The sequence below is a fragment of the Euprymna scolopes genome, chromosome 28 (assembly GCF_053919585.1).
Source record: "Euprymna scolopes isolate OS-2025 chromosome 28, ASM5391958v1, whole genome shotgun sequence".
NCBI classification, from domain to species: Eukaryota; Metazoa; Mollusca; class Cephalopoda; order Sepiida; family Sepiolidae; genus Euprymna; species Euprymna scolopes.
Window position 1 is genome coordinate 91,703,028 of NC_136509.1, and position 144,179 is coordinate 91,847,206.

Here is a 144,179-nt window from a genome sequence, read left to right on the forward strand (position 1 = left end):
TTGGGTTCGAGCCTAACTACCTACCAAAACTATTTTTTTTTTTCTTTTAAACCTAAACACCCAGGCAACACTGGGTACCCCCGCTAGTCTATATATATAAAAGGCAAAATGTGTGTGTGTGTTTTTGTATCTCTCGCAAAAACTTTCCACACAGGCAATGAATTTTCACCAAATTAGTATCTTCGGATGAGAAATATTGAAAAATTGGCTAAAAACATTAATTCCTTCACCCTTAACGGGTCGCTTTTCTACAGGGAGGGGTAGCAAAAAAAATCGTTCCTTTCTTCTTTTCTACTACGACTATATGGTGTGATGTTTGACCTAGAAAACATTGACGTTAGTTTAACCACCTGCTGTTTTTTTTTAAACATTTAATTTTGTCAGTTTTCTGTCTCTTTAGCGTCATGTTTTTTTCGCCTTAGCCTTAAGGCTTCGGGTTCAAATATATGTCCGACTATGTCACAGTAACATATATTGAGTGAGTTTCTAACAGTATTTTGTATAATTATTCAGTTTGAACTCATTTTCCCAAACTTACCGTATTCAACAGCACACTGCTAGTTTGCATTTTCAAATATACCGATAAACACTATGATTTTCGAAACGATTACACGTTTTAAAGTGAGTCAAACCACTAAAAACTTTTGCAGATAGGTAGAAGAGTAACTTATCTTGCCTTTGATAACATTTATTTGTTATATATTTGATTTTTTGACAAATTTTATAAATCTATGTGTATAGTAAAACAAACCCATAAAAACACTCAACTCTTTAAATTGCCAAATAGTTCATTATTTATTTTTTTATTTGGATATTCATAGAATAACCCCCCCCCTCTATCATTTTATCTAGTGTTTAAACAATTAATGTCACTGCATTTGGTTTATTTCTTATTGTTTATAAACAAGACAATTTTTTTATCTAATTTATAGAACTCACTGTCTTTTTCCATATTTTCAAACTCTATCTCCTCCGAAACTAAAAGTCACAAAGTAGTGCTATGGGTCTTAAATGATTGTATTTTTTATGGACCATTCTTTTATGGGTCTTTAGTCGGTTAAAATAGTTTTTAAAAGGTCAAAAAAAAAACATTTTGTACATTCATCTTAGTTTATTTTTAATCAATTAATATGCGTGTGACGTTAAATGCTAGTTTTGCTTTTGGCTTTGATTCTAACTGATGGCACGTAAATACTTTTTCTTTTTTTTTTTTTTTTACTTTTGAAATAACGACTATAATAATATATACGAAAATCTGGACAAATTAAAATATCATATTTAAGCATATTTTACGAACGGGCAAAGCCAGGCGCCCCCTCCCACTAGTAGTTGCTAAAAATGTTCACATTGTATTTTTTTTTTTTTTAATCTAAAAAAATAAATAAATAAAAAATAGACAGCCTATTTTGTAGTCGGATAGTTGCTAATTCTTTAGTGCCTTTTATTTCGAATCAGAAATGCATTAGTAGTTCTTGGAGTTTCTTTTCAATTTTTTTTTAAAGGAAAAACTATTTATGCTTGCATATTTATTTGTAAAAATCAACATTTGCAGGTAAAAAAAAACAAGAAAAAAAAACTTTCACACATTTGTTTTGGATCTAATCTTTGAATTCAATACCAAAACAAAACTTTTCTAAAATGTTTTTTTTTTTTTTTTTTTATTCTTTCCCAAACAGAGAACTCAACAAAGGAGGAGACTGAAAACAGTTGCAGCGAACCTTTAAATAAGATTTGCTTTATGTCACAAAACCTGTAAAATAAATAAGTTATTTTTTTTTTTTTACAATAATAATAAAAAAAGAAAAACAAAAAAACTTTCCAAATTTATTTTATTTTTTCATCAATTGTGAATATTTTATTTTTATTTTTTTCACATCATAAACTTCATGACATATGAATGAAAAGTATTTACAAGTTAGGATGCCATTTCCTTTTATATAAATATTAAGTTCAAGACAAATACTATGACGGGGTTGGGCGAGAAGGACTGACAATCACAACACAACGGCTGGAGTGGGATGGGGTAGGGGGGGATAAAATGTTTTATGAGTTTTTATAGCAAAGGATAGAATTTTTTTTTTTTTTTTGCATCTTAATGTATTTAACCAAAAATTCAACTATTTTATGCCTTACAACAACTTTTTTGCTGTTGATGACAATGATAGATTAGGTGTTCCTTTTATACAAGAATATGAATTGCGTAAATAATGCTGAGGAGACAAAAATTTATTTTCAATAAATTTTTCTAGCTCCATACTTGTCTCTCCATGAGGACAGTTTTTTTGTTGTTTTTTTTTGTGTATGTGTGGGTGAAAATCCAGCTCCCAAAAAAGAAGCAGTGGATTGGGGGGTGGAAAAAAAAAAAAAAAAAAAAAGCCTCAGTCTAGAAGGATTTCTTCTTTGACTCAAGACAGAAAAGACAAGGTGTAGTATAAGAACAGATACTAGACTTTGCTCCTAGCTAAAAGATCAGTCATCGAAAAAATGTAATTGGTATTAAAAAATTAAAATTAATGAATTAAAATATTTTTCTACACATGAAAATTTTGACTTTTTTTTTTTTTTCAATAAATCTACATTTACAGCGTTTTTAATTTATGTCCCTTCCACCACTAGAAGACGTGACACAAGGATCAGAAAGTGGGAGTGAAGAGCCAGTGGGCGCAGAGGCGGAGCATCCCTGTCAACATTTTCCAGTAGGGGCACCTCAGACAATTAGCAATAAATCACCACCCCCTTCTCAAAGAGAGATGGTAAAGCTAGAGAGGGTGGGTTGCTAGAACTACACAGGACCAGCAACATACCACAGTCAATAAGGGAAATAACCATATCATAAATGGCATAAACTCTTTACTTTGGTGCTGAAGCAAAAAAAAAAAAAAAAAAAAAAAAAAAAAATCCCATCTTGCAACACCATTATAAAAGAAATTTATCAAACTGCCACCTTTGAACCATATTCGTTGAGGCCATGTCTTAAGTGTTTCAAAAAAAAAAAAAAAAAAAAAAAAAAAAAAAAAAAAAAAAAAAATGAATTCAGGATTTCTTTCACTGAAGCTCCAAAATGGCCACACTCCAACCAGTAAAAGCAATGTTGGAAAACACAATGCCATTAATGGTTAGAGTGTCACCGAAGACATTAATCTTTTACAGCCAAAGATTAACGGAAAACGTAAGCGCATTTCAATTGTTCATTTTTAGCTGGTAAAAGTTACTATTAGTGACAAATTATTTTGAAAGGAAATACAGTTGGGAAAATTAGTGATAAACGTTTTTGATTTAACCTTGTTCATGATATATTTGTGTTAAAAAAAAAAAAAAAAAAAAAAAAAAGAAGTTCCATTCGGATTCCCGAGTTCTACAGAAACATGTTTATTTTAAAAAACTGATATACTGAAAAATCTTTATGATGCACATACCCGTCTTGGAACGATGATGACGTATTCCAAAAATCACATAAATTGATCCAGTTTTTATTTATTTATATTTTTTTAAAGAAAACCAAATTTTATGAAGGGAGAGCAACCAGTCGCCATATTTGTGTATATTTGTATTCAAGAGCAGAAAACTCGATTCAACTAACAAGATTTATCTAGTTCTCTGTAAAAATGTCAATGGCTGTCAAAAATACTTAATTGTTAAAAATCATAGAATTTGATTTTAATTTAAAAAAAAAAAAAAAAAAAAATTGATCAATCTATATGATTTTTGGAATATGACATTTTCTTTCTGTGACGAATATGTACACCATAATTATTTTTCTGAATTTTTTTTTTTTTTTTTTAAATAAGTGTAATTCATTCAAAATTTTAATATTTAAAAGTTATAAGCAATTCTGTGATGTTATAGCCTGTCTCCACCAGAATCGAAACCATCAACAATTGGAAAGAAAAAGTTCATTAGCAGAACAAAAGTATAAAAAGTGAGGTTAGTAAAAAAGATGAAGGAAGGCTTCTAAGATTTTTTTTTTTTTTTTTTTTTGAGGCAGAAAGATGCCTTATAGTCAGTTTCAGAATAATCAGCCAAATCCAGGCAGACACGGCAAGCATGGAAGTCGTCAGTTTCTATTAATCGGATATGCTGCTGACTGAGACAAAAGACCAGACATATGATTCCCAATTTTGAGTCAACAAATTTAGGAGACAGTTTCTAGTCGGGGGGGGACAGCTTTAACAGATGAGATGGACCGATTCACCAGTGACAAAGATGCCTCGACCGACAACATTTGGAGATTCTTCCTCAAACATATTTCAGAGCAAAACTGATTTATATATGATATATGGAGTTATATATGCCAGTGGTATTCAACCTAAATGGGTCGAACCGACTTCCACCAAAGGAGGAAGTTTCATGGGAATTTTAAGTTCTTAAGCGGTCCCCAGTGACAAGCATAAGGGAGATGACGACATTAGGTTTTTGCAATTCTTTCAGGTAGGTGTCCATATCTGGCTACATAGAGCGCCTGGTGTTCCCAAATTGGTCACCCATCTGCTACTGACCAGGCTCAACGTCACCTAACTTTGATGGTTTAACAAGAACCGGAATGTCAATGTGATTAGACGTATGGAGTTGTGTTTTTCCTTGTGAGTTTGTATTGTTTTATTTGTTTTAATACTTGTAAACCAGTGTTGGCACTCTTGACAATCGCCAATGTGAAAGACGATGACATGACCAGAATGAGAAAAATATGGGGACAAATAGAAAACCACGGAAAATATTTGTGGAGGTCGCAGATTGTTGAGAAGAGACGAACATGGCTTTACAATTTAATTTACCATAGACAGTGATTAGAAGGAAAATAATTGGCAGTCAGCCATCTAAATTATGGACAAGCAGTAAGTACATAACTGGATTATTTTACTCACAATCACTATAAATAAATAAATAAAATCACTATATAAATAAAAAAGATGTATGTGTGTCTGTCTGTAAATATTTAACTGATAAACTCTTAAACTACTGGTTACATAACACTGAAATTAACAGAAAATAGTAATCATACACCAAGGATGATTTATAATGAGTAAAATCTTGAAATGAACAATTTGAATTTCAACTGGCCTCTCTCTCTCTCATATATCTCATCTTTTGGCCTTCTCCAGGTGATTAATCGTGATGGGATAGAAGTGTTGGGTTTTATAACTGCATCCCCAGTAATTATTGCCTTCTATAGTTGTTGTCGTCTCGCCAGGTTTTTGTCCAACTAATCCTCTGGTTTGCTTGGGTAGGATTGAAACTGCTCTCTTCAGACAATGCGCACCTAGAACTGTAAAGACTCAACGTCTCTATCCACTGTGCCATGGGTCTCGAAACAGCAACAACTATGAAGATGAGGCGAATAGTCCACAAAAAAGAATGAATGCACAAATTATGAAGCCCCATCTCAAAGGATTTAAAGTAATAATAATAAAAAAAAAAAAATTTTAATCAAAATTAAAATAAAATAAAATAAAAAAATTTTTTTTAACTGTACTTCCTTCAAAAAAAAATTTGTCACCAATACCAACATTGGCCTGAAATATTCAGTTCTTGCTCAGAATTCCCCCTATATTAAAAAAGAAAAAACCTGCATGATGTATGTACGCATGATGAAACGAAAATATCATATTCTAAAAATCAAGTAAATTGATCAAGTAGCTCTATTTTAAGAAAATCATTTTTTAATTGATTAATGGAATTTTGTAAGTATTACAATGTAAATCTTGCAAATTTTGAATTACTTTTGAGTTATCTCCCCTGTTTTTTTAGGCATTTTTTCCAAATTGGTGGTCGAAACAGTCACTCCTCCAATACTCATAAAATTTTATTTTCTTTAAAAATAAAATTTTTTGATCAATTTACATGATTTTTGAAATATATTTTTGTTTTGTCACAGATTTTTCTTTTATTTTTTTTTTGTTTTTCATATAGAGGGAATTCTGGATAAGAACTTAAGTTGAATATTTAAGTCATTGTTCTATATATATATATATATATATATATATATATATATACACACACACACACAATTTTAAAATTTTCACTATTTAAATTTCATTACATATTATGATAAGCAGCAGATGTTTATTTTTCACAAATTTTTACATATTTACAAATGATGTTCATGAAAAGCAAGAATTATTCATATACGAATGATTTTCTGTTAAAGTTTAACGATTATTAAGAAGAAGAGGTTAATAAACAGTCATTAGAAGACAATGAAATTTAGACAAAGTTGATGCTTTCAAATGCAACTGAAATAACAGTTAATGGTGATCAATGTTTCTATCAGTTCTAATAAAACACACAGGAGTTGACATTTATAAGTTGAATTTGGGAAATTCTAAAATTATTTACAGAATCTATGATAAAAAAAAAAATGAATGAACGTATAAAATATTCAGTTGATCTATTTAAAAGCTGTTGCAATAAAGATATTTTATTCAATTTTTAATGAAATTGATTGAACTATTTTGGTTTGATTTTGCCTAATTTTATGCAAATATAGCCTCTTTTTCTCTCTTTTTTTTTTTTTTTTTACTTAGTGCAAATTTAGTTTGGTTCAAATTTTGTAACATTGAACTTCTTTTTTTTCGTTATTATTGCTCTATGACAACAGGCATCAAAGTTTTTCTGAGATGAAAATAGAGTTTTACTAAGAAAATAGCAAATACAGAGGAGTGAAATAACACTCTTCGCATGGAAAGTAAGTACAGACTTTTTTAGCATAACGACAATCAAACAATTGTTTATATATATTTTTTTTTTGTAGAAAACCGGCAAGAAATTCTTCAGACTGTTGTTCAGTTTCTCTCAACAGTACCATTTTTTTTTTTTTTTTGCATACCGACAGAATAGAAAGAAATTTCCGATTGAGGTTTCAAGGTTTATTTGGATTCTTTGGATTACTGTTCTCATCTTGTGTGTTGTTTTCACAACGTTTTGGTCGATGTAACCTCCAACCTTCTTCGAGTGTATCTTGTCTGACTCAGGAATATTTCTGTCAAACTTGGGAATTCAAACAGAACCCTTTATTTACTTCACACAGGTAGCAAGCTCTCATTCTATCAGAATTGACTGAATAGAGGTTCTAAGTAATTCACAATTCGAAATTCCATCTAAATTCCCCAAGTTTGACAAGATACACCTGAAGAAGGTTGGAGGTTACATCGACCGAAACATTGTGAAAATCACACTCAAGATGAGAACAGTAGTCCGATGAATCCAAATAATATGAATAATCAATCCTGGTCTTAAAAATTCAGAAACATGATATTTCAAGGTTTATAATTTCCATTTATCTTTTAGATATTTCACTCATTTTCAAGAAATGATATGCTAATAAGAATATCAATAACGTATTCTTGCAGAGACAAAAAAATCTATGGCAACATCACATTTAAGATCATATCTATAATAGAAATCTCACTTTATAACTCTTATCCCCGAGTGGCCTCTGGGCCTTGATAAGTCGTAACTCCCATGTAAAAAAAAAAAAAAAAACTGTTTAAAATGTATGTATGTTTGTATGTCTGCCTAAAACTTACACAGAGGTGACAGATTTTCATGAGATTGAGATCGTTTTGAAGTTCCACCCTTCGAACGACAAATATAAAAAAAATTGGCTAAAACATTAATTCCTTCACCCTCAACTGGGCATTTTTCTACAGGGAGGGGTTGCATTTTTCGCCGATATTTTCAAAAGTCATCCCCTCTTTTCGATTGACTAGCCTTAATTTAAACCTTTGCCACTTCCGGTTTGGCGATGGAAGCAACGTCAAAGAAGTTACCTTTTTTTTTTTTTTTTTACATTCTTTTCCTTCTTCGTGGTATGAGTTCAAACCTGCCTGCCTACTACTAAACTTTTTTTGCTCAACACACCTCCAAACACCCGGGCAACGGAGTTGATCAACATTGGTTTCTTTAAGGTCTTTTACCTATATACTTTTAATAACACAAAATACATGCTTAGTTCTGGGATTAAGATATGTTTGAAATTAAAAATTATTCAAGTTAGATGTAATTTATAATTAAGTGAACAAGTCACCAATCTCAGGTTAACTATTTATGCATTTCTCTGACTTTATGTTAATTCAATCACTCTAATATGATTTAAAGAGTGACATATCTTTTTTTTCAGCATAATCATTTTATTTACATGTGTGTGTCTCTACACACCACAAACACAAATGTGAACTAGATGGCAAAATAATAATTCTCTTTACTTTGATATAATAACATACAAGTATAGAGAATGTCTTAAAAAATATTTCAGTTTATTCATTTTCCTATGATATTAAAGAAAATAGTGATAGTGACCCACTGAGTCATAAAGACGTCTAGTACAGTCATAATGTCTGAACCATATATTGTAACCATGTTCACTTAAAAAAAAAAAAAAAAAAAAAAAAACTATATAAGAATATAACTGCTAGTCTCTCACTGTTAGATAGCGTTCAAAAATGAATCTCCAATCTAATAGGTCCCACACTATCAACCAAACTCCAACCTCTGTCCCATCACAGCAATGTTGCCTGTTACAAGTATTTTAATGAAATATGCTTCAATGAACTCATAGTACTTGTGCCCTCTCTACGTAAATGCTTCCAACTAACTGGAAAAGCAGCAAAATCCCAGAGTTTCTTCTCTCAGGCTGCTAAACTTTGGAATTCCCTCCTTGTTTCCCCACTTCCTTGACTATACTAACATGCAGAAGTTTAAATGTAATGTAAACAGACATCTTGCTGCTCAACTCTCCACAATCCCCCATAGACATGATCCCAAATAGTAGCCCCTTATTCCCAAGTGGCAGTACGTTTTGTTTGGGCTAAAAAAAAAAATTTAAAAAATAAAAAAAAAAATTTAAAAAATTCTTGAGAATGATGAGCGAAATAGTTGAAAACATTAAAATATTAACCAGAAATTTCCATGTTGCTTTATAGGGGACAAAAAAAAAAATCAATACCCATGAAAGAACATGTGAAGAAAAAAAAAAAAAAATGATTTTCTGTCGTATACCAAGAAACAAGTCTAAAAGAAGATTTGCTGCCTAAATATACTTACATATATACATACATCTCCAACTGTTTTTTTCTGTTTTCTTCTTTTACAAACATGAGTACAATATAGGTAAACTCGTAAAGTAATTGCCGCACTCAAATGAAGCAAGGCATTTGAAATAGGACTTAAATGTACAAACACCTAAAAAGGGAAAAACTTGAGCCATTAAAAAAATTTTTTTTTTTTTTTAAACTGGGAGGATTTTAGCAGCATTTTAAACCTTGAATGACATTTTATAAATACAAATTTAGAGGTTTGTTTGGTTTTTTGTTGCTTACAAGTTAATAAAAAAAAAATTCCGCTTTGTATTCAAATTGTGCCTCGCAAAAATTAGTGTTTTCAAATATGAAAAAAAAAAAAAAAAAAGAATTTCACTTCAATCGAATTATATTTGAATCTGATATCAGAATTATGATTACTGTGATATGCCTTTTAATAAAAAATAAATAAATAAATAATTTTCATGATTTTATGAAAAACATACAATGCCTAGAGAGGAAGGGAGGGGGCTGCTTTATAACTAATACGGTGTAGTTTAAAGATATTGTGCTTATTTAGAATTAAACCTATTTTTAATGAAAATACAGAAAAATCTTAAACTTTATGATATATGTATCCATCATGGAACAAAGATGTCATATTCCAAAAATCATAAATTGATCAAGTAGTTTGATTTTTTTTTTTTTAATTGAGAAAATAAAATTTTATGACTAAGTGAGTTGTAATGTTTTGACCCACCATGTTTTATAAATAAGGGAGAGACAATTCAATTCGAACTATAGAGATCAAAATCAGCATTGTAATGGATACAATTTACTATTAAAAATCACTAAAAAAAAATAAATTCTATAATAAAGAAAACAACTTAATCAATTTACATGATTTTAGTGCAATTTAGTTTTTTTAAAGTAAGTTTACTTTTAAATGAGCATTCAAAAAAATATTAAATAAATTTATGTAGGTATTAAAATATGGACTTTAAAAGTAAACAATATAAAAACCTAAACTTGTATTTCACTAAGTGTTAATTCTTAATAGCGGCTGACAAATAAAAAGTTAGATCTTAAGATCATTATTATTTTTTTTTTAATTCAAAATTTAATATTCAAAACTTAACATTTGTTTTCATATCTATCTTTTTACACTAGTTGGTTGAGTCTGAATTTTTGGTGTGTTTGCTTGGATATCTAGAAAAAAGAATTTTTTCTTTTTTTTTTTAAAATACGGTTTAAGTAAAAAAAAAAAAAAAAAAAACGTTATTACATTAATAGAAATTTCAAAAAATGATTGAGTAGAAAATCTGCTAGAACTATTTTTTTACAAAAAATAACACTGATTTGCCATTTTCTAATTTAAAATAAAAGTTAACTGAAAACTAGGGAGATAGTCTGTCACACGAAATTAGCCATATGAAAATGACTTTTATTTTTTCTTGTAAATTTTTTCCTACTCTCATTTTTCGTTTTTTTTTTTCTTCCAATTTTGACACGACACAATTACGTAATAAGTATTTTTACTTAAAATGCATTTTTTCATATTTGATTATAACGCACAAGCATCAAATTTTCCATAAAGTTTAGAATTAGCTTAATGTAAAGACACTTTATGACTTTAAAAAAAACTATTCATTAGTGTTTTGACCCACCATATTTTATAAATAAGGAAGGAAACAACTCAATTTGAGCTCTAGAGATCAAAACCAGCCTTGTGATGGATACAATTTACTATTAAAATGACTAAAAATTGTAAAAAGTAATGGGCAAATTAAATTAATGACAAAAGAACATTTTTCTTTTTTATGCAAATCTTTATGTATTTTTTTTTTTTTTTACATTAGTTCCAACTCCACAATTTTCTTTAAAATGACAACTTTTATAGGTTTTCGACTATGCTGAATACGAAAAAAATCACATTTAAATTTTGCAGACACAAGTAGTTATCGAAATATAAAGACCTGTATTATGCACTGTAATTCTCTGGCAGCCATATTTGTACGCGCGATAAATAAGTCTACTTCGCAGAGAAATAGACTTGTTTATCGTACGTACGTACAAACAAACGTGGCCACTAAAGAATTACAGTGCATAATACAGGTCTTTATATCTCGATAACTACTTATGTCTGCAAAATTTAAATGTGATTTTCATTTTCAGCATAGTCGAAAACTACTATAAAAGTCATTTCCAAGAAAACTGAAGGTGGATGTAAAAATTTATCAATCTTTGTATAGAATTTTATGTTTCTGAATTTTTGAGATAAGGATTGATAATTCATATTATTTAGATTCTTTAGACTACTGCTCTCATCTTGAGCGTCATTTTAACGTTTCCGTTGATGTTACCTCCGACCATCTTCAGGTGTATCTTGTAGAACTCTGGAATCTACACAGATTTTTGAATGGAACCTTTTATTTAATCCACGTGGGTAGCATATTCTCGTTCTGTCAGCCATTACTGGAGGAATTACTTAGGAGTTTTACCCAGTCATGGTTGGTGGAACAGGAGCATGCTACCCCCATGGATTAAATAAAGAGTTCCATTCAAAAATCTGAAGATTCCCAAGTTCGATTGAAAGGTTCTCTAAGTTCTACAAGATACACTTGAAGAAGGTCGGAGGTTACATCAACGGAAACATGAACACAACACTGAAGATGAAAGCAGTAGTCCAAAGATTCCAAATAACATACAAAATTTTCTTGATTTTCTCAAAATAAGAAGGGGGGGGGATGGGCTTTGAAAACATCTAAAATTTTAAATCATGGCAGCATCATTATAATTTTGTGGCAGTTTTTGACATTTGGCTTTGTGCTTGAGTTTCTTTTCGACACTGCTACAGAAAGTGGCGTGCTTATGAATGAAAAAAATGAGTTGAATTGGAAGATGTAAAAAAAAAAATAAAAAATAAAAATAAAAATCTGAAATTTCAGATTCACACAAGAGATTCCTTGTCAAAACGCAGGCGGACAGAAATTATTTTGACAAATTATCAATGATCTGTTCGGATTGTCTTCGACTCAAAATTTTAGGGCCCCATTTCCAGTAGGTCCCAGGATGCAAAAGGTTAGACACAAGTTCAGGCGTAAGTTTCATGAAAGTGTTTCTATGCAACCAACTGGATTCAAATCTGGCACACCCAGGCTTTCAATCCACGTTGTTAATCACTCAGCCACTATTATGCTTGAATTGAGATTAGCTAAGATTTGTTTTCAATAGATAAAAAAAAATTTGATGGCTTGAACATAAAGGAACTAAACTTTAATCTATGTGGTTTCTACTAGATTTTAATTGTCTATAATACAAAGCACAGTTATATGGTGGGTGTATTGGCTAAAACTACAAAACAAATACACACAAAGTTAGTATTTTCTTGATTGGTATCACCCTGGATGTATAATATATATAATTTAGAAAAAAAAATTTTTTTAAATCATTCTTCAACCATAAACTGACAGATTTCATTAGGGAGGGACTGTTTTCCAGCCATATTATATATTAATGAAAGGGGAATAACTCTGATTTTTTTTTTTTTTTAAACTCAAAGAGGAATGGGTTAGATGAAGAAGAAAGAAGGGGTGAAGAGAGAAAATAGGGGAGAAGGAAAGAAAGAAGAGACAGAAGTTTTAATAGAAATATGTTACACTTTTGCCCGGGTAACACCAAATGCCCCTGCTAGTCTATTATATAAAAGGCAGTTGTCTATGTGTATGTCTGTATGTTCAGTTAAAAAATAAAAAAATACAAAGCAAACACCCATAAAGTTGGTATAGTCTTCATCAGCATTACCCCCGGATGAAAAATATCTAAAATTTAGAAAAGATTATCCAGTTTCTGTGGGTCAACTGGATTGGGTTTCGTTGGGGGTGGGATCCATATCGATATGTACTGATTTGGAAAGAAAATGCCAACTAATTCAATGATAATCTATTATATAAAGGAGAGTTGTCTGTGTGTATGTCCAGCTAGAGAGGAATGGGCTGGTCAGAGGATAAAGAAGGGTGTGGAGAGGGGGAGGGAAAAACTGGAAGGTGTGGAGATGGGGAGAGAAAAACCGGAAGGGGTGGACATGGGGGAGAGAGAAAACCGGATGGGGTGGAGATGGGGGAGAGAGAAAACCGGATGGGGTGGAGATGGGGGAGAGAGAAAACCGGATGGGGTGGAGATGGGGGAGAGAGAAAACCGGATGGGGTGGAGATGGGGGAGAGAAAAACCGGAAGGGGTGGAGATGGGGGAGAGAAAAACCGAAAGGGGTGGAGATGGGGGAGGGGAAAAACCGGAAGGGGTGGAGATGGGGGAGGGGAAAAACCGAAAGGGGTGGAGATGGGGGAGGGGAAAAACCGGAAGGGGTGGAGATGGGGGAGGGAAAATAAAAGAGGTGGAGAAAGAGAGAGGCAGAAAGATAGTTTTAATAGAAATAAATTACTTTTATGCCCGGTAGCACTGCTAGTCTCGTATAAAGACCATTTTACAAATGCAAAATAAACTCTATTAAGCAGTACAGTGTGAAGAAGAGGAAAAATGTACGACCATATCAGACGATTATCAGGTCTTGCAAAGACAATTCTGTTAGGAACTGTACAAGGAAGAAGAAGTGAGAGGGGAGCAGACAAAGGAAGCGATAGCAGAACAAAAGTGGACAGATTGATGCAGATAAAAGTGGTCGTTAGGTCATCTTCGCTGCAGCAACAGTCACTTAAGCCAAAGGACAGAAAACTTTAAAACAAAAGTATATCAGCTAGATAAATAATTTAACTGAACTTAAAGGACGTATTGCTGGACGTGATTCCTGAAATGGTCCACGATGTCTTTCATAATGCTATAAGATCCGTTTAAAATTGGCAGAGAAACAGACAAGTCCATGTTGAATGATTTCAATTAAATGACAACTTTAAAAATGACTTTTTTTTTTTATCATCAATCCAGAAAAAAATGAACATGGTATTGTTTGATTTTTTGGAATTTTTTTTGAGATGAGGATTGGTATTTTGTATTATTGAGACTACCGCTCTCATCTTGGATGTTATTTTCACGTTTCATACAAATGTAACATTTGGATTTCTTCAAGTTCAACAAGATGCAACCAAATAAGGTCAGAGATTACATTAGTCGAAACATTGTGAAAATAACATCCAAGATAACAGTAATCCGAAAGGGATCGCTTTGTTTTAAAACCAATAAGGGATTTTGAAATGTATAGGGACAAAGAAAGAAAGAAAAAAAAAAAGAAAAAAAAAAAAACAATGAACACTAAAATTGTTGCGCAGAACACAATCCGAACACGTTCAAAACATAATTCAATCGGAATTTTTTTACACTTGTCTAGAGTCCCCTCTCCCCCCTAAAAAAAAAGAAATATCTGTATGATGTACATACATGACGGAAAGGAAATATCGTACACCAAAAATCATGTAAATTGATCAAGTAGTTCTATTTTTATAAAGAAAATCATTTTTAAACAAATTTTAGATTTTTCAATGCCCCACCCCATCCACGTTAAAAATGACTTTTTAAAATCTTACAAGTTTGAATTATTTGAAGTTCTCTCCTTTGTTCCTTCAGATTGGTTTTAAGATGGTGTCATGAGAGTGCAGCTCATAGTTATGCTATAAAATTTGATTTTCTTGATTAAAAATAAAACTACTTGATCAATTTATGTGATTTTTTTTTGGTTTATGATAAATTTTTTCCATCACAGATATGTACATCCTACAGATTTTTCTTTATATTTGTTTTTTTTTTTTTTTATATGGGATAACTCTGGACGAGCACTAAAATTTCCAGAAAATTTTTTCAATTTCTTTATCACCATGGATTTGAGCACTGCTGCCTCAGTACGTTTTGGTTTTACGTCTCCGTTTACGCTTCGGTTTATTTTTAGTCTTGAGAAGACATTTCTGACAAAACCACTGTTCTTCCGATGGCGGCTCTTCACGAATATTCACACAAGGCCTGTCGAGGAAAAAGAAAGAAAAAATTATTAGCTAAAAATCAATTTTAGAAACAAAAGCTAAAAAGCATGATATTATTTTTGCAGTGGAAAATACTTTAATGAACTCTTAGCACTCCTGACTAATCCGATAAGCAGCAAAATCTAACCCCCTCATTCTTGAGGTCCCTAAATAGCAGAACACCTTTCGCTCTAATAGTTTCTTCCCCAAGATGGCTAGACTTTAGAATTCCCTTCCTGTTTCCTGAGTGTACTAACCGGCTGAATAAATATAATGTGAACAGAAATCTCGCTGTTTAAATCCCCAGAGTCCTCTGGTAGACACTATGCCAAATCACAGACCCTTACATTCCAAATGGCAATATGTCTTGTTTGTGTTAGAATTTATTAAAATGCTTGTGCCGTATAATTGAATTTCAAATAAATGCATTTCAGGTAAAAAAATAAAAAATAAAATAAAAAAAAATAAACTATGTGTCATGTCGAAAAAATGATTTTTTTTTTTTTTTTTTTTTTTTTACAAGGTGGTCACCACTTATCAAGGCCCGGAAGCCACTCAGGGATAAGGGTTATTGTAAATTGTAAGTACAGTACGTTAGTGTGGAGATTTAATAAAGTGTCTACTTAAGGGGGCGGTTCATCAGGAACTTGTTTACGTTGGACTTGAAGACATCCAGGTTGTAGTCAGGTGGGAAGCAAACAGACGGAACAGAGTTCCACAGGCATGCAGTTCTAAGAAAGAAGCTTTGTTCATGGAATCTACATTTTGATTTAGGCAAAGATAAAGAGTGGGGAAAGTTTTTGACAGTGGATTCAGCTAGACGAGTGTTTTTCGTAAAAGATTGGCGAAGGGGGACCAGAGATTGGAGTTCAGACGAGCACCTCCCATGGAAATAACGATAAAACAAAGATAGGCTTGCAACGTCTCTTCTATGGGAGAGAGGTTGCAGGGAAGAGAAAATGGCATCCCCACGAAGCCATGAAGTCTATTTTGTAAAAGTTTTATCGGGTTCGATAACATTAAAGAGTTCTTAAAATTCAGGGGAGGTAACTGCTCTCTATGAGTTTGACAAAATAATTGTAATCCGCCATTTGAATATAGAAAATGGCAGAATATCTAGTTCTAGCAGCTCTACTCTAGAATTTTTACTAATTTCAACAAGACAAGTAAATATATAACAGTGTCGTTAGCAAAAGTACATTTTTTTCTAATCCAATTATTCTGTACAAGTACAATATTTTCTAATCAAAATTTTCTCTCAATAAAATGGTTTAATTTGTAACAATTAAACAGATTTTTATTATTGACAAAAAAATGTCTATTTTGGTTCATCCACACATAAAAATGTAAAATCAAATTTTATTTCATGAAAATAGACGTAAACATGCGTTGCATATGAATGGCAGACATTCCGGGTGATAGATGCTTGGTAAGAGGGGTGGCCACGAGAACAAGTATATTATTGGCTGGAGTTAAACCAACCAAGGGATATTCTTTTGTTTATTTAAAAAAAAAAAAAAAAAAAAAAGCAAGCACCTCATTAAATAAATGTTATGCTGAGGCCGACTTTTGTGAGAAAAACCATGTACAAAGATTATCTGCAGAATGAATGTTTGGATTTTATCTTCAGTGGATATCACGAGTGATCAACCTCTGGGTGGTTGAATGGTGATCAATAACAAAAACCCTAAATCAGTCAGAGGTGAAAAAATCCCAAGAGAATGGAAAAGGTAGGTGATCAGAGCCTGTACTTCTCCTCCAGAGGAAGAGTTGGAGTTAAGCGTTCAGCAAAGGAGTTGATTTTCCTGAAAGTTGAGTCCTTTGGAGCTCTCAGTAAAGGACTGTGCTAATGGGACTGGTGTGTGCTTCGGTCTCATTAAAAAGAAAGGTCATTCTCCAAGTCTGCCATTACAACCTCTAAGTAATAAACATCATCATGTGTTTCAGGCTTAGGGTCAAACAAATCCAACTTGCCTCCTCCCTTGAGGCTTGCATTCACAAATATCCGTGGGCTTAGAACTAATTTAGCTGATGTTGAAGCATTTCTCCTAACAAATACCCTGGATATCTTAGCACTAAGTGAGACTAACCTACACTCCTCCATCCCCTCTAACTACTTTAACATGCCTAGATATCTCCCACTCTGCCGTAAGGACTCTGACAGACATATGCACGGACTTGGAGTTTACATTCGTAACACCCTTCCCTTGACTAGAGAAACAAACCTAGAAACGGATGATCAAGCCTTTATGTGCTTTAGACTAATCATGCAACACAACATTAGCTACTTTTACTTTCTCTACCGCTCTCCCTCGACCCAAGACTGCACCATAATAAACAAAGTATCTGACAGCATAGACACAGCACTCTCCTTCGACACTAGCGTCCAAGTACATGTATTTGGTGACTTTAATGTTCATCATAAAAACTGGCTTGGATTCTCTACTTACAGATGCAGCAGGCAGTGCAACTCATAGCTTCTCTGTATCTCACTCCCTATCGCAAATTGTTACTTTTCCAACCCGCTTCCCTGATCAGGAAGAACAACACGCATCACTATTAGATCTGTTTTTGACCACAGTTCCTGATGACTGTAACGAAAGCCGACAGCCCACTTGGGAACGCTGATCATGCGGTGATAATGGTTGAAATCGCCCTAAACTCTAGACTCAAAACTGAAGAGCCAGTGCTCAAAACAACGAGATATTATAAAAAGGCTGACTGGGAAGCAATCAGAGATCTTATCAGAGACGCCCCATGGGGAAATATTTTTTCTCTTCCTGCTGAACAGTGTGCAACCGAGACCACTGAATGGTTCAAAACTGCAATCGAAGCGCATGTTCCCATGCGGAAATTCTATAGCAAGCCCCACTCTCCCCAATGGTTTACTTCGACTTGCGCAACTGCCATTGCCCAAAGGCAGCATGCATTCCGCAGGTTTAACCGACATAAGTCTAGTTCAAACTGACAGAAGTACATAGAAGCTAGAAGTAACGTTAAGAAAGAAATAGTGACAGCTAAGAGGGAATTTACGGAAACCACTAAAAAAACGCATCGAAGCACAAAAACTAGGAACTCGTGACTTCTGGAAAATCTACAACAGTGTAGTAAATAATGGGCAATCAACAATTCCTCCACTAACCAACAATCACGAGGTTCTTTGCTCAGCAACCGAGAAGGCTAACATGCTTGCCAGTCGGTTTGCCTCAAACTCCACACTGGACCCTCTAAACCACCCCCTACCTCAATTTCCTATGCGGACAGACGCCACGCTTGACGATCTAATAATCACCCCTGCTCAGGTGCATGCTATCATAAAAAACCTTGACACTTCAAAAACATGTGGACCCGACCTCATCCCAGCTGTGCTATTAAAAAAGTGCTCAGCTGAAGTAGCTCCAGTTCTCTCCAAACTCTACAACAAATGCCTTAATGAATCTTGCTTTCCGGGCTGCTGGAAAACTGCTTCTGTGGTACCAGTATTCTGGCGAAAGAACTGACCCATTAAATTATCGCCCTATTAGCCTCCTCCCACTTTTTGCCAAAATATTTGAGACCTTAATTAACCATGCTCTAGTCCAGCACCTTACAGATGCTAAACTTCTGACCGACCAACAATATGGATTTAGACAAGCCCGTTCCACGGCAGACATCCTCACTGTAATCTCTGAACGCATATACCATTCACTGGACAAAGTGGGAGAGGGCAGAGCGGTAGCTCTAGATATATCCAAGGCTTTTGACAGGGTATGGCATGAGGGTCTCCTCAGGAAGATTAGATCATACGGTATCACTGGTAGAATACTTAACATAATTAAATCCTTCTTAGATAAGAGAAAATTCCAGGTTGTCCTCGACGGTCGTACATCTAAACAATATGATATAAATGCGGGAGTGCCCCAGGGATCTATCCTTGGACCTCTGCTGTTCCTGATATTCATAAATGACCTCCCTGACAAAATTGACTGAGGTGGGTATATATGCTGATGACACCACACTCTATAGCAAGCACGACAGAAAAACAAATGAACATATATCTAAAGTAATGGCAGAAACACTAGAGGATGACCTCCAATCAGTAGTGGCATGGGGACAAAAATGGATGGTCACGTTCAATGCCACCAAGACAAAACTGGTTTCATTCAATAATTACAAGAAACCTTCTCTACCACCTATAGCAATGGCCAACGACTCTTTATCTGAGAGTACGTCTCAAGCTCCTTGGTCTAACGTTCACAGGAAACATGAGCTGGAACAATTACATCGAGAGCATTGCCAGGGCCGCTGCGAGGAAGGTGGGCTCTCTCTACCGTGCTAGAAAACTTCTAACACCCGAAAGTATCCTGCACCTCTACAAGGCCACTATTCGCCCATGTATGGAGTATTGCTGTCATATTTGGGCTGGTGCATCGGCTACTAGTCTCTCGCTCCTTGCAGGGTTCAAAAGAGAATCGCAAATCTGATAGGCCCTGAACTGGCATCTAAGCTTCAGCCTCTGTCCCATCGTCGAAACGTTGCATCCCTCTGCCTGTTCTACGTATTATAATGGTGAATGCTCTGATGAACTGCAATCACTTGTGCCCCCACGACGTGAACACCCTCGACAGACCCGACAAGCTGCAAAATCCCACGCCCACACTGTAGAGATCCCTAGATGTAAAAGATCTTTCTACTCCAGTAGTTTCTTCCCCAGAACTGCTAGACTTTGGAATTCCATTCCAGGTCACTGCTTCCCCAACTGTACTGACTTGCATAAGTTCAAGTGCAACGTGAACCAACATCTCGCTGCCCAAATCCCTACATAGTACCCCAGTAGATGTTTCCCCTGATAGTAGCCCCCTACACCAAAGTGGCAATGTGCCTTGTTTGGGGTGAAAATGTAATAAAAAAAAAAAAAAAAAAAAAACTGGAAGGGAGATTCAAAACCTCGAAGATGTGATCAAAGTTTTGCAGATTCTCTCTCTTCTAATCTGCAGAACATGGGATATTTAATGCAGCAGATCTATCTTCTGTTGTATTTACATGTAATCCCTCATGAGGTATTGAGTACACCCAGCGACGTTGTGATTGTTTGGAACATGATGTGCAGGCTTATTTGGTGCCTTTTATGAACAGTTTCTGAAGAGATGCCGCCAGGACCAAACGATATAAATCTCTTCTCATTTCTTGCAATAGTGTTGGGAGACAAGATAGAACTTAATTCTTTTTCCATAGTCAACACCAGCCAAACTAACCCGTCTTCCCATTTTATATTGTTCTCTTACTAACTCCTTCTGGTTTCCATTCTGTGTTGATGAAACTGTTGAATAAAGGTGCTTGTCTAACTTTTTTTTTTTTTTTTTTACATAGAGGTCACCACTTATCAAGGCCCGGAGGCCACTTAAGGATAAAGGTTATTGAGTGTACTGTACAGTAGTTAATGGGATAATATAGCAATCGTTAGTAGTGGAAATTTGATTACTTAAGGGGACTGTTCATGAATTTGTTTACGTTGGACTTGAAGACAACCAGATTGTAATCAGATGGAAAACAAGCAAAAGGAAGAGAGTTCCATAGGTGTGCAGTTCTAAGAAAGAAGCTTTGTTCATGGAATCTACGTTTTGGTTTAGGCACAGATAGAGAGTGGGGGAAATTGCCTATGGCTACCCCACAGCTTTTCCAAGGAATGGTGCACCTTCTCTAAGTGATATTACCTAAAGTAATAGAACGAAGCTGGATACTCCACCAGACTAGATAAATTCTTGTCCTGGAATCCAGTAAGACCATGAGACCAATATGAAAGTTATACTACAACATATAAAAATGATTAATAGGGGAGAGGAAAATTATGTTCTCAATTTCTTTACTAACTCAGTGCTTGAAAGATAAAGAACTTAAATGGAACATTCGAATATCTATGTATCTCATATAGACTTCAAGTGTTATCCCCGGATTGTGGGCCCCTTGATTTCTGAGAACTTCGACTGAAGTAAAATAAAACAAAGAGAACTTCATCAGTCTACCCCATATAAAAAAATTCCAAAGATCGGTCAGCTCCCTCCCAGTACAGACCAATCAATCTCCTGTGCGTCATGGGTAAGCTGCTGAAATCTGTGATAAATAGAGAAGTGGTCAGACACCTCAGCAAAAATAACCTGCTCAGTGACATGCAATATGGTTTCCATTCTGCGAGATCTACCGCTAATGTACCATCTGAAATATCACATGGGATTAGCGAATCTCTCAACAGCGGCTTTGTTTCTAGAGCAATAGCTCTTGACATATCAAAGGTTTTTGAGAGTATAGCATAAAGGTCTACTTCATAAGATTGTCAGCTATGGAATAACTGGAAATATCCTTTCAATTATTGGATCCTTTCTCTCTGATAGGCTTATAAGAATAGTCATTGATGGTCAGAAATCAGAAACTCATTGTATTAATGCTGGCATCCTTCAAGGTTCCATTCTGGGCCCAACCCTCTTCTTAATCTTCATCAATGACCTCCCAAATAACATTCTAAGATCATTTGTAGACATTTAAACAAAAAAAAAACAACTTGTTTTATATTCATGTGTTCTGAGCTAGAACAAAAGAAGCAGGAAATAGATCAGACAATTCTGAAGAACACATGTCATAATAGCATTTATAAAAAAAAGACTGAGACTAACATTATGTTGGAGTGAAGAAGAGCCATTTCCACCCAAACTGTTTAGTGCCAATATGAATAGTGCCAGGAAATATGCCAACCTGATAAGACGTCAGATCCCTCACTCGTTGAAGAAACTGCAGGTCGAGACTACAGACCTGACCAATGTAAACGGACATCAGATCCCTCCTTTGCCTCTCGCCATGGCCTTGATCAGAGGCGAAACCAAAGACCAAAAAATCCAAAAATAATAGACCTGGACGTAATTATATTTCTCTAGTACATGCTAACCGAACCTTTTATTCAGGTGTTCCTCTGTTGATAAAGCTGGAAAATAAAGTGAGATAAATTGCATAGAAGACATTTGCCTTTTGACTAGAAACCTTAAGACCCTCTTTTCTTTTTTATCTTAAATAAAGTCCATTATAAACAAAAGGGAATATCACCACAGCTAGTAATACTATTTAATCAGATGAATACAAACATTACTACAAAATGGCTATCACCAACAAGCATCTTATCACTCATAACCTAATAATAATAATAAAAGGTCATTATAAACAAAAGGGAATATCACTACAGGCACTAATACTATTTAATCTTTAGTTAAAGAGGAAAAGAGTGAGATATATAACAAGTGGAAAAAAATCATTTTGAATTTTATAATTTTTTTTTTTTTTTTTTTTTTAATATTTAACTGTTTTTTTTTTCTCCCCCAAACTCACTTTTCCCCACGACTCACAATACAAGCTCAGCAGGTGACATTTTTTTTTTGGCAATTTAAACAAATGTTTAAACCTGTTGTGCCTACTATCACCCGTGACCTTGTAAAAGGTCAAAACGCAATAACAAAATTAGAGATTGAAGAAAGGTGTTCCACTCACCAATGATACCAGTCGTCACATCCGTCGCAGCCAATCATTGGGCTGCCATCATCAGGCAGTTTACAGCCAGGGCAAATCCAAATTTTTTGACCGTTCTCATCCTTCAAGATAAACAACAACAAAGATTAGTTTTGATTAATGCCAAACATTTACTTTTTTATCTATTAGGACCCTATGCCAGTAAGTAGAGATTATGTTAACTAGGACGAATTTTGGCAAGGGTCACAATTAGTACATGTCAGGATAGTCTGGTGGCAAATGAAAATAGACCTAGCTGCAGGTGGCATGATTGAAGTGGGTCAAAGGTTAGTTCCCTAGACTAAACGCACTAGAAATGCAGGTGTTAAAATAGAAGAGGTGATGATGTCACGCGTGAGAAAAGAGACAAGAGGATTTTTAAAAGTCAGTCCAAGTCGGGAAGCAGAACAGTTGCCTTGAAACTCCTCTGATCATACATTGCTATCATTAAGACTAAGTTAGCAAAAAAAAGAAAAAAGTTTAAAAAATTAATAAATGATTTATGTGGTCTCTCTCCCAAAGAGTAAACTTTTTGAATAAAACCTCAACAAGTTTCCATTGTGCTTTCATACATGTATAGTTTCTTTATAAATTGAACAGAAAATCAATCACAAAGGGATCACGGCCCACACATAGAAAAGCAACGATTGGAGTATGAAGACCAGCAACCATGCAAGTATGCATAAAAGAGATTTTATTTGCTTTATCGCTTACCAGCAAAAAACGCTTATGCGTAAAAGTGCGCTGTTAATGCAAACAACAATGTGCAAACTGGTTGTGTTAACAGACGTTTTTGGCCACGAGTTGCAAAGTCATAGATATAATTTAACAAAAGCGCTCTACCCAAGAAGTGGGGCTCATATATAGTCAACAGTTTTGCTGTATCACAGCTCTAGACCATCCGTGACCAAACTGTTGACTATATATAAGCCCCACTTCTTGGGCAGAGTACTTTTGTTAAATTATACAGACAGCCACTTACTTAGCACAAAGCAAAGCTCTTTGTAAATAAACTTAAAACGTGACAGCCAATGTTTATAAAAAAAAAAAAAATTGGAGATATGATTTATAAGTGCCAATCCCATGGCTTATTAGTAGAACTATCGACCATCAACTAGATAGTTGTGTTATGTTATTGGCTTCCGGAAAATACCAGTTAACCTGCTGCATGGCTCATTGTCAGTGTTTAGGTTAGAAATATTTTGATAAAGAAAAAAATGTTTGAATAACAGAAAGAATATTATCAAGGTGGAATAAATATTTCAAGATAAAATATTAACAGGGGAGGGAGGGGGGGGGCTTTGCCAAGTCGAAAATATGCTTGAATATGATATTTTAATTTGTCCACATTTCGTATATATTATTATAAAGTCATGGTTTCAAAAGTAAAAATAAAAAGTATTTGGGTGCCATCAGCTAGAATTGAAACCGAAAACAAAACTGTAGCATTCAAAGCTGGTGATGTTACCACTGTACCAACGTGACTCGCATATGAACTGATTAAAAATAAATAAAGATGAATGTACAAAAAGTATAACATTTTTTTCATTTTTGACCGATTTTTTACCTCTTAAAAACAATTTTAACTGGCTAACGATCCATAAAAAATCCAATTATTTGAGGCCCCTAGTGCTGCTCTGCGACTTTTAGTTTCGGAGGAGATAGAGTTTGAAAATATGAAGACGGACAGACATAGTGTCTTTTATACATTAGATTTACATTAAAATAGTTCCCAGAAATTTAAACGCAGGCAAATATTATGAACGTAATCAACTGAGGAATTTTAAAGGTTGGAATTTGGTTAATTAAGTAAACAAGAATTTAGCTTTCGTGAATGACACGTGATTTGGTTTGCTTTGCTGACGGAAATGTCAGTAGTCAGTTTCGAGCTAACGAGTTTAAACAAGACGGGACAGGCAAGTTCTCAGTTAGGAGAGAGTTGTTCAGTCATGGAAACATTCAGCTGGAAAGACAGTAATATGTAACGCCGCCAGAAAAGGGAATGGCATGCAACCACAGAACAAAAAGTTGCAAGTGGAATAAATGTAAATGTGAAAGAACAATTTAGTTGTCTGAGTCGTCGGGGTAGAAAATGCCTTGCATTTTTAAAAGTGCATCTGGAATACAGCGATGGTTGCAACAAAAAAGGTATGTCCTTCCTTTGTCTGGGCAAGCAATCAAAGGTGTTATTTGCCCCGTTTGTTGAAGGTATTTATATCTGTTTATTATAGGTATTAAAAATGTACACACACACACAACGAACATTACATAGACAACTATATAACATGTACATGGTTTGGTTCCCTTGTTTATATATGTTTTATATATACACTCGCTATCCATCAGATATATAACATGTACATTTGATTCTTGGTTTGGGATGAGTGTTTAGTATAACTGCACTGAAGAACTGTGATAAAGCAAAACAGTCGGTTTGTGGATGACATATATCTATAAAAGTGAACGTGTCTGTGTGTCTGTCTGTGTACATTTCCCTACGCAATAACTGTCAATTTTTAGTCTACAGACTCGAAATTTGATATACAGGGTAGTGAAATTTGGGAAAATCTTTGTGATCGATTTTCAGCCAGAAATTTGGCTGTTAAGGGGTCAAAGTTCAATGATTTGACCTTTGAGAACTCTAACAAACTCCTCCGACAATTTGGGGTAAAAACACTTGAAATTTTAGATATAGGTTCCTTGAACATGGATCTAATTTAATAACTTGATTTGAGCCCAAAACAATAAATGTTAAGGGGTCATAATAGGGGTCAAATTTTAAAAAAATTTACCGTTTTTTTTTTTTTGCTCAGCATACATCTCTAAACACCCGGGCAACGCCGGGCACCCATGTTAGTATATATATATATTTATTAATAATTTTAAATATAAATCTTTATAACAAAGTTTTCTAATAGCTTGATAGCATAGGATTAGAGTCTTAATAAAAATATTGTTGATAGAAACCACATCAAATGTATAACCCCCCCCCCCAAGTTTATATTTGCATACAATTGTTTCTGCCTACCACCAAGATATACAAACATTCTACATTTATTTTTCATATTTAGCTTCAAAAAAAATGTAAAAAAAATTTTTCTGCCTAGGGTTGTTACGCATTTTTTTTTTGTATGAGCACTGGTCACATTTAAAAGATGAATAAATTTTATCAAAATAACCAAAATGTTAATGTTTTGAAAAAGGACATTTTATTAAGAAACTATTATTTCTTATTAACCCTTTGATTTTAATATAACAAATAATTCTGTTTCACAATATTGTTTTTTTTTTTTCTGTGCAAATATTTAAAATCTTGTGACTAAGTAAGACTGTTTTGATCGGCCATGATTTATAAATAGGAGGGATACAACTCAATTCTAACTATTGAAATAAAAAAAAAATCAGCCTCATAATGGATACAACTTAGTATTAAAATTGATAAAAATTGTAAATTTTGATTTTTTTAGTTTAAAAAAAAAAAAAAAAAAAACGTGACAAGTACATACATCTTTTTTCTTAATGTGCAATTCTAAACAAGCACCAAAATGCCAATATTTATATGAATAAATGAGAAAGAATTTGTTTCATGTTTACAACAAAGTTATGAATGAAATATTTTTTTTAAATGTATCGGTCAAACAAAAGAAATATAAATTAAATGTATCGGTCAAACAAAAGAAATATAAAGTTGTTTAATCTTTAATATTTCGTAACCAAATGTTGGTAGCTCAGAAAGTAACAACACTGGAGAGTTTTACCGGTTTTTATTCTATGGAGTAATTATGGAAGTGGAAAAAAGCCTATTCATAAGTTGTTTTTTTTTTTTTAATTTAAATTATATATACTCCTATAATTTTTTTTTGTGTGTGTGTATTGATATTCATATTAAAAACCCTTCTTTCTATTTATTTAAAAAGAAAATACAATTTTGTTATATATGGGTCATGGAATTGCATTCATCTGCAAAAGATCTAACTAGTTTGCATATTCTTTAAACATTCATTTTAATTAATTCCTTATTAGTTTTTTTCTGTTTTCTTATGGGATGATCATCTTTAGTTAACTATTACGTGTAATTATATTCATGCAGATATTCTACATGATTTATACTTGCGTAAAAAGGTTATAGTAAACACAAAATTGTTTTCATATATATTTATGTATGTGCATATTTGTTTAAAAAAATTTTACCTACCAAGCTCCTGTCAGTTTTTGGTCTACAGACATGAAACTTAATATATAGAGTATTTGAACCCATGTGAAAATCGGTGCAAAAGTGAGAAAATTAAAAAGATGAAATTTGCCAGGTGAAGATTGAACGACAGCATTACGAATATGCATGCATAACGTAATAGCTATTGGTTCATGTTTTAATTTTTAGCCGTTCAGCAAACATGTCTTCATAGCTCAGGCATTAACATCAAAGGGAAAAGTAAATTGTAAGTTAAGCGTTTCGGTTTCGATTCTCGGTGGTGGCACACAAGCCATTTTTTTTTTTTTATAACCTTTTAAATCATGACTATATACTGGGTGCAATATAATAAATACGAAATCTGCATTAATCAAAATATTATATTAAAGCGTATTTTACGACCAGGCAATGCTGGACGGCCTGCTAGTACAGGGTCAGTTACGAGAAACTGATGTTTTTGTAAGGAAAACAAAACTCTGCGAATATTTCTTGAGCAGGTTTAAAGAGTACCTTCCTCACTCCCTATTCCTTACTCAAGGAGAGCAAAGAGCATTCTAAAAAACATCTGTTTCCCGTGACTCACATAATAATCCTAAATTAATGTGGTTAATATCCAAGGGAAACAGCCTCTTAAACAATTTTTAATTCAGATTATAGATGGGAAATAACTCTAACGATAGTCATTCAAGACAGCAATTATATTTATTGGAAAATAGATTTTCTTTTCTTTTCTTCAGTCACATTCAAAAGATAAATAAATTTGCATCGAAACTACAAAAATCATAATATTTATCGCTATAAATAAACGAGAAAGAAATTATCAAACGATGATTTAACGTTTAGGTGCTAGTGCACTTACTGATCCGCTCTATTTTTTAAATTGTATTTCCAAGTTTAATCTAAGTTTTATATGTTTTTATTCAATTGTAAGGTTAAAGTACAGAATAGGTACAAAACACACTCCCCTCCCCATGTTAAGAATGGCTTTTTAAATAATAGCGTTATTATTCCAGCACGGATCAATAAGTGCATGAGTACCAATGTTTATCTATGTGACTAAACGAAAAAGATTTTGTTTTGTGTTTAAAATAAAAGCTGGCAAAATTTGCTACTAAGGGGTCAAAATTGAAAACAAAACAGTTGACCTTGTCAGGGTAAGTCAAATAAAACATTACTCCTGCTGTTACTTTTGCACATGCGCAAATTTAAGCATTCATAGCTCAAAGTTGTTTAATCTTTAACATTTCGTAACTATCTGTTAGTAGCTCAGACAGTTACGACACTGAAGAGATAAATAACAATAAGGCTAGAGTGCTAAATGGTGTGGTTTCGACTCTAGCAGATGATATTCAAATCATACCTTTTTTTTTAACTTTTGAAATCATTACTATATATTGGATAATAATCATTATAGAATTTTCATCTGCATGAAAATACTATAATGTGCACTAGCAGGACCTGTGGAAATTCCACGATAGACTTTTATGCATGGAGTATTGTTGCCACATCTGGGCTGGTGCATCTACCACTAGTCTCTCCCTCTTAAATAAAGTCCAAAAAAGAGTTGTCAATCTAATCGGTTCCACTTTATCAACTAAGCTCCAGCCCCTGTCCCATCGCCGCAATGTTGCATCACTGTGCCTGTTTTACAAATATTTTAATGGAATGTGTTCTGATGAACTCGTTTCACTTGTACCCCCTTCGACGTACATATCCCCGACAAACCCGCTTAACAATAAGATCTCACCCCTTCACTGTTGTTGTACCCAAATGCCAGAAAGCTTTCTATTCTAATAGTTTCTTCCCCCAACCAACTAGACCTTGGAATTCTCTTCCTGCTGCCTGCTTCCCTGGCTGCACTGATATGCAGAAGTTTAAAATGTAACATAAACAAATATCTTGTTAATTTTTTTCTTAGACATAGCCCCAAATAGTAGCCCCTTATGTCCAAATGGTGATATGTTCACCCCTAGCACAAGTAAAAAAAAAAAAAAATTAAGAAAATAATATATATATATATATATATATATATATATATATATATGATGTAGACGGTCTGGATGTTCAGTGTAAACGGAGACACCCTGATATTATTGTAGCTCTTTTGTTAAAACTGTGTTGCCCGGTCGTAAAATATGGTTAAATATGATATAGATTATAATAAAGTTAAAAAAAAAAAAAAAAAAAAAAGAGACTTGGGTGCCATCAGTCAAATACGAAACCAAAAGCAAAAGAGAAAAAAAAAAGGAAAAGAAAAAAAGAAAATGTTGCATGGTGGACACAAATTTGCAACAGTTAGGTTCGTAAACAAACACATTGTCAATCAGACCACGGCGACACAGATGCTATGATGTTTCAAATTCAAAATGAAAGAACGAAATGACCATTTGTGCATGTGAGATTAACAAACAGCCTCAAAACCAATCATTTTTACCTGACCCACCCCCATCCCATTTACATGAAACGATATTTCCATATGAAATAATTGACGATTTTTTTCTAATTTTTCGATATTATGTGTCTGAGAAATCGCTCTTTCTAATGGTACCATGTTTATGCCGGTTTGATGCAAATGACAATATTTAGTGGACATACAAACACACAAACCGACGGCTGAGATTCATATAATAGATTAAAATTCTACTTAAATAATTTTTCCTAATTTTTGTGTGTAGATACTTATTTTCGTCCGATACGCAAACATATCAAAGAGTTTTACTGTTAATTTATTTGGAACTGTAATTTTCACATGTACCCAGTACTACACAAGCACCGTAAATTGATTCGTAAAATACTTACCATAAATGTGCCAACAGTTTCAGCAAATACAGATCGTTGGACTGGCCGTTTCCCCAGTGACATTGGATTTTCACCGGATCCAGTCATACCATCGATGGGTATATTGAACGAGGGAGAGTCCATTGGCATATTTGCAGAAGCAATATCCCTGGGGAGAGCAATCAAGGAGTTGTCTGGCGGAAGACCGCCAATCATATGGAGGGATGATGAAAGAGGACTAGAAATTGAAGATGGCTTATTTGGAAGCGACATGAGCTTTTCGGGGAGAGTGGGTGGCGACGTCAGGGGCATGGGTGTTAACAGGTTAGCAGGAGACGTTACATATAAATCGGATTCTTTTGCAGGAGACATTAAGAGTTTGGCAGATGCCATTTTTTGAGCCTTCGTCATCGTTCCTGACCTTGCACCTCTGCCCCTTGGCGCAGAAACAGTTTTGGCTACAGCGGCAACTTTAACTACAGTCGGAACAGATTTAGGCGTGACAGGTGATGGTCGTGGGATTTTTGGTACCGGCGTTGGTATATTTGCAAGATTAGGAGTGAAATGATGGTGACCAATTGGCTGTGCAACAGGTAACATTCCACCAATTGAAGCCGGTATGCAAGGAGGTGATGATGGATATGGAATAGTTGGGGGAGGTGACAATGGAGGGTTCTTGGGTGGACGACCGAGTTTATTTGGAGGCCGATTCATTTTTATTATCGGCTTATCTTTGATGAGTAGGGGTTTCTCAACTTTAGCTAACGCCGTTGCGGCCATTTCCAACGCTACCTTTTCAGCTTTGCACTTTTCTGCCTTGGCCCTTGCCGTGGCTTTTTCGCTTTTGCCTTTCGGGAAAACCTTTTCAAGTTTCTTCCCTATCAGTTTAGCAGCAGGTTTTGCGACTTTCGGTGTCTTCATTTTACTTTGCATCATTTTGCTAGCCTTCAATCCTAAATTCTCTTCTGCTTGCCTCAAAGGAAATTCAGGTGAAACCTGCAAAATCTGACCTTTCAGAAGCATCTGCTTTTCTTTGGGAGTCAGCTTCTCGCGTGTTACCGTTATTTTCTGCGACTTTGTAAAAGGTTTCGTCGGAGAAAACTTTTCTGTTTTAACACCAATAAACGATTCTGGTGTTAACTTATCCACAATGTTATCATTTCGGATTTCCGAATGTTTAATTGGAGAAACATTAGACACAAACTGAGGTATTTGGGGTGGAGCGTTTAATGCCTCTATTCTGCAGATCGAGGGTACGTTAATTGGTTCTGGCGGGACAAACTTTGCTGATTTTGGGACTTTTATTGGCTTCTCTTTCTTCACTACCGGTTTCTTCACAATCGGAGTCTTTTTTGGTGTTGCTTTCGCCTTTGGTGATGGCGTCGGCTTTGTTACTTTTGCAGTTGGCTTTTCAACTTTCATGGGGACCGTTGGCGGAGACTTCACTGGAACTGGAGTTCTAATGACACTAAAATTGAAAATATGTAAAAAAAATGATTTTAATCATTTAATAAATCATTACCTAACATTTTTTCTGGTTTTCTAATATTTTTAAATTAACATTACAAAATGTTTTCAAAGATGTGACTAAACTCATATTTACAATTACATTGACTTCAGACTTGCAACAACTGACAACTACACCTCTCTCGAAGAGGGGCTGACCACTCAGGGTTAATACCACCAAAAAATGAAGAGGAAAGAAAAAAACTTTAAGACAAAAAAACAAAAAAAAAAAAAAACAGTTTTCTTAGTAAAAGGTGTATTACACCAAAAGTCTCAAAAGAATTTTTAAAAATGATCTTGATTATTTAATAAAATATTTCATAACACTGTTTTCTAATATTTTTAAATTACGTATTATTTTATTTGATTTTTTTTTTATTTGATATTATATTTTTTCATATACTTTTATTTCACATTTTTAAAAATTTTATATATTTTTTTTATTTCGTATTTTATTTTTTTGGGATCATACATAATATAATTATGTTATCAAAGAGTAAATCTTTAACAAAGCAAAACTTACCAAGATAAAAAAAGCTCAACACTATTAAGAGGAACAAACAAAATTAAAATGAAAGATGAGGAATTAAAGTTATATTTAACTTTATTATATCATCAGAACAATAAGGAAAAATTATGAGGAAAACTAAGAAAAAAAAACTCTTTAGGTCATGGCATTTTGAAGCTAAATGCTTCTCATCAGAAGAGTAGAAGGACCAGAATTATACAAACTGCAAATAATCCCTGAAACAATGTTTCATGGTAAACAACTGATGATTTCTGAAATAACATTAGGATTAATGTGAATTCATGAAAGCAAACTGATTCAGCAATTGTAGGGGATTTAAGAACTTATTTGGCAAAATAATTTTCCAACAAGGGACTAAAAAAAGTACAAACATTTTTCATATAGTTTTAAAGATTAAAAAATTTCCAAGACACACAAACACACACACACATATATATATATATGTGATTGAGGTTAGAATGTGGATATTATAATATGGAGGTTAGAATTTCCCACCTCCGTCTGCTATGTAGCCACAAAGAAAATGACCAACATCCATGTGTTTACAAGCTAAGTCAGCCATCAGTGAGTATTTAATGCAGTGTCAGGTCTGCACTATAGTGTACACAGACGAAGCTTTCTCTATCTCGCACAGAGCATGCTCGAAAACACATTTAAAAATTTTCAAGGCAGTTGCCATTAATTTACGTCAACTGTCTCTGTAAGCAAAAGAAATACACCCAAAATTTAAAACTTATGTCTGTTTCTTTTTCTCCTCTCCCCCATACTATAGTGTTTTTTTTTTTGTTTTTTTTAATTATTATTCACCCTCATTAATAATTTATGGCTTTTGACTATGGTTTGAACTGATTTTGCCTCTCAACTGAAAAAACATCTAAGTAGAGTTTTTTTTTTATTGTTATCTCTCTTGTTTTCACCCCCCCCTTTTTTAAGGGTTTTAAACGTGTAATTAGAGTAAAAAAGAAATATTTTCGAAGTGTTTTTTAGTTTTCCTTTGTAGTGACACCTTTTTCTTTAGTAATATAAGTAAATTAGTAATATAAGTTAAAATTAATATATATCTATATAAGTAAAAGAAGAAAAATATTTCAATGATTAATAATAATATTAATAGCAGTGTGCCCAGTATTATTTAAATATTTAATATATATGATTGTATTGCTGTGGTTTCCTAGATTTTAATCCAAAGGGTTGATGATGCTGGATTTCAAAAGAAATCACATCTCAAACATGTATGCACATATGTAGCCAATGTTTGTATGAATAACAAAAAATCACACACGTGTATATATGTGTGCAAAAAAATATTTTCAAAATATTAAGCAGAAAAAATTTATCTTTAAAAACACTAAGCTTAACTTAATTTCTGAAATTAGTAGGAGTATAATTATTGGATTAAAAATGTGTTGATCAATTATAACTTGCCAACAATTTTTTACTTTTTGAATGTTGTATACATTTCTATAACTGATTTAGGGTATTTTTGCACTGATGAATCAGGAAATAGCATCCTCTCCTCTCTATCAGATCAGGTTTTGTGCTAAGTTGATTTAAAAAAAAAAAAAAAAAAATCATATCTTGCGACAAAAACTATTACATTTTTGTGGCATTATCAGCAGATTTTTGTCAACAGATATCATCCTAAATATGTTGTTAAGAGAAAAATATGTTTTGCCAACAACATATACAGATTACCTGATAAAAACATTGATTACTGTAAACTGAATGGTGGGCATTGATAAAGGTAATTGCATGTTGTTAAAACATTGTTAAAACAGGGATTGAACTTCTGTTTCTTTGAACTCCTAGAATGCTTATTAGCAGGGAGGTCTATCTCCAGATTTCAACAGTAGTTAGCCATCATGATTGTGTCCCAGTGACCCTGATACCTGGGGTCCTGAATATGACCTTAAACTATATCCGATGGTGAGGCCCCAGCTTGCGGGCTTTGGAGAGTGTGGAACCACCCTTTAATTGCCATTGCTCCCAGGTCCACTCTGACCCGGACTGGTAGTACTTAACTATGGGTTAAATAGAAACCGACTTGAAAAAACCCCAAAAAAAAACAAATATACTCTATTAAAAAATTGTTCTTCAAAATCACTGGATTTGGCATTAAATAACCTGAAAAGGGTTGATATGCCGTAAAACAAAAACAACCAACCAACCAGATACCTAGTTTCTTTCAGGTCCTGATGGAATCTCTTCCCTTGGTCGTCACTCATTTAACTCCAATTTTCAGGGAACTGGTCCATACGTGAAAATAGGTAGTACATCTTGACACCAGGTTTCTGAAAGTAGTCAGTATGTTGTTGACAAGTTCCGCATAGTTTCTGGCCTTGTTATTGCCAAGAAAGTTCTTTACTATCAGAACGAATGCCTTCCACGTTTCCAGTTCCACTTTGTTCATTGAGTTTTCGAACTCTGGATCTCTGATGAGCTGCCAGATCTGGGGACCGTCAAGGATGTTTTTCAATTTCTTGTTCTCCGTCAGTGGAGGAGAAATCCTTCACGACTTAGACAATTTTTACTTTTGTTCCTTTTCTCCAAATTAAAAAACGACCCTGGGGTCTGTCTCGTGGGGAGGCATTGTAAATAGGAAGAACATATATTGGTTATCTGGTGGAAATATCGAATACTATAAACTGAATGGTGCACATCGATAAAGGTAAGTACACGTCAATTGCATGTTGCTTGACCATTGTTCAAACTTCAGCATTGAACTTCCGTTTCTTTGAATTCCTAAATGCTGTGGCAGGGAGGTCTTTCTTCAGATTCAAATAGTAGACAGCCATCATGACTACATCCCAGCAAGCCTGATACCTGGTCTCCATCCCTTTCAGGTCCTGATGGAAACTCTGAGTTATACGAAATGTTCATTTTGTTATTTGTTACCTGTTTTTATTTCAATAAATCCTTCGGCACTTATACAGTTTAATCAAGATATTAAAAAATGAAAATACTGTAAAAAAAAGTTATATTGTATGTACCTGTTATGGAATGAAGTTCTCTGAAAAAAAAAAAATTTTTTTCACAGTATAAAAAAAAAAAAAAAAAAAAACACTACTTGATTAAATTAAGTGAAATTTTTTTTTTTTTTTCGGAGAACTTCATGCCATAACAAGTACATACAATATAACTTTTTTTTCAATATTTTTATTTTTAATGTCTTGATTAAACTGTACAAGTATCGATACTTCTTAACATTACAAACTCTGAGTCATTTCCCTCGTGTTTATATCACTTGTCACATCTGCCAAAGCAAATATGGCAGAAACCATTTCTTTTCCTTTGAATAATGGAAAAATATGTTTTTTGTAATATTGTAGAAATATTTAACTGATTGTGACATGACAATTAGATAGAAAACACTGCTTATTGTTGAAACTGACAAAAAAATTAGTAATTATCATCGTTTTTTAATGAAAACTCAATTTTTCGGTTGTCAAATTTCACTACAATAACAAAGAAGTACCCAAATTTGTTGTTGGCCAGTGATTATTCGGTTGGTTTGGTTGTTTTAGGGCATATCAACGATTTTCAGGTTATTTAATGCCGAAAATATTAATTTTGAAGAAAATTTTTTTTTAAAAGAATATTTTTTTTTTTTCAATTTGGTTTCTATTTAACCCATAGTTAGGACCCTAACAGGTACTACCAATCCGGGTCAGAGTGGACCTGGGAGCAATAGCAATTAAAGGGTTGCTCCACACCCCCAAAGCCTGCAAACTGGGGCCTCACCATCAGATATAGTTTAAGGTCATATCCAGGACCGCCAGTGATTATTCAGATGAAATCTCATGATCTGGCAGAACAATTAATCCAGTAACATGGATCCTGGTACCAAGGGTGGCGAAAAATTGGTGTTGCACTTGTATAATAATGGGGTTGGGGTAGAAAAAAAAAAAAAATCTTAAAAGTACTTACAGTCGAGGAATCTCTGGCCGATGTGAAATTGGTGAAGTGGGGATGTCTTGTTTGATGCTGGTTGGCGTATTCAATTGCGTACGATCCACTGCTGGCATTGGTGCCGGCGTCTTTTTACTTAACTCTGTATCTGGAGGCACAGCCACAGGAAGGCTTCCCCCGAATTTGATATTAAGTTTTAGTCTTGGGACGGACAAAGGAGTGGATATCTGGTCAGCCTGCGGAACAACGACACACTGAAACAAGATTATAGAGAGAAAAAAAAAATGCTTTTTAGAATAATTACTTTTTTTTTTTAAAGTGAGTCACCACTTATCAAGGCCCAAAGGCCACTCGAGGATAAGGATTAATGAATGTAAGGTGATAGTGTAGTAACTGCTAATGGTGTAGATTGAGTAGAATTTGGATTATTTAACAAGACAGCTTAAGAACTTGTTTACATTAGACTTGAAGGCTACCTTATTATAATTGTCCAAAAAGATGAGCAGTTCTAGGAAAAGTTCTTTCAAGGAGTTTTAGCTGGTAAAAATAGCTGCTAAGGTGTCAAAATTAAAAAAAATGGAATTTAGCAAGCGTAAGTCGACTTAAAGTGCTTTTGTATGCATGCACAAATATACATTTATACATTATAGTTGGTCCATTTTTAAAGATTTCTTATCCATCTGATGATAGCTTAAACAGTAACAACAAAGGCTGGAGCGCTATATGTTTTGGTTTCAAGTCTAGCTGATGAAACCAAAATCATATTTTTTTTTTCCACTTTTGAAATCACTACTATATATTGGGTGCAATATATAATACGAAATCTGCATAAAATCAAAATATATTTTAGCATATTTTACGACGAAGTGATTGTACAAATTTCTTTTTCTTCCCCTTGAAAATGAGGTATACCTTGAAAATTTGGGAACCTACACATTAACATTCACGTGCAACACGTTATGTTGGTAAATAAATATTTTATAATTGAAAAATTGTTAAAATAATTCAATATTGTTATTATTCCTTTTACTTCATTGTCCCATATTCAACACTGTAGCAAACCTATGGTATTTTGGTGCTGAGGCGAAAACCTGTGCCACTTTTATTATATATAGGGATAACTAACACTAATGCTGACTCCTATTTCAGAAATAATTTTAACAGAATGTAAACCTGTCTGACTGCATAATTTCACTCTTGACTTGCAACATAAACATAAATGCCTACAGCGAGTGATTGGATATATTTTTTCTTTCCCTTAAAAATGAGGTATACTCCAAAAATTTGGGAACTTCACACCACATTAACATCCTGGTGCGACACGTTATGTTGGTAAATAAATATTTCACAATTGAAAAATTATTAAAATCACTCAATATTGTTATTATTCTTTTTACTTCCTTGTCTCGTATTCAATATTGTTCTCCTACAAGACTGCATTGCCACAGCCTTCAAACACAACAACTATGCACAACATCCTTCTTTTACTTTTTATTAGCATTTTTGGCATTCCAGCATATTCCCAGATACATTTTCATAGTTGCATTACTTCCCCAGTTTTCAGGACGGCGGTAGCTGATTTGGCGTCCCCAACAAAACAGCTTCCAACAGATATTTTAACTGAAGAAATTTATCACATTCTTTGATGAATTATTATTATTATTAGTAGTAGTAGTATTTGTATTTTTATAAGTAGTTTGGCATAAGAATGATACTTTTCTGTAAAAAAAAAAAAAATGTTTTACATGTTGAAAATGTACAAAACAATGAAAAAAAAATCTAAATTTTACGTTCATAGAACATTACTATTTGATGGGAAAAATACTGTTCAAAGCAAATTATCGACCAGTATATTTGAACCAAATTTTTGCTCATAAATTCATTAGATACCTTTTTGTACAAAAGGAAGGTTCGAAGTGTATTTTGGATGTCAAAAAAAAATGCTTTTAGTGTGTGCAATAAAAATATGAAACTTTAAAATGTGTTTAGTATAAGAAATAAACACGAAAAGGGATAACCATTAGAAAGAGAAAGATCTCGAGTGAGTAAGTGGGTGGAAGGAAACAGGATGTCAATCTTTAATGAAACAAAAATCTTCTCCCCTTTTTTTTTTTAAATTACATTTTCACCCCAAACAAGGCACATTGCCACTTTGGTGTAGGGGCCTACTATCAGGGATATAAGCTACTGGGATACTATGTAGGGAGTTGGGCAGCAAGATGCCAGTTCATGTTACACTTGAACTTCTGCATGTCAGTAAAGTTGGGGAAGCAGGGACCCAGAAGGGAATTCTAAAGTCTAGCAGTTCTGGGGAAGAAACTACTGTAGTAGAAAGCTTTCTTACATCTAGGGATTTCTAATGTGTAGGGGTGGGATTTAGCTGCCTGTCAGGTTTGTCAAGGATATTTACGTCGTGGGGGCACAAGTGCTTGCAGTTCGTCAGAGCATTCACTGTAGAACAGGCAGAGGGATGCAACATTTCATCGGTGGGACAGAGGCTGAAGCTTAGATGACAGTTCAGGACCTATCAGGTTGGCGACTCTCTTTTGGACCTTGTCTAGGAGTGAGAGACTAGTAGCAGATGCGCTTGCCCAAGTATGACAACAATACTCCATACATGGGCGAATGGTGGCCTTATAGAGGTACAGGATACTTTCGGGCATTAGTAGCTTTCTAGCATGGTAGAGAGAGCCTACCTTCCTTGCAACGGTCCTGGCAATGCTCTCAATGTAATTGTTCCAACTCATGTTTCCTGTGAACGTTAGGCCGAAGAGTTTCATGCATTGTTTAAAGTATGGCGTGAATCAAGGGAGAGAAAAATAGGGAAAGATAAAGTGAGAGAAAAGAAGGAAGATTTTGAAATAAATTGAGCCAAATGATGAAAAAGAAAAATGAGGTAAATATTAACAGCAAAAATCCATCTTTGCTTACATAAAAAACAAGCAAAAATCCATCTTTGCTTACATAAAAAACAAGCAAAAATCCATCTTTGCTTACATAAAAAACAAGCAAAAATCCATCTTTGCTTACATAAAAAACAAGCAAAAATCCATCTTTGCTTACATAAAAAACAAGCAAAAATCCATCTTTGCTTACATAAAAAACAAGCAAAAATCCATCTTTGCTTACATAAAAAACAAGCAAAAATCCATCTTTGCTTACATAAAAAACAAGCAAAAATCCATCTTTGCTTACATAAAAAACAAGCAAAAATCCATCTTTGCTTACATAAAAAACAAGCAAAAATCCATCTTTGCTTACATAAAAAACAAGCAAAAATCCATCTTTGCTTACATAAAAAACAAGCAAAAATCCATCTTTGCTTGTAAGCAAAGATGGATTTTTGCTTGTTTTTTATGTAAGCAAAGATGGATTTTTGCTTGTTTTTAAAAAAAAATTTTTTTTTTAATAAATAAAATAAGCAGATTGAAGCAGAAATTCGCCTTTTCTGATTTACAAAAAAAGTTGAATTCCGGTAAGAAGACGTCAATCTCAAATGAAGAAGTACCTGATAATTTTCTTCTTTTGCGCGTTCTTTTTGTTTCTTTTCTTCTTTTTCTTTATTCTTCTTTTTCTTTTCTTTATCTTTTTTCTTATCCTTTTTGTCCTTTTTATGTTCTTTATCCTAAACAGAAAAAAAATGGAAATCAAAATAATTTCAGATTTAACAGTTAGAAAGACCAGACGAGTGTGAAAATTGTTTTTAATAAATATTGTTATTTATTAAAATAAAATTGAAATTTTTTTTCTTTCAAATTTTTGAATAAAATATTCATCTTCAGGAAATTGGACAGTTGTTTATTTATTTTTTTTTTTATATATATATGCTATGGTGGTAATAATCCCTGGCATGACTTGAGATGTTTAAAGTTAAGTCAAAATGATGCTTGTATGTCCGATTACACTTTTTGACGTCTGTCCAACACATGTGTAATAAAAAGTAATTGTTTGAAACACTCAATAATAATTTAAGATTTAACGGTTAGAAAGATCAGACAAGTTCAGCATTTGTCCCCCCCCCTCCCCATTTAGCTCCAAAAGTCCCCAGGGGACGTCAAATCCTGGTGAAAATGAACAAATGGTGCAGTTTTAGGTCTTACCATACATAAATTTGAATTCTGCACCATGCAAAAAAAAAGGAATGACTAATTCCATCATTTGCCCCCCACCTCTCCCCTGAATGTCAAAGTGTCTACATACAATAAAACAGATGCCTTTCTTTAATTGATTTGTTTTGAAAATATGTTTTTATTTTAATAATGAATGGCAAATTGTCTACATACAATAAATAAGATTTTTATTTTTAATTAAAATTCTACTTATAATTTTTAATAATTTTTGCTGACGAGACTTACTTTTGATGTACGAATATTGAAGAAATTTTACTTGGAACGGTTTTTCACCTGTGTCCCATACTGTACAAGCACCCTTAAGAATGTGATTCATAATTTCTCGAAAACCATTATTGTGTGCAAGAGAAAAAGGTTTTTCCATTAACGAGTGACATTAATTTAGAATTGAAATGACACTTACCTTTGACTTGACTTTGGATTTTGTCTTGTTTTTTCCTTCTTTTGTGAGACCAATTGTCATCTTGAGCTGAGATGGAATGTCCAAATCCTGAGATGACACAGATGCTGGAGGCCGGGAGATCGGCATTGATAGAGGAAACTGCATCGGGACATTTGAGGCAGCGGCAGCAGCAGCTGTAGATAAAAGGGTAAGCGAATCCATGGACGGGGAGACACAAGATCCGATAGAATGTGGGGATGAACTGCTGAGAGGAGATGAATCAAGCTCGTGAGGGGAATTCGTATAAGACCCACGAGGGCTGCCGTCAAAGTCGTAGATTTTCCATTCGTCAGGTGTGAAGTTATCCGGGCGAATAGCAGGTGTCTTCTCTGAACCGGATGAGTTCGGATATTGCGGCTTTGATTTGAGTTTCTCCTTAAGTTTCTGCCGCACTTCCGCATTTTCTTTGCCTTTCTGCTTGAGTGCTTTAATCTTCAATTTTTTCGTCTTCTCTTTCATTAGATTCCGTCTCTTCTTTTCTAGTTTCTTGTCAAGTTTTTTATCTTCCTTCCAGTCGGTCTTCTGCAGAGCTGGGATTCTAGATGGGCTAGGGTTGATGGCAGAAAATGGGCTTAAGGCATTCACCATATCCAATACCATATTGTTCGAAGAGGATGAGGAGGAGGCAGCGACTGCGGTCGCTGCTGCCGCCAACATAGCATCTGCCGCTATTCTCTCTCTGACTAAGGCTTCTTGAAACTCTTTCTGTTTCTCTAGCTCGTAAGTCTCACGCATTTTACGCATGACTGAGTTAATACACTCGTCAATAGTTCCCAACGTGCTCTTCTCGATTTTTTCCATAGGGGGTTCTTTCTTAGTCTTCCGCACGACTGGTTTCTTCTTTTCCTTAGAAGCAGCTAAAGATAAATGCGCCAACTCCTGACTTTTCATACCTGCTCTCCGGATTGCCGATGAGATAATACTGTCATATTTGCTGGCCATGTCAGCAGATTTTTTATCTTTGGGTTTCGGATCCGACTCTGCGATCACAAGCCGTGGCTCTGGTGATTCGTCTGAACTGGAGCTGTCATCTGGAACCAAATGTACATTCTTGGGCAACATCTCCGGATGGTTCTTTGGCATGGCTAAGTTGCTCCAGGGTTTATGAACAGTTTCTACCGGCTTTTTAAGCAGCGGGCTTGGTTTCTCGAGTTTTCTCTCGACTTTTGTTGCCTTTTCGATCTTGGGGTCAAGGAGGAGTTCTTTCAAACGACTTTCAGATCCAGATGCATCTAAAGATTTTATGTCTTTTAAAATTGGCGGCTTTGTAGCACCTTTTATGGGTTGGGGTTTCACTGCAGGGATCTTGGATGTGGTCTTTGAGATCATCTTGGATTTGGCAGATTTAACCGATACTGCAGCAGTTTTCATATTACCTTTTTTAACAACTTTGGTAACCTTCGTTTTACCTATCAAATTCTTCTTTAGTGGTTTACCACTTGAAGAGCTGGCACTAGTTTTAGAAACTATTTTACTAGAACCTTTTACCGGAATATTCTTTTTACAGGGATCATTTTCTTTGGGCTTTTTAGTCGTGATATTCTCCTTGTCTTCAATCTTCGATGTACTGATATCCTTTGCGGGCTCTGTCTTTTTGACGATTTCTTTCGGAGGAGGGGGTTCTTTCTTTTTCTCAATGGGGACAAACATTACAGGCGGAGTAGGGTCAGGTAATTTCCCTTGACTTTTGATAGGTGTCAAAAGTCCGGTGACAGACATTTTTATGCTGGTCATTTCATACTGGGAATGTCCAGCTTCTTCCGGCAGGTTATTATTACTTATCCTAAAATTAAAAAGAAAAAAAAAGAAAAGTTTTTAATAAAAATAACAATTTGAAAAAAAAATGTTTGCGCAATTATAATTTAGATAATGTTATTTGTGAGGTTAAGTTTCGATCAATTATTTAACTTTATAAAAAGTTCAACGGTTGATATAATTTTTAGTTAATTTTAACCAATAAAGTACTTTTACATTTTCTTTTCACTATATATAAGAAACAAAACATGAGAATTCAAAGTTAAATAAAACTTTATTACATTATCAAATCAAGAAAAATAGAAGAAAACCTCTTTAGACCATGCCATTTCAAAGCCTAATGTTTCTCATCGGAAAAGGAGAAAAAAAGTTAGGTTTATATACAAGCAGACATTAGCTTAGAAATTAAATAAAAATATATGTAATTATTTTCGCAATCAGACAATGAATGTTGCAGCCCACACAAACCATGAAAGCCGCAGACCATAAGTCCTAGATTCTAGTTTGGCGCTCCTTTTGCTCAACAGTAGAACATATCTGAACTCAGGATTTGAAACTGGTGTCACTCGCATGTGAGGTGAGTACCCTGCTACCTGGGCGATCATGTCACATGCAAGAAAGTTTATTGACTAACGTAGATTAAGCAAATTATGACGACAGACGACTCTTCTACTATGTCCTTACTCTTCTCAACCATGTCAGACAATCTATATTTTATACATTGTCAATTACATGAGACTGATATAAAAATAAATATTGGCTAGTCAGAATTGAAGTTTGATTTATCAACATAAAGTCTATCTAGGTATGACTGCAAAAATCCAACAAGAAAACTTTATATATATATATATACAGTAACGCCAAGTAGATTTGTTAGTTTCTAATACTGAAATTTTTTAATTTGAAAATAATTTCTGTGAAAACCCAAAAAAAAACAAAACAAAAAAAAAAACATTTCAATTAACATTGGAAATGAAAAAATAAATAAATAAATACTACTACAAAATGAAATGAGTTTTTTTTTTTAATTTTTATACAGTAGAACCCCAGGATACAGCATTAAAAATTAATAACAAAATACAGTACGGTATATAATACATATGTATCTAATCAAATAATATTATAGATAACACCGTAAGGTGGGGAAAATATAACCAGGGGTCCGGAAAAACATTGTATTCCACATTGCAACCTGGAAAAAAAGAGACATACCCTAGGGCTACCGTATTCCGGGGTCCTACTGTATTTAAAATATTTTTTTAATTCAAACAAAATCTTTTTGATATTTAAAAGACGTGGATTTACAGGTTGAGAAATGATAACAGTTTATGTGCAAGAAGTGTAAGACAATGGATACGGACGAGAAGTCAGATGTGGAGAAAATATGTTTGAATGGTGATTGGTTGGTTTTGTTTTACAGTATATCAATTCAGTAATTTGGAAAAAAAGAATTTTTTTCAAGTTCTTTTATCTTCAAATATTTATTCATGGTGTTTGGTTTGGTTGTTTTGTAGAAGAGAATTGTTTTGCTGTTGACTTTACAGAACATGATTGAGTTTTACAAAGAGAAAGAGAAAAACAATATCAATGTTAGGTGCATTTTAGGTCAGGAAGCTAATATCTTCAGACAGCTCGATCCAGTAAAAGCAGATTAAATGGTGAGGCTGTTGAGATTGTTATAAAGTTTTCTTAGTTTGGTGATGCTATTAGAATACAGCGCCGTATTGGTGGGATTGCAAAAATGGATGGAATAATTTTGACGAACTTCTATTACTAACCAATTCTTACTTTTATGTCAGGTGTTTGACGGAGCTCCAACATGTGGTCTTCTCCCTGTAAAATATTCGCAACAAATGTACCATAATGTGCGGCAACGTCACCTAGCAGTAGATGCAGTGAAATAGAGAGAGGAGCAGTAGGAGGTAGTAGGACTGGTGATGTCACGCAGGGATAGCAGAGGAATGAAGAAAGAGAGAGTGGAGTGGGAAAAATGTGACAACATGAACAGAAGGAGCAGAGAGCAGACGACAGAAAATTTCCACTAGCCGGTGACAGCTCTGTGAAAATTTGTTATGTAAAATGAAAAAAAAAACCCAGACAGGAAATAAAAGTGTCTCTCAAAAATAAAGTGAGTTCAAAGTATTTCTTTTATTTGTTTGCCACTTCGATGAGGGTCGAAAGATGAGAGGAAGAAAGAAATGAGAACGTCTTCTATAACGGTACACAAATAATTGTCTTGCTACAACAGTCTCCAACAATTTCCCATAATGTGCCTAAAACTAAATGAAAATTTAATGAGCAGAGTTTCTTTCCTAGAACTGTCCATTTATGGAGCAAAATACCATGGGGTTGCTTCCCGACTGACTATAGCATGGTCATTTTCAAATCTAACACGAATAAGTTTCTGTTGAACCATCCACTTAAATAAGTCATACCAAACTTCCACCATTACTGCTCATGTTGTCTCATCATCTACCTAACACTTATCCTTGAATCACCTCCAGGCCTTGATTATTACTTTTATGTTAGGTGTTTGACTGAGCTCCAACCTGTGGTCTTCTCCCTGTAAAATTTCAGTAAAGCAACTGGCCCTGACGGCATCCCAATTATAGTGTTAAAAAAGCTTCAACCAGAACTTGCTCCCATACTTACGAAACTGTTTAAGCACTGCCTTAAGAAGTGCTTTCCGACTCACTGGAAGACCTCGTCAGTTTGCCCTGTATTTAAGAATTCAGGTCATAAGTCATCTCCCTCTCAGTACAGACCAATAAGTCTCCTGTGTGTTATGAGTAAGTTGCTGGAATCCATATTAAATAGAGAAATAGTCAACCACCTCAGCAGAAACAACCTTCTTAGTGACACACAATATGGTTTCCGCTCTACAAGATTTACCGCAGATGTGCTGACGGTTATATCTCACAGGATTAGTGACAAAGGCTTCCTTTCTAGGGCAATTGCTCTTGACATATCAAAAGCCTTCGACAAGGTATGGCATAAGGGTCTACTTCACAAGATTTCCAGCTACGGTATAACTGGAAATGTTTTCTCAATCATTAAATCATTTCTCTCCGATAGGCTCATAAGAGTAGTGGTCGATGGATAAAAATCAGAGGCCTGCAGTATTAATGCTGGAGTCCCTCAGGGGTCAATCCTGGGCCCAACTCTCTTCCTGATCTACATCAATGACCTCCCTAAACACATACTTAAATCATTCGTTGACATCTATGCTGATGACACGACCATCTACGGCAACACATCAAAGGCTGTAAATGACAAAGTTCTCTCTGATTCTCTCTCCTCTGATCTCGAGCGCGTGGTTCAGTGGGGGAAGACGTAGCTGGTTACCTTTAATGCATCTAAAACCAAACTCCTATCCTTATATCATCAATGTTCTGATCCCCATCTGGCATCAATTGGGATGGATGGCTCTCGTCTGAGAGAGGCCCCCGTGTTTTGACAAGCTTCTGGGTTTGACCTTTACTCCTGATCTGAAATGGAACACGTACATCAAGTCTGTTGCCAAGGTCGCTGGAAAAATGGTGGGATCCTTCTACCGCTCCAGAAGATATCTCACTACTGATGCAATTCTCTATCTATATAAAAGCCAAGTACGTCCAAGGATGGAATACTGCTGCCATATCTGGGCAGGAGCTGCTAAAAACACCCTATTCTGCCTTGACAGAGTACAAAATAGACTTTGTGGCTTAGTGGGGGATGCCCTTTTCTCTACCCTGCAACCTCTCTCCCACAGAAGAGACGTTGCAAGCCTATCCTTGTTTTATCGTTATTTCCATGGCAGGTGCTCGTCTAAACTCCAATCTCTGGTCCCCCCTCGCCAATCTTTCACGAAAAACACCCGTCTAGCTGAATACACTGTGAAAAATTTTCCCCACTCTTTATCTGTGCCTAAATCAAAACGTGGATTCCATGAACAAAGCTTCTTTCTTAGAACTGCACGCCTGTAGAACTCTGTTCCGTCTGCCTGCTTCCCACCTGACTACAACTTGGATGTGTTCAAGTCCAACGTTAACAAATTCCTAATGAACCACCCTCTTAAGTAAACACTTCATCAAATCTCCACACTAACGTAATGTACATACTTGCAATAACCCTTATCCCTGAGTGGCTTCCAGGCTTTGATAAGTGGTGACCACTGTGTAAAAAAAAATTAAAAATTAAAAAAAATAAAAAGTAAGCAGTGACCCTGCAAGCAAAAAAAATAAAAAACGAGCTTTACAACTGTCAACCAAGTGAAGAGCCTATCCGGTAGTGTGATGAAGTATTAAAATGAAACCTGACCAATGACGGCTTAAGATGTGTGCTGCATAGCAGGGAATGATATAGGAATGATAGGACAGATGCATAATGTGAACCATAACTGTTATATTCCTAAATACTTAGGAAATAAAGACAAACGTGAGTTACACCGAGTGGTATGTGTAATGGGGTTTATTTATAATACAGAAACGTAAGGCTGCTCGCCTAAGGTAAATAGAAGTACATAGTAACAAGTATGGGGAAGAAAGTCTGATAATCAACACGTAAGACTATCCGTCTTACTGCGACTGCTTGTCTGCCGCTGTCTCCCGCTGTCTGCCAAACAGTCCAATATATATATACAGTTTGTAACCGGTGTATAGCCAGTTATGTTCCTTCACAACACCTCCCCCTGAAGCTGAAATCTTCCTGATTTTAGCTTAAATACCTCTTCCTTTTAGGGTCAGGGCTTAATCTCCTGGTAACTTTTCTCTTTCTTGCGCTTTTCCTTCTGGTCAGCGTTACCCGGGGTAAAGGTTTCTGTCCAGCCCGTATGGTCAGTTCAGGCGAAATATTCATTGTTTGCGGTACACACGCTGGTTTTGGTATATCAAAAATATCGCACAATGTTTCCATTGGTGTCTCTTCCACATTTGGAGACAGTCTGGGACGTATTTGATTTCTGTGTCTTTTGCAGACAAAACTTAATCCTTGGATGGTATAGACCATGCTCCCAATCCTTTTTTTGATAATACCTTCAACCCACTGATTTCGTCCATTTTGAAAATTTTTGAAATATACATTTTCACCTGGGGAGAAGCACTTGGTATTAAGGTTTTCTTTTTTGAAAACTTTCTTTTTCTCTGGTAGCAGCCTATCGAAGACAGATCTTATCTTTCTTGCAAACATTAGCTCAGCCGGGGAAGAATTGACATTATTATTAGGATTTGGTGTCACCCTGTAAATTGCTAAAAATGTTTGAATACATTGTTCGTCTGTGTCCGTAGTAAGATTTTTCTTAAGTGCCCTTTTAAACGTATCTACAAATTTTTCGGCCAACCCATTCGATCGTGGATGGTACACAGGTGTTGTCATATGTAGAATATTTAGTGAGTCACAGAATTCTTTGAATTCATGAGCAGTAAATGCTGTTCCATTATCGCTCACTAAGGTTTTTGGCACTCCAAAACGGCTAAAAATTTCATTAAGCGCACTCACAGTGTTTTTTGCTGTTGGATGTCTAAACTTAAATATTTCTGGCCATTTTGAAAAAGAATCTACAATAATCAAGTAAAAATAACCATTTATAGGTCCCGCATAATCAATATGCAGACGTGACCAGGGTAGGTCCGTCTTTGGCCATGGCGTCGTTTTTACTGGAGGATCTCGAGCTGCTAATTGACATCCTCTGCATGTCTTGACACATTTTTCAACTTCCTTGTCCATACCAGGCCAGTACACATATCCTCTCATAAGGGATTTCATTCTCGAAATGCCCGGATGACCTGTATGAAATTCCTTCAGAATTTTCCTCTGTAACGTTAGTGGAATTACGATCCTCTCACCATACATGAGCACATCTTCACAGATGGAAAAAGGCGTTGTTTGATCTACCTTTTTATTTTTTTTTATCCATCCCAATTGATTTTTCATTTTCTTAATGAAAATGTCATTTACTGCCTCTTTTTTTATTTTTTCGAAAGTTACCGGAAGTTCACGTATCATATTACACATTGAACTTGTACATTCACTTTCGTCTTTAAGCGCAGCAATTACCGTTTCTTCGAAACTTTCACTTCTTTTAGGGATCAACCGTGATAATGCATCTGCGTGCCCTAACTTTTTTGAGGATACATGTTCCATCTTAAACTGATAGTTTAAGAGGGTTACAGCCCATCGCTGTAATCGATTCGCAGTATGTGTGGGAATGCCTTTCTTTGATCCAAATATGGTAAGTAGGGGTTTATGGTCGGTTTGCAAAATAAAAGATCGTCCATGGAGAAATCGATTGTACTTTGTAATTCCAAATATTATCGACAGCGCCTCTTTTTCAATTTGGCTGTAATTTTTCTCCGCTGCAACCAACGTTCTTGAAGCATGGGCGATAGCTTTTGTCCTACCATCCTCATACTTGTGAAGTAATACAGCGCCAACACCGTAATCACTGGCGTCCGTTGCTAGTATTAGTTCCTTTTCTGGATTGAAATGTGCCAATGCTAAGTCTGACAGTAGACATCTTTTGATATTTTGGAAAGCAGATTCACATTCCTTATTCCAGTTCCATTTAACACCCTTTTTCAGTAACTCGTTAAGAGGAGCTCTTAAATTATGTATGTTAGGGATGTAAATTGCATAGTATTGAACTAATCCCAAAAACGATTTTAATTTTGTCACTGAATCTGGAGCAGGCATCTTTTCAATTGCTTCAGTCCTTTGTGGATCCGGTCTTCGACCCTCTTTGTCGATTATTTGACCTAGATATTTAATTTTTTTCATAAAAAAATCGCATTTTTCTGGGCTCAATTTAAAACCAAATTCCTGTATTCTTTTGAATACTTCTTTTACATGCTTCTTATGATCTTGCAAATTTTCACTTTTAATTAGGATATCGTCAAGGTAGGCCATTGAAAATTCCAACCCTGCCAGCATCGTGTCCATAATTTGCTGGAAAATAGCAGGAGCAACCTTTAATCCAAAAGGAAGCCTCTTTAGCTTAAAAATGCCCTTATGAGTATTTATGCCTAAGTATTTGGAGCATTCATCGCTGATCTTAATTTGCAAGTAAGCATCTGAGAGGTCTATCTTAGAAAAAATTTTTCCTCCGTTAAGCTTAGAGAACAGATCTTCTGCGGACGGAAGGGGATAATTATGGTCCAATAGACAGTCATTTAAACCCGTTGAAAAATCTCCACAGACCCTTATTCTGTTATTTTTTTTCTTTACATACACGGTTGGACTTGCCCAATCTGTGTGGTTAACTTTTTCAATGACTTCCAGTTGTTGAAGTCTATCCAACTCTTTTTCGATTGCGTCCATCGCTGAAAAAGGCACATTCCTTTTAGGTTTGAATACTGGAGTGGCATTTTTCTTTAATTCAAATTTTGCCTCTGTCTTAATACAGAGTCCTAGTCCTTCGGCAAAAACATTGGGAAATTCAGTTTTCAAATCCTTCAGGAAGTCTTCCCTTTGGTTTGCTTTTTCTGCAGTTAAAACGTTACAAAACGAATTTATGGGTTTCTCCCATAAATTAAACAGGACAATCCAATCTACCCCAAACAGGCATGTATTCTTTCCTGGTACGACGTACACTTTGGATTTATGAGTCTGGTTAGCGAATGTCACTTTGCATTTTAATTCTCCCTTGAACTCTAATCTTTTGCCGCACACACTTCTCGCCGTCTTTCTGGTTTTCGTTAATTCAGGTCGACCTATCCTTTTCCATATATCTTCATTTATAATACTAATATCTGCACCGCTATCCAGAAGCAATGTAACCAGATGTCCATTTATCCGAACATCAACATATTTCCGTCTTTCGCAGCTTTTTTCTTTATTCATGCGAAGCGTATTTACATTATCGGTCCCTTGTCTTTTCTTCTGGGCACAGTATGTTCCCTTGTGACCTCTGAGACCACATTCATAACATATTTTGTTCCTAAACCAGCAGGTCTTATTGTTGTGTCTTAAACTACCACAACATTTACACTTTAGCTTTGGGTCTTTGTATCCTTTAAGGATCCTGTGTTCTTGGAACCTGGACTTTCTTGTGGTCCCTTGCCTTTTTACTTGCTGCACCTTAAAAATATTTTTCTCTTCAATGCGAGTGTTGTCTTTCTTTATGTTAATCAGACGTTGACACTCTTCAGTGACTTTTTGCAATGTTATGTTAGGATCCGCCTCCATAATTGTTAGGATCCGTGAACGTATATCTTTGTCCCTTGGTGCTGTGAGACCTTGTACAAAGATTAAACATTTAAATTGGTCTGCGGAAATTTCATTCAATTTAAATGATTCGCATAAACAGTTCACAGTGCAAGCATATTCTAGATAGTCTTCAGCTTCTGCCTTCTGAATGTTCAAACATTTGTATCTAGAGTGAAATAGGCTATCCCTTTTATCAAATATTTTCGACAAGGTACTAATTGTTTCCTCGAACGAAACCTCCTCCGGTTTTTTTTGGTAGAATTAGATTTGCATACTTGGTGTTTTCATCAGTACCCAGTTTTTGTAGTAGCAGGGTAACTTTTTCCTCATCGGTCCAGTCTAAACATCTTTTCGTAAAAATTGTTTCGTATCTTCTGTAGTATGCAGGGAAAGTAACACCAGTATCCGGGGAGTAACGAAATTCCGTTAGTGAATTTGAAATACCCTCGGCAGAAAAATTAGTCTTCTTCCCGGTCGACGTTAGAATTAGCTTTTCTAAATTCTTTTGCTGTGTCGACATTTGTCGTTGTAGTATGTTTGTTTGTTCTTGTTGTGCCTCTAAAGTTTTTTGTGTTCTTTCTTGTTGTTGTTGCAGCTGTTGCTGTAGCTGTTGTTGTTGAATTTGTTGTTGTTGTTGTTGTTGCGCTAAAAATTGTTGAGTCATTTTTGTCTGTTCCTGGATGCTAAGGGCTAGAGCCTTAGTTAACTCTGCTAATTGTTCCATGTTAGCTTCTAGTACAAAAATGTCTTTTCGAATTCTACACAATAATTCCAAAGAAAAATCGTAAATTTACGTATATCGTAAATTAGTAGCAATATGCAGACACAACACGTTTCAACAAAGTTCATCCATAGTAATTCAACAGGCTTTGTAAAATAATTCTTTTTTTTTTTTTTTTTTTTTTCAACAACGTAAGTTCATACACAAAATATTTCTTACTTCCCACGACAAATAGTTCCAATTATTTATATAAAGGCAATAACAAACAATTAATTTTCCAAAAAAAAAAAAAAAAATATATGGCTGCCGTTCCCACGTGGCATAAAATGGTACAATAGTCGTTGTATTTATATTTTTTCTTTCGAAACTCGTAATCCTTTAGTGTAGTTTCGAATTCAACTTGCGACCATTTTTTTTTTTTTTTTTTTTTTTTTTTTTACTTGTCAAAATAAATATAAATTCCACTTTACCTTGAACATGTTTCTATAATTTCTTGTGAGTTCTTTACGAAGAAAAATCCGTACTTTTCGCTACTTTAGGTAGGAAAAATTTTTAAATTCATTGACGCACGTGGTCAAAAATCCTTGTGTAGTTTGTTTTTTTCGTAAAACAAAAAATCCTTGCATTGTACACAGTCCTTGGTACGGTAATTTATCTCTGTTAAGAGAAAGAACATCCTTTCGTCGCCATTGTTATATTCCTAAATACTTAGGAAATAAAGACAAACGTGAGTTACACCGAGTGGTATGTGTAATGGGGTTTATTTATAATACAGAAACGTAAGGCTGCTCGCCTAAGGTAAATAGAAGTACATAGTAACAAGTATGGGGAAGAAAGTCTGATAATCAACACGTAAGACTATCCGTCTTACTGCGACTGCTTGTCTGCCGCTGTCTCCCGCTGTCTGCCAAACAGTCCAATATATATATATATACAGTTTGTAACCGGTGTATAGCCAGTTATGTTCCTTCACAACAATAACACATTAAAACGAATGACCACAGAGGAAAATTTAATCTAGGAAATATAGTGAGATTTATAGCGTGCAGAACAGGAGCCTTTGTTGGTTTGGTCACAATTAAAGAATGGATGAGAATTCTTAGGTTAGTAGAGATAAAACAGTTGCGTTGCCAGAAAAAAAAAAAAGCTAAGGAAAACATGGAAGGAAGTGATAATGGATTTCAGAGAAAGAAGGATAAATAAAAACCTGGGCAGAGATTGATTAGTTTAGAAGTCAATTTCTAAAAGTTATCCAACACATGCTGGCACATAAAAGAGATGTTGAACTGAAGATGAAAATTACCTTTGTCTTTTATAGTTGGGTGTCCCATCACTCGGACTGCTCAATGCTCTCTTTTCCCCTTTTAAAGCAGGGCTGGTATCAGCTAAGTTTTCTGGGGTTCCTATTTCCTGATTGGCTGGCACTGCTACGGGGGTCGTGCTCCCAGGCTGAGAAGCTGCAGGGACAGAAGGCGTCGGAGATACCTCCTCTTCTACTTCCATTTCATCTGTCACAAAAAATAATGCAGACAAGACACACGATTTATAAATGGATCATTTTTAACTTCACTTTTACTTTCTCAAAGCACTTTTCTCATAGTGTTTGAAATAAAACAATCAATAACGTTGAGACAATTGTAATTGGAATCAGAAATTGAAGAAAATCTTAGCCAGGGCTCTACACTGCAAGTGAAACAGTTGCATTTGCGAGTGATTTTTCAAAGTGGCGACAAGAAATAATGAACCGCTTATCTTTTGGCGATTGCATTTCTTTCACTGGCAATCTTCCAAAGCTCACTACTGAGTGAAAAATATCTTTTCAACTTTTTTTTTTTTTTAAATGAATAAAGTTAAATTATTTAAACAATAAAAGTTTAATAGAACAATATACTTTTTTTTTTTTTAAATGAAGGCTGCTTAAAAAACATCTGAAGAAATTAGAATGTTTTATACCTTCAAGTATCAACATAAAATTTATTGCATATTTAGAATTACACTTATTTAAAAATATACAGAAAACTCTTTATGATGTACATTTTTGTCACAGAACGAAGATGTCATATTCTAAAAATCATATGGGTTTGGCTAGTAACTTTTCTATTTGGCTAGTAAACGAAAATATTTAGTTGTCAAAGGTCAACTAAATATAAATTTGTCCATAAAGCCCTGTTAACATTTTGGGGCATTGAAATCGGAAAAATTTGTGCCTATTTTCAAGTTAAATTCAAGTTTTATGATATCTTTTTATTATTAAATTGTTAGGTGAAAATACAAAATAATTACAAAGCCTCTCCATCTTAAGAATGAATTTCTATTTCTAAATAATAAGATTAATTCGCATGATAACATAAGTGCATAAGTACCGAAAGTTTATTTGTATAAAAATAAATGAAAACTGCGTTTAAACGGGATAGGAATGTTTAATACAACAAATAAGATGTCCAAGAATTTTTATACATATTAATATTATATTCTGTTACTGTTAATTAATAAATACTACCAATTTCATTAAAATTGGTTGATTTCCTGAACTTTGGATAAATTTTTAAGTGAAGGGGGGAGGGGGGGGGTCTGCAACTCTAAAACAGTCTCCCAAACTTCTGAAATGCTTTATTTAAAAGCCCATGCAGGATACTCCCAGGTGTGAGTAGTCTTCTAGCATGGAGATAAGGTGTTTTGTAACTATTCTGTACTTTCACCTAACAGGTCCTGGATATGACCTTAAACTATATCCAGTGGTGAGGCCTCAGCTTGCGGGATTTGGGGAGTGTGGAGCCACCCTTTAATTACCATTGCTCCCAGATCCACTCTGACACGGAGTGGTAGTACCTGTTAGGGTCCCAACTATGGGTTAAATAGAAATCGACTTGAAAACAACAAATATATTCTATTAAAAAATTTTCTTCAAAATCTTTGGATTCGGCATTAAAAAACCCGAAAAGGGTTGATATGCCATAAAATAAAAACAACCAACCAACTTTCACCTAACAATTTAATAAAAAATTATAATTATATTGTACTAATGTTTAGAAACCTATTCTTAACATGAGGACGGGAGGGTGTTTTGTAACTATTCTGTACTTTCATTTAACAATATAATAAAAATGGATATCATAAAACTTTAATTTAACTTGAAAATAGGATAACAAAAATAACACTAATTTTTTTTAATTGTTTTTGTTTCATTTTAATTCAAACGGCTTCACGCGACACCATTTTTTTTTTTTTTACTTAAGTAAAAAACGCTTTTAAATGAGTAAAAATACACAAACCACTTATCCAGTTAAGTAAAAGAATAACTTATCTTGCCTATGATAACATTTATTGGGTTTACTTTACAATCCACAAAAGTATGCACAACTGATCACAAAACAAATATATGACAAATAAATGTTACCAAAGGCAAGATAAGTTACTCTTCTACCTACCTCGATAAATTTTGGGTGTTGTAAATGTTTATTCTATTCGAAAAGCAAATAGTATCGAGCGTTACATGTGGAAAATAATGAATGTTTCTTGAAATGTTTGAAGTCTCAACAATGACTTAAAAATAAAAAATTATACAAAATAGTGGTAGAAACCCACCCAATCATTGTCACAGCAACTTAAAGCGGTTAAAATGAAACTTAATTATGCTAATTACTTTAATGTACTTAAAAACATTATTGTAATCTGCGCAAAATTTCTTTCATTTGATATGCTACATGCCATATTTTGTTTATAATTTCTTTGAATTGTGTCGGGGTGACCATCTTGGATTTTTCACAGTATAATGATGACAAATGATAATGTCTATCAGAATAGTATTTTGCATGATGATAAAGCTTTACCTCTCATATTTTTGTTACCTGTTTTTATGATGTTTCTACTTAAAGCGGTTAAAGTGAAACTGAAATATGCTAATTAATCTGTAAGTTACCAAGTGAGATGGCCGTAAATACAGCTATCTGAACCTTCATGGTTTTATGATAATGGGTTTAAAATTTCATCCTAATATCTTAAAAAGATCTGAATTTACGTTTTTAAAGATGGGTTAGTCTGTAAATTGTGCACATTTTCTACCATTTTCAGTCACAAGATTATATGCATTTGAATAGGACTGACTTCAGACAAAATGTCCAGTGAACCATGCATTTTTTTGATAATTTGAATGGTCATAACTCCAGTTCTAATGGACCAGTTTTAAAAAACTAAAGATAATATTTCTTTGTTTTTTATACTCTTTTCAATAATACTTGATTTGATTCGATGTAAAGAAAAAAAATGGTGTGGTATTGCTACTATAATATGCATGAGGGAAGAAAGGGTGTACATAAATCTAAGACAATGGCAGAATTGTTAGAAAATGGCCTCCAGACCGTAGTGGGATAGGGACGTAAAGGGATGGTAACATTTAATGCTAGTAAAACTAAACTACTCTCCTTTAACAATTACAAAATGCATCTCCAACCACCAATATCCATGGCAGGTAACACCCTACCTGAGAATTCTTCCTTCAAACTCCTCGGCCTAACATTCACTGGCAATATGAACTGGAACAAATACATTGAGGACATTTCAAAGGCTGCTGCAAACAAGGTAGGTTCTCTCTATCGTGCTAGAAGACTACTCACACCTCGGAGTATCCTGCACCTCTACAAGGTCGCCATTTGCCCCTGCATGGAGTATTGTTGCCACATTTGGGCTGGTGCATCTACCACTAACCTCTCCCTCTTGGATAGAGTCAAAAAAAAAAAAAAAAGAAAAGAGTTTTCAACCTAATAGGTTCCACTTTGTCCACTAAGCTCCAACCCCTGCTCCATCACCGCAATGTTGCATCTCTGTGCCTGTTTTACAAATATTTTAATGGAATGTGCTCTTATGAAGTCGTTGCAGTTGTGCCTCCTCAACATACATATCCCCAACAAACCCGCTTAGCAACAAAATCTCACCCCTTCACTGTTGAGGTCCCTAAATGCCAGAAAACTTTCTACTTTAATAGCTTCTTCCCTCGAACAGCTACATTTTCTAATTCCCTTCTTATTTAGATTTTGGAATTCCCTTCCTGCTACCTACTTCCCTGGCTCTTCTGATATGATATTTAAATGTAACAAACCAAGATCTTGTAAATCATTCCTGGGTCTGGTCCCAAATAGTAGCCCCTCGTGTCCAAGTGGCGATATGCCTCGTTAGGAGTGAATGCGAGTAAAAAAAATTTTTTTAATTTATTTTTTTTACAAATTTTTCAACATGAAATATTTCTAGAACTATTCTGTTTATTCTTTGAATAAATACATTCTGTTATAACTTATTTTATTTATTTATTTTTTATGGCACTAATGCACTTTAACCAGAAATATATTTTTTTTGTTTTCATTTTCCGAAGAGTTCTTTGAAGTAGGAAAATGGGGAAGACAATTCAAATTAATGATTCTTCAAACAAAACTTTTCTGGTAATTCAAAACAAGTTTTTTTTTTTTTTTTTACCTGAAATGCATTTGTTTGATATTGTAGAATCACCAAAGTGCACATGACATTTTTTTTTTTTTTTTTTTTAAATCTATAATGAATTACTAAGAATTTTCGTTTTGTAAAACAGAAAAATTTTTGTTGCTTACCTTCCATTCCAGGAAACATGTATGGCAGATAATCTGACACATGTTCCTCCCGGTGGTAGATTTCTCGACTCTTTTGATTGGGAAAACCAAAATTTGATTTCTTTGGTTTCGGAAACGCCGCTAGGTCCTTTCCAAAAGGCAAAGCCTCAACATGCTTGACATAATCTTCCAATTCCGGTAAACTAATATCCAAAGTGCGGAAAGCTAAGCCTAAATCATCCAAGTTTACTTCGGTTCTTCCATCTAAACAAGAAAAAAATAAATTAAAAAAAAAAAAAATGAATGAAATATACTTTCTTGATAATTCTTAATGAAAAAAGCATAAAATTTTGTTAAAGTTTAAAAGATAAAATATGCTCAGAAATAATTCATAATTATATATTAAAAAAAAATTTAAAAAAAAAAAAAACATTAGTTCTTGTCCAGAATTCACCCTTTATTAAAAAACAAAGGAAAATCTGTATTGTGACCAAAAGAAAATATCATATTCCAAAAATCACATAAATTGATTAAGTATTTTTATCATTAAATAAGAAAATCAAATTTTATGAGTAAGAGAAGAGCAACCATTTTGTCCAACATTTTTTAAATAATCTAAAACAATAAAAAACAAAAACGAAGGGAGATAACTCATTTCAAATTTGAAATGAGTTATGTTGTAATACCATCAAAATCCTGCTAATCACTTAAAAAATGATAATCTTTATAAAAATATTTCTATGTGATAAATTTACATGATTTTTCTAATCTTTTTTCATTTTGTTGCAGGTACGTACATCATACAGATTTTTTAAATCTTTTTAATATAGGGAGAATTCTGAACAAGAAACAAGAAATCTACATGTAAAGAGTAATTGTAGTAGTCACAATGCGGGTCCAAAAGGTAAATTTTTTTATTAATAAAAATATTTTCATTTTTCATAAAATAAGAAAAACGAAAAAACAAAGGAAAACGAAAAAAGGAAAATGAAAAAGAAAGGAAAATGAAAACGATAAAAGGAAAAAGAAAAAAAAGAAAGAAAAGGAAAAGAAAAAAGAAAGAAAAGGAAAAGAAAAAAGAAAGAAAAGGAAAAGAAAACGGAAGCAAAAACGAAAATGAAAGAGAAGAGAAAAAAGAAAAAAGGATAAAAAGAAAAAAAGAGGACAAAGAAAAAGAATTTTAATCTAGCTAAGATAAAGTTATTAATAAAATACTTTTTCAAGTTTTTCTAAAAACTAATTGATAAAATAGAATATAACAATCTATAAGTGAAAGAAAATAGATATACTCATGAAAAATAGAATCTGTAGGGGGAAATTATATTAGTGGCTTGGCAAAGCCACAGGGGAGACAACCGAATCAGCAAAACTGAAGCTGCTTGCCAGGACACTATATATATATATATATATATATAAAAATGTAGTCAAATTTGAGCATATTTTATTGGTTTTAAAATATAGGTTCTGTAATACACACACACACATATATATATATATATATATATATATATATATATAAATCTAAAAAAAAAAAAAAAAAATGATGGGAACTTAATTGCTGATAAATTGCTGATTTTAATTACATAAAAGTAGAAACAAAAAATAAATAAAAAAATTATGAAAACTGAAATTTTGGCCCACTCTCTGAATTAGTGTTCTGTACATATAGTATAAACTGTTACATATTAGGGACCTTATGCCAATAAGTAGCAATTAAGTTAGCTAGTGTGAATTTTGATACAAGTTATCTTTAGTGCATGTCATGATAACCTGTCTGCAAACAGAATTGTACACAAAGGCGAGTGACGCAAGTTGAAACAGGATGGGGAGGGGTAAGTCAAACTTAACAAAGAAGGAATCAAACAATATGAAGATATGACACAACGTCACATTTTCAAACAAGAGAAACAAAGATTTTCAAATCAACCTCTCTGTTGGAAGCATGCGAATGGGATATGCTAATGATGTAGAGGACTGATAATCCCAGTGAATGTTACTTTAATGCCTGGCCGTCTGCATATCATTCATTTCGTTAGATAGAAAGTTTAAGAAGTAAGTCTCTCTCCTTAGTTCATTCTCTCACATAAAACCTTGAAGAACTAGCAAATGTCTTCATTCTGCAAAAGAAGTTTTTTGTGTAGTTAAACAGCTGATCATTGGCACAGCCACACATGAAACATGGCAAAGATGAAACGAAGCAATGATAAAGAGAACAAAAACACCAGCATGTATAATCACCTGCAGGTATGTATAAAAAGACTTTTATTCGGCTTATTGATCGGATGAAAGAGTAAGAAAATTACATTAAAATTGGATATATGTATTTGAAAGTTTGAAGGTGGTCCCCCCCACCTCACCCAGCTCTCTTAGAGGGAGCACATAAAATCCAGTACTCTGAAAGGCACATAGAAATTTGGATTCACTTCTATTGTTTTCCCAGGAGAATTTTATACATATTTAAATTTCATCAAAAACATGATATATTTGAAGTTTTAAGAGAGATTCTGCTCCCATTGTTCCTTTGGTTTGAAAGTTACTTTCAATAAAGTTGTGTGATCTTCTGATTAACTTAAACAGTTTGTTGCACATGTTTGTCTCCATAACACACCTTCTTTCAACTCCATTTCACATTCTCCCCATGACTCTTTATGCACCTGGTATAGTCTCAGTTGCATAAAAAGCCTGCTTTACGCACATGTGATCGTCATGCACAAAAGTAACAGTGAGTCTCCATCTTTTTTTTTTTTTTTAATCAAGCGACTGAACCCTACAAAGCACACACACACACGCTCTTCAGGTAAGTTACGATTTTCCCAACAAAGGCACTTAAGAGATTTGAGACCATTTTCATTGTCTTCCCCAGAAAATTTTATATCTAAATCTGCTTTTAGTTTTTTTATGTACATTTTCTATCCTTTCTTTCTATTGGGAATAAACACAGACATTGACATTTATAGAGACTAGAAGAATACCCGTCCCAAGACAGGTAAAATCAATTCTCCAGTTTTGCATCACTTTTACGCCCCCTTACGGAGATTAAAATCATGGTTATAATCTCCAGAATCCTTGTTCTCAGCTTGATTAAAATCCATCAAGTGATTTTGATTCTAGAAAATGTCTAAAATTTAAAATTTAAAGCACAAGTTAAAGGTATCTTAAAACAAATTAAATTCAGGAAATCTTGTTTAATTAGTGTTTAATGACTATTGATCAAATTAAATTAAAAATCTGAAATATTTGATTTTTTTTTTTTTAAGGGAGATCTTGCCCATATTATGCTCTCCTAAAAAAAACTTAGAAATTGAAATTTGAGGAATTGATGTTTAATACATATTGCTAAAATTTCACAAAAATATCAGATATAATTGCCTCCCTTTTTTATCTGATTTGAATAAAACTAAATTACTACATGTAATTTCACAAAAATATGAGAATTACCTCCCCTTTTTTATCTGATTTGCAAAAAACTAAATTAACATACATTTAATTTCCCAAAATATAATTACCTCCCTTTTTTATCTAATTTGCATAAAGCTAAATTAACCTACATAAAAAAAAACATATCAGAATTGCCTCCCTTTTTTTATTATCTTATTTGCATAAAACTAAATCAATGCACATATTATCCATATTGCACCCTCTTACACTTTGCAGCTGTATCAAATTCATAATGATCGGTTAATTAGTTTTTATATATATATATATATATATATATATATATATATATATATATATATATATATATATATAAACAAACATTCCTAACTTTAAATAATATATAAATTCTACAAAATAAATAGAATCAAAATTCATATATCCTGCTTTAAAAAAAATTATATACAATAAAATTCAAATTAAAAATTAAAAAGATTTAAAAATCACAACAAAGCCAGAACAAATGAAGCTTTTTGGAAAGAAAAAAAAACATGCAAAAACATTTGTGATCAAACAACTTTAAAATAACTTTTTTCTTGTTAATCACACATTTCATAAAAGATGTATAAGTAAAAACTAACACAATGAGAAAGACTACAGGCTATATATAATTTATAAAATATAGCAAAAAAATATAATATATATATATATATATATATATATATATATATATACGAGCAAAAAGTTAAAACATGTTAAAAAACACCTTGAAAAAGAGTTAAAAACATATTTAATCTGAAAAGGAAACACTTGATAAGTGGATAGTCCTTAATCCGCGGAGTTTTGAAGAAATACTTTCCTTCTCATCAGAGGGTAGGAATTAGCAAAATGCGGGATCGGATTTTGTATACAAAAGTATTTGATGAAACAACAAGTAAGTCATAGATCTTACTTGATAACAAAAAAGTGAAGCAGAGGGAATATGGTGAAGAAAAAGGTGATTACACGTGAATGGATAGTCTGGTGAAATATTATATAATATATATAATTATATTTATAAATATTAATTCTTTAATATTTATAATATACTTTATTTTACCATCTTGGATCATTTTGGTAAATTTAATTATAATTTTTATTTTATATATATATATATATATATATATATATATATATATATAAAATGACACATGAAAAAAAATTATAAACAACATGTAACCCAATTTGAAAACAAAGTTATGTTTCTTTTGTGGGTTAAAATAAAGTTGTTTACATCCTTCGTCAGCTGATATCTGTGCTTTACAATGAATGCCCAAGAAAAGGCACTTCTGATTAATCACCAATTTAAAAATATTCTGTTATTCTGAAAAAACAGTCAAGTTCATTTGCATATTTTCCAGGGAATTGATTGTGAAGTACAAATATCAGCTGACAATGGAATGTAAACAAAGACGGACGGAACTTCATTTTAACCCTTTTATGAAAGTTAATTTTGTTACAAGATATAAACTTAGTGGTAAAATTGCAGTTTAGCAGCCGAAAAAGAATGCGCTGAAAAATTGTGTACAGGTGATAAAAATGGTTTTAAGATTATAACATGATGAACATTTTAGAGTTGAAATGTATTTAGTATTACTTAGTATTACACATGAAATCTAAAGAGAAAAGTTTTAAAAGTATAAATATTGCTAGTATATCCAAGATGATGGCATATCATGTTTTCCATCTTGGAAATATGTTAATATAATTATATTAGCATATTTATTCAATTTAAAAAAATTTTTATTCAGCGTTCATGCATAATACTAAATAGATTTTGACTCCAAAATGTTCATCATGTCATAATCTTAAAAAAAATTTAAAAAATTATTTTCTATACACAATTTTTCATCACATTCTTTTCAGGTCGCAAACGACGGTTTCACCAACTTAGAATTAAAAATAATGCACATATAAAAAAAATTTCAGACATTTCTTTTTTTTTTTTTTCAGTGAAGGAAGAGTAATTTTGGAAAATTATTTGAATCGCATTTGTAAAAAAAAAATTAAATTCATACTAGATTCAAGCAAAATTGAAATTTAGGACATAATTTAAAAGAATTGAACTATTTACCTATTTCTGTAAATTTACACACACACATATTTTTTTTATTTATTTATTTTTATTTTTTGGCAAACTTTAAGTATCTCCATTTTCTTTTTCATTTCATATAAAAAACTTTCCAACAGTTTTTGAGGAACATACATTTGTCTCTGAGAAGTTATTTAGTGATTTTTCTCTATTCAACGAAACATGTGTAAGACATACTTCATAAAATAAAAACTTACCAATGCAAATTACATACATTTTCAGGTTTTGGAATGATAACCAACGATTATATATATATATAATTAATTGAATTTCCCGAATATTGAGCTTTTTCATCTGGTTAGGATTGTCCTATAAATATTAATATCTATACTAGCTTTGTTTACATTTTTGGAATGCACATATATGTATCTATAAAAGTGAAAATGTGTGTGTGTGTGTATGTGTTTACATTTCCCTACCAAATAACTGTCAGTTTTCGATCTAGAGACTCAAAATTTGACATAAGGAATATTGAGATTTAGGAAAATCTTTTTAATCGGTTTTTGGCGATAAATTTGGCAGTCAAGAGGTCAAAATTCAACAATTTCACCTTTGGAAACTCTACCAAACTCCTCGTCAATTTTGGATCTAAACACTTGAAATTTTAAATGTAGGTTACTTGGACATGGATCAAACTTTTTAATTTGATTTGAACCCAAAAAAATTAATGTTAAGGGGTCAAAATTAGGGTCAAAGTTTTAAAAAATTTACTTCTGTGGTCTCTACCAAATTACTCAGCCAATTTTTGGTCTAAACATTTGAAATTTTACATCAAGAGATAGTTTGGGTCCAAGATTTAAGCTGCCAAGAGGTCAAACTTCAAAAGAGTTGACCTTTGCGGTATCTAGCAAACTATTCAGCCAATTTTGGGTCTAAACACTTGAAATTTATACATAACGTGTATTCAGACATTCAGCAAGCATTTTAATCGGATTTCGGGTGAAAATTTGGCTGCCAAAAGGTCAAAGTTGATATTGACCTTTGCAGATTCTACCAAATTCCTCCGCCAATTTTGGATCTAAAGACTTGAAATTTTAGATGTAGGTGACTTGGACATGGGTAAAACTTTGTATATTGATTTCAGACCAAAATAATAAATGTTACGGGGTCTAAGTGACAATCAAAGTGAAAAAAATTGACCTCTGTGGTCTCTACGAAATTACTCAAATTTTGATCTAAACATTTGAAATCTTACATAAAGTGTATTCACACGTAGGGCAAGTTATGAACAGTACATTGGGCTCGAGCAAAACCGGGTTGAACTGCTAGTATATATTGTGTGTGTATTCAAAATTTTTTTTTACCAAGTTTACAAACTGAATAAATTATATATATATATATATATATTGTATACTTATATATTATTAGAAATGACCAAAATAACATTTCTTTACAAATTCGATGACGCCCTCTATTTTGATATACCAGACATAAAAATTAATATTTTTGAAATAACTTCAACGTTGATCAAAGGATTGGTCACTGAAACATTTTTCATATAAATCGGAAGGCTACATTCTTTGCATACAAATATTAACCATCATCATCATCAATTGTAATAGCACACTTTATTTTGTTTCAATATATGTATGTGTGGCACAAGGCAAAGTGACAAGCTCCTTTTGTATGACCATGGATCAAACTTGAGGCTTACGGAAACAATTCTATTTTCGTATATTTTTATTATACCCAACTTACAAGATTCCTTGTTAATCAGAATTCTCTTGTTCCTGTTAGCTGAACAAAGCAAGATTTGTTGTCAAAACCAACCAGATTCTTCAGTATCAGAAAGATAAAAGGTCAAATTACAGGGCTCCCAACGATAACCAGAGATTGTGAATAACTGCCACAATTGGTATTTGCTCTTTCTATCTTTTTTCTGATCTCTCTTTTCTGCCATCACAAGAAAGAATGGTAGTTGTTAAAAATCTGTCACACAGAAAATATGAGATTTGAGTTTTATTGGTTTTTGAGATGCAGTGAGGAAAAAATTATTTCTATAAAAAAAAAATGTTTTTCCTACTTTTTAACAGATGTTCACTTTTTATTCATTTATTTATTTTTTTTTTACAAAGGGGTTAGTTAACACATATCAAGGCCTGGAGGCCATTTGAGGTAAGGGTTAATGTGTATAGCGTAGTTATTAGTTCCTTATCCCAAAGAATAATTTTTTGGGACAGGTAGCAGACAGGACGCTTTTGAGGATTTAAATACAGGATGGGTTCAATACAATGTTCAAACACTGGTCCAAACGTAAAATGTGACCATCGACCAGAACAGACGATAACACATATGCATAAATATTTATTCTTTGTGTGTGAGGGGAAAGATGCTGATTCAGTATCAAGCAAAATCAAGCATCAGAAGCAGCTGACATGAAGTATTAGCATTAAAGCTGCTTATAAACAAAATGATGATTTATTAAAGGCATAAGTTAGAAACAAAATTTCCCGCAGAAGGAAACGTGTCGGCGCAATGCAATACAGTTCACAAAGTCAACAAATTTTTCTTTTACCAAGTGAAATTTATTTTTATCATCTCATTAGGCATAATAGTGTTCACTAATATCCGGCAGACCAATAATAGTGTTCACTAATATCCGGCAGACCAATAATAGTGTTCACTAATATCCGGCAGACCAAGGTCTGATTTTTTGTTGAGTCATATCAAAGACTCAGAAAATGGTATTTGATGTCTCTTTTTTAAACACTAGGTATTATAATGTGAAAATCAAGCAACCTAGGAAACTAGTGGCTTCCTATATCCTGGTGTAAAGCCTTCATTGAAACATTTTCAATTACAGTCAATTCATTTTTTTTTTTTATGAATAGGAATCTTTACTCTTGAAACATTAGGTTGGTTGTTTTATTTTATGACATGTCAACACTTTTCAGATTAGTTAATGCCAATTCCATTTATTTTGTTAAAAGATTTTATGCTTCAAGTTCTTCAAATATTTATTAATGGTGTTTGGTTTAGTTGTTTTGTAGAGGAAAATCGTTGTTTTTTGCTTTGGGCTTCGAGTTTTAATTAAGTTTTGCAATGAGAAAGGAAAAAACAATAACATTGGTGTTATTTTCAGTCAGGAAGCCAGTATCTTCAGACAGCCAGAATTTTGGTTTTGTAAAGATATAGAAAACTATCTGGTGAGAGTAATTTTCTAGCACATTAGAGGGAGCCCACCTTTTTTGCAGTAAGCTTGGCAATGTCCACAATGTATTTGTTCCAATTCATGTTGCCTGCGAATGTTAAGCCGAAGAGTTTGGAGGATGGGCTCTCAGATAGAATGCTATTTATCATGGTAATGAGATAAGAACTTGTATAGCACCTGATGGTTTCACATAATTTTAAAACGTACATTATGTTGCTAATTATTCGATAACAAAATGAAAACTAATTCTTCTCTAATCATGTTGACGGTAAAAAAATAACCAAAGTTAAGCAAGACTAAGCCTGGCAAGTACTTAAATGGGTTAACATTTGTGAACATCAGTTGTGATTTGTAAAAACCAAGCGCTCGCAGCCTTCCAAGGTAAGTGTTGGCTACTAATCAGCAACAACAACAAACAGTCTAATGCCATTCATTGTGATCTGCATATATCAGATACCCGCTGGCGATCCAAAAATGATTTCCAGATTCTTTTTCTTTACATTTCTGAATAACCAAATTTGACGGGGTTCATTAATTATATTAAATGATGGTTGAAGATATTTTTTTTTTTTACATAGGCATCACCACTTATCAAGGCCCAGAGGCTGCTCGAGGATAAGGGTTAAGAGTGTACAGTAGTCAATTGGACAATATAGTAATCATTAGTAATGGAAATTTGGTAAATTTGTTAACTTAAGTGGAACAGCTCATCAAGAACTTGTTTATGTTGAACTTGAAGACAACCAGCTGGAAAGCAGGAAAACGCAAGACAGTTCCACAAGCATGCAGTTCTAAGAAAGAAGCTTTGTTCATGGAATCTACGTTTAGGCTTAGGAACAGATAAAGAGTGGGGGGAATTATTGATAGTGTTTTCAGCTAGCCGAGTGTTTCTTGTGAAAGTTTAGCGAGAGGAGACCATAGATTGAAGCTGTCGAGCACTTGCCATGAAAATAACGATAAAGCAAAGACAAACTCGCAACATCTCTTCTATGAGAAAGAGGTTGCAGGGCAGAGAAAAGGACATCACCTACGAGGCTACAAAGTCTATTTTGAACTCTATCAAGGCATGATAAGATATGTGTTGCATGGAGAGAAATGATCTGAGAATTATGGAAATGTGGCCAGAACAGACGGCCTAACAAAAGATCTGCTTTAGCACAACTCCTGGCAAAAGAGGATGTGGAAGACCAAATGCAAGAACGTCAGACAATGTGAAAGACCTTGCAGAAATTAGCATGGTCGAATTGCTCAGAATGATGCAGAACTCAATGGCAATGATTCGTGAAGAGTGCCATGGCTGATCAGTAATGACCATTCCGTCAAAGAGAGAGTGTAATGTGAGTCTTAAAGATGGGCTTAATTCTGATTACCTTAGAAAAAGATTAGATCTGGACATTATATGGAGATATGCACGGGACAGAAGACTTAGATGGTATAGTCACGTTGAAAACATGGGAGGAATTGATAAAATAGATTTGGGAAAAAGGGATAAATAAAGTCCTGGCAAAAAATCAGTTAGTTTGAAAGCCATCCAACACATGCCAACATGTAAAACGGATGTAAAGCTTACTATGACAATGATGATGATGAGTTGGAACATATATCTATCGAGTATTGAAATATATAAGAAACAGAAGCAATTAAAAAAGCAATTAAAAAATAAAGTATTGTTTGGATTATTCAAACTGCTGTTCTCATCTTTAGTGTTATTTGCACAATGTTTCGGCCGATGTAACCTCTGACCTTCTTGAAGTTTATCTTGTTGAACTTGGGAATGGAACCCTTTATCTAATCAGTGCAGGCAACACTCAAAAGTACAATTGCGTATTAAGACTTTTACCCGGTCATGGCTGACAGAACGAGAACATGCTCTCCACCATGGATTATATAAAGGGTTCCATTTGAAATTCTGTGTAGATTCCAGAGTTCAACAGGATACAACTGAAGGAGACTGGTGCTGCTTACATAGGCCGAAACATTGTGAAATATCATTCAAGATGAGAACTGTAGTGTGAATAATAAAAAATAATAAAAATAAATAAAAATACAAATTATCAACCCTCGTCTCAAAAATTGAATAAAAAAAAAAAAAGAAAAAAAAATCTTTTTTTTTTACATGATGGGCACACACTAGCAATCCTATAAACAACTTTATAATTCATTTTCTGATTTGGCGTTAAAAACCATATCCAATAGTTTTGAAAATAATTTCATAAATGCATTTTGTAATAATGAATCTACTTTGGCAAGATAATGAACCGTAAATAATAATAAAAATAATAATAATAACCTTTTGGATTATTCATACAACTATCCTTATCTTGATTGTTGCCATCACAACATTTTGGCTGATGTGACCTTCAACCTTTGTCGTGTGAATCTCTTGCAACTTGGGAACATTTTAGTTGAACATCAAAATGTGTACGTTGTACTGGGCAACTTAGTAGGTATTTACTTCTTTCCCCCATCGCAGGAAGACGTGACACAAGGTAAAACGCTTTGGTCTTTAAAAAATTGCCTGGGCAGCCTCATCAACATTCTCCCGATAGGGGAACCTCAGACAGTATGCAATAAACTTATTCCACCCTGAAAGACATGAGGCAACGATCTGGGAGGTTGAACCTCCTAGGATTACCCAGAACCATACTTCATGCTTAGAAATGCAAGGTCATTTCCTACTTAAAAATGTCCTCAACTGGTATGAATATAACTTACTCAGACTGTGGCAGAAAACTGCCACACATTCTCATGTTGATTGGTTGGTTAGTTGGTTGATTGATTTTTAATGGCATATTGATTCTGTAAGGTGATTTCATGCGATGAAAGCTTACTTATCGTAGATTTGTATATGGTGGTTATTTGCAATAGTATTGCGTCAAATGTTTTTTTAATGCATACTGGTAGTAATATTTGGAAGATGGGTAAAGAGATTTTTGTATTTTTTTTTTTTTCAAATTTTCTTGTAATATCGTGTACGTTTCAGAAAATTGAATAGAATATTTTCCACATGAACTTTGGTAAACAGATCTTTCATATTGTCTGCTAGCGGGGGGATGATGCAGGTGCCCGGCTTTGCTCGGTCATAAAATGCGCTTAAATATATTTTAATTCGTCCAGATTTTGTATATATTATTATAGAGTCATGATTTCAAAAGTATTTGATTGCCATCAATCAAAACTGAAAGCAAAACCGTAGCATTAAAAGCTGGTGATGTTACCACTATACCAACGTGACACACATATGAACTAATTAAAAATAAACCAAGATGAATGTACAAAATTTATAACGATTTTTTAAATTTTGACTCCCTTTTGACATCTTACAAACTATTTTAACTGGCTAAAAACCAATAAAAGAACGGTCCATAAAAAATCCAATCATTTGAGACCACTAGTGCCGTTCTGCGACTTTTAGTTTCAGGGGAGATAGAGTTTGAAAATATGGAGACAGACAGACAGTCATGTAGCCTTTTATATATTAGATTTGGTAGTAATTTTGTCTGGCTTGTTAGCGATCTCTACAGGTAATGAATATGCGTTCAATGGTGAAGGGCGATTGGCATGGTATGTATGTTAAATATTCTTCTCTCGTCAAGAATTATGAAGGCGTTGCATGAGTATGACCAATACGTATTCTTGTTAATATTTCTTCTCCTCGTTCGCCATTCTTTGGTGATGGGCATTATGGAATTCGTTGAAGATCTTTTCAGGCAATGAGTATGGGACCTTTTGTTGTACTATTCAAATATCACAGCATAATTACCTTGATAAACCGATTGAAGTTAAGCAATGCTGAGTTGGGCCACTACCAGATAGGTGACTATTTTGGAATACTATTTGGTTGTATTTTTGCCTGGATTGTTAGGCAATCTCTACAGGCAATGAGTATGCGTTCAACTGTAAAGGGTGGTTGGCATGGTATATATGTTGGATGTCCTTGTCTCTCCAAGAATTATGAAGAGTTGAGTTAGTATGATTGAATTGTATTCTTGCTAATACAAACTCCTTCCTCCACTGAACCCTTTATTTAATCGACGGAGGTAAACTGTAACAGGTCTAAGTGACATCCTTCTAGATGTTAAAGGTCGTAGGTTCAATCCTCACTGAAGATGATAATAACTAAGAATGACAAATATATTAACACCTCTACTCAATCATTGCTGACAGGATGAAAGCAATCTATATGCACGATAAAAATAAACTGGACATTTTTTTGCTTGTTAAAACGTTATAGCCCGTTGACTTAGAATTAGTGCTCTATGCAAAATTGATGGTTACATGTGATTAAATTTGTGCTAATTTTTGCATCATTGTATAGAGCAGGTTGCCCAAACCAAATTGATTCTTTCCCTCCATAGGTCTCTATCTTCCATGGCCTCAGGAAGGTCTTCAAGTTGTAAGCCAGCGTCTTCTGTCAATAATTTTGTGTATGTCTTGACCGGTCTTCCTACTTTAGGGGTTCCTTGTTTAGGATCTCACAGTACCACATCACTGCATTAAATATTGATCCCTATTAATCCAACTATACATCAAACAGATACGATAATACTTAGTTTTCTGCACCATTTTTATTTATTTTTATTATGAAGATCCATACAAAATTTCAGCCAGATCGGCCCAGTAGTTTCTAAGAAAAAGTGAAACAGACAGACTCAGAGAAATATAGATAGTTCAGTTTAAAATTCTTTATAGGTTCCCAAGTTCGAAAAGCTGTACCAGAAGGTTGGAGGTCATACTGACCGAAACATGAATATAACGACGCAGATGAGAATAGTAGTCTGAACAATCCAAATTATCGATCCTCATCTCAAAATAAATTCTGAAACATAAGAATCAACAGAAGGTCAATATTTGTACACCTTTTATTCCTTTAATTCAATTATCACTTGTTAAAATACAAAGAATTTGCTTAGCAGAATTTGCTGACCATTTTTTTTTTTTAAATAGCCGATTAGAATTTCAATATGCATTAGTAAAAACAAAAAAAAAAAACTTTTAAATTTGCAAAAACGTTAGAACCTACATCTTTCAGCATACTGATGCGTTGTTCGGCTAACATCAAGTATATATCGCTCCAGCACATCCGTAAGGACTTCAAGAGGTGTAGCGTGCGTGGAGTGCCAACCCAGGTGCTGGCAGAGTTGGGCCACAACAACACGGAGTATTTGCCGGCAATATTCCGATGCCATCTGGGGACGACAAACAAAAATAAAAAAAAAAAAACAACATTAACTACTAACGTCTTAAGTCAGGTGCATATACATATACAGGTAAATCAGAAGAACAGGTGACTAGAAGTCAGCAGCAAACAGTGTCAGATAAAAAATATCCGCCTTATACTTAATTATTCTTTTTGCATAAAATAATAAAATGTTATTGTTTCACTATTTTGAATTTGTTCTTAGTTTTATACAAAATATTACTTTGTGAAATACTAGCAGGCTGCCAGGCGTTGCCCGGTCGTAAAATATGCATAAATATTATATTTTAATTCATGCAGAAACTGAGACATATGCATGCGAGTATTGTTTTTGTAAGCAAATCAGTTCTTGTAAGTAAAAAGAAAAAAGTATATATATACTTGAGCTGAGATCGAAACCAAAACCAAAAAAACTGCGAGTCAAGTACGATAACCAATACGCCAGCTTGACAGGTCTTTAAAAAGTGTTTTCAAACCTACTCATTCTTAGCATAAGTAATCTGTCATGTAAACGATTCGCACATACGCATTCATGAAACAGTTGATAGACAAAAATCCGGTGACTTCCAAGTATCAGTTTTTCAAGTTTGACCCCATAACAGCCTTTTTTTCCAGATGAAAACTGATTAAAAAGTTTTCCATATGTCTGAATACTCAATATACCAAATTCCAAGTCCATAGATCAAAAATTTATTGAGTATATAGGTAGGTTGAGAATTGTCCTTACAGATACACACACTTTTATAGATATATATATTTTTTTTTTTAGAAAAAGAAAATAATTTTTTATCCGACACTGTTTGCTGCTGACTTTGAGTTGCCTATTCTGCTGATGCACCTCATATACATGCAAATTACCTACAAGGCGATTTCATATGATGAATGGTTAATCTAAGTTCTTCAATTTATTCTTGCATATATTCAAAAATGGTCTTTTTGAAGTAAAATGTGTTCTTGCCAATCTGCTAATGGATAAGGGTACCAGATTAAATCTACAGGGTTTTTTTTAGCAATATGAAATGTGCCCACATTTTTTTTTTTTCGCTGAAACAAAAACTTCTGCAGAAAATATTCAATGTAAAAAAAAAAAAAAAAAAAAAAAAAAAAAAAATTCATTAAATTTTTTTTTACATTTTGGAATTTAAAAAAAAAAAAAAAAAAAAAAATTACTTTTCGTAAATTTCAGATAATCAAGTGCATTCCAATCATTTTTCAAAATCAAAATATTAGATTCACAGAATCACAAGAAAAATAAAATGTCTGAATAAATTAATCTTTCTTTTTTTCTACTTTCCTTTAAGACATGATAAAAAAAAAAAGAACATTAGCAATAGAATAGACAAAGGCTAATACGCTAATTAGGGAATGCCTAAAACTAGGGAATATCATGATAGTTAGCCAATACAGAACTCCGAAAATGTGACAGTGATGCATGCTCATTCACACAATTCTGAGGCAGCACATTCAGGACTGCAGAACACCGGCACATTTCTAAGCAAACACTGGTGTAATATGCAGAGGGTTCAATGTGAATGCATATCGTCGCAGGTTTGGTCTGTTCACCCGCATCGAACCATGAAATAATTTGTAAGCAACAGAAGCAACTGTTACATTCTGGTGAGTAGACAGCAGATCTAATCCAAGCAGACCATATACAGTGGCAGGGAATATGTAGTGTATGTATATATATATATATATATATATATGGTGACAAAACACTGTAGACTTGGAATCCAGTAAGACTAATAGACCAAAAGAAAGATATACTATAATGTAGCTAACTGATTAATAAGTGAAAGGGAACTTAAACGTAATGGAATATTCGAATATATATATGTATCTCATATGGAATTCAAATGTTAGCCTCAGGACCCTAGATTTTTGTTATTGCGACTGAAGTAAATTGTTGGAGAAAAAAGAAACAAAGGAAAATTTTTTCCACTCCCACAAAAAGAAAACATTCTTCCTTATTAGAGGAAATAAAAAACAACACACACACACACACTTTAAAAAACATGTTACAAAATTGTACACTACACAAAGTAAACATTCATTAAGTCACATTCCAGACTAAGATTCGAATCACTTGAATTACATTCAGTTTTCAGTACTTTTTTTTTTTTATTTTACTTGAGGGTCACCGTTTATCAAGGCCCGGAAGTCACTGTAGGATAAGAATTCATGAATATTAGGTAGACGGTGAGACACCGCTATGATAATTAGTAATGGTAAAACTTGGGTAGTATTTAATTATATAAGAGAACAGTTCCACAAGAACCTGTTCACATTTAACATGAAACACTTGAAAACGACCATGTTATAGTCAGCTGGAAAGCAGCCCCACAGTATTGTGTTACACACACACACACTTTAAGGAAAGAAACTTTATAAAAAGACAAACCGGTAATACTAGTTTATTAGCCCTGAGCAAGATACGCTGACTTTCTTGAAAGGAAGAAGTTTACAAGGAATATAAATTGGTAAGTGGCCTGGCAGCAGTCATGGGAACAGCGTTTGGTATCTCCAAATGGTCACCCATCTGGTACTGGCCAGGCTGCACGTTGCTTAAGTTTGTTGATCTAATGAGAATGTCAACATGATTGTTTTGTAAAAAAAATGCTTTTTTCTTTTTTTTTTGGTTTTGCAGGTAATTCAGTCTCCAATTTCTCAGAAATCTAATGCCAATTTTGGAAAAGTGATTTTGAAAGTTTTAACATTAACATTTAATTAAGGCAAAGTGATTTTTTGTTTTTTTTTAAGTGATAAATTCAGATTTATCGATTTCTCCTGTCTGCTATACATGGTGTTTCAACTGAGTTACTTCCCCTTTGTCATGTGACCCAAGATGTCTGCTTCAGCATGTAAGCTTATCAGAGTATTTTCCCCTTTTATCAGGACTGTTTTTCACAAATAATCAATTTTCTACTTTATTGATTTTCCATAATTTTGGGATATGTTACTATTCGTGACATGAAAATCATGTAGGTACCATTTATTTTACTTGAAATTCAATATTTTTTCATTATTTGAATATAGAAGCGCCAAACATTATTTAAAGTTGATTTATTTATTTTTAATTTATTTTCAATTATTATCAGACTACATCAGTTGCCTTTAAAAACGAAAGTAAGTTTATTTAAGCTGTGAGAGTTATTTCCCCATTAATTTTCATAGACAAAAATTGATGTATCTTATGCTTCCATAAATCCAAAACAACAGTTGTGGGGGAGCCCGGGTTTGTGTAGGTGATGTAATAAGGAACCTGGGGGGGGGGGGGGGTAGCAGGACAGAGGGAATCAAAACAACAGTAGGCAGAGGTGTTAAAAAAATTGAAAAAAAAAAAAAAATGTCGATGTCTTGATGGTGTGACCGGAAGTCACAAACATCAGAATTAAGCGTAGTCAATCAAAAAGGGAACGATGACTTGCTAAAATGACAATGCAAAATTCGACCCCTCCTTGTACAAAATGGACGATTTTAGGGTGAAGGAATGAATGTTTTGGGCCACTTTTTCAATATTTTTCTTTTTTATGAATGTTCGAGGTTTAAAACAATACCGGTTTGGTCAGGTTCCCTCGCCTCTGTCGAAAGTTTTTGCAAGAGTCTACCTTTCTCGGGCAATTGCCCTTTTTTGCAAGTTTTTGCAAGGAGGCTACCTTTCTAGGGCAATTGCTCTTGACATATCAAAGGCCTTTGATAGAGTATAGCATAAAGGTTTACTTCAGAAGATCTCCAGCTACGGTATAGCTGGAAATGTCTTCTCAGTTATTAAATCATTTCTCTCTGATAGGTTCATAGTGGTTGATGGGCGGAAATCAGAAGCTCTCAGTATTAATGCTGGAGTCCCTCAGGAGTCCATCCTAGGCCCAACTCTCTTCCTGATCTACATTAATGATCTTCCAAATCAACTCCTTACATCATTCCTAGACATTTATGCTGATGACACTATCTATGGTAGCACATCTAAGACCGTAAACAACCAAGTTCTTTCTGATTCTCTCTCCTCTGATCTTGAGCAAGTGGTACAATGGGGAAAGAGATGGCTTGTTACTTTTAATGCATCTAAAACCAAGCTTTTATTTTTACCTCATCAATGCTCTGATCCCCATCTGGCATCAATTGAAATGAATGGCTCGCTCTTGGGGAGGCCTCATGTTTTGACAAGCTTTTGGGCTTGACCTTTACTCCTGATCTTAAATGGAACACATACATTAAATCCGTTGCCAAGGCTGCTGGAAAAATGCTGGGATCCTTCTATCGATCCAGTAGATCGATCACTGCTGATGCAATTCTCTATCTATATAAGAGCCAGGTACATCCAAGGATGGAGTACTGTTGCCACATCTGGGCAGGAGCTGCTAGAAAGGACTTATTATGCCTTGATAGAGTTCAAAATAGACTCCGTAGCCTTGTAGGGGATGTCCTTTTCTCTTCCTTGCAACCTCTTTCTCACAGAAGAGATGTTGCGAGTTTGCTTTATCGTTATTTTCATGGCAAGTGCTCGACAGCTTCAATCTATGGTCTCCTCTCGCTAAACTTTCACAAGAAACACTCGGCTAGCTGAAAACACTATCAATAATTCCCCCCACTCTTTATCTGTTCCTAAGCCTAAACGTAGATTCCATGAACAAAGCTTCTTTCTTAGAACTGCACGCCTGTGGAATTGTCTTCCGTTTTCCTGCTTTCCGGCTGACTACAATATGGTTGTCTTCAAGTGTAATGCAAACAAGTTTTTGATGAACCGTTCCATATGAGTTCACAAATTTACCGAATTTCCATTATTAACGATTACTATATTGTCCAATTTCTACTGTACACTCTTTAACCCTTATCCTCGAGTGGCCTCTTGGCCTTGATAAGTGATGATGCCTATGTAAAAAAAAAAAAAGACATAAGAACATGCACGTTTTGCCCTTTATATATATATATACTAGCAGGGGGGTACCCGGCGTTGCCCGGGTGTTTGTAGGTGTGTGTATGGGGGGGGGGGATAAGTGATAACCCTGAAACGATGTTAAAAAAATCGGAAAAACCAAAACAAAAAAAAAAAAAACAGCGAAAAAAAACAAAAAAAAAAAACGCTGTGTGTATAGGGGGGGAGGGGGTAAACTAAAGAATAAGCGAAGTAAAAAAAATAAAGAAACGTTGCCCGTGTATCTAAAGATGTAAAAGAAAAAAAAAGTTTTGGGCGTGAGGCTGGATTGAACCCGGGAGCCTTGACGCAGAGGTGAAACAAACTCCAACCACTTAACCGTGTAAGCCAAGAGTAAGAGGAATTGATTATAGTGTTAAAATAAGGCTTATAAAGCGAGTGAAAGAGGTTTGATTGACAGATAGCCACTAAATGAGGTCATCGCGGGAGCGTTACGAGATGATGTAGCAGTATTTTTTTTTATTTGTTTTACTTCACATTAGCGTTTATTAAATTACGTATTTCGTTTCCTGTCTAGACATCTCTCTCTCTCTCTGTTTGCGTTTGTGTATGTGTCTCTTTCTCTCTCTCTCTCTCTCACTTCGTCTTCCTTACTCTAAAGACTGTTACTAAAAAAGAAAATGGTGTCTGGTTGTTTTTTTTTTGTAAAAACTTCAATCGTTAATATTTTTTGTAAGCAAAGCATATTTTTTTTTTTACTTCACATTTTTGGCTTGTTATTTTTTGTTTAACTATCGTATCTAACTATTTTGAATATGCTAATAACTTTGGTAACGTTGTCATAGCGTAGAAGTTCATAGTTTAGCTTGTGTGAGGGTTAAATTTTTTTTTACCGATAACATTTTTTAATTTTTTTTTACCGATAACATTTTTAAATTTTAAATTCAGACTGCCATTAGAGCTTGCTGACGTCAAGATCACGTGACATGACTCAGCGGGTTTTAAATACAAGTTGACTCAAAATAAACAGCCCCGTGTATACTTTATGTAGAAGAGTTGGCGGCCGTATTTTTTGGGGCAGTTATAAATCGATTTAAAAATATGTAATGTTTAACATTAAAATGTCACTTTTTGGCCCCCCCCCCCTGCAGAAAATCGATCAGTTGACGCACTTCTGATGGTCCTTTTGGGCTAATTTTTCGATATTTGTCGTCCGGAGGGTGGGGCTTTAATATGATACCAAGTTTGTGAATTTTTCTTCCGTCGGTCAAAAGTTTTTAGCAGACACACACACACAAACATACATACATTTTCGCTTTTATATATATAGATATATACACATAGACTGGGGGGGGGGTACCCGACATTGCCCAAGTGTTTGGAGGTTTGTGTGTTGAAAAAAAAAACGGCCGGGTGTTCGGAGGTGTAAAAAAAAAAAAAAAAAAAGTTTTAGTAGGCAGGTAGGATTGACCCCCAAAGCCTTGACGCGAAGGTGGAAACGAAAAGGGAGAAAAAAAAGCCAGACACCTAACCATCTTGGCCACGAGGGCAGAGGAATTGATAAGCGTGTTAAGTTAAGGCTTATACAGTGAAATATACAGGTATGAGGAAGTTGTGTGATGTTTGACCTAGTTTTGCGCTGCAAGCCAGTTACTGTTTCCCCGCCCTATCGTTCGCTTTTCGAAGATGCCACGATGGAAAAATAGCTGGTAAAAGTCGGGTAAATTAAATACACACACGACCCTCATTCTTAAGTCGTAGATATTACGATTTATACATGACAGAAAAAGTTTTAAGGAGAGAGCCGACCGAGAAGGCCGACGAAAAAAGCTTTTTGCAGACATACACACTCACATTTTCGCTTTCATATTTATAGATGTACAAAAGGGAAACTGTTTCACAAATTTTTATACTGAAAACCGACACATTTATACATTAATATTCCAGCATAATTTCTATTTATACTATTTATTCCAAGGAAATCTACATTCAAGAATTAATATCATTTGCATATTACATTAAAGAAAATAAATTTTAATAATTAGCTCCATGTTATTAATTATTTGTGGTAATAAAATTGGCTTCATTGTTCTATTTAAAAATATGGTGATTCTATATTAAAATAATGAAAAAACATTGAATCTCAAGTAAAACAAATGGGTACTTGTACAGTTTAATCAAGACATTCAAAAATGAAAATATCGAAAAAAGATTATATTGTACATATCGTCAGGGAATGAAGTTCTCCAAACAAAATTTCACTTTTCATCAAGTAGTTTTTGTTTTACAGCAAAAAAAAAAAAAATAAACAATTTGTTATGATACTGAGCAAAAGGTTCGATTTTTAGGAAGAAAATCTAGTATTAAAGATGGGGGACCGAAGTGTTGGCGCTTTAAACAGTTATCTCCTCGTGGCGTTTTTAAAATCCAAACAAAATTTTTTTTTTAAATCCAAGATGTCTGCCTCCAACGTGCCGTCATAAAAATGCTGTAAAAAAAAAAAAAAAAAGAAAACTACTCGATCAAATTAAGTGAAATTTTTTTTCGGAGATCTTCAATTCAAAACAGATACGTACAATATAACCTTTTTTTCAATATTTTCATTTTTTGATTAAACTGTACAAGTACCAACAAATGATACCTACGTAATTGTCATGCCGCAAATAGTAACATATCCAACTATTACGGAAATCGATAAGGTAGAAAATTAATTAATCATGAAAAAAGACATTTGTAAAATCTAGCATCTTGCTTTCAAAATCAGCCGATTCAAATTGGAGAGTTAACAGGGAGAGGTAGTTCAGTTTACAATTTCTAAGAAATCTAATGCCAATTTTGGAAAAGTAATTTCGAAAAGTTTTAACAGGGACTTGAGGAAATTAAGGCAAAGTGATAAATTCAGACTTATCCTATCTGCTTATACATGGTGTTTCAACGGAGTTACGTCCCCTTTGTCATATGCCCCAAGATGTCCGCTCCAGTGTGTAAGCTTATTAGAGTATTTTCACCCTTATCAGGACTGTTTTTCACAAATTATAAATTTTATACCTCATTGATTTTTGTAATTTTTGGATATGTTACTATTTGCGACATGACAATTATGTAGGTATCATTTGTTTTACTTAAAATTCAATTTTTTTTATTTTATTTAAATAGAGAAATGTCAAACATTATTTAAAGTTGATTTATTTATTTTTAATTTTTTTCAATTATTATCAGACTACATCAGTTGCCTTTAAAAACAGAAGTAAGTTTATTTAAGCTGTGAGAGTTATTTCCTCTTTAATTTTCATGGACAAAAATGGATGTATTTTATGCTTCCATAAATCTAAAATGTGATCCACTTTCAGGAAAATTGTAACAAGTTAAGATATTCGCTGCATTTGTTTGCAATCTCATTATACTGCACCGTTTGTCAACATGCTGTTTTATCCCTTGGATCAACAAAGTTAAGCAACATTAAACTTGGTCAATACTTAAATGGGTGATCTTTTGAAAACATGAGGTGCGATATTTAAAGCCCGGTCCTATTGGCCTTGCAAGCTGAGAACCAGCTATCTGCAATTACAACAATACTGAATCATTTGTTGTGATCAGCACCTATCAGACACTGGCCAGCAATGACTAATTATTTAAGATTTAAAAAAAAGAAAAAAAAAAAAATGTGGATTCAAGTGATTCTGCTATATCATGCTTTAGAGAAGATATTAATAAATTCTTTGAGACTAAAAGAGTTTTTGGTTCTTGTCCAAAATTTCCCTTATAAACGAAAACAAAAATTTCATATTTCAAAAACCATGTAAATTGATCAAGTAGTTTTTTTTTTTTTTTTTAACTAAGAAATTCAAGTTTTATGAGGAAACAAGGACTGAATATTTCACTCTGCCATCTTGAGATAACTCAATTCGAACTTCACAGATCTTTTTTGTTTTCAGTCTTGTAATGGCTACGATTTATTATTGAACATTTAAAATCATAAAAAAATGATTTTCTTTAAAAAAAAAAAAAAAAAACAACAAAAAAACCTATTTGATCAATTTACGTGATTTTTGAAATATGATATTTTTGTTTTCTGTCATGATATTTTTGTTACGTGATTAGTATGTACATCATAAAGATTTTTCTGTTTTCTTGGGTTTTTTTTTCTAATATGGTAAAATTCCAGATAACCACCGTGTTCTTTTAATTTTTTTTTTTTAAATATTAAAACTTTGTACGAAAATATCATATTCTAAAACTCACGTAAATTGATCAAATAGTTTTATTTTGAAATAAAATCAAATTTTCTGAGTATCTGAGAAGTGACTGCCCGCTGCCATTTTGAAAAAAAAAAATCTCAAAAATACAAACAAGAGAACTCAAATACAAGGGAGATAACTCATTCCTACTAAATTTACATTGTAATGCCTACAAATTCCCATTATTCACTTAAAAATGATTTTCTTTACATTTGCTTTTAATATAGTCGTAATTCTGGACAAGAACCATATTTCCTTTTCCTCTTCTTTCACATTGAATAAATTTTATGAGGAAAAATACTTGAGGAAAAAAAAGTGATTTTTATTTTAATAATTTTAATAAAAATCTGTAGGAGGTGATGGAGATGCATTTTTTTAAAATGACGGACAAGATAGCCATTCCTCAGATACTTACAAAATTTGATTTTCTTATTTAAAATAATAAAACTACTTGATCAATTTATGTGATTTTTGGAATATATTTTCGTTTCATCATGGGTATGTACTAGTGTTGAGACAATGAATCGGAATCAAGAATCGGAAAAATCAGAACATTTGGGGGTATCAGAATCAGTAAAATTTCTGCCTCTTTTCCGATGTCAAAAAAAATTTTTTTTTTTTTTTTGCCTTTTTTATTTGATTTTGTTTAAAGCAAAATTTTCCGCTCTCCATAATAATGATCAAATAATAAATATTTATTGATTTTTAACTACAAGTAAAACTAAAATCGATAAATCACCCCCCCCCCCCCCCCACCACCACCACCACTACTACACACACACATACACATGTATTTTTATGTTTAGGAAAACATCTGCACATTTAACATGTGTTTTTATGGTAATCAGGGGAAAAAAAATAACTAAGTTGAATATTGAGAGATTTATAGAGAATTCGAATTGGGAACTTAGTACAGTATTGGAAATTGTATCAGAATCAAGGGAAAAATATTGGAAACGTCCCATACCTAGCATGTACACAGCATACAGGTTTTTCTTCATTTTTATTTTTTTAATACAGGTAAAATTCTGGACAAGAACCTAAGTTTTATTTCTATTTTACTACTTAGCAAAAATACACAAAGCATTATTCTGGTTAATAATGGAACGCAACATGAATACGATGGCAGGAAGCACATTCATTAACATACAAAAATTAACGGATGCACATATATAATTACAAGACACACAATATGGACACATTTCAATCTTATTGCAAACAAAGAAATAAAAAATATCACCAACCTCTACCAAAAATGGCTCCACGTAAAAAAGTTCCCAAGATCTTGGATTTCCAAAATGTCCGGCCTTTGTTGTGCTAAAAAGAGGTTTTAAAAATCCAGATTCCTGGTGGGGTTTTATTTATTTTTTTATTTTTTCAGTTATTTCATTCTTTTGCTGTCAACGGCAACAGTAAAAAAAAAAAAAAGAAAAAAAAAACCCCGCAGGTTAGGATCGACAGAAATTGTTATCCGATATCAATATTCATTGTCCAGATAAAATCCTAGGGTCTATTGTTCCAAGCAGTGATCAAGTTGAACCCTGTCGACATCATCAACGGTAACAACAGCATCACTTGAGATTGGGATGAGACAAGTTAAGCAACGAGCAACATCACCTTGAAAAGATAAAACAAAAATAAATCATAAAAATTGGTTAATTATTAGAAAGTATAAATTCATAGAAATTTTCATAGAAATTATATAATCAATAGTTTTAAATAAACAGATAATTAAACATTAATAGAACAGAAATTTGGTTTGTGAGACAAATGTTAGGGGTCAATTGGAAAGATCACATTTATAACGAGGAAGTATGAGCTTGATCTGGATGCACTAAAGGATTGCTGATGAAAATCATGAAAGATAGATGACTTTCTTAGGACATATTTACCGTCAAAAAAACATAGAACATCTGGTATTGACTGGTAGAATGCCAGGATCGAAAAAGCAAGGTTGAATAAAACGCACCTTGATAGAAAAACTTAGACGGGATTATCGACAAAAGTATAGCTGTTTCAGGCTATGGATAGCCGCCCGCATTGGAGAGCCGTGGTTGCCAACACTATTAAATGGCAGTGCCAATGATGATGATGATGATGATCCCAATCAAACCCGAAGATTAACAAGGTCCTTCGTGTTACTGCTGGTGAGATGGTTAATAACACTTTGTAGCTAGACATTATAGGCTTTTTATCCTGGGTTCCCCAAATCAACAGAGATTAAAGGATTCCGGTAATGATCCAGTCTCTGTTGCGGTGCGAGTTTAGTTCTGGGAAGTTCTAAGATGTCCACCTTCCCGGGCTTTGTCTTCTCTCTTTGAGTTAACTGCTAATCGCCTGAGGTGCCCTCACTGTCGAATTCTAAAGGAGTTAGTAGTAGAATGCCAGGATCAAAAAAGTAAGGTCGACCAAGATACACTTTGATACACAACTTGACTGATTAGGTAGGATTATCGGCATTGGAGAATCGTGGTCGCCAATGCTTTGAAACGGCAGGGCTGCTGATGATCAATGAGCCAAAAACGGTTACAAAAGACTTTTCAAATAAAAGAACTTTTATCTTTCTAAATTGCTAGCCTGGGTGCCCGGCATTGCCCGGGTGTTTGGAGGTGTGTGTTGAGTAAAAAAAAAAAAAGTGGTAGTGGGCAGGCAGGCTCGAACCCGTGACGCGAAGGTGGAAAAGATAGTGGAGGTGTGTGTAAGGGTGTTGGTTAAGCAAAAGAAAAAAAAAAAAAAAAATAGTGGTAGTAGGTAGGCAGGTTCAGACCTGTACTGCGAAGGAGAAAAAGGAATTTAAAAAAAAAAAACATGATGCATGTGACGTCAAACCGGAAGTGATGTAGGTTTAAATTAACGCTAGAAAATCGAAAAGAGCGAATGAATTTCAAAAATATTGGCGAGAAAAGCGACCCCTCCCTGTAGAAAAAGTGCCCTGGGTAAAGGAATTAATGTTTTTAGCCAATTTTTCGATATTTGTCGTCCGAAGGGTTGAGCTTCAAAATGATACCACTCTTGTGAAAATCCGTCGCCTCTGTCGAAAACTTTTGCAAAACATACAAACATACATTTAAACAGACAGGTGAAATTGATATTATAGATTAAGTAAACAATTTTCGGTTCATATTAGGAATTCCACCTATATTACAAACCAAAAATAAAAAGTCTATATGATGTACGTGTTGGGATTATTAATCGAAATCGAGAATCGAGAATATCAAAACTTTTTGAGGGTATCAGAATTGGGAAAATTCTGAGTCTAATTTATAAATCCAAAAACAATTATATACTTATTTAGAAGATTGTCTTATGTTACAAAAAAAAACAAAAAAATAACAAAGAGCTAAAGATCGCAGGTGAGTAATCCTATTCCTAAATGTAGCATTGACTCTAAGGAGTTGAGTTTAATTTTAATTTGGGAAATTCTGGTAACCAAAGTAAATCTCCTAGAGTTTACTTGCCTATCCCCTTTTCAAATCTTTTAAAATACTTTTCACACCTATGTGTGAAACGTCTATGACACCTTTCAGAGAGTTCATAGTTTACTATTTAGCTTTTAAATGCTTTTTTTTTCTTTTCTTTTTTCTTTGGTGGTCAATATATATATCTTCTAAAATAGATAATGTTATATTGTATATTTTTCCATTTACCACAAGCAAAAACTATAGATAAAAATCTCACAAGAAGTTTATAAAATTCTTGGATATTATACAACAAATGTTTGTCAAAACTAAAAAAATGAATTATATCGACATGAGAAAATCACCTCCGGAACGGGCGATCAATTCGTTAAATTTATATGTGAAGCTGGTTTTTGTTGCTTTATTTTATTTTTAATACCAAGTTTTTCAGGCTTCTGTAATCGCCTAAAAATGGAAAATCGCAATTTTCTTTTTAGGTGAAATAGCATAGGGTAAGCTTTCACTAATTACGTAACGACTAAAGTTTTTGAATTATTCAGAGTGCCATCCAGAAATTCTTATACAAGTAAAGGCACATTTACTTAGTTTGCAATTTATTTTTATATTTACCCACCTATCTCCTATTGGGAACTTTCATTTCAAAAATGAAAATATATTTTTTTAGAAGAATCAAAAAATATAAAAAAAAGTATATTTTTGTGTATTTACAAAGGAAAGTCCAATTAGTAATTTCTCTTTATCAGAAGGGAAAATATTTGAAGAGTTTGCGTGCCATTGGAAATTGCTTGGCATGCCAAATATGGCACGTGTGCCATAGGGTGCAGAGCTATAATAGTACTTTATTTCACAACAAAACATTATAATTGCAAAATGGCGAAGAAAAAAAAAAAAGCACTGAAAATTTCATAATACAATATTTACCAAGTACCATAAAAAATGTTTAAAAATGAAAATAGTGATAAACATTTATTGATAATTATAAACAAACAAAATGAAATATAAAACAAAATTTATTTAAGAATTTAGATGAGGTATCAGTTTCACTATCTATCCATAGCCTTGAGCCCCTGGAGGGGGGACATAGGCCATCTACAACTTTGTAGATGCTTTTGTAGCGGGTTCTGGATATGACCTTAAACTATATCCGATGCTGAGGCCCCAGTTTGTGGGCTTTTGGGAGTGTGGAGCCACCCTTTAATTGCCATTGCTCTCAGGTCCACTCTGACCCGGAGTGGTAGTACCTGTTAGGGTCCAAACTATGGGTTGAATAGAAACCGACTTGGAAGATATATATATATATCCTATTAAAAAAATTTTCAAAATCACTGGATTTGGCATTAAATAACCTGGAAAGGCTTGATATGCCATAAAACAAAAACAACCAACCAACTTTTGTAGCGAGGAGTTCTTTTTTCAGGGTGAGGATGCTGGCTCCATGCCCAACCTTCCCCAAAGATACATACAGTGTGTGCTTATCCTTCCAAAATGGTCACCCCTCTGATACTGGCCAGGTTCAATGTTGCTTAACTTTGATGATCTGCCGAGAATCGGTGTGTCAACGTGATTGTGCCGTACTATCGGTTTCACACATAAACTAAAAATAAAATGATTTATTTCCGAAACATTCTATTTCTAGTGTTTTAGAGCAGTTGGCAAAAAAGAAAAAAAAAAAAATTATGAGATAAATTCTGTGCATTTATTTTATTTATTTTTAGGAGTGTACTTTGCTAAGTAATAATATATGGTGAATTCTGAACAAGGACCTTTTTTTTTTTTTTATCCATCCTCTCTCCTTCAATTATTTAAATCATTTACACTTGTTGCATACTGGGTGTTATTTTAGAAGGTACCAAATCTGTGACTATGTTTCGCTGCTCTTCTTTAGATGTCGACTTATATATTTGTTGTTGTTCATGTTGTAAGAGTCTTAGAGTGATAGAGACAGTCTTAGTAGAGAGTGTTAGTGTTCACGTGTGTGATCATGTTGTGAGATGTTAGATGCTCATATTATATATATTCATTGTGAGTGTTCATATTGTCTTAGGATGTTCATGTTTGTAAGAGATAGCATATTGAAGACATAAACAGGTTATATATAAAGAGATAGACAGTTCTTATATATAACGAGACAGACAGTTACATACTAATACAAGAGCACCAAGCCTGTAATTCAACTAGAAGCGATTTATGAATATCTTGATAGATAGACCGAGAGTGCATTTGACATTTAAGTTTTGACAGTTGTACATTTTTATAAACACAAAGTTCATATTAATACAATTTCACTTTACCTTTGTTTTGGTGATGATGATTTTCACAAAGTTCTTATAACATAAATCGACAATACTTTTTCTGTTATTACGTGGTGGGTGTTATTTTTGATGTACCAAATATGAGAGTATGTTTCGTTGTTCTTATTTAGATGCGACTTATATATTTGTTGTTGTTCATGTTTTTTTTTTTTGTTTTTTTTTTTGTTTTTTTTTTTGTTTTTTTACACATTGATCACCACTTATCAAGGCCCGGAAGCCACTCAGGGATAAGGGTTATTGCAAGTACATTACGTTAGTGAGGAGATTTGATGAAGTGTTTACTCAAGGGGGCGGTTCATTAGGAATTTGTTAACATTAGACTTGAAGACATCCAAGTTGTAGTCCGGAGGGAAGCAGGCAGACGGAACAGAGTTCCACAGGCGTGCAGTTCTAAGAAAGAAGTCTTAGTGTGTTCATGTGTGTGATCATGTTGTGAGATGCTAGATATTATAGATATTCATTGTGAGTGTTCATATTGTCTTAGGATGTTCATGTTTGTGGAGATAGCATATTGGAGACATAAACAGGTATATATAAAGAGAGAGACAGTTCTGTATATATATATAATAGACAGTGTACATGTTACTACACGGGAACCAAGCCTGTAATTCAACTAAAAGAGATTTTTGAATATCTTGATAGATAGACCGAGAGTGCGTTTGACATTTACGTTTGACAGTTGTACATATAATATAAACACGTTACCTTTCTCGTTGTAATGATGAACACAGAAAGATGGCAGTTATAAAAAACATGATGATCATTTATTCTTCAACCGGTTGGAAATGATTTTGTATTTCAGGGATTCAAAGTTGTTACATGGTTATCTCTAAACCCTCTCGCTTCCAGAGGGAGCCTCGACTCTAACGGAGAATCGGTTTGATCTTCTCTGCTTCTCTGATCTGACTGATCTCGCTTCTTCTAACTTCGAACTCTTTCCTATATTGAGAAATCACACGTAGGTCTGGTCAACGTGACTACAACTCACGTGTTATCAACATGCGCGATTTGCACGTTTTTTTGCAACCATTTCTGACGACCAGGAAATTTCCCATTCTCTTTGTTGTTTTACAAAGGAATTTAACCTACCTCTCTAATTCTGTAACCCATATTTTATTATGCATTCTTTCTAAGAATGTGAATAGTTTCCAGCCAAATTTGTATTTATTAAATATTTTAACAGAATCAACAATTTACTGGACATTCCATTTATAATAACATTCTGTGTTTATTTTAACTTATGATTGGAATTCTCAATTCCAAGTCTAGCTTTGCAAGTTCGAATCCTTGACTATCCTATTTCATATTTACATTTAACTAATTCCCTATTTTTTTTTTACTTACATGAAAAGGGGGCAGCCCTTTATCATGTAACACACTCGTCAGACAATTTTTCTTATTCTTTACATCATTCGCCTTTTGTGACATCAACCAGTGTGCATGGTGATAAACAATGTTGACATTAAAAATTAGTAACAAAATACAGTACAGTATAAAATACACATGTATATAATCAGATATACGGCATAATCACGTTGAGACACCGGTTCTCATTTTATCACTTAAGTTAAGCAACGTTGAGCCTGGTTATTACTAAAATGGGTGACCATTTGGGAATTCTAGATGCTGTATGTGCTCTCCGCTTATCTCTGCATTTGTTTCTAGTCGTCCTGTACATACACTTCACTTGCCACTGGTATTTAACAATGTCGACCCAGGAGAGGTGTTGTTGGAAATTGCACACCTCTTGCCACAAAAATTTCACATGCAGGCACTCCTTCGTGAATATCCATAATCTGTCAAAGACTGAAGGAACCTGTGTTAATCAAATAACATTATAAATAACACCATAAGACGGGACAAATACTGCAACCAGGGACCGGAAAAACATTGTATTTCACATTGTAAACTGAAAAAAAAACGTATCCTAGGGCCACCGTATCCCCGGGTTCTACTGTACGTTTAATGCCTGTACGTTTGAAGGGGGCAGCAGCAGCATTATGAGGCGATATATAAGTATCAGCAGTTGTCCATCATGATGATATTTATTTTGATTTGTTTTACATAAGCATTTATATGTAACTAGCCTGGGTGTCCGGCGTTGTCCAAACGTTTGTAGGTGTGTGTTGAGCAAAAAAAAAAAAGTAGTAGGCTTGAACCTGTGACGTGAAGGCAGAAAAGAAAGCACAAAAAGTTGTAATAGGCAGGCAGGTTCGAACCCATACTACGAAGGAAGAAAAGAAAGTGAAAAAAAAAAAAAAATGATTCTTTGCTGTTGCGCCCATCGCCAAACTGGGAAAAAAAAAAAAAAAAAAAGGGACCCCTCCCTGTACAAAAGTGCCCAGGTGAGGGGGGAAGGAATTAATGTTTTTGGCCAATTTTTCGATATTTGTCGTCCGAAAGGTTGAGCTTCAAAATGATACTGATCTTGTGAAAATCCGTTGTCTCTGTCGAAAGTTTTAGGCAGACATACAAACATATATACAAACATACATATATACATTTAAACAGATTTTTGCCCTTTATATTATGGATGTTATCATTACATTTGAACTGTGTTCATTACAGTTCAAAATTCTCTTTACACATCCATTTTCTTTGGTATCGACTTTGTTTCTGCCCTGAGCAGATGATGCATTTTTTCCACTTTTTCTTGTCACGCCAACTCATACACATAATTAGCATATACGCTAATCTCATCACAAGCCAGCCATCCTTCGCTGCTGCTGCTATTTTCCTACACGCTCATATGCACTATGTTACATGTATGTCGCTACACATTCATGAACATGTTTCGATCAGCCAGTTACAAGTAACTAGAAGCCTCCTAAGGCAATATTGTTTATACAAAAGTTTGAAGTCTGTAATCACCGACTTCAATCAAGTACTGCTGTGCAACGGCGTCTATACAATGCGACACAATGGAGTGTGAAAATATCTCTACTGAACCATGTGTGAAAAGCTGAATGTTGAATATCAAATACAGCAGCAGGTCTTGGAACTAATGTTGGAACAATTAATCGGAATCGGAAAAATCAAAAGATTTTGGGGGTATTGGAATCAGTATTGGAATCGGAAAAGTTGGTGCCTATATTCCGATGCCAAAACGATTCTTTTGTCTTTTTTTTTTTTTTTTAATTTGATTTTGTTTAAAGTAAAATCTTCCATTGCTTATAATAATGAGAAAATAATGAATATATATTGATTATAAACTACCAGTAAAGCTAAAATCGATAGATCATCCTCCACAAATGTATTTGGCGTTTAGAAAAATATCTGCATACTTAACGTTTGTTTTTACGAAAATCGGGGGAAATAACGATCTTATAGTTAAATGATTAGAGATTTATAAAGAATCGGAATCGGTAATTGTATCGGAATCGGGAAAAATATTGGAATCGTCCCATCACTACTTGGAACATATACTAGAAAGAACAGTTGGATTAAGTCATACACCATTTGCTATGACTATGCTATTCGTACAGCTGCATACCTAGAAAACGGAGCTACTAAACTCGACGTAATGATATGAGACAAGGAACAATAAGCAACTTTCGAAAAGTTAGTGTTTCCAATGATTCCAGAGCTGGTAAGGAAAAGATAATGAAATATCAAGGTCCTATATACGACATGAGAAGAAACTGGAATCTTAGGAAGCTCTCCATCATTCTTGTGGTTATAGGAGCAACTGGACTCATGAAAAAAAATTTCAAAAACCATCTGGTAAATATACCTGATGAACCAAGTGCAAGAGAGATACAAACAATTGCGCTTAAAGGAATGGTTAGAATCTTTAAAAAATCTCCTGGTTGGAATGTATGAGATAGCGGGAGAATATCTGGCATCTAGTAGAATACCCAATCAGAACTTGAACCAAATTCAAATGGCCATAACATTTTAAAGCTTGCTGCATCCCTCAGTCAGTCTTAATCCAATGGCTTGTGAAAAGGGCTTACTAAAGGGAGGAAATTCAGTATCATGTGCAGTTCTCCATATTAGAAACAAACTGCTGCCAGTGAATTCAAAAGATGCTGACAATAGTGATCAAAGGCCTATAAAGCTGAGAAGGTCTTCAAGAATACGGGTCCCTAGTGTTCGCCGGGGTTGGCAAAGTGGTTTCTGATTCTCTTGAGCGTCTACAGCATCGTGCCATCAGATAAAGACTACATATTTCTTGTTGTGACCATGTTCCCTTTGGAGTATATGATCTGCTTCGATTAGATTTACTGTTTACTCAATGGAATGTAACAGTTGCTTCTGTTGCCTACAGATTATTTCATGGTTTTTGGCTCAACGCAACACTTAAATACCGCCCTGTGCTGTGGCTGAACAAACTAAACCTATGATGATATACATTTACACCAGTGTTTGCTCAGAGATGTACCGGTAATCTCCTTTTGCATTGTGTTCTGCAATCCTGAACGTGCTGCCTCAGAATTTTATGAATGAACACCTATCACTGTCACATTTTCAGAGTTCTGTATTGGTTAACTATTGTTTTAGGCATTCCCTAATTAGCTTAGTAGAATTTGTCTATTTCTAACAGTTTTATAAGCAGGGCTATGACAACAGCATATTCTTTTCCTTGTTTTGACTTTCGAGTATATATCCGACACCGTTAATCAACCGAAAAACACATCACTCTTTATAAAAGCATATAAGATATCAACGGATACACACTCAAGAGTCACAACAATGAAAAGAATATGCTGTTGTCCTAGCCCTATTTATGACCATGGCTTAATAAAGGAGGGAAAAAAAGGAAGGATGGCATGAACAAAAGCTTGATAAACTTCAGTATTTGTAGCTGGCTTAATTTCTTGTCTGGTCCATAATTAAGATTGTAGATGGCAGAAAGCCAGACAGGTATTTGCACGTGGCCATATCTACATCCCATACCTGCCTGGCATGATGCAGTGATTATAGATCTAAGGTATTCGAAGGATGATTAGCTGCTTCTCAGAATGGCTTGAATAAGCTAACATTCTGGACGTTTTTTTTTTCACCATTTCACAATTATCACCAAGGTTACTACGATAATGCATTTTAATCCTGCCTTGTGACACAACACACAAAAACATCCGTCCAAACAGAAAGAGATGATTAGCTACAGCTGCAATAATATCAGTGACATTTTTGTGCTTTTTGTCCACAATGGATGCAAATCATCAAGATCATACAATGAAATGGACATTTCTGGACTTATTTTTGGTCCTCGTTTTTGTAATGTTTGCACCTTTGGCAAAACGTAGTTCGCAAGGATACTGGCAACTGCATTTTCAATAATTTCTTGCGCTGGCTTAGTATTGGCAAGAAACTAAATATGTTACAACTGTATGATACACAGGTTATAGTCGGGTTAGGGGTCAAACAAATCACAGTGGATCAGTTAAAAGTAAAAAATACAGGTTGACATGGAATTGTCAAAGTAATGACAGTATTAATTTGCGATGGTCTTTAATGATAAAGTCATTCCCTTGATATTTGAAATGTCCATAAAATTACAAAAAAAAAAAAACTCGTGATACAGGAGTGATTCCTACAATATTACCTATTTTCACAATGTTTTGGATTATGTAATGATCTTCAAGGGAATCTTTCAAACTTGAGAGTCTTTGAATTATCTCTACAATTATATAAATGCAACTTTGCGTGTGTGTGGGTGTTAGTTCTTTATAGATTCTGAAACGGCTGAACAGATGTTTTTTTTAAATTTACAGAACTTTAGTGTATAAGTCTAGGAGCGATCTTAGTTAAGTTTTGTCTCAGAATACCCCCGATAATTATTGATAATCAAAACCATTAAAGTCATTTTTTTTCCATGTCATTGCTTAGTAACAATGATAGAACAACAGGCCGTGAAAATTCTACTGTGGGTAAGTTGATAACGTTTTTTTTTTTTGCATGATGTGATCTGTCGGTTCAAACCCTGCACGTAAATTTCTTAATGTTTTTTTTTCGTTAACTGGAGAGAAGTTCATATAAAATAATTTTATAAAAGAAACAGTAGGTTCTCTAGAGTGCAATGTAGAATAACATATTTTTTGGACTAAGTTACTGCATGGAGGCATGTGAAGCTTCCTCCCGGGCGATTTCACGGATTTCGATGACAGTAAAAAATATAGGAGTGCGAAATATTCGTTGATCATCATTCAAACCCGGGCAACATCAGGTCTCTCTGCTAGTTCTATATACGACTAAAACTCTGGATCTTGCTTGCTTGCTTGTTGGTTTGTTTGGGATTTTATTATTGTTTGTCCCTAAGGACACTTGATGACGTCATCCATTAAAACGGAGATAAAGATAATCAGACAGTGGATGACGTCATCAAATATGAATGTGTGTGCAGGAGATGGGTAGATCTTTTATTCTGGACAACATATGATCTGATGCTCATGGGTCCTTTATTACTGGGGGTTTGCTTAATCACAAACTGTTGAAGGCAATTATTGCATTCAGGGGCTAGGATCAAAGTAGACTATTTTGTATTTTCACAGAGGAGAGACCCACCCCACCCCCACCCATCCCTGGCTGTATTAATTTTTTTTTTTTGTTCGCATTACAAAGTGCTCCTTTTATGGAAAGAGTTGTTTTTCCCCACATTAAAACTGACCTTGTGTCTAACTTTGCTCTTGTGTATTATCTGAATTATTCTGACTACTGTTCATATTTTGAGGGTTATTCTCACGTTTCAGTTGATGAAACCTCTCACCTTGTCAAACTCAGACTTGTGGCATAATAGATAAAGAACTAAATGAAAAATTCAGTCCTAAGTGACACTCATCTGGAGGTTGAAGGTTCAATCCTCAGTGAGGGTGATACTAAGAATACAATTTTTAATTACTTTAAGACTTTTATCTGGTCATGGCTGACGAAGTGCTACCCCGTGGATTAAATAAAGGGTTCCGCTCAAAATTATGTGTGGATTCCAGAGTTCAACAAGATACAAGTGTAGAAGGTTGGAGGTTATTCTGTCCGATATGCTGTAAGAATAACACTCAAGATCAGAACACTAGTTTTAAGAAAAAAAAGTGTTTCTTCACCAACAACATATATTGATTATGTGATAGAAACATCGATTCCTGTAAACTGAATGGTGGGCATTGATAAAGGTAATTTTACGTAACTTGCATGTTGTTTCAATATTGTTCTAACTTCAAGGCTTGAACTTTCATTTTTTCAATCTCTTTGATTGCTCAGTGGCAGGGAGGTCTCTTCAGATTCCAACAATAGGCAATCATCATGACTGTCGCAGCAACCCTGATACCTGGTCATCTTTTTCAGGTCCTGATAGCATCTCTCCCCTTGTCTGTCACTCATTGAACCAAGGTTCTCAGGAAACCGGCTCATATGTGAAAATAGGTAGTGCATCTTGAAGCTCACGTTGCAGCCCAGGTTTCTGAAAGCAGTGAGCATGTCGCTGACAAGTTCTGGCCTTATTGTTGCCAAGAAAGTTCTTTACCAGAACAAATGCCTTCCACCTTTCCAGTTCCACTTTGTTCATGGAGTTTTCAAACTCAGGGTCTTTGATAAGCTGCTGGATCTGACGATCATCAAAAACGCCAGATTTCAACTTCTCCATGGGCAATCCTGGAAAAGCCTGGCACAGGTAAGTGAAGCAGTCGCCATCCTTGTCCAGAGCCTTGGTGAACTGCTTGATGTGCAGCCGAACTTGATGTGCAGCCGTGAGAAGAGTATTCTGTCTGTCTACCAGAGGGTTGTTGGTGACTTTCCTTTCTTTGTAAGGCATCAATTCCTCACACACAGGCCAGTCTTCTTCATGTATGCTGAGCACCAATTTTCAAAACATCTTAACATTTTAAGACTTCAAACTGATGCTTTTTCAGCAAAAACCACTCAGAACTATCAGACCTGAATAGTTCTTGTCGTTAAAAATAATCATTTCCAATCAAAACACAGCATTTTACCCCATTAACTTCTTCTAAAATGCTCCACACATGCATACATGTGAACAAAAAAATGTTAAAAAAAAACACAAAAAAAAAAAAGGACTTGTGATGCAGTGGTTAGATTACTTGAAAAAAATCAATTGTAAAAGCGATATTCTTCTGAAGGTTAAAAGGTTCAATTCTAAGAATGTGCGACTGAAAAATGCAATTGCGAATGTCTTAGGATCTCTATCAAGTCATGGCCGACAGAACGAGAGCATGCTATCTTCGTGAAGCAAATAAAGGCTTCTGTTTGAAATTCTGTCCAAATCCAGAGTTTGACAAAGATACACCTGAAGAAGGTTACATTGAACAAAACGTGAAAATGACACTCAAGATGAGAACAGTAGTCTGAGGAAACCAAATACGAATAACAATTCTTATCTAAAAATAGAAAAAAAATTTTTCAGAAATGTAAGAACCAAAAGTTTTATTTTAAGTGAAATTTAATTTGATTTATTATTTGAATTTCATGAGCATTTTGAAAAGTTTTTTTTTTTTTTTCAAAAATGTTTGGCTAACTGCTAAAGCTATAAATTTTCAAAGATCATCTTGGTCTAGCATAGTTTTCAATTGAAGGATATCAACGTTTCATTAATCCTCTACCAATATAAGCTGGCTTTGAGGGCATAATTGGACCTTTCTTTTTTTTTTTTTTCACCCTTATAGGTTGAGTTTTTTATGAGAATTCACCAGTTGTTCCTATTTTATTTATTCACAAACAAGATGACTAAATGGTTGGTATTATTGAAATGCTGTTGTGTGGCTATAAGCTAAAAACAGTACTTCCGGTCAAAAATAGTAATACATTCAAAAATTATGAAAATTCATTGAGTAGAGCAATTGCTATTGTGTTTTTAGTATTAAAAAAAAAAAAAGAAAAAAAAAAGAAAAAAAAAAGAAAAAAAAAGAAAAAAAAAAGAAAAAAAAAGAAAAAAAAAGAAAGAAAAAAAAGAAAAAAGTCCATCACTATCAGCTAAAACAAATCATCATCCATTACATTATCTATATATAGAAAAGCAAAAATGTATGTGTGTATGTATGTTCGCTTTTTGTGTATGTCAGAGAACGGCTTTTTTCCGAGAAGCGATCGGTCAGCTCACTCCTTAAAACTTTTTATATCACATCTAAATGATAATATCTACGAGTTAACAACGGGGGTCGCCTGTCTATTTAATTTGCCAGAGTTTGAAAAGCTAAATATTCCACATTCTTTGATCGCCGCGTGTGGATTGGGCTTTTTTTTTCGTATAATAAAAGTGAAACAGAGCTAAAGACATTGTTCCCGGTGCGATCGCCAGAAACGTCCAAAAGCAATCAGCTTTGATCAATGCGGAGTTTCTCCTTATATCAGACAATTGCTATTCAATATTCAATTTGAACAATCCCCTTTTTATGGGGAGCTGGTTCCCCCCCCCCAACATCTTGGGGAAACAAAAAAACAATTTTAAAAAGCTGCCCCGCAGTGAAGGTTGACCTCATTAAGTCATTAAGTACGGGCACCTGCCAATTCTTAATCTATAAATATAAAAGCGAAAATGTATGTATGTGTGTTCGCTTTTTCTGTGTGTCTACAAAAGGCTTCTTTTAAAGAAGCGGTCGGTCGGTCGGTTCACAACGTCTTAAAACTTTTTATATCACATATAAATCGTAATATCTCACAGTTAACAACGAAGCTCGCCTGTCTATTTAATTTGCTCGATTTCAGGAAGATAAATATTCAATATTTGTCGCTCGCCGCATGTGGGTTAGTCTTTTTCCTATAACATCTTGGGGGGAAAAAAAAGCGTTCAGCAGTAAATGAATACTATCTCGCAGTCAAACTTGACCTCATTAACTCATTAAAACGAGCACCTGCTAAATCCAAGTAATTAAATAAATTCAAACGTGTTTCGTTTAGCATCTCGTAGTGGGGCAAGGGTTAACGTCTCACTTTTTTTTTTTCACACTTTAATTTACAACTTTGCCTCAACGGTTCAGGTTCGATCCTCATACTTACTTTTTTTTTTTTTTAACCCCACCACACACCTCCAAACACCCGGGCAACGCCGGGTACCCCTCGCTAGTACTTAAATAAATTCAAACATGTTTCCGTTACTATTTCTTGGTGGCCCAGTGGTTAACGTCGCACGTTTTTTTTCACACTTTAATTTCCAACTTCGCTTCAAGACTTCGGGTTCAATCCTTCATACTTACTTACCAGAACTTTTTTTAAAATTTTATCCCCCTCCCCTACACAAACACCCGGGCAACGATTTTTTATTATTCTTTTGTTTTGATTTACCCAAAACCACACACACCTCCAAACACCCCCCCCCCCGCTAGTCTATTATATAAAGGGCAAAATGGGCACGAGCGTTGTGTATGTCCACAAAAGGCTTTTTGCATTGTGCTTCTCGTGTCGGTTAGATTCTGGGAGAAGTTTTTGCATCCTTTCTAGATTGTAATATCTCACATTCACAAACGGACGTTGTCTATCTTTTTTTGATATAGTTAAACAAAATTCGCACTGTTCCGTTGTCTCCTTTCATATAAACTAGCGGGGGTACTCGGCATTGCCTGGGTGAGAAACACGGGGGTGAGGGGGGCTATAAAAAACTTTTGGTATGTAGGTAGGATTGAACCCGAAGCCCTGAGGTGAAGTTGGAAAATAAAATGTGAAAAAAAAACATGACACGTTAACCAATCGGCCAGCAAGAAAGAGTTACTGAAAGACGTTTGAATTTATTTAAGTAGGAAGAGAATTGACAGGTGCCCGCACCTAATGACTTAATGAGGTCAAGTGGAAATCGTGGAGTTAACATTTTCTACGAGCGTTACAACGACGTAAGCAATAGCTAGTTAGCAGTTAACATTTTCTGCAGGACAGTTTTCAATGAGGTCAATAACTCGGTTTGTTTTTACCCAACTTTGGGGAAAACCAGCTCCCCGTTTGTTAGGGGGAGTGTCCAGACAAAAGCAATTGTTTTGATAGGACGCTAAAAAGCCGACATTGACCAAACGTTTACATCACTTTCAGGAGACCACTGGGAACTGCCAATTCAAATTCAGTTTTGCTTTCTTATACTGAAAAGCGAAAGATACACGCGACGATCTAAAAATCTGGAAAAAATAGCGCGTGAAAGTCGGGCAAATTAAATACACACGTGACCCCCGTTCATAACTCTTAGATATTATCATTTAGACAGCATATAAAAAGTTATAAGAAGGAATGCGTCGACCGAGAAGTTCAGCGAAAAAAGCCTTTTACAGACACACACAAAAAGCGAACATACATACACACATTTTCACTTTTATATTTATAGATAAAGCGAAACTATTGGAACGCAACCACCTGGCCTTCGGGCCGGGTAGTATCTGTTCTGAAATTGGTCCTTGGTCAATGTACGGGAAACCCTTCATACTGAGATAATTACTATTTATTCGGATACTGCCAGAGTACCCCCTTTTTGGGGAGAGCTGCTTTTCCTCCCACATTAAAAACAACCTTCGTGGGAGGTTTAAAAGCAATGCCATTTCTGCAAGTCATCTTTTTGATTGAATGTTTAATTTGAACGCTTTAGACTTCTGGCCGCGTCATGGAGTAGCGGTAAGACGTCAGCTTTTCTTTCATTTTCTTTTCCGCCTTTGTGTCACGGGTTCGAGCCTACTTTCCTGTCTGCCTAATATCACTTTTTTTTTTTTTTGCTCAACACACACCTACAAACACCCAGGCAACGCCGAGCACCCAGGCTAGTCTAAAAGTATGTCCCTTCTGCTCGCAATCTTCAAGGTGTTCACATCTAGGGAAAATGCAATTTCCCCCAATTTTCCATAAAAATTACTTTTTAACTATAAATAATTTTCTACTCTATGAATTTTCGTGATTTTTGAATATATTACTATTTTCGTCATGACAATTAAGTTAGTAGTGTTGTTTTTGCTTAAAACAACATATTTTAAAAAATCGATCCGTCAACTCTACCTTAACAAGCAAGCACCAAAATATATACAATCGGACTTGATAGTAAAATGACATGGATTTTAGAAGGCCAATGTAACTAAAGGATGCTTATATAGCTCAGCCTCCATGGCTACTCATATTCTCTTTGTTACGATACAGCCAAGCGAAAAATGATCACACAAAATTAAAGTTTGGTCCTAATAAATAAATAAACAAACTGGTTTATTTACATTGCATTGTTTTATTTTTATTTATTTTTTTGTTTTTTTAATTGTCCTCTTTTCATTTGAATTATTTGGACTACTGTTCTCATCATAAAGTGTTATTTTTACATTTCGGCTGATATAACCTCCAAGCAATTTTGCTGTCGAACTCGGGAATCTGCACGGAATTTTGTATGAAACGCTTTATTTAATTCCGAAGATGCTTTCGTTCTGTCAACCACGACCGGGTAGAAGTGCAATGTACCTATTTACTATGCCTCCCCACGGGACAGAGTTAGACACCAGGGTCGTTTTTTAACGTGAAGAAAAGGTACAAAAATAAAAAATTGTCTCAGTCATGAAGGACTGTTCCTCCACCGAAAGAGAACAAGAAATGGAAGTGCAGCATCTGAAGGACAGATACTACACTTTGATCTTGACCAAAAGGCCAAGATAAATAATTCGCAATTATATTGTTAGTATCAACCGCACTGAGGATCGAACTTTAACCTCCAGAAGAGCTTCCTTCACTTAGAACTAAATTTTAGCTAGTGTTTTTTATCCAGGACGAGAGAATGCTGCCTCCATAAATCAAATAAAGGGTTCCGAGATACACCTGATGAAGACCGGAGATTAAACCGGCTGAAACGTTGGGAAAATAGCAATACGAAAACAATAAATAATACAAATTATCAATCCTCATCTCAAAAATTCAGAAATCGTTTTACTTAATTTTTATAATTATTGTAATGTTTTGTAGTGCTTTGTTTTGGTATATTTTTACGACGTGCCCCAGCGTATTATAAACATCCGAACCTATCCATGTTAAGAACGGCTTTCGGAATAAACACCCTCCAACCTCGAAAGCCATTCTTAATATGGGGAAGTTTTTTTTGGGGGGGGGGGAGTATTCCGATAGCTGTTCTTAACATGGGGTTGTTGGAGGTGTTAATACTACGTTGGGACAGGTCGTAAAAAATACCTTTGTTTTTATTTCATTTCAGTCACGCTGACATTGTAAGGCGTTGTTTTACAATTTGTCATTGTTCTGAGGGAGACAACTCTCTTTTACTAAGAGATTCGTTCATTTTTTATTTCATCTCATAATTTAGGACGCTAATAATGATGGATACACGAGCGGTTTACAAAAACATACATATTTTTCGTTTTTTTTGTTTTCTTTTTTGGAGGAAAGTTTTGCAATTTTAGTTTAGTAGCAAGGAATCTTTGATAAATTTGTAGAAGTAGCTAAAATCATCAAAAAGCAAGCTTCTAGTTTCAAGCAATTACGTGTAAACACCCTAAACAAAAAAAAAACCCCCAAATAACTTGGAATTTCGAGTGGGGGGGGTCGATTTTGTATATAAATTTAATTTAGAGTAAAATTATCCATTTCCAAATCATTCTTTTTATGGCAGTTAACTTTACCACTAACCCTAACTAGTATTTGGCCTTTTGGCTAGGAACAAAGTGTAGCAGCATCTGTTCTGACACACTTCACTTTTTCTGTCCTCGGTCAGTGGAGGAGAAATCCTTCATGACTGAGACAGTTTTAATTTTTGTTCCTATTCAGAGTTCCCCGTTTTGGGGAGCTGGATCCCCCCTACATTAAAAACCGACCTTGTGTCTAACTCTGCCCTCGTGGGGAGGCAAGTATATAGGAACTCTAAGACCTGAGTTACAAGGTCATAAAACTACACGTAATCGCCAAAAATGTCAAATCCCTCCAAAACAAAACGCATAGCTATAAATAAATTAAAAAAAAAAAAAAAAAATAGTTAAACACCATAAAACGCTAAAATTGCCTCCAAAAGAGGGGGATAATTTACGTTTGATCCCTGTACGTAAAACTATATGTTAGGGGGGGGGGCTTCTGACAAGTTTTTCAGTGTACACACGTAATCGTGTAGAAAAAAAATAATGGTTCTTGTCCAAAATTTCCTTCTTTCTATATAAAATAAAAATAAAAGAAAAAATATGCAGGATGTACGTACCCGTAACGGAAACAAAATATTATACTCCAACAATCACGTAAATTGATCAAGTAATTTATAGAGGAAAATTCTGGGCAAACACCAAAAATACTAACTCTGTATGTACTAACATCTCCCGAATTATCCATTCATTATAAGTACTTTTTTTTCAACATAGGAGTCACCACTTATCTAGGCCCGGAAGCCACTCGAGGATAAATCGCGTAAAGTGGTCAGTGAGACAACAGCTCAGTGATCGTTTCTGGTAGGAATTGAGTAGAATTTGACTAAGGGGGCAGGATAGCAAGAATTTGTTCACATTGACTTGAAAACATCATGTTATAGACAGCTGTGAAGCAAGCCAGTAGCACAGAGTTCCACAGGCGGGCAGTTTTAGAAAAGAAGCTTTATTCATAGAATTTGCGTTTAGATTTAGGCACTGATAAAGAGTACGGGGAAAATTGTTGGTTGTACCTATTTACAATGCCTCCCCACGGAACAGAGTTAGACACCAGGGTCGTTTTTTTAACGTGGAGAAAAGGTAGAAAAATAAAAATTGTCTCAGTCGTGAAGGATTTCTCCTCCACTGAAAGAGAACGAGAAATGGAAGTGCCGCATCTGAAGAACAGATACTACACTTTGATCTTGGCCAAGAGGCCAAGTAATTAGCTAGTCTAGTTTTTTTTGTGTGTGTGAACGATTGGGGGGGGGGCACCGGATAAAGCTCAGACGAGCACGAGCACTGGCCGTGAAAATAATGGTAAGACAGACAGGCTCGTGCAGACTTTTCCCTTGTATAACGAAATTTGGAGAAAGGTTCATACCCGCCTCCCAAACAGTCAGAAACTACTGTTTTCAATTTTTTTGGAATAAGGGTAATAATGGAATAAGGGAATATCTAAGGTATACCTAATTTGACAAAATGTCAACGTGATTTGCAACAATTCACGCAAAAAAAAAAAAAAAAAAAAAATGCCCTTCTTGTACCGCGTTATTTTTTTTTTATTTTTTTAATTTTACAAGTTAAATTTAAGTTTTACGATTTCTTTTTTTTTTTTTTTTTCCTATTATTAAATCGTTAGGTGAAAGTACAGAACAGTTACAAAACAACCCCCTCTCCGTGTAAAGCATGGCTTTCTAAATAATATCGCTGTTATTTCAGCGCGGTACAATAAGTGCATAAGTACCTAAAATCACCAAGTCCTTTATTTCAGGAACCCGGGTTTAATTTTGTGCAGTCGACTTTCGCTTGTTGGCGTAACTCGTTACCGCATTTTATCGAGCCAATATGGACAGCAACGCCACGGGGGCTGATCTATACAAGCATCGTTAATTTGAATAAAATAAAATAAATAGAATACTAGGTCTTCTTAAAAGGAATATAACAGATTTTAAGATATATAAGCATGACGGCATTGTTAGCGTATTGTAAAAACACAAAATTACATTGGTGTATTATTATTTATTTATTATTATTATTATTAATATTTGGGTTCCGAAGGTTCTTCCTTGGCCACTCTATTTAAGATCTTGAAACATATGACTTTATTTTCCAGTTTTAAAATCGGTAGTAGTAAGTTTAAACTTTGGGAGCCAAATTTTTGTTTGAGAAGCCCACATTGTTTATATATATACAAATATATTTATTTCTAGTTGCATGGAAAAGCAAGATGTCTCTCTAGAAAAATACTTACATGGTAAATAAGACATTTGGGATTTCTTTACACAAAAAAAAATGCCATCAATGGAGAGAGAGGGGGCCAAAATAAAGAGTGGAAAGACATGATGATAATCATAATAATAATTCTTTCTCACCGTATCGTGGGTCGGTATTCCGTTGTTGTGATTGTCTTAAAAAAGATGCATGAAATCAGATTGAAATGTGTGACCATCGTAAAATGATAAATTAAAAAAGACATTCAGTCTCTCTTTTAGGTTTCCGTTTTGTTTTGCTTTTCCTAGAGGATTTTTCTTTTCTTTTTTTTTTTTTTTTTTTTTTTTTTTGCACTCCTTTTAAGAAAACGCGTTTTAAGTTATTCGTATTTTTTCTTTTTTTTTTTTTTTCGACGTCCCTTTTACTGAGCCGCTTACGGATTTGCTAAATTGGCACAGATTTTTCATGTCACTAAGCGGCTCAAAAATCGCACTCTTCTTCATGAAATGAACTAATTATATAACAATAATAGATCAGTAAAATATATTATTTAATACAAGCACTGTAGAAGTAAATACTAAAAATAGATACATAGAATTTTATGTAGATACATGAAAAAAAATTATATATATATAGTGAACAGAAGAACATGCGACTTAAAGTCCGCAGCAAACAGTGTCAGATAAAAAAAATAAAAAATAAATACTTTATTATTTTTGCACAAAATAATGAATAAAATGTTACTGTTTCAGTGTTTAGAATTTTTGGCTTTGTATTACTGTACAACCCCGAATTTTTTTACGATTATAGAAAGTATACTACTTTATAAAATATTTACTGATTTTTTTTTTTTTTTAAATAAATCTCGCATCGTTCGTTCTTGTGCTTCATTAAATATATTTATAAATATTTTTAATGTTTAAACAGTTTTTTTTTTCTTGCGTTCTTCCAAGGTCGCGATCTTTTATAATTTACGATTATCCAAACAGTAAAACCGCCGGTACGGATGGTTAATCAGCACATAATTGCACATGTATTTATAGGGCGGAATGAAATTCTAATAGTTATCTCTTATCACATAAGAGGTCTTCGGGCCGAGATCAAAGTGTAGTATCTGTTCCGGCAGATACTGCAAGCTATGACTAGCAAAGACCAGATGTGGGGGCAACCCCACATGCCTGACCTTTAACCAGCTCCCATTTCCCACCTCTCGGGAGCTGGTCCCCATTTTCCCTTCCCCCTCCCTTCACTCCTCACATTAAAAATCGGCCTTGTGCCTAATTTGCTCGGTGGGGGAGCAAATAAATACCATCTCTTATCACATAAGAGGGTAATATGAATTCTACAGAAGTTTAGATCACGTGGGGGAGGCATGTAAATAGGTACCCAATGGATGTAAGAAGTACGGACAGGACCAACAACGTTATTACTTTTTAAAAATTCGGTATTTTTTTTTTTTTTAACCAGAGTAGTATAAACAGTTCCAATCTCTCCATGTTAAGAACGGCTTTCGGAATAAACACACACACATACCACAACCTCGAAAGCCGTTCTTAACATGGGGAGTTTGAGGTGTTTATTTCCGAAAGCTGTTCTCAACATGGGAGGTTAAGGGTGTTTATACTACGCTGGGTACTCTCATAAAAAAAATTCATTAACATCTCGAAGCAGGACTATTCTGTAGTTCACCTAAAAGTGTATAAACAAAAGAGACCGTAATGGGCATTTTGAAGGAGGAGGATACACGGTTTTCTTTTTTTTTAATTAAACAAATATTACGTGAGACGTGAATCAGGAGCAGCAGTCAGCAGCACTATGTATTTATTCAAAATATACACGAACAACTTCAGGAAAAGGCAATAAATATAATAAAAAGAAAAATGTTGGTATTTAAGGATATCTAATAAAATAATTTAATAAACAGTTTAAACAAGATCTTGTCTTTTTGTGTTTCAATGCGTTTTAGTAAAACACTTCTCTTTTTTTCTTTTTTGTTATCTACGTCATCTACCCGACGCTGGATTAAAATAAGACGAGTTAGAAATATTTCAGGAAAATTGTAATTAAAATTATGTTGTAATCACAACAGAATTATCAATGAAATAAAATTAAAATTTTGAAAAGCAAGAAATTGCAATAAATAATAAAGTCGTTTAAAATATTTTTTAGCCATCTTTATTTGACAAGATGGAAGGCAGACATTTTTTTTTTTTTTTTTTGCTCACCTACATATTTTCCTGTTGTTACTTCTCCACGCAATTAAATTATATATTCCGAAATAAAAATGATATTATTTAAATTTTTTTATATAAAAGAAACGAGTTTTATCAAAATGTATAAAGCATTGTACTTAACAGAATTTTTAAACCAAGATGGCGAATATTTATTCAGAGGATAAAGAAACTATTTTTTTTTTCTTCTTTTTATTTATTTATATTTTTATATTTACTGTTCGTCTACTTTTTTATTTTTTACTTACAATGAAAATAAATCGAATAAAAAGGTCATTTTATTAAATTCTAGAATCGAACATCTTCGAATTTTAAATGAATATGATCTTTAAAAGTGTAAAAAGACATAAACTAAAAATCATTGTTGCTTAGAATTATTTTTATATGGAAATAAATACAATAAAATCTTTCTTTTTTCCAGGAAATTGAAAAGTTTGTTTTTTGGGGGTTATTTTTTTATACAGTATTTTCAAATTAAATTAAATTTTACGGTATATTTTGTTTCTTAAATTGTTAGGTGAAAGTACACTGCATTTAGTGCACTCACTGCAGATTAGTTTTTTTTTTTTTTTTTTTTTTTTTGTTGTTAATCCCGCCTCTCCCCCATGGATTTTTAAAATAATAACGCTGTTATTTCAGCACGGTCCGTATTCTTCATCAATACCTATTTAGTATTAGTATACAGCCAATGGCAGCTAGAAATTGCCGTAATTGTAGTATAATATTTTTAAAAAGTCATTTCTCAAAGATTAGGTTTGCGCACGAAAAGACTAAAAAAAATATTTTAGATTTTTTTTTCAACTATCCGATTAATCAGCAGCTGCAGAGCCGTTTTATTAATAACTCGTCACTTGTGCCTTCGACGTAAATACTCCGACACTCAACAAAATCCCATCCCATTCAATGTAGAAATCCCTAGATGCCGGAAAGCATTCTACCCTGAAAGTTTCTCCACTCGAAATAGCTAGAATTTGAAACCCCCCCCCTCTCCGGTTCCTTACTGTACTGATGCAGAAGTTGTGAACAGGCATCTCAGTTCTCACTGCTCAACTCCCTACGTAGTATTTCATAGTTCCAAATCTCTTACGTGTAAGTGGCAATATATCTTGTTTGGAGTGAAGAAGAGTGAAAAAAAAAAAAAAATTGGAATGGTGTTTTATTTATCTTTCTTCCAAGGCTGGAAGATGTTACACAAGAGTCGAAAAGTGGGATTGAAGAGTCAGCGCCTTAGAGGAAGAGCACTCTGACCTGCAAAAAAAAAAAAAAAAAATGCCTGGAACACAATACTGCAGGACTGCTTCACAGCTGACTTTAACATGGTCGTTTTCAAGTCCAATTTAAACAAATCTTTGTTGAACCGTCCTCGTAAATAATCAGTTTCTATACAATTTCCACCATTACCGCTTATCATGATGTTTATTCATTAACTCTTGTCCTCGAGTGGCCCCAGAGCCTTGATAAATGGTAACTCCATTGTAAAAAAAATTTCTGGGCAGCCCTGTCTGCATTTCCCGGTAGAGGTGCCTCAGGCGGTTAACAATAAACAAACCTCTTTTCAAAGAAAGAAAGCAAAGTTTGGGAGAGTGGACCACCTACAACTGCACAGGACTAGCAAGATACCTTAGTCAAAAGGGAAGAGTTGATTTCGGAAATAGCCTAGACGCTGTTAAATTTTTTGATGGAAGAAATTCCCCGGGTGTGATTGTGAGTGGTGTGTCTCTTCCTTATTTGCATAAACCATGAAACATTTGTAGAGTGGAACGATAAAATTGTCACCCTAAAGAAAACAACACTACAGCTTTATTTTAAAACTTTTATTGAAAAACATAAATTCAGGTAACTTGATTATGTAGTAGAGCTGACATCTATTCAATGTAGCCACCTTCAGCCTCAATCATCATCTCGATATGGATCTGGAACTGGGAGCATACCTTTTTCACAGGCGCTGACAGGAGCTCGGCGAATACTTGGTGGATGGCGGTGATCAGGCTGTCTTTGATGTTGTTGAAGATCATGTTGGTGATGTTCTCAACGTATCGCAAAACGAAGTAGTCCAACGTCAGGGAAAAGCCCGTTAGAGAAGGGTACAAAGTCGTAGCACTCCTTCTGAAACCAAGCCTCTCTTTGGACTTGTGGGCCGGCACCGGGTTCTGTTGCCAAACCCAGGGTTTGCCAGCAGCCACCTGATTGCACCAGGGGATCGTCACTAGGGCTATGACAACAGCATATTCTTTTCTTTGTTTTGATTCTCAGGTATATATCCATTGATATCTTACATGTTTTTATGTAGAGTGATATGGTTCTCGGTTGATTAATTATGTCTGTGTCGGATATATACTCGAGAGTCAAAACAAAAGAATATACTGTTGTCCTAGCCCTAATCATCACACTCTTCAGGACATCCAGGTACATTTTGATGTTGACTTTCAAACCGACTTCAAAAATATGATGTGGCCCTCACTTGAAACCACACCAAAGACCATAACCGTGGCATCTCCAATTTCGTTTGTTGAATATTGTGTCACTTTCAGACATGATAGAAGGCGCCCATCGTTCTTGGGATTTGTACACAACTGGCCAACTAGTAGATGGTCTGCAACAAAAAAAGAAAACCGGTTTTTATCAAACGGAAATGGAATCATGCCGTCTTTTCTAGGTTAACAATTCTATCATTTTACCCTGTATAGTGCATCAACATTATTTATATATCACTCATTGCATTAAAGTTAAGCACAAGGCCAGCTTATAATGAGGAATCGGGTTTTCATCTTAACCACTGATAGCTATGACTAATAATACTCTACCTGAAAGCCCATTTTTCAAACTCCTCAGCGTAACATTTACAACATGAATTGAAACAAATTCATTGATGATAATGCCAAGGCTGCTGCAAAAAAGGTGGGTTCCCTCTACCATGCTAGAAAATTACTCACACCTGAGAGTATTCTATACCTCTATAAAGCTACAAATTCGCCCATGCATGGAGTATTGTTGCCACATCTGGGGTGGTGCATCTCCACTAGTTTCAAATCTAATAGGTCTCACACTGTCGGCTAAGCTTCAACTTCTGTCCCATCACTGCAATGTTGCATACCTGTGCCTGTTTTATAAGTATGCTAATGGAGTGTACTCTGATACTCGGATGGAATCATAGCACTTGTGCTCCTTCGACATGCATACTCCCAACTAATCTGACAAGCAGCAAAATTCCACTCCTTCACTGTTGAGGTTCTTTGGACTGCAAGGCATTGGAATTCTCTCCATGTGTCTTGCTTCTCTGGCTGTACTAATATGCAGAAGTTTTAATCTCATGTGAACAGACATCTTGCTGCTCAACTCCCCACAGTCCACCTGTTAGAGATGATCCCAAATAGTAGCCTCTTATGCCCAAGTGACAATATGCCTTGTTTGAAATGAAAATAAATACAATAAACAAACTTTATACTGAAGAATCGAGCTTCTATCACAAAAGGGGACATTCTAGATGGGTGCAGAATTTGGCATGATCAATATTCTCAGATGGGAACGCCTCGGATCACTGGCAATAAACCAATTCCCTCTCTGGAAAAAGAAGAAAGTAATACCTAGAAGGCTGCCTCCCCCTACATACACTCTATTGAAAACCGAACAGAACCAATATTTACTCACTTCCTACCACAGCAGATTTATACAAAATAGGTTAACATGGGGGGAGTTAAAAACAGCTCCCCCGAGGGAATACTCCAGAAGGGTTGAAATATAGCCAAGAACAAATTCATTAGCATTCCCATGTAAGCGCATCTCAGATGACCGACAATGCCCTCCCTTTGCCGCTCTTCAGGAGGAGATAATGTCTAGGAAGGCACACTTCCTAGGATCATGCCGATAATGAAAAGGTGTGATGGTTCAACATAGGCCCTAGGTTGCCATAATTTTTTTATGCATGTGTGTGGAAATCACTCCTGACAAGGTGTGAAGCCACCAGATGTAAGGCACTAAAACCGGAAAATGTTTATCAGAAAGACAGGAAATATCTATTGGCCTTAGTTTCGAAAAGACCAAGGCTATAGGTAGATGCAAAACAGTCAGCAGGAAGAAAAGCCTGCAGTTCTTGGAAAGCAGCTACTCGAGTTGATGTACCACAATTAGATATCAAAATAAGGAATTGATGGAAACCACTAGATCAACGCGTCAAACGAGCTGGAACAAATGAAGCAGTGAATAACTCTGACAATTTGGAAGAACATATGCTATGATAGTATTTATTGAAAAGACTGAGACTAGCAACATCACATCTGTGAGGGAGAGGTTACAGAGGAGAAGAAAGGATGGGTGGAGGTCAATCAAATTACAGACATGTTTCTGCACCTTATCAAGGACTCCTTAAATGGGACAGAGATTCAACAGTTCAAATATGACAACAGATACTCCATATATAGTTTGAGAGTAGATTATTAAAAATAGAGAATAGCCTCAAGTGTGAGAAAATGTTTGGAACGGTAGAGTGAACACCGACTTTACAAGCATCACGCTAAAGCGAACCTCAGTATGGCATAATCACATTGACACACTGGTTCTCGTTAGATCACCGAAGTTAAGCAACTTTGAACCTGGTCAGTACCAGATGGGTGATCATGTGGGTATTATAGGTGCTGTATGTAGGAGGATGTCAACACCTCCCTGCAAGAGTTGCAAAAACCTAACGTTGTCATCCCCCTTAAGGGGATATACATGCGACTGGGGGCCGCTTGTGAATTTTATACTTCCATGAAACTTCCTCCTCTGGAGAAAGTTGGTTAAACCCGTACAGGGTTAATGCCACAGTTTCATTTTCATTTCGTTCATAAAGCGAACGTGGGGTGATATGAAAATTGGCCAGAATCTGAAAGAACCATAATACATTAAGTACAAGGACAGATTATTGGAATATGATTCCCTTGATTTCCACAATCATTGGTTTAACATTTTTATATGCTGGCACGTGTTCGATAGCTTTAAGAAATTGACTGCTAAAGTATTCTATGAGCAAGTCTTTATTGAGCCTGTAGCAGAAACAAATAGAACTCTTTTCTTGTGCGTCAGTGCCTCCCCTGACTGTGCGATATGGCACATACTGACTAATCAGAGGCATAGCGCAGGGATTTTCCTTATCCCCTTAAGGAACTATAACTGCTTCCGTCCCAGACAAGAAAAACTCTTCCTTTTTCCAGCGAGACGTCAAAGAGACCGAACCTGTTTCCTCACTCTCTCTCTCTCTGCCTACATCGATATCGACGGTCCCCACTTGGGAATAACTACCGGGCAAAGGCAGACGAGTTCTACCCCAGCTATATCTAAATGGCATCTTGCCTTACTTCAATAAACATTTTCCTTGCAAGTTTTACAAAGTCGTTTGTTCGTTTATTCAGTAGCTTGTGTTGAAATATTCATTTTATTAGGGAACGCCCAAAAAGTATTAACACAACTCCCTAAAAGCCCTTTTTCCCTCAGGCACAGATATAGAGTGGGGGAAATTCTCTATCTATATAAAAGCCAAGTGCGTCCAAGGATGGAATACTGCTGCCATATCTGGGCAGGAGCTGCTAAAAACAGCCTATCCTGCCTTAACAGAGTACAAAATAGACTTCGTGGCTTAGTGGGGGATGCCCTTTTCTCTACTCTGCAACCTCTCTCCCACAGAAGAGACGTTGCGAGCCTATCCTTGTTTTATCGTTATTTCCATGGCAGGTGCTCATCTGAACTCCAATCTCTGGTCCCCCCTCGCCAATCTTTCACGAAAAACACCCGTCTAGCTGAATCCACTGTGAAAAATTTCCCCCACTCTATATCTGTGCCTAAATCAAAACGTGGATTCCATGAACAAAGCTTCTTTCTTAGAACTGCACGCCTGTGGGACTCTGTTCCGTCTGCCTGCTTCCCTCCGGACTACAACTTGGATGTCTTCAAGTCCAACGTTAACAAATTCCTAATGAACCGCCCCCTGAAGTAAACACTTCATCAAATCTCCACACTAACTTCATGTACTTGCAATAACCCTTATCCCTGAGTAACTTCCGGGCCTTGATAAGTGGTGATCACTGTGTAAAAGGTCCAGATAGGAATGTGATAAAAGTAAGATATTAATTTATTTATTGCAGACTTATCCTTATCTTTTTTTGTTGTTTGATGACATTTCGGCCGATTATTCCTTCGGGGCCCATGGTGCAGTGGATAGAGACATTGAATCTCTATGGTTCCAGGTGAGCATTGTCTGAAGATAGCGGTTTCAATCCTACCCAAGGCTGGCCAGACGTTTACTTGGCCAAAACGTGGTGAGACGACAACAACTACGGACGGCAGTAATTGCTGAGAATGCAGTTAGGAGATTTGGAGTTCCTATCCCGTTGCAGTTACCAGCTGAGGTTTATTATTTTCAAAGACCTTACTTATCCTCTCTCTGCCCATAACCCCCACCCATGTTACATTCTACCTTTGTAAACGAAAGAAAATGTTTTTGTTTGAAATATCAGTTCTCGACGATAATTCTTGGCCTGAAGACGTAATCCCCCAACGCGCGTGATTACAGAAACATGTATGCACATATGTAGCCATCAATGTTTATATAAATAAATTTAATATATATATATATATATACATATATATATATATAAATAAAATAAGAATTACTGTTAAGTTTACCAAAATGATCCAAAATGGCAAAACTAAAGTATATCATAAATATTAAACAATTAATATTTATAAAGTAATCTCAATCAGATGTAAAAGCTCGATAAAACCAAATAGGAGATAGAGCTTATAATAAGAACACATAGTTAATAAAACATGGTTAAAAAACACTTTGAAAAAGAGTTAAAAACATATTTAATTTGAAAAGGAAACACTAAATAAGTGGATAGTCCTTAATCCGCGGAGTTTCAAAGAAATACTTTCCTTCTCATTAGAGGGTAGGATTTAGCAAAATGTGGGATTGGATTTTGCTTGCAAAAGTATTTAATGAAACTACAAGTAAGTCATAGATCTTACTTGGTAACAAAAAATGAAGCAGAGGGAATAGGGTGAATAAAAAAGTGGTTTCATGTGGATGGATAGTCTGGTGAAGGGTAAAGGATCCAATGACGGTAAAATCCAAAAATGCAGAATCCAAGAAAGTTAGTTAAATTTCCATCTGCACAAGTAAATTCCGAGGGAATCGCGTAATTGGAAGATGATCCAAAGTAATCCAAAAGGCAGAAATCCATAGAATAATTCACAAATACGTACAAGGAAACGGGAATGAGACTATCCACTTATTTAGTGTTTCCTTTTTAAAATTAAATATGTTTTTAACTCTTTTTCAAAGCATTTTTTAACATGTTTTATTAACTATTTGTTCTTATATATATATATATATATATATATATATATATATATATATATATATATATATTAAAAAGTTTGACTCAAGTCCAGGTAACCTATATCTAAAATTTCAAGTTTTTAGACCTAAAATTTACGGAGAAGTTTGGTACAGTCTGCAAAGGTCAACTCTTTAAACTTTTATCTTTTGGCAGCCAAATTTTCGCCCAAAAACTGATTAAAAAGCTTGCTGCATGTCTGAATACCATTTATGTAAAATTTCAAATGTTTAGACCCAAAATTGGCTGAATAGTTTGCTAGAGACCACAAAGGTTAAATCTTTTGAATTTTTACCCCTTGATACTCAAATTTTCGGCCAAAAACTGATTAAAAAGCTTGCCCTATGTCTGAATACACTTTCTGCAAAGTTTTAAATGTTTAGACCAAAAATTGGTTGAGAGGTGAAATTTTTTAAACTTTGACCCCGATTTTGACTCCTTAAGATTTATTATTTTAGACTCAAATCAAATTAAAAAGTTTGATCCATGTCCTAGAACCTACATCTAAAATTTCAAGTGTTTAAACCCAAAATTGGCAGAGGAGTTTGGTAGAGATTTCAAAGCTCAAACTGTTGACAGCCAAATTTGTGACCGAAAACCAATTAAAAAGATTTTCCCAAATATCAACACCTCTTATATCAAATCTTGTCTGTAGACTGAAAATTGACAGAGTACTTTGGTAGGGAAATGTACACACACAGACAGACACACATACAGACACTTTTATAGATATACTAGTATTTCAGCCCGGCGTTGCCCGGGTATTTGGAGGTGTATGTTGAGCAAAAAAAAAAGAAAAAAAAGCGGTCAATTTTTTTTAACTTTGACTCCTATTATGACCCCTTAAAATTTATTGTTTTGGGCTCAAATCAAGTTATTAAGTTAGATCCATGTCCAAGGAACCTATATCTAAAATTTCAAGTGTTTGGACCAAAAATTGTCGGAGGAGTTTGGTAGAATTCTCAAAAGTCAAATCGTTGAACTTTGACCCCTTAATCGCCAAATTTCTGGCCGAAATCCAGTCACATCGATTTTCCCAAATCTCAGTACCCTGTATATCAAATTTCGAGTCTATAAATTTTTCACTCATGGAGGGGGACCTCGCATGCTCGGCTTGTTTACTCAAAAAATCAAATTTCATCAGGAAGCAAAAATGGAGTGTTTCGATTTGCTATATTTTATGGATAAAGGGAAACGACTCAATTCAAACTACTGAAATCAAAAATCATTCTTGTAATGCCTATGATTTACTGGAATGGTTCGACTGGCTCCATCCAACGAATTTATCACATCCCGAATGAATGCTGACCAGACACGATGGTCCACCACAGTAGCAGATGCAAATGTCAGCCAACCACGGTTTCAGTGCCAAACACCAAAGAGATCAAAATCCAGGATCAAGTCAGTATCCTATTTCACCATTCTGAATCAGGTCTTCAGCTGGCCTCCACATTGTTTTTCCCATTATTCCATCCAATAAATTTTCCAAAATTTATCTCTTGCCGTGAAACAAAATTCGATACAGCTTTAGCTTGTTGTTTACAAGAAAAAATATCCGCATCATACACCTATATTTTTTTTTAATACACAAATCTTTGCATTAAGCCATGATTTTTCAATTCCTTGAGTATGTGGTCCAAGGTTGGGTTTAACAATATTTTTCTGATGATTTGCAGTAAAATGACGAAAATTGGGCTGGTTTAAATTTGTGTAAGCTCTCCATTCGAATTATTATCTCTTAATTTGTTATCATTAGTTTTACTTAGCCAAACACAAGTAAATAAAAAATGGCAGTCGATTTTGTTTGGAAATGGTCACTAATTTCAGGCGATTAACCTTAAGTCCAGGAGAGGAGGTGCCAGTCGGATTTGGGGTTAGTGATAAGGTACGAGGGGTGTGCAATAAGTAATGCCCCTGACCCACTTCCCATAGCAGCAGAGCAACGAAACTTGGCACAGTTAATAGTCTTTCTTTACATAGGAACCCCTCAGAGTTATGCATTTCTCCCATCGTTTGATGCAGATCTGGAGACCGTTTTTGTAGAACACCTCAGGTTGGTCCTCCAACCACGATGTGACTTCAGAAATCAAGGCTGCATCATCTAGGAAACGCTTTTCTTTCAAAAACAACTTCATAGCTGGGAAGAGGTGAAAGTCAGAGAGTGCAAAGTCAGGAGAGTAGGGAGGATGGGGGAGGATTTCATAACCACACGCCCGTGCTTCTGATCTGGAGACATGCGAGTTGTGGACCGAGCGTTGTCCAGCAGGAGGAGGGTACCTTTGCTGATCTTGCCCCGCCTCTTGATTTTTATAGATTCCCTTAATTTCCTCAAAAGTGAAGCATAATAGGCTCCTGTAATTGTGGTACCCTTTGCCAGGATATCTGTCATCACTACTCCGTCCTGGTTCCAGAAGACTGTGAGCATGACCTTGCCAGCAGAGGGCTGCACCCTTGCCTTCTTTGGAGGTGGTGAGTCCAAGTGCTTCCACTGCATTGACTGGGCTTTGGTCTTTGAATCATAGTGATGGACCCAGGTTTAATCCTGTGTAATCAGTCTTTTGAAAAATTTTGATTCATCTTCTTGGCACATCTCCAAATTCATCCTTGAGCACTCAACGCGTTCTCGCTTCTGGAATGGTGTGAGCAACCTGGAAATCCATCTGGCAGACACCTTATGCATATGCAAATGGTCATAAATGATAATTTCCACAGACCCTGTACTAATTTTGACATCTTGGGCTATTTGGCGAATAGTAATGCGCCGATCTTTCAAAATGGCAGTCTCAACTTGACGGACAGATGGCTCATCAATGGCAGAGGGGGGGGGTGCGACCAGGTCTGGGAGCTGTTTCCACAGACTTCCGGCGATGTTTGAATTCCCGATGCCAGTGTTTTACAAGGTCATATGATGGTGCATTATCACCATAAGTTTCTTTCATTTCATCAAAAGTCTCCTGTGGTGTGCATCTTTTCAAATACAAAAACCGGATCACTGCTCGACATTCAACAAGCTCCATTTCACACCTGACTCAGTTCAAACACCTGCAAAACAGAAACCACAATTAGTTCAGAGCTGTAATTTACCACATAACCCGTAGAGATATAAATAATTGCACATGCAAAATTTCAGCTGGATCAGACAACTGGAAGTGGGGCAGGGACATTACTTATTGCACGCCCCTTGTAAGCCATTTTTGTTAAACTATTTCTTTAAGAAATGAAACATCAACATATAGGTTGGCTATATTAGATTTTTTACTGTCTCCAAAAACGAAATCTTATATTAAAATGATATAAACAAAATTCAACATAGTTTCAGAACTTTAAAACTATGCAAGTGAGGGGGGGGGACTTTTCTTGCGTTTGGTAACAGTTATTTGTTGCATATTTTGTCTTGCAAAGTTCCAAGGCATCCTTGGGCAAAGTGTAGCATATGTTAGTTTACCTCCGATAAATAAAACAAAATTCCTTAAAATGGCATCTATGTGGTATACTTAATTATGTAGAAATTGGAGGAAAAACAAATAGCAGTCACCAAACGCAAGAAAATATAAAATAAAAAAATCCGTCATTCATAGTTTTAAAGTTGTGAAATTACATTAAATGTTGTTTTTATTATTTTAATATAAGATTTCGTAGATTATCTGTATATTTAGAGAGATTAAAAAAAAAAAATCTAATATGACCGACTTATATTTTGGTGTTGGTGTTTTATTCTTTCAAAAAATAGTTAAAAAAAAAAAAAAACATTTACCTTACCACTAGCCCCAAATCCGATTGCCCCCCCCCCCCGTACTTAAGGTTAATCATGAAATTAGCGATCATCTCCAAACTTCTTTTTTTTTTTACTATTCTGTACTTCCATCTAACAATTTAATGGCAATTTGGAATCTTAACTCATTGTTTTAATATAGATAACTCTATTTTACTAAGAATTGTAAGAAAATAAATGATTTTTTCAACTGCTTTATTTGGCAGTCTTGCAGTTAATTAAGCCCGGTAAACTCGAAAGTAAGTTCGACAACTCTAGAAGAATCACATCAGTTGTTGCATATTGGTTACATGTACCACTTGTGCATATGTTACGTGAGTTCTTATTAGTAAAGATACGAGTCTTAGTATAAGTGATGCTTTATCTTAGTGAGAGATGTGTTGTAAGAGTTCTAGAGAGATTGTTCATGTTAGGAGAGATTCTTGTATATTAAAATGTTCATTCCTTGTTGTGTAGAATGGAAGAGAAGGAGAAGCTCTTTGAGTGAGGACATTTTGTTCACTGTTCAGACATTGTGTAGACATGATGTAGATTCTCATTGTGGATATGAGAAGTCGAGATGTGTATGAAAAGACATTTTATAACACAAATATATAATACAATTTCACTTTACCTTTTTGTAAGAATCATAAACACAAGACGAGCTTTACAAAACACATGATGGTTTATTTCATCACGACCGGCCGTGTTTCCATCACCAAGAATTCAAAGTCTCACATTTTAGTTTCAAAGTGACGTCTCGCTTCCTAGACGACTGACTGTCCCCCTCTGAGTTTTTTCACTGACTGTTTCTTCTCTAAAGTTTTTTCTCTATTCCTAGAACTTTCTATTTTCCGTGACGTCATACACATGTTAAAACATGTGCCTTCTTTCACGTGTTCTGGACCTGTGTGTCCAAAACTTTTCCTATACTCAGTAACCTATTTTTCCAATATGTTAAAAACATTATCTTATAAGCTGCATTCTTTCAATTTAAAATTTCATAACAAACTTGATAGTTAACATTCTTTCCTTGAAATATTTATCTATATTCTAAACAAACGTTTGTTTTACATTTTTAAATTCTCACACGTAATCTATTTCTAAACCTAAATTACGAAGTTCGAATCTCGTCTATTGCTATCTCATTTTCACTTTAACCAAACTCTCTATTTTTATACTTACATGAAAAGGGGGCATCCCTTATCATGTAACACAGTATTTACACCGTCAAATCATGTTATTTTGTCAAGAAAATTATATTGAACGAATTGCAAGTAACCACTTAATTAAATAAAATAAACGAACAAAGCATACATTTTTATATATTTATAACTATTTAACAGAAAAAAAGAAACAATTTTTGGAAAGCATATTAATAATACGTCGTATTATTGTCTTAACAGAACAAAATATAATATAAAAAATGAGACTTTGTCATGTGTAAAGCGTAAAACTTGAAATAAAAGATAAAAAAAATATTTTAAAATATCTAAATATTTAAAAAAAAACAAAAAAACCGTGAAACGTTGCTGGGCGTAATAAAAAAAATTAAATTAAAAATTAAATATATTTTTTAATATTTTTAAAATATTTTTTTATTAAATACTAATTAAATATTTTTTATTTTATATTTTAAAACTTTAATAATTTATAATATCGTGATTTGACGGTGTAAATACTGATGTGATTCTTCTAGAGTTGTCGAACTTACTTTCGAGTTTGCCGGGCTTAATTGCAAGACTGCCCTTTATTTAATGTAACAGTTTTATGACTAAAAAAATGTAAAATGCGACGAGGGTTTGTACTGTACACATAGATTCGAAAAAGTTGTCAAAAAACAAATATATAACAAATAAATGTTATCAAAGGCAAAATAAGTTATTTTTCTACCTAACTGGATATATTTTTCGTGTTTTTATTCAATGTAACATGTTTATTCAGCTCGAAAAACATACAGTGTTTACCGATGTATTGGAACATTCAAGATGGCGTCTGATTCTTTCTTTAACACGGTAAGTTTGGGAAAAGGTGTTATAAATAAAAAACCGAATAAAATACTGTTAAAAACTCGCTCAATATATGTTACCGTGACATAAGTTGACATATATTCGGCGGGTTTTTAATAGTATTTTGTATAGTTTTTTATTTATAACACCTTTTCCCAAACTTACGGTGTTAAAGAGGGTGTGAGACGGCTGAGACGCCATCTTGAATTTTCGAATACATCGGTAAACACTGTATGTTTTACGAGCTGAATAAACATGTTACATTGAATAAAAACACGAAAAATATATCCAGTTTAGTAGAAAAGTAACTTCTCTTGCCTTTGATAAGATTTATTTGTTATATATTTGTTTTTTGACAACTTTTTCGAATCTATATGTACAGTAATACAAACCCATGCGACGATATTGTAATTTTTCTTAAATAAAATATTCGAGAAATTGTGAGAAAATTGTTTATCTAGGTTAGTTATCTCCCTTAGGACAATGAGTTAAGATTCCGTATTGCCAATTTAATAAACAAGATATCATAACAATTGAATTTAATTTGGGAATCACATCTAAAAAAAAATTTTTTTTTTTAAATAGCACGGATCGTAAACTGCACAAGTATTAAAAAAAAACAGTTTAGTTAGTTAGTTTGAAGTGTTTAGGAAGAAACTGAACTGCATTCTGGCGAATTTAGTTTCGTAATTAAGATTTCTTTTAATAGGATTTTATGTTATGTTTGGTAATTTTACGTTATTCCGTTTTTTTTTTTGTTTTTTTTTTAATAAATAATCGATCAATAATTCAATCATACGATAAACACAAACAAATGATAAGGAAGTTTATAGTTTGTTTTTTACGCTACAGACATTTGAAAGTTGGCAACTTTTCCCCCTATAAGTTTTCCTCTTTCCTCATTGGTCATTTACAAAAAAAAATAAAAATAAAAAACAATAGGATTTTAAAACATGACCCACTTAAGTTTTTATTGACCAACCCTTAAAAAGAAAAAAAAGAGGGAAATTGGTTTTACTATAAAATATAGTAAATAAAAAAAAAAACATCGTTAGTAAATGTCTCGCAGCAATTGCTTAGTAACCACAAGTTGTGACTGCAAAATGGCTTGAAAACTGACGCTCTTCCATAACTTGTAAACTTTTTGACAATTACCGTAAACAAATTAAAAAAGAATAACTTTTTTATTATTATAGCTTAAGGGTGTAAAACTTTATTTATATTTTATAATTAATTTTTCGGAATGATCTCTAATTTATTATAAAAAAGAAAACACAAGAAGAAGAAAGAAAAAAAAAGTTATGGGGGTTTTGGACACACTCGCGCGTTGGTTCCGCATCAAAAAGAAAGAAGCCAATATTTTAGTCGTGGGTTTGGACAACAGCGGCAAAAGTACGATTCTAAATTATTTAAAACCGGCCGAAGTAAGATCCCAGGACATTGTGCCAACTGTCGGTTTCAACGTGGAACAATTCCAAACGAAATCTTTGTCGTTTTCGGCTTTCGACATGTCGGGCCAGGGTCGCTACCGAAGCCTCTGGGAACATTATTACAAGGATTGCCAGGGGATCGTCTACGTCCTCGACAGTAGCGATCAAATTCGAATGGTCGTTGCGAAAGATGAACTCGAGCATCTTCTGTCACACCAGCACATCAAAGACCGGAACATTCCCCTGTTGTTCTTTGCCAACAAAATGGACCTGCGCGACTCCATCTCGAGGGTGAAATGTATCAACCTGTTGGGCCTCGATCAATATCAAAACCGACCGTGGCATATTTGTTGTAGTAATGCTTTAACGGGAGAAGGGATTAACGAAGGGATCACCTGGCTTACAGAACAGATAATCGCGTCGAACAACAAGAACTAAAAAGCATCTTAAAAAAAAAACATTTCAAAATCAAAATTTATTTATAGTTTTTTATCCCCCCCCTTTTTTTTTAAATCGCTCCAGACAAGGCATGCAATGCATCCACTTGATGTAAGGAGCTAAAAAAATATTACATCAATGTGGAAAAAAAAAAAAAAAAAAACTAACCAACAGAAAGTATTAGATGGATATATATTCCGACCCAGAAAACAGCAATTCTTTCCCCTTTGCCAGACATATCGCTCATACGAGGCTGCCGAAAGTAAACCCAAGGTCCACTTTCTATTCGCCTTATTTGCAATTAATATATATTAGCTGATATATTTGAAAATATATCTGCCTTACAGTTAAAAAAAAAAAAATTGAGAGAAAAAGAAAACCGCATCCATAAAGATTTTGTTCGAAGTTAAAAAAAAAAAAAAAAAAAAAGTTGGATTAAATTGAAATAATTGCTTTTTCAGTGCTTGGATAGATCAGCAACCATGGCTTCTCATATTGGTTTGAGTAAAATCCGGTAGCGAAATGACGATGGCAGTTGAAACGGAAAAGGCGACGGACTACATTACATAGAAGTAAATTTCCTAAAAGTAAATTTTCAAATTAAAAAAAAAACAAAAAAAAAAACAAAACACATTTTCCAATTTATTTACATTACATTTTTGTGTCTATGTGTGTGAACGAAAATATTGAATTTCAATTAAAACCAACGGTATCTACTAAATTGTCATACCAAAATTATTAAAACTAGCAGGATCTGTGGAAATTCCACAGCGGCATCTTTCATATGTAATTAATATATTGTTGCTCGGCATTCTGTGGGCGTTCAGCGTGAATGGCGACCCCGGGATATTATTGTACCTATTTGCTATGCCTCCCCACGGGAGTACGGGACAGTGTTAGACACCAGGGTCGTTTTTAACGTGGAGAAAAGGTGCAAAAATAAAAAAATTGTCTAAGTCGTGAAGGACTGATCCTCCACCGAAAGAGAACAAGAAATAGAAGTGCAGCATCTGAAGAACAGATGGTATTTATTTGCTCCCCCACCGAGCAAATTAGGCACAAGGCCGATTTTTAATGTGAGGAGTGAAGGGGAAATGGGGACCAACTCCCCGGGGAATAGGGAAGCTGGATAGTGACAATTGGTATGAAGGGTTGCCCCTACATTGACCAATAACTTATATGTGGGGTTGCCCCCACATATGGTCTTTGCTTGCAGTATCTGCCGGAACAGATGGTATTTATTTGCTCCCCCACCGAGCAAATTCGGCACAAGGCCGATTTTTAATGTGAGGAGTGAAGGGAGGGGGAAGGGAAAAAGGGGACCAGCTCCTGAGAGGTGGGAAATGGGAGCTGGTTAAAGGTCAGGCATGTGGGGTTGCCCCCACATCTGGTCTTTGCTAGTCATAGCTAGTCATAGCTTGCAGTATCTGCCGGAACAGATGGTATTTATTTGCTCCCCCACCGAGCAAATTAGGCACAAGGCCAATTTTTAATGTGAGGAGTGAAGGGAGGGAGAAGGGAAAAAGGGGACCAGCTCCCGAGAGGTGGGAAATGGGAGCTGGTTAAAGGTCAGGTATGTGGGGTTGCCCCCACATCTGGTCTTTGCTTGCAGTATCTGCCGGAACAGACACTACACTTTGATCTTGACCATATTATTGTAACCATGTTGTTAAAACTGTAAAAATATTTATCTAAGTAATCTGATTAATGTAATGTCAGAATATATTTCGTTATTATGTTTTATCTCCAATATCGGCATGACTGACATATTTCCATTGTATGGAGAGAGGGCACGAACGGAAACCCTACGATATCATTATACCACCTTTAGACAAAAAAGATATTACCCTTGGATCCAAACCAAGAAAGTATATTTTAGTTTCACGTGTACGGTGCAAAAGCGACATCATCTTTTAATTTTTATTTATTTATTTTGCGTTTCTGGTGATCCTATTTATTAAAAAGGAGAATAGGTTATGATATACTGTGAACATTAAATTAGTATACAGATACGCGAATTTAATGTTTGCAGTGTGTTATCATTTTCTATTCTCCTTTTTTAATAAATAGGATCTCCCGATCGAATAATCCATAATCTGGAAACCGTGACACATGTACGTACGTTAAAGATATTACAGTATTAATGTATAGATATCGAAAACTGGGTTTGTATTACTGTACACATAGATTCGAAAAAGTTGTCAAAAAACAAATATAGAACAAATAAATGTTATCAAAGGTAAGATAAGTTCTACCTAACTGGATATATCTTTTGTGGCGCTAGTACCGAAAATTCAAAATGGCGACCGACTCTCTCTCGGAGAGTGTAAGTTTGAGAAAAGGTATTATAAATAATAAACTAGATAAAATACTGTTAGACATTCGCTCAATATATGTTACCATGACATAAGTTGACATATATTCGGTTGATTTTTTAATAGTATTTTGTCTAGTTTATTATTTATAACATCTTTTCCCAAACTTACCGTGTTAAAGAGACAGTCTGGCGCCATTTTGAATTTTCCAATACATCAGTAAACGCTGCATGTTTTTCGAACTGAATAAACATGTTACATTGAATAAAAACACAAAAAATATATCCAGTTAGGTAGAAAAGTAACTTATCTTGCCTTTGATAACATTTATTTGTTATATATTTGTTTTTTGACAACTTTTTCGAATCTATGTGTACAGTAATACAAACCCCGAAAACTTACGAAAAATGATAAAGTAGAAAGTAAATTATTAATGAAGATAGTTTTCGAAGAAATTGAAACTTATACTTAAATCATAAACAGAATTCCAAACTATCAGTTACATCATTTGTTAACGTTACTAAGAATGGTGAGTCAATGAATCGTGAAAGTACATGTTTTGGCCCTTCTGCATGACAGCGACATATTACCAACAGAGATGAGTTATCGACCCTTATTCTTCCATTATGTGAACCTCAAATATAAACAAGTGTTTACGATAACGCAAAAAATATATAACGAAATAAATAACACAAAATATGAAAATCGAATCATTTATTGTATAAAAAATGTATCAAAATATAATTTTAATGTATTAATATAATTTCTGGAGTGATTCCTAACTGAAAATAAAATAATAAATTTGATAAAAATATGAAACATTTACAGATTGTTTTTAGTATTATTTTTTACAATAAGGTTGTATAAAAATGTAGCAAAATATAATTTTAAAAACATTAAACATGTATAGAAGTTTAAGAATATATATATTTTGTACAGAAAGATTGTCTAAAAATTTATCAATATAATTTTAGTTTGCACGCACATTTAGAAAAAAAAGAGTTATCGACCCCTGTTCTTTGGCTGACAAGCAACATCTGTCAGCGGTTCTTGAAACTAAAATACACACATTCGCCTCATGTCACTGACATTCAGAAGTGCCCATGTTTTATCTAATAATGTAGTAATATGTTACTAATTGCTACATAACGTTGGTTTTTTAATGGAAATTCAATTTTGCGACTTTCAATTTTCGTTCTTATTTCGAATATCCACCCATTTTGCAGTATAGACAACAAAACGTAAAAGTGGTAAAAGAAAACAAAAATGAATAATAAATAAATGTTACCAAAGGCAATAAGTTACTCTATCTACCTGGATAAGTTTTTTTGGTCAGTGTGCACTGATTGTTCAACCTATTCTGAAAGCCGTTCTTAACATGGGGAGGTTGAAAATGCCTTTCGAAATGAACACCCCAACTTCCCCATGTTAAGAACTGCTTTCGGAATGAACCCCTCCTCCCCTCCAACCTTCCCTATGTTAAGAATGACTCAGTGTAAATAGATTGGGCAACCAATGCATATTGACCTTTTTTTTATGCGTTTATTTCATTCGAAACAAAATCGAAACCCACCCAATAGATGACATTTATTAAATGTTACGGGCAAAAATTTAATGTTCTGCCAGTATTTTGTTTAATTTTTTGATTTTGGAGCAATTATTGAGACTACCCAGATAACCGCCAATGTCGTCCATTTCTGACTTGTTCTAAGTTGAAACTCGAAACTACCTGTGTTTCAAACTAAATAAACGCTTTAAAATAAGTTAAATGAAGAAAAACTTATCTAGGTAGGTAAAAGAGTAACTTATCTTGCCTTTGGTAATGTACTGCAATATACAATTTTCAATTTTAATTTACAAAAGCTTTTAGACAAGTATAAATGAAGAAAAAAAAAAATGAAAACGATGTATTCAACATTAATAATACAATGCTATGAAAAGCACAAATTATATAAAAATGCATCCACAGAAACTTCCACCACTAACCATACAGAAGCATTCCTTATTTCTTTATTCCAACACTCATATATACAGTATCCAAGGAGTTTAAATCCTTGGATACAAACTAAATCTGCACATTACAGACTTAGAACTTGTATAATATATATATATATATATATATATTAAGTAATGTGATTGATAATTTAAAATTTAAAAATCAAATTATAATTAAATTAAAAATCCGTTTCATAAGAAGGAACAACAACAAAATCAATTATCTGTACAATCGTTTTCCGAAACGATCGTACAGATAATTGATTTTGTTGTTCCTTCTTATGAAACGGATTTTTAATTTAATTATAATTTGATTTTTAAATTTTAAATTATCAATCACATTACTTAATATTGAATTAGCTCTAGGATATTTACCTATCGAGCTTATTATATATCTAAATTACAACGAGCACTTTCTCTTTCCTGTATTTTAATTAAACTAGTAATTTCACTGTTACATTGAAATACACTCAGCTCTTTAGACTATTGCTCTAATCTCCTTTAAATTTTGTATATATATATATATATATATATATATATATATATATATATATATATCATTCAAACACAGTGTTTGAATATATGACTAAGTGGCAGTTTTAGTTATTTAGAACTGCTTTAAATCTTCAACACTCACTCATTTTTTTTTCGACCAAATTTCAAACAATTATTAGTTTATAGATCACCTTCTCAGCTATATTGTGACAAAAAAAAAATGGTTGGGTGGGAGCCCTAAGCAAAAAAAAAAAAAAAGAAGAATTTTACAGCCAAACTTCATATTATTGCTAATGACACCTGTTTACAACTTGATAAACATATAAGAAACACGCTGCGTGTGTGTGCCCCCCCCCCCTCTGGTACTGCATGTGAGATGACCCCACAAAATAGTGAAGAAATGATAAATGTGGAAAGTGTGAAGGGCCAACGTTGTCTTCACATTTTCGCCAAGTTTCAGAAAAATCTAATGGATGGGGTAAAAAGTGTCATTTTTTTTCGCAATTTTTGGAGCATTTGTGACCCCTTTTGATTGCATAAACTGCCAACAAACATAATTTCCGAAGACAAAATTCCTAATGTGAGCCTGTTTCTAAGTAATGAGGTTATTAAAATAAAAATTAAAAAAAAAAAAAAACATGTAATTTATTTATTAAAACTGAATAAAATAGGACAAATCATATATTTTGTAAAAAATGATCTTGTAAACAGAATTAAAAACTGGCTAACAGAGTTCAAAGCATTGAAGGTTTTGTAGCACCTGTTCTATATGCCATATTGTTGTCACTCAACAAGAACCGGAAGTACCTTCTGATATCATGCTTAAAGATACAAAATGGTACTTCAGTCATCTGAAGATGATCTGAAATATATTAGGCATGCAGAACCTGGCAAAATGCATCATGCCAGACGGATAACACAGGCAAAAAGAATATTAAGACATATGTCTTAACCATCTGAAAATCTTCTTTTGATGGTAGGTTGGTTGTTTTTTTTATGGCATATCAACCCTTTTCAGGTTATTTAATGCCAAATCTAGTGATTTTGAAGAAAAATTTTTTAAGGGAATATATTTTTTTCAAGTCGGTTTCTATTTGAATCCAGTGATTTTAAAGAAAAAATTTTTAATAGAATATATTTGTTTTTTTCAAGTCGGTTTCTATTTAACCCATAGTTGGGACCCTAACAGGTACTACCACTCCGGGTCAGAGTGGATGTGGGAACAATGGCAATTAAAGGGTTGCTCCACACTCCCCAAAGGCCGCAAGCTGGGGCCTCAACATCGGACATAGTTTAAGGTCATATTTAACGACCTTCAATGGTAGAGTACATTGTTAAAGTATAAGTATCATCTGGTTTCATATCCATGTTGGAATCCCTAAACACAAATCAATCATCAAAAAAATTTGCAATAATTTTTTTATGTACTACGACTACTTTTAGGATTTATAACAAAGCTTAGAAGAACGGTTTGTATATTTTTCACCCCAGCCTAATATAGATACACTAGCAAAGAAACCCGACACTGCCTGAGATTGAATCATGTTCAACGAATGTTCCACCCTCCAATATTTTTATTGTCATCGAAAACGGTGTAATCGCTCATTTTTCAATCAAGTCAATTGATTGCCTACTCTAGTTAAGAGATCCACCATAGTGCACTGCCAGGCAGCTTCACATGCATCCCCCTATAATTCTGGTCCCTATCATAGTAGTCCCTTACACTTCAGTGGTTTTATGACTTGTTTGTGGCTGAATAAATGTTAAAATAGTAATAAGACCCTTGTGCATTTTAGATTTTATGGGCATTTTTTTATTTTTTTTTTATTTTTTTATTTAGTGAAAGACTTCCACTTTGAACGGGGAAACAAATGACTTCAATATAATTTATAAGTTTTTACTATTTTTACTTATTACGAAAATTTAATTTTGTAAAAAAAAAAAAAAAAATTGTTTAAATTAAATTGGTACATTTTTACATGACAACTTTCATTAATTTCCTTGGCCTTTGAGGCAAGATCACAGTGTAGTATCTGTTCCGATGCTACACTTTATCTTTTCTGTCCTCGGTCAGTGGACGAGAAATCCTTCATGACTGAGACAAGTTTTATTTTTGTTCCTATCCAGAGTACCGCTTTTTTTAGGAGCTGGATTTTCCCCACATTAAGAACCGACTTTGTGTCCAACTCTGCCCTCGTGGGGAGGCAAATAAATAGAAACTTTCATTAATTTTTTTTTTAGACTGTTCATTAAAAAAATTAATTTGAAAAAAAGTCATTCATTTTCATATAGCGACCACTTTCGTTCATTTCAGAAAAAATACATAAAATGTCTTTAATTTATTTTATAAAACCATAAAATATTTTTATTCAAATGTTCAGATAATGGGCGAAATTGCCAATGCATACAAACTAAACACTCGCCTTTCAAAACTTGACCTTTAGGAATATTCGGAACTATTTTGAACAAATATCACTTTTAAAATTGTCACCAACAAGTAGTTTTTATGATATTAAAACCTTTATTATCCAATGTTTTCTTTAATGGTTTTCAGTGGCCGCCATTTTGATTTTAACTAAAGACACTTGACAAATAATGTGCAGGCTCAAAAGAATAAAAAATTGATGTTTTTTTTTTTTTTTTGCTTTTTTTTTTACATAGGCGTCACCACTTATCAAGGCCTAGAGGCCACTTGAAGATAAGGGTTAATGAGTGTACAGTAGTCAATGGGATAATATCATAGTAATCGTTAGTAGTGGAAATTGGATTACTTAAGAGGACAGCTCATCAAGAACTTGTTTACATTGGACTTGAAGATTACCAAATTGTAGTCAACTGGGAAGCAGGACAACGGAAGAGAGTTTCACAGGCGTGCAGTTCTAAGAAAGAAGTTTTGTTCATGGAATCTATGTTAAGGTTTAGGCACAGATAAAGAGTGGGGGAAATTGTTGATAGTGGTTTCAGCTAGACGAGTGTTTTTTGTGAAAGTCAGACAAGGAGGGACCGTAGATTGGAGCTCAGACAAGCACTTACCATGAAAATGTTTTTTTTAATGGAAATCACTCAAGACAAGGTATGAAATCACTTAATCTAAGGAGCTAATGAGAACGCAATCTGATTATTGCAAAAACAGGAGATGGCTATTGGCTTTAGTCTTGAAAAAATCGAGGCTGTAGGTAGAAGGAAAACAGTGAGCAGGAAGAGAGTTCCACAACATTGCATTCTTAAGAAAGAAGCTACTGGAATAGGAAGCTGTATTACAATGAGGTATGAAAACAATAAATTAATGGAGACCACTAGACCAATGAGTTAAACAAGCTGGAACAAAGAAAGTAGGGAATAAATCAAACGATTCTGAGGAACACATGACATAATAGCATTTGTAGAAAAGTTTTTAGCAACTTCACATCTGCGAGAGCGAGGTTGCAGTAAAGAAGAAAGTGGGGGGGGCCAATCAAATTGCAGATATGTTTCTGCAATTTATCAAGAACTGGCTTTCAAATGGGACACAGATTCATCAGCCTAAATATGACCACAGTATTCCATACATGGTCTGATAATAGATCTGTAGAGATAGAGCATAAGTAGCCTCAGGGTGTGAGAAAGTGTTTAGAGTGATTAAAAAAAAAAACCGGTTCTACAAGAAGCAGAAAGAGCAATGGATTTAATATATGAAATTTAATGAAAAGGAAAAAGGTTAAAGTTAGAATTGTGTTTGGTTAATGAAAAAAAAGTAGCACCAGAAGAATTAAATCAAAAACTCTGAAAGGGGCGTAGAATTATTAAATAAAAATAATCATTAAATACTTAAAGAATTTTCAGCAAAATTGATCGTATTTTGTTTTGTTTTGTATCGTTTGCAGTAAAAATAAAATGGCGACTGCTTAAAACCATTACAGAATATACAGTAGAACCCTGAGATTTGGCATTAAAAATTATTAACAAAATACAGTACAGTATATAATACACATGTATATAATAAAATAACATTATAAATAACACCATAAGGCAGGGCAAATATCGTAACCAGGGGCCCTGGAAAGACATTGTACTCCACATCGTAACTTGAAAAAAAACATATCCTAGAGCCACCATATCGCTGGGTTCTGTGTTGGATTCATTTTTTCTTTTTTCTTTATTAAGTCATAGCAATAGACAGAGGCTACTAAGCTAATTAGGGAATTCATAGAACTTTGGGAGATCACAATAGTTAGCCAATAATGTGAAAGTGATACATATTCATTCACACAATTCTGAGGCAGCACGTTCAGGACTGCAGAACACAATACAAAAGGAGATTGCCGGTACATCTCTGAGCAAACACTGGTGTAATTATGCGGTGGGTCTAGTGTGAATGCATATCGTTGCACATTTGGTCTGTTCAGATGCAGCACAGGACGATATTTAAGCATTGCAGTGGTGCAAGAACCATGAAATAATTTGTAAGCAACAAAAGTAACTGTCACATTCTAGCGGGTAGACAGCAGATCTAATCCAAGCAGATCATATACTCCAGAGGGGATAAAGGTCTTAAATATCATAAAAACTATTTGTTGGCAACAATTTTAAATGTGATATTCATTCAAAACAAGCCCAAATATCCTACAAATCAAGTTAGTACACATTGACACTTTGACCAAATGTTTTATTTTGTGTTATTGTTTTAATTTATTGCACTTTACAAAAAAAGTTATGCGAAGCTTTAACATTTCCAAAGAAATTCTTTAGCAAACTTCTTGAATTGTCTCCTCCTGTTTCGAGTGTAAGTCTTCAAAAATGAAAACAAAAAATAAATAAATAAAAAGTACAATTTACAAAATAAACAACAAACATAAAAACAATTCAACAATGTAAATATATCTGTAAAAAAAAAAAATCAGTCTTCTTCTGATTCCTTTTTCTGTTTCACGAACCCGGTTTTAATTTAGTGTGGTCTCCTTTCAGATGTTATCATTCATAACTGGATTTTACCGAGCCAATGTGAGCAGCCATGGGGACACATGTATACAGACATGGAATATTTCCCCATTTGATGTGGGTTTCGACCAAATTGGAAATATAACATTATTTGTCTTAAATTATATCTATTTTGATATAAAATTCAAGTTTACTTTTTAAAAGTCTTGAAAATAGAACTTTAATTCGATGTTTTGGTCGCTAGCAGCCATGTTTTGTTTTCTTTTGATCAAAAATATTTGTAATTTTTAATGTTAAAATACACAAAAATAAACTTATCAACTTTGTTTTTTACACAAACAATTTTTAATGGAAGTAAAAATCTAAAGACGGCATTTAAAAAATGGGTGCAACAATAATATTGAAATTCGAAATTTTTAATGTTGAATTTCAAGGCAAACCTTGTTACCATGTTGTCATATTACAGTAATGAATATATCCAAATATTACGAAAAAGGTAGAAAAAATTATTAAAGAAAACATTTTTTTTGATAAAAAAATATCATTTGACTAAAAAAAACAAAGTTCTAAGGGGAGTTAAAAATAGTGTGTAACTACTGCCAGTTTTTTTTTTAAATAAATTTTGCATTAACAAACATAAATATAAGCTACTTGCCTTGTTTTTAGCATAACTGAGTTACATCTCTTGTTATGTCACAAAAAATATGCGAAGGTTTTTTTATGATAAAGATCAAAAACTCGTTTTTTTAGATAATGCTGTAATAGCTAAGTACTTCTGACATGCCAAGTAAGTTGATATCATTGGTTTTAGTTGAAATTGACACAAAAAAACTAGTAGATACCATTGGTTTTTTTTTGTTTTTAAAATGGATTTTTTTTTTTTTTTTTTTTACAAATTTTGCTATCAAGTTGCAACAAAAAATGTTACTGCCATAATTTATAAACATGCATGAAAAATATGGGCGTTTATTGACAAAATCTTGAATAAAAGTTTGGTGGTTGTCTTCTATATTTAAAAAAATAGAATCAAAAATACAGAAAAATTTGTATGATGCATGTACCCATGACAAAGCAAAAATATCATATTCTAAACATCATGTAAAATGATCAAGGAGCTTTATTTATATAAAAAAAATAAACTTAAAGTGATTTATGGGAATTAACATAAATCTAATAAGTATGAATTATTATTGAGTTATCTCCCCTTTTTAGTTTTAAAGATTTTTTTTTTTTAAATGGCAGGCATCAAATTTAGCCTTCAGATATTCATTTTCTTATTTAAAAATAAAACTACAAGATCAATGTATGTGATTTTCGGAATATATTTTTGTTTCATACGCCATACAGATTTTTCTTTATTTTTGTTTTTTTAATATAAGGGGAATTCTGGACAAGAATCAAAATTTTTTTCTTTTTGTATATTGTAAAAAGCAAAAATACAATTTTAATTAAATTTGGTAAAAATAGGCTAATTATTTTAAAAGTTGAATCATTTTTATTTTTGTTGTTGTTGATAATAAAATATCAAAGCAATAATAATTTAATTGATTTTCCTTTTCTTAAAAAAAAAACTGGACTCTTACCTAAAAGCAGGAAACTCTAGCAACTTAATAAAAAATCTGTTTTTTCTGCATTAAAAAAAAAGCAAAGAATATCCATCCCTATTATAAACATAGGCATTTAGAAATGGATTCCATAACATCCATTTTCTTTTATTGCAATTTTGAATTCGAAAACCACTACTGAAACCAATATTGATTCAGGTTCTGAAGTCCTTTACTCTTGGCAGTGTTTCTTCTGTTATTGTTGGGCATCATTTATTCATTTTGTATGAATCATATGATTTTATTGCTGCATTGGTTTTCCTGATATCTTTCTAGTCAGAATTCTTTCTTGAAAAACATTGGATACTTACAGAAGGGATCTTGCAAAAAGAACCAAGATCCCTAAGTAAAAGTGTTTCTGTGAAGCGAACGGAATTTGAACTTGGCATGCCTGATTTGTTGGTTTGTGTCATTAACCACTTAATCAACATCACCTCCCTGTGTCTGTTCATTTAAGCATTATTTATGTGTAGGTAGTCCGCCAACAAATTCTGAACACAATAAATTCCAAAATTTACAAAAAAAAAACAACAAAAAATAACCATTGCTAACGCAATAGATTTTGTAAAATTCAAAAGACAATACACATAATGATAATAATCACCAACTTTCTGAAAACTACAGAAGCTGGTGTCTCCCCTTGTTGTCTATCCAAAGATATGTTCTTTTTTATATGTTCAATCGTGTTTGTGGGAACCAAGTTCCACATACAAGCGAACACACAGACACAAACTTGTGACACCCTAATTATCTCCCTTTGATTCTGACAATACCATTCTTTGCCGCAAGACGGCATTAACATCTCACACCCGCTTCTGCTAGGTATTACTTGCCCTCTTTCTTCCTTGGACACGGAACCACGCAGACGCGTCAAAATTACTCTCCTGTTTTGCACACATGCAAAAGACATTCGCACTCCAGCAAAGAGACACTCAGAATCATCACGCAAGATTTTTTCTTATGCCTCTTTGGTATCGAACTGTTTCTCATTACTCTTGTCACAATTACTGTAAATAAATATATATACTAGTTGTAAATTAGAATTTCGGCATATTCGTGTATTCATTAATGGTCAGAGGACCAAGTGACCATTGTTCATTATTCCTTTGCAAACAATAAAACATCCTCCCCTCATGTGCTTGGAATTAATTTCCTCATGGGGAGTAGGGGTTACCAAGCGCTGGATAAAGTAGGAGAAGCTAGATAAGTAGCCCTAGACATATCTCAGGCCATGACAGGATTTGGCACGATGGTCTTCTCATCAAAACTAATCATATGGTATTAATGGGCAAATATTTAATATAATTAAATCCTTCTTAGATCAGAGAAAAATCCAGGTTGTTCTTGATGATTGTACATCTGAACAACGTGATATAAATGCGGGTGTTGCAATCCTCAGACCTTTTTTATTCCTGCACACCCAGCAGTAGATCTAATCACTGACCACATCTCCTCCTGCAACTTACACTGCTTCGGCCTCACTCCCTCAGACATCCACACACTCTTACTTATAATAGTAGGCAACACATACTTCACCTACGAATGCCAAACATATAGACAAATTACAGGACTGCCCATGGGTTCCAGCCTCTCAGTCAGGAATACTGGCCATCTCATACATGGACAGACTCGAATGCTGAGCCCTCAACACATGCAACTTGGTCATATTCCTCTCGAGATATGTCGATGATATCCTAATCCTTACATCATCACACGCTGATGCTGAGAACATCTGCGCTACATTATCCGATACTGACCCACACATAGAATTCACCATCGAACACCCCAGCGATGACAGATCTCTATCACTCCTAGATTTCAACCTAAAAATATCAGATGAAGGGACCGTCGTTAATAAATTCTACTAAAAAGCAACCAGCCGAAGTATATTTGTACACTATAAGTCGGCCCTCCCTACTAAGGTCATTATCGGATATGCTAGGAATGAGATCATACGCATCCAAAACAAATGCAGCAAGCCAAAAGACAAACAGATACCCCAGTACTGTCATTAAACACCTCTGGAACACGAGAAAACATGTAAAAAGCTTCCCCACCAATACGTGCTTCCTTAAAATGCTCTATCTCAGCGACAAGATCACAACGGCTATCCGAAGGGCTATCAGAAGAGAGGGTCTCAATATGCAACTAGCCCACTCTGGCCCATCCCTTAGACAGAAGCTCTCTAAATGCAGGCACAACGAGGACCCACCACCATGCACATTGGCAAATTGCCCAGTATACCCCGCAACCATCTGCCACCGCACACACATAGTATACAGACTAAAATATTCTACCTGCGGAAAATTCTACATGGGCAGCACCACGAGACCCCTACACATAAGAATCAAGGAACACACACAAACACAAGCATCATCATTCCACAAACACCTCAACACCTGCAGAAACACTAATACATCTATTAAAGTCGATATTTTAACCACAGAACGCAATATTGGGAATGTTCACATAAAAGAATCATTACTAATATCCAAATTAAGGCCAGAACTCAACAACAGACTGGAGCTCGGGTCTTCATTCATTATATAACTTTACGTACGGCTCCCACCAAAGACTTACTATTACAACCATAACCCATTAGAACAGGTACACCACTGCACATCGCTCACAGCCCAACTTACAGTCCAGATAGGACCTTACTACAAGCCCCCTCCCATATAAATTATATAAGAAAAAAAAATAAAAATAAAAGAAATTTAATAAATAAAAAAAAACAGCAGTATATATTAAAAACAACAAATAAAATTTTTTTTAAAATAGCTAACTCAAGTATATAAACCAATTAAATAAAAAAAATGTCCCATCTATTACCATGTATAATTTCATAGAAATAAATAAATCAACAACTCCCAAGGAATGTCATCCCAATGCCCCCCTTCCTACCTATCTTTCTACTCTTGGCAACACTAACCTAAACACCCAGCTGCCAACTGAGAGCGTACCACTCCACACCCCACCTCCCCTCCTCTCTCACATCCCACCCCTACTTTTATTTTTCAATAGCTAACCGGACGTGACCTAGATAAACCAAGGCATCCCACATATCAGCAGAAAAAAAAAATAAATAAAAAATAAATAAATAATAATAATAAAGACAAAATAGAGAACATACAAAATTAAAAACAGCTCACGCTAAAGCAACAAGTTATAAACTAAAAAAAAAAAACAAATAAATAAAAATATAAACATGTTAATTACCTAATCAGACCATACATAAACCCCCTCCTTACATTTGCTCTGAGGCCCCACACAGCTATCCAACTTCTGCTCCACCATCTAGCATGCTTTGAATCGATCTGTTATGTTCACCATTTGAAAAGGGATTTTTTTCCAAAATTAATAATGGATATTGTCGCAGACATAACAAGTAAGACATTTTTCCTAATACAACTGAATAAACATATGTATATATAAACATATGTGTATGTACTTATTGATTTGTAAATCACCACTTGTTCTCGTCTACTTTTACCAACAACGACTATATTTCATTCCTCGCATTATGACAGCCTTCTAAATCTTTACTACATACCTATCCCACACAATGCTTCAAGCAAACTACACATCAATCCTAAAAAAAAAAAATTTTTTTTATTACATTTTCACCCCAAACAAGGCACATTGCCACTTTGATATAAGGGGCTACTATTGGGGACATAAGCTACAGGGGTACTGTGTGGGGAGTTGGGCAGCAAGATGTTGGTTCACGTTACACTTGAACTTCTGCATGTCAGTACAGTTGGGGAAGCAGGAACCCGGAAGGGAATTCCAAAGTCTAGCAGTTCTGGAGAAGAAACTACTGGAGTAGAAGGCTCTCTTGCATCTAAGGATCTCTACTGTGAAGGGGTGGGATTTTGCTGCTTGTCGGGGGTATAAGTGCTTACAGTTTGTCGGAGCATTCACTAGAACAGGCAGAGGGATGCTACATTTCGTCGATGGGACAGAGGCTGAAGCTTAGATGACAGTTCAGGACCTATCAGGTTGGCGACTCTCTTTTGAACCTTGTCTAGGAGTGAGAGACTAGTAGCAGATGCACCAGTCCAAATATGACAACAATACTCCATACATGGGCGAATGGTGGCCTTATAGAGGTATAGGATACTTTCGGGCGTTAGTAGCTTTCTAGCATGGTAGAGAGAACCTACATTTTTTGCAGCAGTCCTGGCAATGCTCTCAATGTAATTGTTCCAACTCATGTTTCCTGACCTCTTTGATAAAATTGTCTCTGAGATGGGTATATTTACTAATGACACTACACTATGACAAACTCTGTGCCTAAAACTAGATGTCGATTCCTTGAACAAAGTTTCTTTTTAGAAGTGCACGCCTGAGGAATTCTGTTCTGTTTCCTGCTTTCCAGCTGATGACAATATGGTTGTCTTCAAGTCCAATGTAAACAAGTTCTTAATGAGCCGTTCCCTTAAGTAATACAATTTGCCAGATTTCCACTACTTACGATTACTACAACACTGAGTGAATACATATCTAAGGGAATGGCTAAAACTCTAGAGGAAGGTTTCCAGTCTGTGGTGGAATAGGACTGAAACTGGATGGTAACGTTCAATCCCGCTAAGGCTAAGCTTATTTCCTTTAATAATTACAAGAAACCTTCTCAACCACGAATTGCTATGGCTATTGATAGATTAGTTGAATGTACCTAATTCAAACACTTAGACTTATCATTCACAGACAACATGAATTGGAACAAATACATTGAGGTAATTGCCAAGGCTGCTGCAAAGATGGTGGGTTCCCTCTATCAAGCTAGAAGATTGCTCACACCCGAGAGTATCCTGTATCTTTACAAAGACATGCATGGAATATTATTGTCACATTTAGACTGGTGCATCTGCCACTAGTCTCTCACTCCTAGATAGGATTCAAAAAGAGTCGCCAACCTAATAGGTCCTGTACTGTCGGCTAAACTCAAACCCTTGTCCCATCACAGAAATGTGGTCTCCCTGTGTCTATTTTACAAGTACATTGCTGGTAATTGCTTGGATGAATTCAAAGTACTCCCAAAATTTCAATTTCTTTGGAGTATTTGAAAAAAAAAAAAAAAAAAAAAAAAAAAACTGTGGGGGAGGGGGCATTATATGGCACCAAGTCCCAACTGGATCTTCCCACTGATATTCCGTCGAATGAGAGGAGATGCCAAGTTTTCAGATATCTGCACGGGGATACAACGTGGACCATCTCAAGATGGTTCCCGTGAAACAAGATTGTAAGACCCGTGGGTATTCTTTGTGTTTGGATATGTAGCAACATCGGAAGGGGGCACACTTCTCCCAATATGTGGTGAACGTGTGGAACCAGTTGCCAGAAGTGGTATCTGTAGAGTCACTTAATAACTTGAAAGTCAGACTAGACAAACATTGGCGGAATCACCTGCTTTGCTTTGACTCCAAATTTAGAGATAGTGTGTATTGAGAGACTAATCTCGAGTGTATATGCCTGTGTTCCTTCGCACTGTATATTGTATTGTATTGAAAAATTAAATATGACAATTTGCATTAAATTTGATCCAGTCATTGGACACCAATTAAGTAAATCAAGGAAAAGCTTCTTCAGGCATGTCAAACCCCTAACAACATCTCAGGAAGAGACAAGACTACAGCCGTAAACCAGATGGCTGTAGAATGCCAACTGTGAAATCTCCACTTCTGAGGCCCTCCCTATCAGTTAAGAAGCTTTATGGTTCCAGCAGAAATTATTCAACCACCTGAGAACAGGAATGGGAGAATCAAAAGTTGCTATGACAAGATGGGGCTACAAAACTGATCTAACGATCTGCGAATGTAAACAAGAGAACCATACGATGAAACACTGATTTATCTGCCCTTTACTGTCCAATCGGTGCAGCTTGAAAGATTTTGCAGAATAATGTAGAGTTTACCAACATGAAAAACCTACTCCTCCTCACTAGCATTAATTACCCTTTCAAATGCAAAACAGGAAGTTGACAGCCGAGTACAGATCACAAATCCGATCAGTAATGAACGCCATATCCTTCATGGATGTGAACCAACGGTCCAACGACTAAAATCAAAAAGATTCCTCAGCCATATTCAAGCCCTTACAATATCTCAGGAAGAGATGACACTGCAGCTCTGAACTAGATGGCTAGAAAATGCCCCTGCCCCAACTGATACAGGAATCTCCCTTTCAAAGGCCTTCCTTTTCAGTTCAGAAGCACCCTGGCTACAAAACTGACTCAACCATTTGCCAACATGGAGAAGGCTATACGATGCAACACTGCCTTGTCTGCCAAGCTTTTGAGAGCACAACACTTAAGCAAAGAACCGTGTAAAAAAAAATGTAGGAAACTGGTGTATGACCACGTTTTAAAGTAGATACTTGATTTTCAATTTCTTTTTAAGACATCTGAAAAAGCTTTAAATTTTTAGACCTTTTCTCGAATCAAAATTGGAATAAGGATTCTACACATAATATTTAGTCAAATTATCTGTTGATTTAATGCAAGTCCATAATTCAAACTAATAAAAAAAAAAATTAAAAAAAAAAAATCTTTACAAAAAATGTCATATTCCCAAAATCAAATTTTATCAGGAAATAGAAGTGTCTTAATCTATCACATTTAATAAAGGGAGACAACTCCATTCATTAGAGATATTTTAAAATCAGCCTTGTAAATAGCTACAGCATATTATTAATCTAAAATTGTAAAAAAAAAAAAAAAAATACTTGATCAATTTACATGATTTTTGGAATATGACATTTTTTGTTCAATAATGGGTACATACAAAGATTTTTCTATATATTTTCTGTTTTTTTTTCTTTTTTAAATTAGGTTGAATTCTAAATAAGAACTGTTGATTTCAATTCATAAGGGAACATAAAAGTAGTGGAATTAATTTTATCTGTTCCCAGATGGGTATGTTTTGGAATTCGAACAGCTTTTCTCATCTTTTAGTGTTATTTTAACGTTTTGGTCAATGTAAGTTCAACCTTTTTTTTTTTTTTTTTTTTTTTTTTTTTTTTTAGGTGTATCTTGTTACAATTGAGAATCCTCAAAGGCCCAATGCATAGTGGATAAAGTACCTGGTAAATTCAATTGTAAGTTACACTCTTCTGGAGGTTGAAGTTTCAATCTCCAGTGCCAGGCAACACTCAAAAATACAACTGCAAATGACTTGTTACAAAGACAACAGCATATTTTTTTTTTCCTTGTTTTGATTCTCATATATATATATCCATTGATATCTTATGTTTTTATGTAGATGTGGTTCTTGGTTGTGTCAGATATATACTCAAGAGTCAAAACAATGAAAAGAATATGCTGTTGTCATAACCCTACTGATTATGCGGATTTGGGTTCCGTTTGAAATTCTGAGAGTTTTAGTCAACTATTGTATTTCCTAATTTCTGGCATAGCGCTACTGGAAATGATGACAAGGCAAATCAGTTCCTTTGCTTTTTTTTCTCTCACACATAAAATATTTATTTTAATTTCAATAATTATATTTTTACTTTCATAAATATATATTTATTATATGAATTAAAATGTAAAAAATTTATTTTTATAATTTCACTAGCAGTATTACCTGGATTTGCTTTGATGCCTTTTTTATGCTTATTTTGATCTGTATCTTTGGTAATTCCAATATTTTTTTTTTTTTTTTTTTTTTGTAATCCTAAAATTATTTTAGTAAATTTCGGTTATATTGACACCTTACTGATCAACATAGCCCCCCAGACAACGGATGCAATGTGTCAGCAACAATCCAATTTCTGATTTGTCCCCTTAGCAGCTATTTTTCCAGCTCAAAACCAACTACTTTGGCGAGGTTTTGGGGGCCATTTCTTGAACCATATACAAAAAAAAAAAAAAATCACAGGATCAACATTGACTATTTGTTGTAAGAATTTATGCGGTTGTCGCTATTCTACAATTAGTCAACTGTGTCGAAAAATTCCTTACGTTGCCGAGTATACTACTTATACTGTTTGGTTGTTAGTGTCTATATTTTGTTAAACCGACATATAAGAAACTTCTGAATCACATTTTCACTAAATATGTTCAGACCGTTTTGGAATTTCTTCACTATCAGTTGCTTGTCCAATGTTCAAAAACAGAAACATAATTTGCTTTTGCATTGCTAAAAAATACGTAAATTTTCAAGTCTTATAAAATTCTTTGCAGTTAATGAAAAAAATAATTAAGAAATTTATGTGAGGATTTTGAACCTACACACCACGTCATGCAAAAAAAACAAAACAAAAACAAAACAAACACACTATTACCCACAGTAGGGTTTTCACGGCCCATTGTTCTAGCATCATCGCTAAGCAACGACATGGAAAAAATGACCTTACCGATGGTGGATAATTTAAAATAACGGATTTGATTATCAGAGGTATTCTGAGACAAAACTTAACTAAGATCACTTCCAGACTTATACACATAAGTTCTATAAATTTTAAAGAAAATCTGTTCAGCTGTTTTGGAGTCTATAAGGAACGAACTCACACACACACAAAGTTGCATTGTAGAGATCAACATATTTTTTATAAAACTTTTATAAAATTTCAAATAAAATAAAAACTTTGTTATTCTAAGTGCAAATAAAGATTTGTGTTAATTTTATTTGTATAATTTTAATTTTTATTGTATATATTTTTCAATAATGTCCTTTTCTTATGTTATTTCAATAACTCGCTTCACACTAGAAATATAGACGGACAATAAAAGTGAAGGAACTGATCTGCCTTGCTTTCCGGTAGCGTTACACCAGAAATTAGGAAATACGTACATTAGCTTATTATAACTTTCTCAGAGTTCGACAGAAAAATTCCAGAATTTGACAAGATACACTTGAAGAAGGTTGGAGGTTACATTGATTGAAACATGACAAAAAAACTTTTAAAAATAATTAAAATTAGAAAGAAAAATTAATTTTAATTCCAGAACATAATATCCTATTAAATACAATCGTTTTCAATTTTATCAAAGAATAAAAAATCCTTTTTCCTCATTTTTTAAATTTTTTTTTTATTTCAAGAGAATTGAGGAAATATATAAAAAAGTGAAAGTTAAAGCATAGTTCATGGTGTATATAAATATATATATATATATGCATGCATTTCTTTCATAGTGGCGATAGTCATGCATCTTGTTGTATCCACTTTTAATGATGGAAGAAAAAGAAAATCGTTTTATTTGGCAGGCTTTTGGCAAATGGAGAAAGGAAACAGGGAGGCGGCCCATCCGTTAACACTGGATACCAATTGTTTGTAAGACTTGCTTCTCGACAGGAGTGTGATGACTGCTGAACATATTGTAGAAGGATTGCTGGGACAAAGATTGAAGAAATTCTGTCAAATAAGCCTGAGGAAAAGAAAAAAAAAAAAAGTAAATTTATTTAGTGCTAATTAAGAATCATAGAATGAAGATATCATATTCCAAAAATCAAGTAAATTGATAAGTAGCTTTTTGTTGTTTTTTTAAATTAAACAAAGATAAATAATTTGTTTTATTTTTAGCAGCTAATAAATTTTATAGCTATAGCACGGTCATTCAATCTCAATTCTCAAATAGAGCTGTCCACCCTTGAATTTTAACACATCCTAAAAACAACAAAAAACATGGCAGCTCCTGGCTCTCTTTACATTTGGCTTACCAAAAAATTTGATTTTCTTATGCAAAAAAACTACTTAATCAATTTACTCGATTTTAGGAATATGATATCAAGTAAATTGCTAGGTAGTTTGCTTTTTCTTTACCGATTATTAATTTTTGGTGGGCATAGCACGATCATTCAATCTCGATTGTTAAATGGAGTTGTTCATCCTAGAATTTTAACATTTTTTAAAAAATTGATTTTCTTATGCAAAAAACTACTTAATTTACTTGATTTTTAGAAGATGATATGTTTCTGTGATGGGTATGTACATCATAAAGATTTGTCTGTATTTTTTTTTTTTTCAATTCTTAATAAGCACCATGCATTTTGTGAAATGGAAGATTCATCAAGATATAAATGCTGAAGTAACAGTCTTCTGCAAGTGGAAGGTCCAATCCTCAGTACAGGCAATACATTATGAATTACTTTGAGACATCAGAACAGGAGACTCAAATTTAATTTAATTACTAAAACGCAACAATTAAGTAAATACCATTTGTTTTACTTGAAATTCAATATTTTGAATTTCACTATTATAACCAAGTGCCTAATTTCTAGGTAAGATTGTTTATTTAAAAAAATTCATGCCGATAAGTTAAAAAGGTGTCTATCATATGTGATAAATATACTTATTCATCAACAAATGCCTAAGGGTGCCATCTTTGACATAAAACCCAGCATACAAATCGTGACTATTTTAAATGGTTGTTTCTGTTTTACCGTCAACCAATTTTGAGTTATTTTAATGCCGAATCCAGTAATTTTGGAAAAGTTTTTATATCTTCAACTATTTTTTTTATTTATTTATAGTATTTGGTTTGATTGTTTTCTAAAAGAAAATTGTTTTGATTTTGTAGAACATGATTGAGTTTTGCTAATGGAAAAAAAAAAAAAAAAAAAAAAAAAAAGCATCACTGTTTGGTGCATTTTTATTCAAGAAGCCATCTTCAGATTGCTCGATCAGGTAGTACCAGATGTCGTAACAGGTATTACCAATCTGCACCAGTAGACTCGACAGCAATCTATAATATAAATCTCAGCTGTCTGTTTAAATGTATGTATGTCTGCCTAAAACTTTCGACAGAGGTGATGGATTTTCACGAGATCAGTATCATTTGAAGCTCGACGTCTCGGACGACAAATATCAAAAAAATTGGCCAAAAACATTAATTCCTTCATACTTAACAAAGCAATTTTTCACAAGGAAGGGGCGATTTTTTGTGATCCAATTTTGCAAGTCGTCGTATCTGTTGGATTGGCTTTGCCTAATTTTAACGTTCCGAACTTCCGGTTGCGTCATGGAGTAGCAGTAAGATGTCAGATTTTCTTGCACTTTTTCTGCCTTCATGTTACGGGTTCAAGCCTGCCTGCCTACTACAACTTTTTTTTTTTTTTTTTTTTGCTCAACACACACCTCCAAACATACAGGCACTGCTGAGCATCCAGGTTAGTGGTAAGTTAGGGGCAAATTCACATTCCCTAAATGAGGTGTCACCACAGGATGTCTTAAGGTCATAACCAGGATCACATATTTTGAGGTGAAACAAAGGCTCTCATTGATTGACCATTCATAGGAGAATAGCAGGTACTTGTACAGTTTAATCAAGACATTAAAAAATGAAAATATCGAAAAAAAGTTATACCGTACACATTAGTTTTGAACTGAAGATCTGTGAAAAAAAAATTTCACTTAATTTGATCGAGTAGTTTTTTTTTTTTAATTTTATTTTTTACAAAAGAAAAACAACACATTTTTATGACTATTTTGAAGGCACCTTGGAATTTTAAAATTTTTTTATTTAGATTTTAGAAACGCCAGAAACTCAGTTTAAAGCGCCGATACTCCCTTCCCATCTTTACTACTAGCTTTTCTTTCTAAAAATCGAACCTTTTGCTTGGTATCATAAATTGTTTTTATGCTGTAAAACAAAAACTACTTGATGAAATTAAGTGAAATTTTTTTTGGAGAGCTTCATTCCATAACGGATACGTACAATTTAAACTCCCCCACCCCCGATATTTTTATTTTTTGATGTCTTGATTAAACTGCACAAGTACCGAATAGCAAATGCGGCATTATTTACGATTGGTTAAAGAATCACAAAACTCGTCTTAAGTGAAAATTCAATAAAAGAACTGATACATGGAGAGCTTGGCAGAAGATTATGTCTCTCAGACTGACAGACCAAAGTCCGCCATCAATGAAAAATTGGAATAGAAAACCTCAATGAGATATTCATAGAATTTGCACACATTATTAAAAGTTATAGAACAAATAATAAAAAATATTTGCCTCTTATTATTTAGAATTCAATCTAATTTAAAAACCAAAAAACAAAACTACAGAAAATCTTTATGCACATACTTGTCATTGAATGAAAATGTCATCTTCCAAAAATTACGTAAATTGATCAAGTAGTTTTATTTTTATAAAAATCACTTAAGTGATTACTGTGATTGTTAGCATAACAAGACCGATCTTGCAAGTTAGAATTATTGTGGACTTATCTTCGTTATTTTTTTTAAAGATGGTGATGCGAGACAATTTCTATTTCCTTACTCATAAAATTAGATATTCTTTAATCATTCAGATTATATTAAATGTAAGTCCATATTTACTGCTTTGCATTTGTGATTCTTACCCCCCCCCCAAAAAAAAACCCCACTAGAAAAGACCTTTGTTTGTCTATGTTTGTTCATACATCACTTCAACACCCGGTTTCCCCGCATTGTTATAGCCTTCTTATACTTTTATGTATTTGATTATCTTTTTTTTTTTTTTTTTTAATTAGGTAAAATTCTAAAGAAGCAAATATTTATATCATAAACTCCAAATTTAAATAAACTGCTAAATTTCCTTTATATATATATATATATATATATATATATATATGTAGCATACCTGAATATTAATATGGTAAACGGGATCAGCCAAGGCATCTGGATCATCATCATCGATTCCGCTGTCCATATCTGCAAAAACAAATACATTTCATCTTTTACTAATAAAAACAAAATCAAAAGTCGTTTGAATAAGTAAATATGCAAAATAAACATATATTAATCTATGACTAATATCAAATGGAATTTCCACACACGGACCTTCTTTTTGAAAAGAAGTTATTTGTGGAACATATTACCATAGGACTGCTTCCTTGCAAACTACAACAGGGTTTTTATTATTTGGATTCTTTCATCTTGAGTGTTATTTGCACGTTTCGGACAATATAACTCCGACCTCTCCAGGTCTATCTATCTTAAACTCTAGAATCTGAATGGAGTCTTTATTTTATCCACAGAGGTAGCATGTTCTCGTTCTTGCGAAACGTGATGAAGTGGATAAAGTACTTGGCAAATTTAAACTGTAAGTTACATTCTTCTAGAGGTTGAAGGTTCAATCTTCACTGCAGGGCAACATTTACAATACAACTGTGAATTACTTAGAACTTCTACCTAGTCATGGCTTATGGAACAAGAGCAAGCTACCCACAGTGGATTAAATAAAGGGTTCCATTTGAAATTCCATAAAGGAATGATAAGGTAAACCTGAAGGTCGGAAGTCACATTGATTGAAACATGAAAATGACACTCCAAATAGTTTGAACAAATTATCCAAATCAATCCTCGCCTCAAAAATTCAGAAACATAATACAAGATTATCCAATGCTGATAAACTCATTCGCAATCCTCTCATAAGATCCTTATCCTTGTACTGTCAATTTATCCATCTCACTGACCCTTATCCGTGAATGGCTTTTAGACTTAATATACCGCAACTCATTAGTAAGCAATGCTGCTCTCCTCAACAAACTCACCATTTATAGCTTCGTTGTCGTACTCATCCAAAATGTGGGATAGTGTTGTGCCTCCGCCCCCTCCTTCTTCGTCATCTTCATCATCCTCAAATTCTTCTTCCTAGAAAAAATAAAATAAAATAAAAATAACATTCAATTGTGATGGATAAAGCACCCGTTTTATTTATAACAAGTGGATGTTTTTACTGTTAATTTTATTCCTGTGATTAAACGTGTGTGTGTGTATATATATATATGACTTACTGACCAAATAGTTTCCTAACGAATGACAAAAAATATAAAAATTAAATAAGTTCTTTTTATATAGTTTTAAAGCTTAAAAAAACCTCCAAGAAAATATATATATTATATACACACACAATTATCTAAAAGTCAATTTGTGCTTCCTCATAGATTCTAAAACGGCTAAGCGTATCTTTTGCAAATTTCATACTATTCAAGCTATTTTTAAAATAAAATTTGTATCACACACACACACATATATATATAATATATAAAACAAAAGGGGTAAGGTGGTGTTATAATGTGCCAATTACTTACGCCATACAATTCTTCCTCATCATGAAGACCAGTCATATTGGATTCCATTTGATTTGAGAGTTCATTTACAATAAGCTTATATATCTTTACCAAGACAGGCACACGTGTCCATTGAGTCGGAGCTGGACAAAAAAAAAAAAAGAAAAGTTTTCTGATTAATCATTTAATAGTTCAGTTAGTGAATATTTAAAATTACACTTTATTAAATAAACACAAAATACAGAAAAATCTTTCATATACTGACTCATCAAAGAATGAAAATCTCAAATTGATCAAGTAGTTTTTTTTTTCCTAAGAAAATCAAAATTTACGATTTTTAAGTTTTAATTATTCTAAATACAAACAAAATCTCGGGAGTTAAGTGTCCACGCTTGAACTTAACACATCTTAAGAAAGAAATGGCGCCTCCCAACTTGTTCAGCATAAACTTTGATTTTCTGCCTCTTTGCACCATTACCACACAGTATTGAAAGCCTAAATAAGGCCCCTTCGACACTGATCCATATCAGAAATAGTACATTTCCTCCTAGTGATTATACCTCTAATAACAGAACTTAATTGGATACTCCACCAGATCAGATGAATTCTGGTTTCGGAATCTAGTAAGACCAAAAAACGTCACAAGATTTGTTTGTTTGTTTTGTTTTACGGCATATCAACCACTTTGGGGTCATTTAATGCCGAAAGGTTCGTTATGTTGTGTTAAATATTGGTTTGTTCTTCTTAAGGTTTTTTTTTTTTTTTTTTTTTTTTTTTTTTTTTGTGGGGGGGGGGGGGTCTTTCCTTATATTTTTGAGTATATTTTAGTTTCTTTCAGAAAATTGATAATTTTTTGGGGATCAATCTTGTTTAATATTGTTTTCAGATTTTTTTCTTGGTAATACTTTGTTCGGATTTGTTCAAGGTCAATGCAGTTTGTCAGTATATGGTGTATTGTGTAGGGTTCTTGACACG

At 34.2% G+C, this 144,179-nt stretch overlaps 4 protein-coding genes and 1 long non-coding RNA gene across 9 annotated transcripts in view; 2 read left to right on the forward strand and 3 right to left on the reverse strand.

Moving 5' to 3' along the window:
- LOC145249724 (complex I assembly factor TIMMDC1, mitochondrial-like) overlaps positions 1-1,815 on the forward strand; it is a 227,470-nt gene extending 225,655 nt beyond the window's left edge. For all 4 annotated transcript variants that reach the window (XM_080111627.1, XM_080111625.1, XM_080111628.1 and 1 more), the window contains exon 8: positions 1,677-1,815. In XM_080111627.1, coding sequence (XP_079967753.1) covers positions 1,677-1,701 — 25 coding nt within the window. In that variant the 3' untranslated portion in view covers positions 1,702-1,815. The remainder of the gene's footprint in view (positions 1-1,676) is intronic.
- An 8,299-nt stretch (positions 1,816-10,114) lies between these two features.
- On the reverse strand, positions 10,115-12,410 carry LOC145249726 (uncharacterized). Its single transcript, XR_013863565.1, has 2 exons — positions 11,152-12,410; positions 10,115-11,002 (listed from the first exon to the last, which is right to left on the reverse strand). It is a non-coding gene; the product is annotated as an uncharacterized LOC145249726 (long non-coding RNA).
- Positions 12,411-14,755: 2,345 nt separating this feature from the next.
- Positions 14,756-101,136, reverse strand: LOC145249720 (uncharacterized). Of its 2 annotated transcripts, XM_080111601.1 has the most exons (11): positions 100,809-101,136; positions 80,439-80,811; positions 69,907-70,072; positions 56,248-56,490; positions 51,954-52,158; positions 39,955-41,776; positions 38,930-39,046; positions 35,440-35,675; positions 29,499-30,945; positions 22,490-22,590; positions 14,756-14,981 (listed from the first exon to the last, which is right to left on the reverse strand). In XM_080111601.1, exons 3-11 carry the CDS (start codon positions 70,070-70,072, stop codon positions 14,861-14,863), a joined length of 4,458 nt encoding a protein of 1,485 aa, XP_079967727.1. In that variant the 5' UTR covers positions 80,439-80,811; positions 100,809-101,136; the 3' UTR covers positions 14,756-14,860. The 2 variants fall into 2 exon arrangements, with proteins under 2 accessions (XP_079967727.1, XP_079967728.1); XM_080111602.1 differs by lacking the exon at positions 69,907-70,072.
- Positions 101,137-116,963: 15,827 nt separating this feature from the next.
- LOC145249718 (ADP-ribosylation factor-like protein 6) lies at positions 116,964-121,019 on the forward strand. The gene has a single exon (XM_080111600.1). It carries the CDS (start codon positions 117,313-117,315, stop codon positions 117,877-117,879), a length of 567 nt encoding a protein of 188 aa, XP_079967726.1. The 5' UTR covers positions 116,964-117,312; the 3' UTR covers positions 117,880-121,019.
- Positions 121,020-138,126: 17,107 nt separating this feature from the next.
- Positions 138,127-144,179, reverse strand: part of LOC145249727 (importin-9-like) — a 66,992-nt gene continuing 60,939 nt past the window's right edge. The window contains exons 22-25 of the mRNA XM_080111629.1: positions 143,226-143,347; positions 142,686-142,785; positions 141,773-141,843; positions 138,127-138,575 (exon numbers count right to left, since the gene is read on the reverse strand). Of these exons, the coding sequence (XP_079967755.1) occupies positions 138,459-138,575; positions 141,773-141,843; positions 142,686-142,785; positions 143,226-143,347 (410 nt within the window). The 3' untranslated portion in view covers positions 138,127-138,458. The remainder of the gene's footprint in view (positions 138,576-141,772; positions 141,844-142,685; positions 142,786-143,225; positions 143,348-144,179) is intronic.

Coding starts and splice junctions, on each gene's coding strand:
- LOC145249720 (XM_080111601.1), bottom strand. CDS start 70,072: ATGGCATCGGAATATTGCCGGCAAATACTCCGTGTTGTTGTGGCCCAA. Junction 39,047..39,954: donor AATCCAAAGTCAAGTCAAAG/GTAAGTGTCATT, acceptor TTTTCTGTTTAG/GATAAAGAACATAAAAAGGA. Junction 30,946..35,439: donor CGGCCAGAGATTCCTCGACT/GTAAGTACTTTT, acceptor TTTCAATTTTAG/TGTCATTAGAACTCCAGTTC.
- LOC145249718 (XM_080111600.1), top strand. CDS start 117,313: ATGGGGGTTTTGGACACACTCGCGCGTTGGTTCCGCATCAAAAAGAAA.